General features: G+C 42.3%; 1 protein-coding gene, 2 long non-coding RNA genes and 1 pseudogene across 13 annotated transcripts; 3 read left to right on the forward strand and 1 right to left on the reverse strand.

Moving 5' to 3' along the window:
• Positions 1–9,468: 9,468 nt before the first annotated feature.
• On the forward strand, positions 9,469–32,237 carry LOC123611921 (uncharacterized). 5 transcript variants are annotated; one of them, XR_012501870.1, is made up of 5 exons: positions 9,469–10,230; positions 10,392–11,833; positions 13,795–13,871; positions 14,700–14,803; positions 16,584–32,237. It is a non-coding gene; the product is annotated as an uncharacterized LOC123611921 (long non-coding RNA). The 5 variants fall into 5 exon arrangements; XR_012501869.1 differs by lacking the exon at positions 9,469–10,230 and having other exon boundaries at positions 10,241–11,833; positions 16,584–28,896; positions 29,092–32,237; XR_012501868.1 differs by lacking the exon at positions 9,469–10,230 and having other exon boundaries at positions 10,241–11,833; positions 16,584–17,955; positions 27,710–32,237.
• A 5,016-nt stretch (positions 32,238–37,253) lies between these two features.
• On the reverse strand, positions 37,254–77,545 carry LOC105078621 (membrane cofactor protein). Of its 5 annotated transcripts, none has more exons than XM_010967196.3 (14): positions 77,296–77,545; positions 68,938–69,132; positions 68,473–68,575; positions 60,759–60,844; positions 59,699–59,896; positions 54,243–54,425; positions 53,802–53,846; positions 53,661–53,693; positions 51,680–51,727; positions 47,728–47,778; positions 46,088–46,123; positions 45,528–45,588; positions 42,165–42,258; positions 37,254–39,937 (listed from the first exon to the last, which is right to left on the reverse strand). In XM_010967196.3, exons 1-14 carry the CDS (start codon positions 77,414–77,416, stop codon positions 39,923–39,925), a joined length of 1,269 nt encoding a protein of 422 aa, XP_010965498.2. In that variant the 5' UTR covers positions 77,417–77,545; the 3' UTR covers positions 37,254–39,922. The 5 variants fall into 5 exon arrangements, with proteins under 5 accessions (XP_010965498.2, XP_045360458.2, XP_045360455.2 ...); XM_045504502.2 differs by lacking the exon at positions 42,165–42,258 and adding an exon at positions 44,927–44,972 and having other exon boundaries at positions 77,296–77,544; XM_045504504.2 differs by lacking the exon at positions 37,254–39,937 and adding an exon at positions 44,927–44,972 and having other exon boundaries at positions 42,217–42,258; positions 77,296–77,544.
• LOC105078623 (ubiquitin-ribosomal protein eL40 fusion protein-like) lies at positions 63,190–63,642 on the forward strand (annotated as a pseudogene).
• A 166-nt stretch (positions 77,546–77,711) lies between the features above and the next one.
• Positions 77,712–94,746, forward strand: LOC141574773 (uncharacterized). Of its 3 annotated transcripts, none has more exons than XR_012501873.1 (4): positions 77,712–78,273; positions 79,016–79,051; positions 84,433–84,489; positions 85,620–94,746. It is a non-coding gene; the product is annotated as an uncharacterized LOC141574773 (long non-coding RNA). The 3 variants fall into 3 exon arrangements; XR_012501874.1 differs by having other exon boundaries at positions 85,624–94,746; XR_012501872.1 differs by having other exon boundaries at positions 84,433–94,746.
• Positions 94,747–118,145: the final 23,399 nt, after the last annotated feature.

The following is a 118,145-nucleotide window of genomic DNA, read 5'->3' on the forward strand; positions in this document are numbered from 1 at the left end:
GTTTCTGCTTGGAGGTCAGTCCGCTGGCCTCTGGCCAGCTCAGGCCGCTTGTGGAGGGTGGTTCCTGTTCTTGATCCCAATTAGGAGGGAGAATGTCAAACTGGAAGGAGCACAGAGGAGGGCTGTTGGCGTGGGGGGAATGGTTCGAAGCGTGGGAATATTTACCCCCGAGAGGGGAAGATTTCAGCAGAATGGGTTTGCTGGGCAGTTTTGTGCCTCTAAGGGACTGTCACGTGACGTGGGTGTCAGGCTTGCTCTGTGGCACTCCAGAGGGCAGCCCCGGGGCCAGTGGGCGACAGTGGCTGGGAGGCCGACGTTGGTGTGGGGAACCGGGTCATCGCCCCCTCGTCTGAGCTGTGGAGGACGAGAGAGGGAAGATGGGAGACCCTCCGAGGTCGTGAGCACCTTCAGTAGGGCCTCTGGTGTTTACAGGGAAGCTGAGTGGCCGCCTCCCAGGGACGCCGATCACGAAAACAGTGATAACAGCTTTGGCTTCCTGAACGCCTGGCGCGCACCAGGCAGCGTCACCAAGTGCTTCGCTTGTGTGGACTCGTTTAATCTCTTGCAGCCCCGGGCAGGGGTATGAGTAGCTTTTTAACCACTCAGGAAAAAATGTATAGATGAAAAAGTTTACGGATGAGAACGTTTAGGCAGAGAATGAAGTAGCCCACCCCAGGTCCCACACCCTGGCCTCTGGCCCGAGGCCAGTCTCCTGGTCTTGGTGAAAGGTGAGGCCAGATGTCCCCCAGGGAGCCTTACAACCCCGGGTTTCTAAAGGCCACTCACTCCAGCCGTTTGGACGGGGTCGGGCAGCTCTGTCGGGTCTGGGGCAGGAATGGTGGTTCCTGCTCTCAACGGTAGCTCCACGGGGCCTGAGGTCAGTGTGGGGAGCTCTGTAGGTAGGGGCGTTCCAGCTGGTGTCAGGACCTGGCCTCTCTGGGGAGGTGTCTGGGGAGGCCCCAGGCTTATCTTAGCATCTCGGCTCCTTCTGTCCGGTGTCCTCTAATCCTCTGGTGACTCTGGGCTCTCGGAAGCACCAGGGTCCTTTTCCCGTGTCAGCCTCCCCAGAAGCTTCTTGACTGTGTCTTCAGGGCGCCCAGCCTGCAGGTGTCCCCTCAAGCCCACTTAGCTCTGTCACCTCAGAAGGGCACAAAATGCTGTCTAGGGGTCATGACCCAGAGGGGTGGCAGGACTCGAGCTGTCTTGTTTAGGGGGCGAGGGGGGATTAGGAGCCAGCTGTCTTCCTCCTGCCCTGATTTCCTGGTTCTCCAGCCTGTGGCGGCCAGCACAGCCCCTGCTGGCCAGGGGTAGGGGGTCTAAGAAGAGGGCCCAGCACCGTGCCTGACACACGGTCAGCCCAGACACATTTTTTTTTGAATAAATAAACAGCCCCTCCTTGTTCTAGGACTCACTGCCTTCTCAGTGCTCACACTGGGCCCTGAGGATTTTGGAGATTTTGGAGGGAGGATGTTGGAAAGTGGTGAGGTGCCCCTCTCACCCCAGATTACGTGGCACTGGGAGAAACTTCTCTGCGTCATCTTTTGTGTTTTAAGACAGAGCTGTTAACTGCTGCTCTGCTTTGGGGGAAAGAACAATGACCTCAGAGGCCTGAGCCAGATCCTGTTCTGAGAGTGACGGCTGCCTGCCAGTCCCAGAGGGCTTCAGAGAGCTGAACCCACAAGTGTTGTTTGAACACCTTCTGTCTGTAAATAAAACAATCACAGGACCGCCTCTCACCCCCTGATTCTGGCCATCAGCCCCTCCTGACTCTTGAGCTCTCTCTATGCCCGGGATGTACTCACATCGTCAAAGATTTTGTGGAACCTTACTTTCATTCAGGCTTCATATTATGAAAGCCATATAAAATGCATCCCAAATATTGCCCCAAAGTATGACATTAAATATTATGTTTTAGCCTCCCTCAGCCCCTCTCCCACCCATCAGATGAGAGCCTTGTCCCTGCTCCAGCTCCTGACAAGGCCGGCACTTTGCTGAAAGTCCAGACCTGCGCCCTGGTGTGCATGGTGGCCCCTGCGTCTTTCCTCTTCCTTCTTAGGCTGCGGACAAGGTCATGGGCGTGCCCCTGCCTGGGGGGAGAAGGCAGTATGGAAATTAAAGCACAAGTCACAGTTGTGTGGGGAACCCCCATCCTACTCGTGTTTGTGGCTCCTCTGTCCAGTTCTGACTCAGCTGAGCAAAGCAATAGCTGGTCCTGGGGCAGGAAAGAAGCTCCATCTTTGAGACTCACAGTGCTACGCTCACGTGGTCACCCAGAAGTCAGTACAGCCCCGTGAGTCATCACTTGCCCATGTTCCGCGTACCCTCCTGCCTGAGCTTCCCTTCTCGATTGAGATGAAGAACCCCAGGGGCAGCAGTAACATCTGAGGGTCTCGGCCTGTGCCTGGAGGGCATCTGGCTGAGACCCCTCATTCCCCCCGGCCGCATCTGGCCTGTGGCACACCATGCAGGGGTGGGGTCAAGCTCTCTTTGGTCCACCTCACGTGGCCTAGCCACACTCCATCTCGCTGGAAATTATTTCCATCCGTTGACAGGGCTAGGGTTTCAAGAGCAGCCAGCCAAGAGGCGCGTTGGGTTACTCCCTGAGTCCCAGGAAGGGTCTGCCCCCTGCATTCGGGGCAGCACTAGAAGCCCCTGGTCCGGGGCTTGGCCACTGGGGTGACCATGTTCACTGAGCCCCAGCCTATCATCGGAATGGCAGGTGCCCATCCCGTTACCACCCTGGGTTTTGCTGGAGGCTGAGCCGCGAGCCTTCTGGAGCAGTGGCTTAGATTGAACATTCAGTGGCCTAGGACGGGACAGGCATTTTGGGCTCTTTCATTTTCTCAGGATGTGATGGGCGCCAGCTTGGGCAGGACACTTTGGAGCCTGGCTTTTTGGCCTGAGAGGCAGACTGACTCAGTCTTGCCCAGCAGAGAGCATCCACTTACAAACAGGGCATCTGCCATCCCAGGCCTGACCTTCCCCTCAAACAGACACGCGCCGTCATCATGCTGCCCTTGGCGTGTTCCTCACCGGAGTCTGTGTCAGTGCCGGGGCTCCCTTCCATTTGTTCAGGACTTCATGGGCCCTCACTCACCCTCCATCACCCTGCAGTCAGGGGAGTCCCGTGTTCGCTGGGCCAGCGCCTGCCAGGCCACTTACTGTCTGCTGCCTGGCTCCAGCTCCCCGCCTATGGCGGCATTCAGTGTCTGCAGCTCACCTCTGCCAGGACCTGCCCTCCAGCACAGGCTGTCCCCAGCCCTTGTCTCTCGGATTTTCGCTTGGCACATGGCGCCGCATTGTGTCCTTGGAGTGTTTGTTGTCACTGCTGGGGCCTTGTTTCGCTTCAGCTCAGCAACCCGGGGCGGAAGTGCCATGGTCCCTTGGGTTGGGAATTTGATGGGAAAGACTCCTCGGTGGTTCTGGACTAGTTGTTCCAGGGCACTGACGAGGTGTGGTCTTTAAGGCTGTAGGACTGACCACGTCATGGTCATTAGTGTTGATGGAAGCTGTTAAGGGCAGTGTGCATCCAGGAAACTCCTCTGCATGGATACTGCCAGACTTCTAATCCACGAGCACCATTTTTGACATCCCCCTCCCCACCCCATCCCCCTCCCCACCAGCGTATTTTCAGACTTTTTCTGATTATGTATATTTATAAATTCTGTTTATGTTCCTTCTTACAGCTCCCTGAGATTAGAATTTCCTTACCAAGTATTTAATTGCTCCACCAGCTTGGCTTTTAATTGCCACCTCAGCCCTTTTTTTTTTTTTTTTTTTTTCCCTCCAGTCCCCTTCTCTGTCTTGGGCCTGCCACCTGAACACACTCAGTCCTATCTACTTAGTCATGTCAGTATGAAGCTAGGCGTGGTTGTGCTGGGTCAGGGCGCGGTTGAAAGACGGAGACTGCCAGGTACTGTAGGTCTTCGGAGATGTTAGGGGACCTTCTCTTCCAGTGCCTGGTGTGGTACCAGGCACAAAATCATCAATGTCTGTTGACATTGTCATCATCGTCGTGATAGCTGGTATCAGCTGAATATTAACTTCGTGTTGGGCATTGTGCTGGATGCTTCTGTATCTCATACCATCCTCAGCCTCGGAAGTATGGATGAAGCTGAAACTAGAAACTTAGGAAAGTCAAGTAAGATGTTCAAGTCCATTAACTGATAAAGAGGCTGTAGTTGAATGCAGATTCAAGCCTGTCTCATTTCAGAGTCGGAGTTTCTCGCCGTCTGTATTACCTGTGTTTGGTAGTAGCGTGCCCACCGGATGCTCGCTGAATGGCAGGAATCGCTCCGCCCTCTGGCTGGTCCCTGTGGTAGCACTGTCCGTGGAGGGGGTAGCATCCTACATTGCTGAGTGCTTAGATTGCTAGGCTGTGTATTGATGGGGTGTAAGTGATACACAACAAATGAATCTGTTTAATCTACACAGTTTAATGAGGAAGATTTCTTCCATTTTGCAGATTAGGAAACTGAGGCTCAGAAAGGCTGAGTTAACTTGCCCAAGATCACACAGCCAAAGAGTATACAGTCCGAATTTGGGTGCCAGTTATCTCTTAAACAGTACAAGTCTGTTCTTGCTGTGTTATTGTCCACAGAAACAAGGCTCATTCCTTCCTCTGTCCTTTTCTTCTTGCTGCCCCCCTTCCTTAGCATGGGACGCTCTCTCTGGGCCTATTTCTTTTCATCCTACTCTTTCTGACAGGCCCAGGGTGGGGTCCTCTTCTCAGACAATGCCTTCCACACTGACCTTTGCAAAGTTGGTTCTTCAGTTTTAATATCTCGAAACTTTACTTGTGGACATGTCCTCCTGTTAAAAATCATCTGATTTAAGATTGGTGCTCCATACTCTGTAGTAGACCTATTTGTCTATCTTATTTCTGACCAAAGGAATGGAACAGAGAGCCTAGAAACAGACTCATCTATATCTGGACACCTGATTTATGACAAAGGGGGCACTGCTGGGCAGTAGGGAATGGACGGTCATTTTAATAATAAACAGTTCTGGGTCAGTTGAATGTCCACAAGGAAAGAAATGAATCTTGACCGCTACCTCACGTCATACACAAAAATAAATTCCAGCAAGATCATTGATCTCAATGTGAAAGTTAAGACGAAATAAAACTTCGTTTGCAAGATAACATAGAATATTTTTATAACCTTTAGGTAGCCATGCATTTTTTTAAAGAAGACACTGAGAGCACTAACTGTAAAGAAAAAGATTGGTAAATTGAATGACATTAAAATGAGGAACGTCTCATCATTAGACATCAGTAAAAAAAAAAAGACAAGCAAAGTGGAGAGGATACACATAGGACCTACAACTGGCAAGTGGATTTGCATCCAGAATATATAAAGAATCCAACAGATACATAAGGAAGAGAACCCTTCCCCCAGATGGGCAAGAAATGCCCCATCCTTATAAACTGAGCGGTACATAGTTTTCATCTCCCAATTCCAGGTTTTAACCAGTTTGTCCTGGATCGTTGGCACAGCCTGGTGGCTGGCCTTGGGAACTGTCTAACCCGGCGGCTCATCTCGACCTTTTCTTCTACGTGCAGACTGTGGACCCTTCCTTCTGCATGCCTACATCACTCAGCTGTTTATTCTGCCACAAGTGCCTCCGTTCTCGTGAATACGTAATGCGTATGTCTCTTCCTCTTTCCCTTTGCCTTGTTAACTTTTGGTCAGCTATTTTAAGACTATTTCTCTCTGGCTGCTTCTCCCCCACCATCCCTCCTGCCCCCTCCCCCTTTTTCATTTCCCTTTTTGTACCTCCTTGTTTAAACTTGTAGTCGTAAAAGTTATCCTAAAATATCCGAAAGCCTTTGGGGGAGTAGACTCGTTCTGTGGGCTCCAGAGGCAGAGAGAAGACTTGAGGCTGGCAGCTAGCTACCTCGAGAGAGATGGCATCTCAGCTATGTTCTCATTGTCTGAGTCTCCCAGAGGTGGGATGGCAGGTGGTGAATGAAGTAGAGGCCAGGTGGGGCCTTGGTCATAGTGATGTTTGTGGAGGGCCCTGTGCTTTGGATGGGCAGCTGGATTATGATAATCCTTTCCAATCTTATCAACAAAGCCCTGCGCAGACCCTCGGAGGATGTCCAGAGCAGCAGCCCTCCCCTGGGGGAGAGGGGCAGTGTATCGGAATGATTGCTTTGTCCTTCTGGTAGGCCGGGGTGGGGCACACATAGTAGCACTTTAATGGTTTCATGTATAGTTAAAAATGATTCTGAAGCACCCTTAACATGGGGCCGGCTGACAACCACTGACCTCAAGGGTAACACAGCCCTCGTCGTCTTCTGTGCCCCTTTTTTTCTCCAATTGCAGCATCTCTGAGTTACATCTTTTCAGTTACATTCCTCTTTGTTTCTTTATTTTATTTAAATCCTCACTGGGGCAGGGCTTGCTCCTGTAGCGTATTTTGGACACGGTACCACAGAGAAAACACAATGGAATCTCTGTAGATGTTTTGACTTTAAAAATTTAGGGACAGTGTTTAGAAATCAGGAGTTTAATGTAATAAATTTAGATTCTCTCCTTCTCCTGAAAAATTGGACGATCTTGGCCCTTAGGGGTCTCCAGCTCCAGGTGGCCCCAAGCGGGCAGGCCTGGGGAGGGGGCTGTTCCTTCCCCGGACACATTCCCTCCCAATGGCTTCCATCCTTTGTTATCTGCCGAGCACCGCCCCAACCCCGCACCGAGGTGTTGGAGTTTGTGACTTCCTCCAGGGGGTAAAACAGGCCTTTGTGTGTTGGCCTGAGAACCCAACCAGTACATTCAATATTGTTTCAGTGGGAGGATGAATTCCAGTTCTTTAAAGAGCAGGTTTTGGAAATATCAAAGTGCCAATTTGGGGATGCTTGTAGGGTCCTCAATTAGAATGTGTCTTGAGGTCATGGCCCGTGTCTTGTACTTCTCCTGTGTTGAATGTTGGCTTAGCACCTAGTAGGTACTTAATGATTTACCTTGTGGGGTCACTGAGTGCCCTTTGCCTGCCCCCTCCCAGGCGGTGAACAGAAACACCTTCTCACTGTGGACCCGAACCTGTCGGTGCTGCCTGAGCCCAGCCCGCAGCCTGTGATTCATCTAGAACACCCACTCTGGCCTTTGATACTCCGGTGGTGCTTGGGACCAGTCCCCTGCCCAGCTCCGTACCCTGAGAGAAATGACTTCTTTCCTGGTGACAGGTCCAGGCCGTGTTCAGGAGGCCCCAGTGAGGAGAGGGGAGGACGGAGAGGCCTGCCCTGGGCCTGCACTCTTGGCTGATGTCCGCCAAACTGGCATTTGTGGCAATTACCGAGTGCTTGCATTCCAAACCCAGGGCAAGGGCTGGGTAAAAGTTCAGCTCATTCCCTTTAAAGAAAAAAAAAATCTTCCTCTTTGACATTTCAAAGTTGTGACCCAGATCAGTCAGAGGCCACGGAGAGCTCGTGATGTCTGGAGAGTGTGTTTAGTTCCCGAGGCCTGAAGCTGCAGAGAGGCTGAAGAGAGCCAGTGACCTGCTGGGCTTGAGTCGAAGCCCCTGCCTTTTCAAGTTTGCCCCGGCCCAGCCTCCCAGGACCTCACAGGGTAGACGGAAGGAGCCAGCACCTTCCCCTCACTCCGAAGTTACCTTTACCCCCTGAAATCAAACACTGCGTGCGGCACCCTGTAAAATTGCTTCCTCGTAGGCTCGAGCATGCTCACAAAGTAAACATCCTCCCGTGTTTTTGGAACGGAATCCATTTCTGCTTCCTGGTCATCCCATTTGGGTTCTCCTGTTCTGGGCGCCACGCAGAATCAGGTTAATAGAAGGAAGACCTAGAATTGGGCAGAGGCACCTCAAATGACTGTTGGAGTCCTCGTTGAAGCGTCAGGAGAGTAATGGGGTTGTGGGAAGAAAATGAAACGACATAGTTGAAAAGTGAAATGAAACAGAGCCTCCCGAATGTAGTGCTGTCACAATGCTTTGCAAGTCAGAGTTGGTTCCTGCCGAGCCGCTGAGCCGGGGCCTGCCTTTGCATGGACCCAAGCTCAGTGGTGCTGTGGTTGAACCACAGCCGGCCTCTGTCTGTAAGTTCTGCGGCTTGAGCTCTCCTGACCCTAACTTGCTCTTGCTCCGTCTCTCGTGACTTATTTGCCTCTTCTCTCTCGCTTCCACCCACCCATGACATCTCCATCGCCATGGCAGTGAGCAGCCACGTCATTCTCCAGGTTCACGGGGTGATGGGCCAACCCTGTGCTGAGCCCTACTTCCTTCTCGTTCTCCCTCCTGAAGCAGGAGGCTCCCTGGCAGTGCTCAAAGCCCTTTGTTTATTTGATCCTGGGCTCTTGGATAAATCAGGAATGTCCTGACATGAACTTAGGCATGTTTTTCTTCCATGGAAAAGGAAACTACGGCAAATGGTATTTAAGTAGGCAGAGGACCATTCTGGGGGACTTGCTTTGGTGCCATCAAGGCCACATTCCTTTGGTCATCAGACCAGTAGGTGACTTCTTTATTGGCATGCTCTACCCTGGAGCCCAGAAGGTGTGAATTTGAAGCACTTTCTCCCCTGCTGAGAGCTTGGCACAGATGCTCCGGGTTTCTTTTAAAGCCGTGGAGTGCCATGGTTGTCTTCCAAGTGGTCTTCTTTCTGCTGGGTGAAACCTTGGCCCAGAGTGGTTGCTGGAAGGAGGCTGCTTGGAAGGCGAGATACAGGATAAGGTGGCCGCCTGGCCTCTCATTCTCAAGCCATCTTGAAGTTGCAAGGATCCTGATGTGGTATACGTTGAGTCAGCTGTCCCAGGACCTGACTGTGTCTCTCACTTCCCATCCCGGCTAGGCTCTTGTGGTGCAACTGGTCGTCAGAAACCTTTGCGGGTCTGTATTCTTTGGGTGTGGTGGTGTGGGGACCCAAGACTCCCTGGGTCTGGTGAGGTATGCGGGGTCCAGTGAGCTGTTCTGGAAACATTTCTGGGCCTGGGGGCAGGAAAATGTTGGGAGCTGTGTGTTCTGCTGCAGCGGAGATCTGTCAGTATCCAAAAACAACCCCACTCAGTCTCCAGAGCATTGGTGGGAACCCCCGTCCCTGTTGGAGTTTCCAGGTTTCCAGGTGTGTGAACGGCCCTGCGTGACACGGCCAGTGGTGGTGGTGGGTGGGCTGGTGGACGCTCGTCTCGCTTGGCTGCCTGCCCTGGAGAAAGGAAGCCAGTCGTTGGCCACTCCAGGACCAGGCTTGGCGGCTGCTCTGTTTTGCCGCTTTTCATGTTGTCAGAGGATCTTCTTGGGAACAAATGACTCAGCAACCTGAATCTCTGGGACTGAGCAGCCTAAGTGCCTTTTGAGAAGTGATTGGACGTATTCACCTAGGCCCTAAAATTCTGATCCCGGGAGGAGTGGACGTCCAGACTGCTTTCACTCTTGGTTCTCCAGGCTGCCGTTCAATATGGTTTCTCCAGATCCTGCCCCAATGGAAGGATCTCACTCACGGGGTAAGCAGGCAGTATTTTAATTACCCTTCTGGTCCTTAGGAAATTCCAGGGAGAAAAAGGTCCTGGTTTGGGGCCAAAAAAGCAGACAGCAACAAAAATCAGCTACGGCTGTAATTCTGGACTTGTCTGTGGCAGAAAGAGTTAATAGGATGGTGGTCTCAGGGTGGGGACCATTTTTCTCTCATGTTCAGGAGAAACTCATATAGTTCAAGAAAGGATGACGCCACAGCTAGCGTGGGACAGCCCGGTCTGGATTCTGGGTGCTGTCACTCAAAGAGTTAAGCTAGTGTTGAGGCCGAGAAGCCCTCAGAGAAGGCGTGAGCCTTCGGGGACCAGGCCCTGTGTGCCCCAGAGCAGGGAGGTCTGGGCTAGGAGAGAGGCTGAGAAGAGTGGCCAGGGAAGTGGAGTGTAGGCCTAACTTTTTTTTGCCTTGTTTGACCAGCCTTGGCACTGCCCTCCGGCTCTCCAGGGGAAAAGCTGCAGTTCTGCTCTTGCAACACAAGGAGCAGACTGGAGAATTTAGATCTGCGTCACAGAGCTCAGAGAGAGAGAGAGAGAGAGAGAGAGGAGAGGGGAGAGAGGGAGAGAGAGCGAGCGCTCCGTCGATACGTCTGCTAGCAACAGCCGTGCTGCAGCAGAGAGAGAGAGAGAAATCAAGAAACAAGTCATAGCAACACCGGGCACCAGGTTCTGCCAGCTCACTTGCCAAGCGTTCAGAAATCTGTCCGGGGCCGGAGGCCTCTGAGTAGCCTAGACTAAGGAGATGACACGCAAGGTGGCACGGGCGGTTCCCGCGGGGAGGAGGTGGGGTGGCTGTGGGGGGCAGGGGTGGGAGCAGGAGGTTTCGGGGCGACGGTGGAAGGTTTAATGGGACCAGTTTCTGGAACATTCGGGACTGCGGCACCTTACGGCCGACCGAGATTTGGGTCTGCGCAGGCGACGATGGGTGGTCCGATGGGCTTCAGGACTTGATGGCGTAACCCCCTTCTTCCCCCACGTACGTATTTGCTGGGATCGGGGGCGATGTCTCTGCGTATGTGGGTGCTCTGTCTTTCTCACCTTCTTTCTCGCTTTTTGCTATTTTTTTTCTCTGAGGGAGGGTTTTTTTCCACTTTAATTTCTGTTTCCTTAGTGTCAGCTGCTCAAGCCTGACCAGGGTAGAGGAGAGAGGAGCAAGCCGTCCCCGGCGTCCCACCTGACCTCCCGGCCTTTACCCCCATTTCCTTCTGTTGGACAGACAGACAGACAGACTGGTTTTCCAGGTTGTTTGGGTGTCAGCATCTGTCTGTCTGTCTGTGCGGTTCTCAGGTGGAAGGTAGGGAGTGAGGAGGAAGGCGAGGGGGCAGTTTTCCAGGGCTTGCCTCGTTGAAACGTTCGGCCCTGGGAATCTGGGGCTGGTGGGGAGCAGGTGGGCAGGATGGGGCGTGGGCTGGGAGAAGTGGGGTAAAGCTGGTAGGTCTGTCACTGCGTAGTTGGGGAAAGTGGGGAATGGTGACGCAGTCACTGTTGGATCTTGTTAGGAGCTCTTGGGGGACAGGTAGTGAGGCTCCCAGGATCTGTAGGACCAGCCAAGAGGGGTTAAGGATGAGCTGAGAAGGGAAGCTCGCATTTAGAGATTAAATGTCATCCTTTTGGCGTTGGAAAGTTGTTTACCTTGCGCTCTCTGTGTCTCCATGTTGGCACCCTTCCAGTTCACATGTGATGGCCTTCCTTGTACTGCTGCATCATTAACTAAGTGACTGAGCTGGCCTTCCATTGGCCAGGGGAGGGCTCTCACTCCAGACACTTCCTCTGATTGGTGGGTGGGCCAGTGGCAGGTGAAAACCTTTTTTTGATTGGCTGAGGGCAGGGTATCAAATCTGAATTTGCATTTCACTTGCTTAAAGGAGAGGGGGGGAGAAGCCCAGCAGCTTTCTAAAATCTGTTTAGGGGTGTGCGTATGCTCCTGTGTCTGCCTGCTTTTGACTGACCAGTTGAAGCCTCTTCCTGTGCCTTTTTTATTTCATGCACTATTAGGAAGAGGAGCTGAGGGCTCCCCAAACTTTTTCTCAAAGGGGCGAAGGTTGGGGGAGAGGGGTGGGCAGAGGGTTGACCAAACTGGAAGGAAATATTTATTATTTAGTTTGGTGTCAGAAAAGGGAATTTTCCGATCAGCCACACCTCAGTGTTGCGGCAAAATAATTCTTGGCTCCCCTGGAAACGCATGGGCAAGGTAGGGCAGAGCTGCTGCCTCCGCTGTTGCCACCACCCTGGGCTTCCTGCTGACTCTGGGCTACTCCCCGGGGACAAGAGATTTGCATTGACGTCCCCGGCTGTCCAGAGCCCATTATGGGAAGGACCTGCCTTCTGGAAGCTGCTGCTCCCTGGTGCCCGGAAAGGTGAGGATGGGGACTGGCCCGGGGACGCTGCTCAGAAACTGCGTGTTTGGTGGGGTCTCTGGGAAAGCCATGGGCCACGAGAGGTTTGGAGGTCCCAGGTTAGAAGGGCTTGTCATCCTGGGGAGTGAGGAGAGTGAGAACAAAACTAGGGCAGCAGGCTGCTCGCCTCTGGTTGGGGGAGGAGGACTTGGAAAAAATCAGGGTCCCCGCTCCCCATCCGGTCCTTGATGCAGTCCCTGCGTCCGTGGGGAGGGGGTTTCGGAGCCCTGCGCCTTGCGCAGTGGCCCCCACCCATGACTGCGCATCTGGGAGCGCAGTGCGCCCTGGGTCTCCGGCCTAGGACAGCACCGCCCTTCTTATTACATAACAGAGGGCACGCTGTGCCTTCTCGGCCCCTCCTTGCAACCCCACCTCCTGGCTCCCCAGGGCCCACAGAGCTGGGGAGGGTCTGAAGGGGGAGCAGTGGAAGACTTCACCCCTGGAGGGTGGCCCTTGTCCAGTCAGTGATAGGAACTGGGTTTGAAGATGGAAAGGGGCTGCGGTCCCCTGTCTTGGGGTATGGAAGGAGAATGCCCTTCTGAATGCCCCGTGTCACCTATGGCCCCCAAGACCTCTCGGGGGATAGGGCGATGCCCTTCTTTCTCTCTTGTGCTTTCTGCTTTTTGAGAGGAAGTTTGTGAAGGGAAAGACATGACAGTTGTGAGAGTAAAGAAGTTGGGGGGGCACCCAGTTGGGAGGTGGTTGACAGTTCCCTCCCCTTGTCTCTGGTTTTTCCCTTTCCCTGGGTCGGTGGAGAATATGTTTGAACTGCCTTTATCATAAGGCTGCCATTTTGGAGGCATTTCTGCTGGTCTCCGACATGGTGGCGTTGGTTTTTCTGGTCCTGCTGTGCCAGTTCCGCAGAGTGGGCGGGGGGCGGGGGCTATGACGGAGGAGGGGAGGGGGGGCAGACGCGCAGCAGAGGCGGGCACAGCGGTGGCTGCCGCAGTGACGGTGGCCTCGGGCAGGACCGCCCAGTCCCACCCTCGGACGCAGCCCTGGGTGGGGGTCCCACTGGCTGGGACCCTGGCTTTGCCAGAGCATGGGCACTGCTAACCGTAGGCCTGGGTCTCCCATGCCTTCCTCAGCCTGAGGCTTAGAGCAGTTCAGGGGGTGGTGGGGCGAGCTGAGTTTGGTGGAGAGGGAGTGGAGGCAGAGATACGGCAGCTCGTCTTGGACGTGTCGGACCTGTGGTTTGTGTTCCCCAAATAGGCTGTGTCCCTGGCAGTCTCCCCATGGGGACAGGGAGTGGGATCCATGGCAGCTCTGAGGATGTGTTTGGATGGCCCTGCCTTTTTGCCGTTCTCTCTCTCCTCTGTCCCTCCCCATACCCCCTGCCAGAGCCGTGGTTCCAGCTGTAGTCCTCCAGCGAGGCTCCCTGCTGCCCGTCCGGCCCTCTGCTCTCCAGGCCCTTCTGCGTGCAGCGGCCATCTTGTCTTCCTTGCTCAGAAATTTAAAATGGTTTCTCGTCCTTTCCAGAATGAGGTCCCTTCCCTCCAGCAGGACGCTGAGGGCTGTCTGTAACTTAGTCTTGTCTTAGCTTTCCCATGCAGTCTCTCTCGGTTTCCCTCGGTGGACCACGTATTCCAGCAGAACCAAGCGACTTACTTTCTCCTGCTTTTTCTCTCTCTCTCTGTCCTCACTAGTGATGCTTTCCACGCCTCCTCTCCACCGCACCCACCTGCGGCAGCCCCGCCGTCTTCCGCGGACCTTTCCTGATCACCTTCGCGGGCGGCAGTTCTCGTAACCACCCCTGCCCCCTTCGCCTAGGCTCCCATGTGCTTTACCCCTCTTTTATGCCCCTTTGGTGGTGCTGTGGCTCTTTGTGCAAGTCTCGTGTCCTCTGTTAGATTGTGATCTCCAGGAAGCCAGGGAAAAGAAGAAGGGAAGCGTGTACCTATTTGGTGCTTTCTGTTTGCCAGGTATCGCATCAAGCTCGTTCTCGGCAAGAATTTCGTCTGTTCTTCACCGCAGCCCTGCGAGGCACGTCCCATGGCCGGTAAGTGTTCTGATCGTGATTCGAACCCTGGTCTCTCAAAACCTTTGCCTTTTTCTTCTCTCAGTCTTCAGTGTCTGCAAAATGCCTCTTACGAGGTCGATCCTCAAAATGTGTCTATTTAAGGAGTTTCTAAGTCCCTGATGTTCTGTGGGAGTTTGGGTGGCTCATCTTCCTGCGCCCAAGATCTGGGTGGCTTAGCTCTTCTGTGCCACCCTCCCTACTGCCTTATTGATTTTCTCCTCTTCCTTTGAGGCCAGGTTCACCCAAGATGGTGGGGGGGTTTTTTGGTAGCTGAAATTGATGGACTCACAAACTTCAGTTATCCTGGTCACCTTCCTCTTGGAGGAGGTGGGGTGGTCTGTAGCATCTTCGGAGCAGAATGAGCTCCAGAACCCGGAGGTCAGTGGAGGCCACAGAAGGCAGGGAGCAGAGACATTGCACTTGGGCAGACCTGCGTGTGCATCCTGACTCTGCGTCATCTTAGCTGGGTGGTTTTAGACGAGTCATTTGATTTTTTTGTCTTACTGTCCTCAGCCAGTGAGATGGAGCCACTATACCTACTACACAGAAACACCTAATATATTTCCAGGCAAATAGGTTCCCAAGAGAAAGTGATGCAGCTCCCTTCCCCTTGCCCAGTTGTCTACCGGGGACTTAAGAAAGAGACATAGCAGGTGGCTCAAGAAGAAATGGGGGAGAAGGGAGTGTGTGTGCCTTCAGCAGAGGTATCAGCAGGGGCAGGGGAGGTGGTAACTGGGCAGCATGCACCTGAGACCTGCACGGTGGTGCCTTCCCCCACCCTGGAGTAAGTACCCGCTTTTGCATCAGGAACACCTGCGTCAGGAAGACGCCATGGGCACGGAGCCGTGAGCATTGGCAGTGGCAGAGTGAGGGTTAACCAGTGAACCTTCCTGGGAGCCTTCTGATGCCAGGTTAGTTTCCCTTCTTTGCAGTGACTGCCTGCTCCCTGGCACTCTTGCATCCCCGTGGGAGGGGAGTTGGATGCCCTGAAGCCCCTCGTCACTGGTTCCGGGGCTGCAGAGCAGAGAATGACGACAGCCCGTGAGTCGTCAGCCGACGGCAGCGGGGACCCTGGTGACGGCTGCTTTGTTGTTTTTTTCCTCTTTGGATGATGACTCAGTGTGTCGGGAGCCGAGAGATGGAGCACTCAAGCCGAGTGGCCAGGATGTTCTGTCAACATGAAAGCAGCAAAAACAGCTTGTCGGGGCTCAGAGCTGACCCTGAGCTGGGGTCATTTTCAGGAGGGTCTTGGCAGGGGAAGGGCCACTCCCAGGCATCGAGTTGGGGGCGACATCGGGTAACCCAGCTAGGTTTTGTGGACCCTGTGTTTTAGAATCTGAAAAGAAAATGCAGCTGTTTGTGTTATTAGATGAGTTTGGCAAACAGGATCGTGGCTTGAGGTCTTCTCGCTGGTCCCCACTGAGAGGCATTTTCCCAGGTCCAGAAAACTCTTTGGGGTTTCTCACTGTGGCTCATTGCCTTGGATGGAGGGCAAGTCCCTTCTTGGGGCAGGGGTGGGCCCGACAGTCCTACTGCCTGTCATGGGGATGTGGTGTCTTAGGTTTTCTCTGCTGGCGTCACGTGAAGACGGTGGATCCACATCACCAGCTTCAAGCTGAAGACCACCTCCCAGCGTCCCCTTCCCTTATCATCCCAAATCACAGCTTTTCTTCCCCGCTTCATCTTCCTCACCTCCGCCTTAGGTGAAATGGCGGACCTTGAGTTCTCGACCTTGTGTGTGTGCGTGTCATCATGGCGGCTCAGGGTTCTAGGCTTTTCTTGAATCTGCAGCATTGCGCTCCATGCGCGTGACATCCCCCCAGCCCCGCCCCGCCCGGCCTGCCCGGCCCCGCCCCACCCCGCCCCGCCGTGCCTTCTCAGGAGCAAGAGAGAAGATGGGCCTCCATTGCCACTGAGCCTCAGCCAAACCACTATCCCCGGCATCTGGCTTCCCGTCTCTCCTCCCGCTTCTCGGCCAGTGTCTGGGGCAGAGGAGCAAACAACTTGTGGGAAGAGATGGAGGGGCAGCCTGGCCGCAGAGCCCCCTGCCTCCTTTCCCCGTGTGCCACTTCTCAACCTCACGCTTTCCCGTGGATGATGCCAGCACTGACATTTGTCACCGAGCACCTCCTCCTCTCCCCATGGACCTCCCCGCGTGACTCATGTGGGATCCAGAAGGAGTGGCTCTGGGGCCTTGGGAGCCAGAGGGAGCAGGGAGACCTGGTCCAGGTCATAGCGGAGAGAGACAGGCAAGGGATAGGGGCTCGCCATCCCCAGCTGAGCCTTGAGTGGGCTTTGGGTTCAGCCCCAGCCCCTTTGCGTCATGTCTTTTTCAGCCTGAGTAGAGAACAGCTTGACCTAAAAAAATTGTATATATGTGGGTGTTGGATCCTTTGTGGCTCTTTGTCCAGAAGCTGTGCATGTGATGAGAGCCCGGCTCTGTACTTCAGAGCACTCTGTTGTGGCTCAGGTTTGTTTTCGGAAAGAGGTGATGGACGGGCCGTCCTTGATGAGACCCTGTGCCCACTGGGACTGGCATGGTCTTGCCTCTGTCAACGGATGGTGAGCCGTAGTAGAGGGCCGGGTCTGGGGGCCGCATATTAAGCCCAGAGGGGACCCTGACTGGGGCCTGCACATGCACTGCCTGGTTGGCCCTGGGAGCTGAGCCCACCTTTCACTTCTTCCTTGCAGAGAACTCAGAGAAGTTCAGCTCCACGAATCGGTGACGGCCTTTTGGAGACTCGGGCTCAGCTGACGATGGTGCTGGTGAGCAGAAGACAGTCGTCATCCTGGGGGATAAATGTGTATCCGTTTGCGTTTATTTGGAACAAAAAAAAAAAAAAAAAAGGAGATGCCTGGCAGCCTGGCTCTCTGCAGTAAGTATTCGTCTGCATTCTTTTATTCCCTCAAACGTCGGAAGTGGATAGATGCTTATCGAACCCAGCCAGCTCCTGTGCCTTCTCCATTCTTCCCTGCACACCCCCGCCCCTGGTCCTCCAGAAGAGAGGACTAGATCGATTTTCTTGTGCTGCTGGAGAGCTGCAGAGAGGCTAGAACTCAGTGTTCAGCCTCCACACATCCCCCTCACATTCAGGAGAAGAAGTCGATTCTCCCTAAAACGGAGCCAAAAGGCCAGGTCCCTCAAAGCAGAGTGTTTACGGGCTGAATGGAAGGGCCCTGCCTGCCCTCACTGCCCGCAGCAGGGAGGTGAGGCTCTCAGTTGGCTGGCTGGGGGAGTGTGGGCCTTGCCAGAATCTAGCATGGTTCTCTGCCAAGTTCTAGCTCCAAATCTCTAGGCCGGTAGGAACCTAGACTATATATAGCATTGTGCTAAGCAATTCTTATCGGACGTGTCTGCCCTCCCCTTCGGGAGAGGAGCGCTCTGTCAGAGAACCAGAGCCTGGAGAGTGTGAGCCAGCTCCGTGGGGCCTTTTATTCCAGGAAGGGCTGTGCACACATGCATGTGTGCGTATGTGTGTGCGTGTGCATGCGTGCACACACAGGAGGGCCAGGAGGGACTGGTGGTTCTTGATGGATACCGGGTTTGGAGGAATGGCTGGGGCACACAATGTGGCTGAAAGCACAGTGTGGTCTCCGGTGTGTCTTCCTGGTTTCCTGTTTGCCTTGCTTTGCCCAAGGATGCCTTTTGACCTCTCTCTTCCTCCTTTTGGACCTCCTGTCTTCCCTGCCTTCCTCCAGCCCTCCCTCGTCCTTCCTTTGATTTTCTGTAGGCTATATGGGGCAGGCCCAGCTGTGGGCATCCGGGAGCTTGTCTGCTCTCCACCCTCACCCGCCTTTGGGCTTTCTGGGAATCTGGCTGGACTGGCAGAAGGGGGTCAGCTGTCCTCAGAGTTGCTGGGTGGTACAGGGCAGAGTGGGCTGGGTATCTGCCTCCGCCCTTTGAGAGGTGCTGTTGAGCCCCCAGTTTGCGTGATTCTGTGACCGCAAGTGCTAATAGATATGACCTGATAGATGTGTCTTGTCAGCGTGTCATCATGAGGCTGCTTGTTGGCAACCAGATGCGGCAAGGAAGATAGGATTTAACCCCGTCCTTGCCTCCCAGGTAAGTCAGGTGTGGGCCGCCCTGTTTCCCTGCCCACCCAGGGCGTTTTCCTTATTCAGTGGGGAATCCTCAGACTTCTTCATTCAGAATCTCCCAAACAATTGCTCTCTTCTTCCCATTCTCCTCCTCCTGGCTTTTCTGTGAATGGGGTTAGTAACCAGCCAGGGTTGGGGGCAGGGCGGCCAGCCTGAGTGGTCAGGCGCTGGACGTGTGGGAGATGGCGGGGTGTGGCGGTTGGCAGAACACTTGGGGCTCCCACAGTGACTGACCGACTGGGAGTTTGCTCCGGCCCCTGCGTCTGGCACGAGATTCTGGGTGCTGAGCCCTCAGAGGAGCGGGGAGCCTGCCTGGCCCCTGGGCCTTCTCTTTCCCGTGTCCTCTTGTCCTGAGACCTGAGTCCAGGGCAGTGCTTGGCGTTTATAGACTGTGGGCCTGGTAGTGGACATCTTTCCTTACTTTGATTTTTTTTTTTGGTTTTTGGGGGGTTTTTTTGAGTGAATCACTTTTTCTTTCTAGGCCCTCAGTGCCTTACTTTAAAAAAAATTCCCAGCGAACCATTACAGAGCATCTCCAGGCAGTTGACGCAGAAATGTTTTTTTGCCTCTGCCTCACTTGGTGCTGGTCGCGGTGGTAGCAATGGTGATTAAAAATGACGAGGCCTGAGGAACTGGGGAGGCCTGTGGCCTCACGGAGACGGGGCAGAAAGCAGGCCGTAGGCGGCCGCCACACCGCCGGGAAGTCTCTCTTCTGTCAAGTGGTTTTCCTGCCACGTTCTGGGCCAGCAGGGCCCGTTGAAATGGGCTGACTGCAGATTTGTCTGGGGTCTAATGATAAAAGGGATGGTGCTGGTCACTTTATGATGCTCTTGGCTAGTATCAGGGGGCACCTGGGGGATCCCAGCCCTCTGCCCATGCCCGTGGATGTGGGTGTTGTCTCACCTCCCCACCCCCACCCACCCCCACCCCCGGAAGTCTGGTGCATTCTGCCTCCCAGTGTTTTACCTTCTCCCTTCCCATCTGAGATGAGTCTCTGAGTTGGCTGCGAGCAGCCTGAGATCCTCGCTGAACGAGGAATCCAGGGCTGTTTGGAAGAGTCCGGTGTCTCTTCCTTCAAGGAATTTGACAAGTCTCAGCCCCTCCAGCAGTAACGTAGGGAGGAATGGCTAGGGGTGTTGGACCTGGAACTTGAATAAAGAGGAGAGATCAGCTTTGGTGCAGCTGGGGAGACGAAGAGGAGCGGCCAAGTCCCTCAAGATGTGTCGGCTGGAGTCTGGCCAGCGCCGGCTGTCGGGCTGGAGCCAGATGGGGCTGCCGGCCGTACCCGGGAGCCTCCACTCGCCTCTGTGCAGTGCGCCCCCGTTCACAGCCCTGCCCTTGGCTTGGCTGGCATCACCAGAGTGGGAAGCAAAGGGGAAGCTGGTTTTGCTCTTTGAGACACATTTGTCTCTGCAGCCTCTGGTGTTCCGGGAATTGCAGTTGGTGCTTCCCTGCTGCTGCTTCTGGTTTTGTCCCTCATCTGGTTCTTTCCTCCCTGCTCACCAGCGGGGCTTCTCCTGACATGACGTGGAGCATTATGTGTCAGCAGTCGGGCGAGCAGAACAGTTGGCATCCCCTGAGAGGGGGGCCTCTCAGGCCAGGCGTCGCTGGCATGGCTTTCTTGACCTTTGGATCCCTGCGGTCTGGGAGCCGGGAGGCAGCGTGGGGCCTTTCCCACGTGGGGTCCAGCAGAGGTTAACAGAGCTGGTGGCACTGGAGCCCTGGTGGTGTGGCTTGGCCAGGAGATGTGGGGGAGGGGCTCTGCCAGGGGACCTGATTGGTCGGCACCTCCCCAGTCCATTGAATCCTGGTCTGGTCGGGGCTGTGAATTGTTTAATGCATATCTTGGCTGCGTCCCCTGGCGCGAGTGCCCCCGAGGCTGCAGCCGCAGCTTTAGAGAGGATCTGTACCTCGTGCGGGTCACCGTTTTGGGCGTGTTGCCTCCCTCTGAAATATGTGAGAGAGAGCGCCTTTTGCACTAGCCGGCTGTCTGTGGGAGGCCCTCGTTTTGCGCTGCTTTTCTGGGATTTGGAGTGTCTGGGAGGAAAGTGGAGACTGGGTTGGGTTTCTTGCTAGCTCTTTCCACAGGAGCTGCTCGTGGGCTGATGAGGCCAGAGAACACCTGCAGGTCCGCAGGCCGGTACGGAGCCTGACGCAGCAGTGTGGAGCCCCGGCAGGGGAGGAGCTGGGGGCGACGAGGAGGGAGAGAGCCATGCCGGGGATGGTTGTGCAGCGTCTGACCACAGGATCAAGTCCAGGAGAGGGTCGGAGGATGTGTCCGTTGCTCAGCCGAGGCTGTCTGCTGCAGCCTGAGTGGACATGTGTGTGCGTGGAGCCCAGATCAGGGTCTGTAACGAGGCATGAAGGCCTGAGACGGGCATCAGAGTTCTCGGTCTCAGGGGTGCAGTCCAGGGAAAGGGAAACTGACCTTTGTTAAGGGCCCCCCTTTGCTTATCTGATTTCGTCCTATGGTGTAGGTGTTACTTCCCTTTTATGGTTAAAGACACTGTGATTGTTAAGAGACTTAACCACGGTCACACACGTGGTAGAGGTGGCCTTGTTGAGATTTAAACCCAAGTCTTTCTGACTCCAACGCCTGTACTCTTTCTTCACCCTCTTGGGCTAAAGTCAGAAATTTTGAGGAGGTAAGACCCGCAGAGGATAGGCCGCCAAACCAACTGATGTAACCCAGAGTGAGAGGCCAGGCACCCAGGTGACTTTGCAGTCACAGGGATGACTGCACCACGTCCCTTTTTGGGGAGACAGAGCAGATGCATGTACCCTTTGGTGTCCGTGGACAGGCAGCGGAATACATTCCTTCTATGAATATGTATTCAGCCTCTGCTGTATGTGTGCGGGGGATTGTTCTAGGTGCTGGGATGCAGAACTCAGTACAACCAAGTTTCTGCTCTCGTGGGGTATACATTCTAGTGGGCAGAGATCATTAATAATAGTGAATAGAATTTAAAAATAAAGCAGACATATGTGGAAAAGGAGGGGACCCATGCATAAGGACGGGGATCCAGCTGTTGATCGGAGAGGGAATTCGAGAGACTACAGGACCTCGGCTACCTGGGGAAACCATATTGACTGAGCCTCCAAAGAGTTAGAGCTGATAGGGCTGCTAAGCCCTCTCTGTGCCTATCAGCTCTGAAAATCCCTCCAGGGTGCACGGAGCTCACAGGAACTTGTGGTGAGTCAGGAATCGAGGCGGCAGTAGACGCCAAGCCCTTGGTCACCGGCAGACTCGGGTTTTTTCCATCAGCCGTGGTTGCGCCTGACCTTCCGACTCCCACCCTTCCCGGTCGCCAGCTGGCACCTCTGCTTCAGCCCGGTCACCGTGCCCCTCTCTTGTCCACGCACCCCAGGGGAACATGTGGGTTACGTCTCTGCCGAGTCACTGGTCAAACACAGGCCTGCAGGAGGCAGAACTCAGCTGAGCCTCTCCTGCCAGAGGGCCTGATTCCAAGATTATGGCGATTGGGAAGGGACGGGCGGAGGGGAGGCGGGGAGAGTCACCTTGTGTCAGATGCATGGACAAGCTTTGTGTCTGGAGAGTTGAGGCAGGCTGGTGGCTGGAGGCGGGGGGAGGGGTGTTTCCTGTGTGCGGCTCCAGGGCCCAGGACTTGTTTACCCGGCGGGAGTGGAGTGGCTGCCGCCCGGGTGAGTCAGGCCACGTGATTCTCCCTCTTTGGCACCGCAGTCCTTGACGCCTGGTCCACCCTGACCGCGGAGGCTGCCACCTGCTGCCAGGGGGCTGATGTTGCACAAAGGTGGGGTGTAGGTTTTGGTGGCATGTGGTTGAGGGGGCACAGAGAAAGTGGGCCTGTGTCCCCTGGTGGAGACAAGTCAGCAGCCACGGGTTCTGGACTTGCTCACTTCACCTCTTTGGGCTCAGTTTCGTTACCTGTAAAGCGAGAGGGTTGAGCCAGAATCTTTTTGGAGGTTCCTGCCAACTTTGATCTGGGGGCGCCCTGGATGTTCGTGGAGATGTTTCTTAGCCAGAAACTCAAGATGAAGAAGACTAGATCTGAGTGGCAAGAGAGGTGAGGAGCCTTGAAGACACCTCTTAGAGCAGCTGGAGTCCTGTTTTCCGCAGGGAGACGGTCGGCATGATTTAGGGCAGGTGGGTGGAGTTTTCAAAGGACCCTCCTGAGAAAAGTGCGAAGGTAACGATGGTGTGAAGGTAACTGAAGGTGATGGATGAGGAGCCTCCAGGTGACCGAGGACGTGGACCCCTGCTCCCAGCAAGAGGCTTGTCTGGAGATGGGCCGTGGAGTGGCAGGGGGTGGCTTGACATGCCGTGTTCTAGGAAAGATGTGCCATCCTTTCTGGCCCTGAATCCTGGAGAAGACAGGACTGCAGGGCCCTTGTGTCCTGTGCCTTTGCTGAGACTCATCTTCAGAGCCTGTGCCCCTTTGCTGTCAGAAAGTTTTCCTTTATATTTAGCCTTCTTTTCTGATGTGGTTGTTTAAGCCCTTGTATTTAAAAAAAAAAAGAAAGAAAGAAGAAGACAGAAACAAAAATATCTCAGAGCCACCAGTCCCATTTTGGGTTTTTAGTCTTGAGTCACTCTTTAAAAGACAGCAGAAATGAAATGCATACAGCAAAGCCCAGGGTCGCAGACCCTTCTGGACGGTTGTGCAAGACCAGGCTGGGGCCAGGAGTGGCGGGGCCTCAGCCTTGCTTCTCCATGGCAGCCTTCGTCCTTGCCGTCCGCTACGTCTCCTGGGCTGCGTGGGTAGGAGCCCTGAGGCTGAGGCACACATTGTGCAATCTGCTAGACAGAATGCAGAGCTTTAAAAATAGCTACACTTCTGCAAGATGCTATCTGCTTGCCACTGTACTGGACACTTACCTGGGGTTTGTAACTATGAGGCCCCCTGCCCCGGATGGTGTGGGGACCAGGGATTTGGGCTAGGATGCCAGAGGGAGAGGAATTGACTAGTCTCATGCACCATGCGATGTTTCACGGCTCTTTTCACCTTTGCTCGCTCTTTTGGCCCCCATGCAGCCCTGTGAGGGCAGGTGGGTGGTGTCACCCCTGTAGTGGATGACACCGAGCCAGAGAGAGTCCTTCCCAGATCCAGCTGCTTCAACCTGCTTCATTTGGGCCACCACGCAGGTCCCCTGACTCCACGGTTGTTACTTTCTCGGGTTCTAGTTGTGTTCTTCCAAGGGCCAGTGGGGTGGGGCAGGGATGGGGGCGTGGATCTTGGACAAGTTCACTTGATCTCTTTGGGCCTGGGGTCCCTTCTCTATGTATTGAAGGGGTGGGAAACCTCAGAATATCTAGCTCGTCCTGTTCTCCATTCTTTCACCTTCTTGGAACTCTTGTGAAAGCTGGCCTGGACTTCTTGGCTGGGAAGCCAGCCATTCACCATGGGTTTCTGGTGAGGTTCCCTACCCATGGAAGCTTCTGGAATATGTGGTGCTTCAGACCATTCTGACACATCTGTATGGCCTTTCCAGCATGTGCATAGAGCCATGTTTCTGCTAAGTAACATCCTTAGAAACCGAGGCCCCAGCGTGAGGTCTTTGAGGTTTTTCCATTGGATTCATAAGGCCCTCCTGGGGCTTTCCCAGCATTCACGTTGCATGTGTGTTACCTGTTCCTTAGCTGCTTGCTGTGCAGTGCCCGTTGGAAGAATTGGCTAAGGTACAATGTCAGGTAAGATACTGGAAATGCTGGCTTCAGCTCTGATGGTTTGCTCTGTGATTGACCTGGAGAAATGGCCTTTCCCATGGTGGAGAAGGTGGGCTGGAGCATTCTTGGATGTCAGTTTTCCTGAGTACTCAGCACCACCCCAACCCTTGACAAGGGATGCCGAGGCAAAGCGCAGGCTGCACGTCTTCCTGGCCAAGTGGCCTGCGTGATCTTCATTTAAATAGACCAGAACTTGTGTGAAGGGGCGAGAGCAGCGTTTATTTTATTTATAGCACCTTTAGCCATGACGGCTTAGGCTTTATCCCGGGCTGTTCCTTGAGGAAGCATTGGGATTGGACAGGGGGCAGTGTGCTTACAGGTCTGTAAGCGTCTCTCTATTTGTACCCCGAGTGCAGCCTCGGCTTGTTGAGAAACCCTGTGATGGGGAGGCCCCAGGGAGTTGTTATGGAGGATGCAGCCCTCAGTGACTTTACGTGTGAAGATGTGTCTTGTCGGACCCTGTTTTCCTGGAGGATGAGAACGAGGATGGCTGGACCTGCAGTGGGGAGGCTGACTCAGGCTAGACTTGAGGGAGAACCATGGCGTTCCCTTTGCTCCGGGCTCCCAAGGAAAGACAAGTCTTCTTTATCTGAGACGGGGAGACTGGATGTCCTGGACAGGGTCCTTCTGGGCCTGAATCTGAGGCTGCCCTGGAGTGGCTTGAGGTGGGGGTGCCAGGGTCCAGTGGGAACTCTGTGATGGGTCCCTCCATCTTTCCTTCCTGCCTTTGAGGCAAGCCTGAGCCTGGGGTGGGGGCCATGAGCATCGCGTCCGAAGCGCTGACCGCGTTCCCCTTGCAGAGAGAACATCTGGCGCTGGCCCTGTAGGACTGATGTTACTTGCAAATAAAAAAGGGAGAAAATCCCCCTCAGCCCTGCCAGGAAAGAGCCCTGAGCTACTCTGATTCTGAATTTGTGTCACCACCACCCACCCCTGCCGACTCCCCCAGCCCTAGGGACCTTCAGTAGGCATCGGAGATGTGAATGAGTGTGTGTTGGCGGGGGTGCAGACATGGTGTGCTGGAAAAAGACAGGAGCTGGAAGAGAAATATCTCAGGCAGGTCCACCCCTCAGGGACCACCAGCATTGCCTGCTATGCTAAGGGCGAGATGTGTGTTGAGCTGGGCATACTATTTAGAGGTGACCCAAAGCCTGAAATCAACCAGTTAATGGCTAAATGAAGGTTGTATTAAATCCGGAGAATCTTGTAGCCTTTTGTATTATTACTGCTTACGGATTCAGCACCAAAAGGCCTGACAGGTCAGGAACCTTTCAGTCCCCTCCCTGATCTGTAAGGTCATGCTTATTTTATATCACTTTTTTTTGTCTCCGTTCTCTTCTGTTTCCCACTCTCACTCACCCCTTAGGTATACAGGAACATTTGTCCATGCGTTTGTGTTGTCATTTCTTTAGGGTGCAGTTCTTCCAGTGTCTCTGACATTGTCCAGTGTATTACTTTTATTTCAAATGTAAACAAAACACAGGCTCACTGCAGAGATGAACCATCTCTGAGATGGGGCATCTCCCCACCTGGTCCTGGAGCGAGTCACCCAGACCCATGAGGAGCTGGGAATCAAGTGTGTCCTTGCTAGGACCAGCTCAGCCCACATCATGCCTTCATCTGGGGTGGGAGCTGCTTAGGCATGAATCCCCCCGGTCCTATGAGCTGTTTCTTCTTTTAAGCTTGAACCCTGAGTAGTGGCCTTGAAAGTCTGAGACCACGTGTTACTCTGCTAGGGGAGGAGGGGGACAGAGAGGGAAGAGAGGGACACAGACAGTGAGGAAGGGAACACGGGCTCCTGGCCCCTGGCCTCTCTCCAAGACAGGTGAACTCTGTGTTCAAAAAGGAACTCATTTAATCTTTTGGCCCTCGTGGTAGTTATTTGTGTTTTCTCTCCCTTTCTCTTTTCCCTCCTCTCTCTCCCTCACCGCCCCCCTGAGCACGCCCCCCCCCCCCGCCACCTCCAAAAGAATTTAATCTGCTGGACAACAAACAATACTGTTATAAAACTTTGAAAACAAGAGGGCGAGGCCTCCCTGACAAGGAGAAGAGCATGCCGGGTAACGGCCGAGGGAGCCTGCCAGGCCCGAGATGGAGCCAGGCGAGAGCCCTGTTGGCTGGGCACCTGGGCGCCCGCCCCCGCCCAGCCCACCAGCCGTGCCATCCCCGGTCCAGAGGGGAAGGAACTGAAACGAAAGTGGGGGCAGAGAAACACCCGAAAAGGGGAAGTTGTACGTGTTGCCCTCTCTCCCATCTGATGGGAATGCACCAGACTGTGAAACTTCCTCCTCCACCTCCCTCCTTTCCCTCCCTCCTCCTCCCTCCTCCTCCCTCCCTCCTCCCTCCCTCCTCCCTCCCTCCCTCCTCCCTCCTCCCTCCTCCCTCCTCTTCCTGCCTCCTCCCACCACCCACTGTTCCAGGTCCTGAGACTGGCAGACAGAGGTCCTGATAACAGAAAGAGGCTGGCACAGCAGTGCAGGTCCAGCTACTGGCCAGGCCGGCTGCCGGGGAAGCAGGAGAGCAGGGTGCTCCAAGTTTGGACTCCAGAACACCCTCTGCCTGCCTGGCCTCCCTCCCCTCACCTAGGGAAGTAGAGCCAGGCCACAGGGTGTGCCCGGTGCTTGGGCTCCGCCAGGTGGATGCCCAGGTTCTGGGTAGGTCCACCGCTAGGAGGTTAGCGGGCGCAGCCCTGCCTCCCTAGTGCCTGCCAGGGCCGTGCTCCAGTGGGGGGTGTCTGCCTTGGGGAGATGCTCTGCTCTCCTTCCAGGAGAAATGGGGGCTGTGCCACAGAGGCCAGGCACACCTCTGGAAAGCCTCCTGGGGACGGAGATGTGTTCCTCCCAGCAAGCAGGCGTGCGGTCCTGTGAGTGGGGCTCCTGGTCAGAGACTGCATCTGTAGTGTCTTGTGGTGGCTGAAGGAGGGGGCAGCCCAGCTCCACCTGGGGAGGTGGGGAAGCTGGGTTCTGGGCATCTCTCCCTCAACTTCTAAAGTTAGATTTCACCTAAGGCTGAAGTTTCACTTCTGAGTCCGTCTGCACTGAGTCAAGTAGATGATTTGGGAGTGAAGAGGGAGCAGCGCTGGTGGTTCTCCTTTGGATACATGTTGGTTTGGACCCGTGAGCTGGGGGGAGGGCACTGTGCGTGTGTAAGAGACCATAGGCACGCTCACTCTTCCTCTTGTGGAAAGCACTGGCTTCCCTGAAAGCAGTTCCGGGCTGTGCCCGTCCTCTGCCCAGGCTAAGCCACTCTCTGGGGAACGGGGAGGGATCCCCGATCCTGTCTTCACTCCACCCCTCCTCCTTCCCTTCGCTGCCCACTGTCTCTGCTGCCCCTCGGGCCCCATGGCATCCCCAGGGCAGGGTGGCTGTGCACATCCTTCCAGCCAGCCAGCCATCCTGAGCGACGGGGCGTCCGTGCCCTGTCCTGAGTCTGGGAGATTTCCAGACCCAAGTTTTTCCGGTGGTGTTGAGGCAGAACAGAGGCCGAGGAACACAGGCCCCCATACCCCTGCCCCAAGGGCAGCCAAAATTGCCGATGCTCTGCCCACGCAAGCTGGGAGGGCAGTGACTTCTTGCCTTGTCCCCTCAGGGAGTGTTTGAGGGGCTCACTGGGTGCTGAGTGTGTCATCCGCACTTTGGGATCCAGGCCCTGGGGAGTGTGCTGGTCCCTGGGTGCTGAGCTCTCCTTTCCAGGACTGAGCTGCCAGAAAGAGAGAGCCATCCCCGTGTTGCCCCCGCCCCAGCCCCATATTCATAGACCTTTCATCTTATCACCCTTTCCTCTGATTCATTAACCACAGCTCGTTGGCAGCAGGCCCCACCCTGACAGCTCAAGACAAAATGTCCAGGACAGTGGCCCGGGGCTCGAGCCGAGAGTGACCGGAAGCTGGGCTGGGCCTCTCGGTTCCGACATACAGTGGTCTGGGGCTCACTCAAGGGCAGAAGTTCCCCCTTTTCCAAAAGGGCCTTCTCCAGGCCCCTCTCTCACCAAGATGACCCTTCCTCACTGCCAGGAGCCCTGAAACCAGCATTCCCAGTGGCAGGAAGATGGATGAGCTGGGCTCCACGTCCAGCGCTCCTCCCCCGCTCTGGCTGGAACTTGCGTCAGTCATGTAAGTAGCTGTGACTCAGCACCCAGCCGGGTCGGGAGGGAGGGAGAAGCCGCTGCCTCGCAGGAGCCTTCGCAGCGCTCTGGATCTGAACGGGCAGTGGGAGCGAGCGCAGAGCAGGCTGGCAGCACAGGGCTCCTGGAGGCGAATATCTGTTTGTTCCGTGGGTTTGCTTACAGATTTCATAAACAAGCCTTCCTCTCCTTCCCGTCTCCCACCCCTGTTATTTCTGGGGGCACCATGCTGGGCTTAGGGTTTCTCAGACTTTAAACGGCGCAGACAGCATCATTCATGGAACGCAGTGGACGCTCTGTCTGCAACCTCCAGACTGTTCTTTAAGCCGAAGCCCGTGAATGGTATTTAACCCTCAGATGTTTTCGTTTGCCCTGCACGGAGTTTTTTGTTTCTTTTTTCTTTCTTTTTTTTAATGTATCCGGTTCTGCATGCCTTTAGACAAAACGTGGCCTCTCCAGATCACTGTACTTCTGCTGCCCATGGTGGCTGCTTCTCTGTCTCGAGTTTCCTGCCCAACCTCTCCATGAATTGTAAGGCACAGTGACCAGTCTGTGCTAGCTCCTCTCTTTTTGCGGGGACCATCGGCGCCTGTTCCAGAGGAGGGCAGGCCCCAGTTCCTAGAGCCCGGGCTGAGCAGGAGTCACAGCCGCTGTGTTATGATTCACAGTGCGGTGACCTTTCCTCCACCCTCGGGTCCCTGCCCAGGCAGAGGAGTGTCATAGGCACGAGGGGGTGGAAAACCTCCAAATCGGATGTGGGCACAGAAGTGGACTGGGGCGGCAGCAGGCTCCCCAGGCCCTCTTCCGGCACCACCAGCACCTCCTGGAGCCGACACGCCCTCGGAGTCCTTCCCCCTTGCTGGTCAGCTTGCGTGGTGGGGCCACTAGGCTGAGGGGGGAGAACCCCGCCACCCGCCTTTGACGGCAGAACGCTGAGCAGGCTGGGGCTTCTCAGGCTGCCTTCTTCCAGATCGAGTTGGCCCTCGGGCTGAGTGCCAGGAAGAGCACACCCGTTCTGGCTACATCAAACCACCTGGCTGCGTGCAACTAGGGAGTAAAATCAGCAGCTGGCCTCAGGTAAGTGAGTCCCTGCTTGGCTGACTTGGAGAGAGAAGCCTGATTCTGTTGGGAGGCCTGAGACCTCAACAGACCCCTGTGTCTGATGGACTTGGAAGGCAAAAGCTTCGGGTACTAAGATGACTATTCCCTTCCTCTTCTTTTAGGGTGTTTATAGCAATGCACTGTTAATGATTTTTTTGTCTCTTTTTTCAGAGGACTAAGAGTATTTTAGAACTCGAGTTGGGAGCCCAAACACGGGCTCATGTCCCTTAGTTCCCTTGGTGACAGTGCGTCCTCTGCTCTGTGCAGCCTCTCCTCTGAGCTCAGGGCTGATGCTTCCTGGGTAGCAGGAGAGACGTGGATTGATCCCCCCAACGACCAGGTGTCAGAAGCGTGTTCTGAAGGGAAAGAGCTTGATGGTGTGAGAGGGCGGCTTAACCGAGAGCCGGGCTAGACGAGGGAGCTTTCCTGAGCACGGAGTGGCCGAGCTGAGACCTGCAGGAGGACTTCAGACCACCCTGCTGACCTGGGTCGGGGGTTGGGGGTGGTAGGTATGGGAGGGTGGATGCAGAGTGTTCCAGAAGGCGGGAGCAGCATAGGCAGAGGCCTTCTGGTGGAGGAAGAGGCAGTCTGGGTCACTGTAGGACGCCCTAGGAGAGGATTCTGTGGATAGTGGCAGTTGGAAGTTGCTAAGGAAGAAGAATTTGGCTAAAGTGAAAAGCAGGAAGGCTGAGAATTACCAAATGTTGGTCTTCTCCAACCACTCATTTCATAGGATTCAGACCACATAGTAATGACTGTCATTGATACTCACTTCTGACCTTAGACCCTTAGTTGTGACCTGACTCACAGCACCTTCCCCCACCAGCTGTTGACTGCAATGGTCCTTATTCAGAGCCCTTGCAGGCACTGCCAAGTCCTAGCCCCAGCTCTCCCATCTGTGGCCAAGGTCTGGAGAGCCCAGTGCTGGTGTCAGATCCCGCAGGCGTCCAGCACGGGCACTGCAGGGCAGCTCATCTCCAGTGTCCCCCCAGCTCCCACAGCCAGGCCATGGAGACCCCAAAAGGCACCGGAGGTGCAGGAGAAAAAGCAGGTATCAAAGCACCACGCCTCTTGCAGAACAGATGTGCTCCCATCTCCCCTCAAGTTTTACATGTTGTACAGTCAGGTACACCCCCCACTTTCCATGCAGAAATACTGCCTGGGATTCCCACCTGCCCTCAATCTTGTTCATAATTTAAGTTCAAAACCAGAATGAGACAATGGTCCAGCTGCAGAGCAGACGGCAGTGGGCAGAGGCGCAGGGACACAGACGTCGGAGTTACAGTGGGATCAGCACCGCTCACCAGTCCTGTGACTGTGGGCAAGTTTTTGAACCATTTTGAGGATCAGTTGCTTCTGCAAAAATGGGAATAACACCTGCTTCACAGGGCTGTTGTGAGAACTGAAGAGCACAGCTTGGTGTTCAAATTTTATTTCCTTCTCTTCCCTAAAGCAGCACATCATGTTATTTTCAGGAGGCATAAAAAAATATAAGCCTTTATCTCAAGACCTGAAGAGTTGGTAGGGAACCTGAGAGATCAGTCTCTGTCTCTTCTTTTTCTTGGTTAAGGAATCAGAGGAAATGCAGGCATATATCCTTAACTTCAAACAGCCAAAAAAAGATGGTGCAATTAGGAGATGGGAAATCTCATTTGAACACCATTTGTGAATTTCAGTTTCAGGCAAAATTTGAAAACAACACAAAACAAAACTCCATTCTTGTATTAGAGGATTATCTTCTTAATACAATTTAGGACACCGATTTTTTGTGTCACAGTAGAGGATAAATCAGTTTGCCAGTTCATGGGGTGATATTGGAATGTCCCGACAATTACCTTGGGCTGGGAAGGAGGAGCCCACGCTCCTCCCGAACGGGACACGTGGGAAAGTTGCCCTGCTTCAGGTGCAGCTGGCCTTCGCAGAGAGGCTGGAGCCTCCCGGGCAGACGGGGAGCTTGTTTCCTGATGAAGTGAGATAATATTAGAAAATGCTTTGGATACTGTGAAATACTGTACAAAGCAGGGCAAAACGGATGTAAATGTTAACACAGTTTAATAATAGTTTTGATTGTTTTATTTTACTATATATATAATAATTTGTAGGGACTGGTTGTGGAATTGAATAAATTAACCTAGAATTTGTGAGTTTCTGTATTTCGACTGTCTATGTGAATTACCAGCTTTGACATTCATGTTCTTTGGAAATTACTGTGTAAGTCTCCTCCCTGCCTTTCTAATGGGTCCGTATATTATGTCCCATCACAAGTGGAACTGCAAGAAGACGTTACTGCTCGGGGCAGAGACTGGGTCTTCTGATCGCATCTCCCTTCTTTCTTCAGTGAGATCCTCTTCTTCTGGAAGCTGGTTTCACATGGTGGCTTAGATTTTTCCATCTTTGTATCTAGCACCATTTGAAATCAGTGTTTTAGGAGTAAGAATTGCAGCACAGCCAAGGGCCGACTGCAGAGGAGCTGCCGCTTGTGGGACCGGCTCTCCTCCTCCTGCTGCCTGAGCTGGCTCAAAAAAGGATGAACTTGAAAAGCAAAGTCACTCTTGAGTATGTTGGGTTGTGGAGGCAACAGTGCAGGGACTGGGTTGTGTCCAAAGTGAACTCGGTGGATTGAGCAGGGCCAGGCGTTGTTATCTTTCTGAGGACAGGTAGCAGCAGCCGCCAGCAGTAACCTGTTGGCAGGGCTTTGAGCGCGTGACTGGGCAATGATGGGTTGGGTACTGGATTGCAGTAGGGAAGGGGGAGGTATGAGTCCCGGGAGGACTGTCTCCCCACATCAGCGCCGTCCGCCTGCTCCTAGATGCCCTGGAACATTCAGCCGCAGGTGCCGCACAGCTGAAGTCAGACTTGCCACCTGCACTGCCAAGGTGCAGGACCCCCGGAGCACCACTGGACCCATCTCTTACACAGGCTGACCGATTTCTCCTGGTGTTCAGAGTCTGTTTTTGTCTAGCACCATTTGAAATCGGTTATGATGTAGGGGGAAAAGCAGCAGCCTCGAGGTCTCATGCCAAGTGTGGTGAGCAACAGCCTGTGGCTTCCTGGAAGATGGATGGGCAGAGAGAGGGGAGGGGATCACGCTTTTCCTATGAACTTCCTTAGCTGCATTCGTGATACGTTATACACAGGTAATAGATCATTTAATGGATTTTTCAAAACAAATAACTGTAAGTTTCCTGATGTCCTCAGTTTGCTGAATTGTGGTAGTACTGTAAACTATAAATTGGTTGCTGTTAAGTTACCTTTCTGTTAAAAGAAGTCTGTTCATGCATCTTCACCTTAATAAATGTTTTATTATATTCAGTTTATCATGTCTCTGTTTTTCATTTATTACTTTCTATTCATCATTCCATGATGATGAACAGTGGGGCCTGAGAAGTTAATTTGCTGTGCAGACTTACCTACTTCACAGAAAATCTGAAGTAGGTTACAGCAGACAGGTTTTAAAATGTAGCCCTTTAAGACGAGAATGAATTCTCTGAGCCACGAAACAGAATGAGAAAAGATCACAGAAGAGAGCAGGGCTGCAGACCTGGGCGAAGGAGCCTATTTGCTGATGAGGACCTGGGTGCCCAGTGGGCTGCAGCCCTGGCACCTCCGTGGTCAGCGCTCCTTCAGGAACGTGGGCTTAACTGAACCTGTGCTCGCGCGGCTCTTAGAGGGAGGAACACTGACGAATTCAGGTGCAATAGGAGATGCAGGAGCCCTACTTTGGTTCTTAGTTTCTATCAACCCTTGAAGTCAAAGCGAATCAGTTCTGTAAAGGTATTCAGAGAGTAGCCAAAGTCGACTTCACAGGGGAGTAAACTTGGGGACTCTATGTCCCCTTGACTGACCTTTTTGCACAGGAGATGTGTGGCCACCTCTGAGCAACTGTGGGACTTTTTATTTCACGCCAGTGCTTCTTCGTAAGTGGTGGCATCTCAGCCACCTGGGAAGCCTGTCTGAGTCCACATCCTGCCAGTCTTCCCAGATGCCTGCCCTGCCTGGTGCAGTGAGGGTGGGACGGGTGAAGCACTGCTGGTTAAGCTCCCCAGTGAATGGGACCCCCCTCAACCCTGCAGCCACAGCACTATTTCAGGCTGTTGTCTGAAGAGTCACATGTCCCCAGGATGTGGCGGTGGGAATAGTTAGGACCCTGAATTGATTTATCACTTCTCCACTGAGGTAAATGTAGACCTGTTGGCATAACCGCTTTGGGTCAGGTGTAACAAACTGATCAACTTTTGATGCATCTACATGTCCCAGGCTCCAGCCTAGGAATTTCCAATAAAGTGAGTAAGGCACGGATTCTGCCAGCAGGTTGCTCTGACGCCAGCCCCCAGATGAGAAAGTGCTAGAAGATGGAGTTCAGTGTCAACACACAAAAACAATGACTTGGGACCCCTTTTCCATAAAAGTAGTTTCTGGTGCTCCCATGAATGCTTAACTTTACACAGTGCACATGGGTAGGTCATGAGGAGCAAAATGCACTCCCCAGGTAACTGAGGTGCCACTCCCACAAAACTATTTTTCTTTGTTCATCTGGAGGCTGACAGTTCTTTACCTAAAATGCCCATTCCAGCTGGTTTTCCCTAATTGTTAAGCAGAATGTTTCTCCTGGAGACATCTTGAGTCTGGCTTTCGAGGCCGTTCTTCCCACCCAGGTAGAAGATGCTTTGTCAGGCGTGGGTCCTGCTTACCGAAGTTTTGTCAGATATTTACTGTAAGCATGTAAGTGGAGAGGGAGTTGGACTGAAGGCGCGGCCAGCCTCATGCATGTTGTGCCGGCAAAGAATTCCCACCCCTGGAACTAAGTGCTGGTGAGTCCTAGTAAATGTGAGTCCAGGAATCTTTCTCCAACTTAGGGGAAACAATGTGCTAAATCTCCAACCTGGAAAGTCTTCATGTAAGATGTTGGCCCAGCCCTGCGTTTTGAGAAGCTGGTGTATGGTTTCGTGGGGGTACCCAGCAGACTAGTGCGTCCATATTTTGGGGTGGTTTAAGAGTTTTCCATGACAACTAGGAATGTTATGTTTTGTGTTTATTTTGCCGTGATAGGGCCCCATGCTGTGTTCTTATTACATTCACCCAGGTGAAGAATAGTAGAAGAGTGATTTTCAGGTCTCACCCCTACAGTTCCTGGTTATATACCACTGAAGGAATGGGGTGTGGACACTTATTTGTTTGTTAGAATGTTTCCCCAGGTGGTTCCTCGTGCAGTCTGGGTGGAGGGCCCCTCCTCTGTGGTCTTGCTTCTACTCCAGGTGTGGCCTGAGGACCCCTGGCATCGATGCATTAGTTTGCTGTGGCTGCACTTCAACAAGACCGTCGCGTGACGTCACCTGCACACTAAAATTTGAGAAGCATGGTTGTATGGGGTCCTACCCAGGGATCGTCCAGTCACTGAGTCCATGTCAAATACAGACGAAAGGGGTATTTTCCCTTGAACCTGTTTTAGGTGGCGGTGGGTGATCGGATGACTGGTCTTTTTCCCGAACACCATGAATCGTGCTCGTCTAAAGGACGGTAATCTCCAGAATTCTCAATGAAGCTACGAGCCCTCAGCATCAGGATGCCAGATCTTCTGCTTTCCTTCCCCGTGAGGCTGGCCCCTGTGAATACAATAGTTCATTTTTTAAAAAGCTACGTAAGAACGCTGAATGTTTTGAGCCTAAGTGGTTGCCCAGCTAATACGAGTTTTACGACCCCAGACAGATTTTCTGGACTAGGAAGTCAGGAATCAAGGCGGGAAACTTTCTCAGTTTCAGCAATTTTATCACATTCTGCTGGACTGTAAGTCAGAGGGAAGGAAAAATAGTTTATTGACCACAGACCGCGATATTATGCTTCACCCATATGTGAGCCGTAAGGGACAGAGTTTAGCCCTTTGGCAAAAGTTAATTTCCTAGAAGGCAAGCAGAAAAGAGCTAGTTAATTAAAATGAAATTAAAAATGGCTTATGGGAATCCCAGCAATGACTGAAACCTCTGACTAATGACAAAGTTTGATCAACTAAGGAAGGGACTGTCAAATGCCCTAACTGTCCACAGGAGGGCAGCAGTGCTATGAGAATAAAGGCTGACCACTTTGTTCTAGAGGATCCTTTTCTGGATGAGCCTAGAAATGATGAAAGCAATATAGTTTAGGAAAAAGAACAGTCTGTGTACACTGTTTTTTGCATTGTTTCTGGGAGTCAATGGACTCTTCAGGTTAAACCCTGATCTTGAGTACAAATACAGAAATTTTTAGTGTGCGAAAGTTCTTGGCTACAATATTGGCAGGAATTAACTAAGTTTTAGAATACCAGAGTTGCCTATTTTTCCTTTTTTTTAATTTTTCTAATTTTTATTTTTTAACACCTTTATTGTGGTATGGTTCCTGTGCAGTAAACTACACGTATTTCAGATGTACAATTTGATCAATTTTGATAGGTGTCTACGCCCACCACAATCAAGATAGCTGACATTTCCATCACTTCCCAAGAGGTGTAATTTTCAAATTCCCAATTTATCCTTTCCCATACCCTTTAGCCTCTTGGAATCATAAGTTTGTTCTCTATGTCTGTTTCTGTCTTGTAGATAAGTTAATTTGTGAATTTTAAGATTCCACATATAAGTGATATATGGCATTTTTCTTTCTCTTTTTGGCTTACTTCACTTAGAATGATGGCCTTAAGATCGATCCATGTTGCTGCAATGGCATTATTTTATTTTTTATGGCTGAGTAGTATTCCATTGTGTGTGTGTGTACACACCACATCTTTATCCAGTCATCTGTCAATAGGCATTTGGTTTGTTTCCATATCTTGGCTATTGTAAATAGTGCTACTGTGAACACTGGGGTGCATGTGTCTTTTTGAATTACACTTTTCTCCAGATAAATGCCCAGGAGTAGGATTACTGGATCATATGGTAAGTCTATTTTTACTTTTTTAAGGCACCACCATACTGTCTTCCATTGTGGTTGCACCAATTTACATTCCCACCACAAGGGTAGGAGGGTTCCTGAGAGTAACCTATTTTTCTTAAACCTAGAATATTCTTTATTAATTTTAAATTCCTGCCTACTCCAGCTGTCTTCAGAATTCTTGAGAGGATTCTTATTGTTAGTTACCATAAAAGCTCTAACTATTTATTTTATGCCATTAAAAAAATATATACCATGGTCTCTGCATCCTTTAATTATAGTCAAAGTGATGTTCATCTAGTGTTGATATTAGAAAGACTGCTTCCGGGCTTTTTTTTTTTTTTTTTTTTTTTTTTTTTAAAACACAGATAGCCTCCTTCGGTTAGCCAGACAACGAGATCTTAATTCAAGTTTTAGGAGTTTTCTGACTTCTTTAATAATCTGAATTACAAAATCACAATTTTATTCTATAAGTATAAGCATTCACTTTATGTCTTCATAAGTTCATATGCAGAAGTGGACTGTGGGGCTTGAGAACCAGTAATGCAGATGTTTGCAACCTTAGCTGCATATTAGAATCACCTGGGAAGCTTTAAAGAAACCCGATGCCCAGGTCACACCAGGTCATCGACAAGACACGTCTGGGGGGTGGGACCCAGGCATCAATAAAACTCCCTAGGGGTCCCAGTGTGCAGCAATGGTTCAGAAACACCATGAGGCCTGATCTCAGAGGTTTAGTAACCTTATTTGATACAAATCTGCAAAAAGCAATAATTTTTTTGCATAAATTAAAACAAACTCCGTTATTAGTTACACACACAAAAAAACGTTTATACATTCGTGGTTGGGACTTGGGTTTTCAATGACTCAGCCACACCCATGCATTACAGTGATGTGGAAGGTACGTCTTCTACCACACACACGTATATAGACACACATGATTCACACAAGGCCAGGGGATAACGAAGGCGTGAGCGCTGGGCAGACATCAGGAAGTGCTGCACAGAATGGACAACGTGAGCTGGGCCTTGGAAGATGCCCAGGATCAGACAGCACCAGAGGCACTTCTGGACAACAGTGAGCTAGGAGTTCAGCAGAGAGCACAGGGCAGACGGTCTGGCTTCAATGAGGGCAGGTTCTTCTGAAGTGTAGCAGAAAGAAGGCTTGGGAAGAAAAAGGGACAATAGTACAAAGCCGTCAAGTATCATGAAAGAAACGTGGACTTCATGCTGTAGGTAACGTGGTGGACGGAACACCTTTGAGCAGGGGAGGCACAGGACGGGCTGGGAGGGGAGATGCCTGGACACAGTTAAGGCTCAGACGTGGAGGACAGGAGTGATGATTGTGGGAGGAGAGTCCTTCCAGAAGAGGGACCTCAATTAGGAGCATGCTCTGATTCAAGATAAAACACATGGAAATAAACTCATCATCACGAATAAAAACCTCTCCAAACCTGCATTTTATTTTTCAGAATTCAAGTCTCAAAAAATGAACAATAAAGACAGGGGGGCTTCCCATTCAACTATGAATATATTCTTGCAGTTTTAAGAAAATTGTAAATTAAAATACATTTTTTCCCTCTTATTTAAATAAATATTTCTAGAGAAAAATGGTTTCCTCATTATGTGACAAATTATTTAAGACGTAATTTATATTTGCATACATATTTCAATTTCACATATAAATATGTTCAATTGGAAAGACTAATTTTGAAGTGGCAATTACTATAAAAAGCAGTTTATTTTGTAAGCAGAATGATCTTTGGTTGAAAACACTTGAGGGCTTTAGCAAGTACTAGTCACACCTTTCTTCTGAGCAGGTGCTACATTTTTGAGAACTATGTGAAAATGGGTACAGTAAAGCTTCAACTCTAATTAAGAATTCCTGTTAAGTTTTGCTCAAACTTGTCTTCCTAAGATGCCTCACCAGAGATTACAAAGGGAAGGGACACTTCCAGGACCTTATAAACAGGTCCTTAGGGAGTAAAACTGTTTACTCTGGTTCACTCTTGATCCACTCATATCCTTCTCAAGGCAACATTTCTTTGGCCCAATTTGTGCTACTAATTGGAAAATTGTACATCAAAACCTGTACAAATGTTGTTTGGGGCAGAGGGCAGCCCCTCCTCTTTGACCGCTGGCTCCTTTGAAAGCGGCCCTGCCTGGTGTGAGGACTGAGAAGGGGCTGGGAGCTGCCCCACCTGAGATAAAGAGCTACCTGAGCTGTTCCTCTTTCCTTCCCTTTGTATGACCGACAGCAAGTCCACAAAGTTAAGTTTGCTTTTCTGAAATACGTGGCTGAATCTTTACTCTGCCCTTTACAGATGAGAGGTGCCCATGGAGACAAAGATCCTGATGCAACTTGAGGTTACCTGATGAATTTACTCCCCACAAAACTGCCTACCGTCAGATGATGGGTTTGACATCTCCTTACTCAAGGAGAGAGAAAACCACCTAGAGCCAGAATTCAGCGTGGATTCTAATTCTCTTAAAGAGGGGACTTCTTTTTAAGAAGACTACAAGGCCACAGTGTTCACGTCTCACTGAGCTGGCCTTCCTGTTATGTGTGTGAGAGCCTCACTTTTCACAGAAGCAGGCAACTGAGGCTGAATTCTTCTTGATTTCTCAGACTGGCTTATTGTTATCAAAAGAGATGAAGAACAAGGCCGGACATAAACTTTATAGCTTCTCTAAATCATCAAGGAGTGACAAATAACTTTTAAGAATACTATTTTACCCTATTAAGTTTGAGAGTATTTTCCAGTAATTCTCTTAAAGAAGTCAAACTAGTTCAAATTCCCAGCATTCACTGTTCTTGTTCTTAATGTCCAAGGCCCAAAATAGTGTACACAGATTTGTCAAGGCTTTTTATGATAAATACATAAAGCACATTTTGTGGTTGTTAAAGAATGAGTCTTCAGAGTTGGCTTTAATCTTTGAAAAGAAAAAAAATTCAAAAAAATGACTTTCTTTACAAATGAAATGCAATTTCATTTTGAATCGTCATGCTGACACTGGAGATTTTATAGAGAAAATACTTTCCCACATTTAACACTACCAGGAATACTGTGTTGACTTGCCCTCTAAATAGAAGGGTTAAGGGAAAAAAGCAAGGTGTTCAAACTCAAATTCTTACACGTTTCAAAGAAGCATAAAGGAGGGTGCCTATTCTCAAGCCACGGTAAAATGTTAGCATTATCGCTTAACAGTTGCATTGCTGACAGTGTATGAAATCAGCTGATGATTTTTATAGATGTTTTCTTTTAGTATTGAGATATAATTTACGTCTAACATTGTGTAAATTTAAGGTGAACGGCATGATTTGATAATGTGTATGTTACAAAATGATTAACACACGAAATTTAGTTAACATCCATCACTTCCATGTGGTTTGAACTTTATAAAGATTTACTTTCTTAGCAACTTGGCAACATACAATATAGTGTCACCGCCTTAACTCCAGTCCCTGTCCTGTCCTTTACATCCCAGTCCTTGTCTGGCTGATAACTGCTGGTTCCTTTTCTGAGCACTTTCACTCAATTCCTGTCCCCACACACCCTGCCTCTGACAACCACGAATCTGATTTCTTTTCTACTGGCTTGGTTTTTTTTTTGGACTCCACATATAAAGTGAGATCATACAAGTATATCGTCCCTCTCTGTATGATTTATTCACTTAGCATAATTTCCTCAAGGTCCATCTGTGTTGTTGCAAATGGCAGGATTTCCTTCATTTTCATGGCTAAACTGTAGTCCACTATACATCAATTTTTCATCCACTCATCCATCAGTGGGCACTTGGGCTGTTTCCATGTCTCAGTTCTGTAAATAAGGCCGCAGTACACGGGGAGGGGCAGGGATCTCTTCCACTTGGTGATTCTGTTTCCTGAAATATACACCCAGGGTGGCATTACTGGCTCACATGTTGGTTCTGTTTTTGATTTTTTGAGGCCTCCGTTCCATTTTTCATCGTAGCTATACAAATTTACTGTAGGCTTAACATTTTAATAAAATAAAAACAAGGTGATGCATGGTTTTGGGGAAACCATTTAGGGCGTCTGCTCTCCTGAGGTAGTTGATTTATCCCGGTAAGCGCTGTATGAAGTACTAATCTCTGTTTTCCTACGAAGCAAGGTAAGGAGACAGCATCAGAGATGAACATACTTAAGTACAGAAATTACACTCCAGAAGCCCGTTTAGAACATGGACAATTATAAAAAACTATTACTAGTAAGAGTCGTTGAACTAGGAAATAAATTATTCTTTTCAACTAATTTCAAATGTTCAACCAGTTGCCCTCTAGACCCTTTTCTCTGTCCCTATATTATATATATATATTTTTTTCTCTCCAAGACAAGAAATGGAATAGTTACATATACTTAGTAAATATTTCTTTGTTTTAATTTAGGGCCAGTGGGGAGAGACTAGAGAGAAACACACATTCTCTTAACATTGCAATTTAAAAAGTGGCTCTGAGATGAAACCTTTAAAAAGCAATGATTCCAGCTGTGTTCAAGTTCAGTTTTGCCTTATTTACTCCTCACTGTCAAGGAAATGATGTGTTCTGGTAAGAGAATCTCCTAAGTGACTAAAACTCACAACACACTTTTTTTGTAAAAACAGACATCTTTCCAAAAGCTATCAATCAAGTCCAGCCTTGTCCAAAGAAATATAATGCAAGTCATACAGGAAATTGTGAATTTTCTAGAAGTCACATTAAAAAAAGGAAAAGAAGCAAGATTAGTTTTAATATAGCTCGCTTAACCCAGTATTCACGTACTATACATTCCTTTGCACTAAGTCTCTGAATCTGGTGTGTCCTTCGCACTCAAGCTCATCTTATGTAGGATAAGCCTCGTTTGCCGTCACAGCAGCCACCGAGGGCTACGGAGTCTGGAGCTGGAAAACGCAGTCCCAGTTCCTCCTCAGGAAACAGGGTAGACAGACCACACCAAATGTGGACCAGTCGGTTACTCAGAGCGTGCCCGCCCCAGCAAGCACTTTGGGATGCCGACCCCACGTCAGAGCTAACGGTGTTAATTTTGGAGATTCTACTAGTTCTCCTGGTGGGCGAGGCTTCACTGAACCACCACCGTCACAGCACTGTGTTTGTAACAGAGCCATCTTCCTAAGGACTACTGTGGTGGGTGACTCCTCCTGAATCCTCCAAAACCACTATATTTGTCTATTTTTTGAAAGCACTTCATTTTTTTCTAGTGGTACTGGACTCTTAAAAAAAAATAGAATTATAAATAGAAATTTAACATATGAGAAAAATAAATAAGCACTAATATAATTTTAAAGAAACATTCATTAGATATAACAAAAAAGCTATTCGAAGATGATTAAAATGTGAGTGTGAATGACTAATTCCAGTTATGTTATTACCTTCAGCATTCATTAAGTTATCTTCAGATGTTTACAGACACTTTGAAGTTCAGGTCTGTCTGAAAACTACCTTCCTAGTTGGCTTTAGCCTCAAAGGAACCCTAGGAGAACCACGCAGACACACAGGGCTAACCATTCTAGACTGCCGTTCTAGTTGGCATGTTTTGTCTTCCCCTTTGCTCCTGTGATCAAAGACACCACTTTGCTTTTAACAAGAAATTGCCCCTCCCCTTCCTGTTGGCCTTTGTAGAATCTGCTCCCAAACTCATGACTGTAACCTAGGGTAGAGCCTCAGATTATAAATCGTGGGAACGTATCTCCTCTCTTCCCAGCTACGCAGACACACGTTCTGGCACAAAAGAAGAGCTTCCAGTTCATCTCACATTCAAAGACAGAAGGTGGAGGGGGTTAAGTGACTTAAGGCAATGCATTTCATGATTGTTCAAAATCTGAGCATATTTTTGGTTGGTTTCTCTTCCATATGCTAGAAATATCCTGGTCAAGGGAAACACGTAAGTACCTTTACAGAGTTATTTACAAGGTGAAATTGAATAGCTTCACAAAACTAAAATGTGTTTTGGTTTCTGTCAAAGAACATTTTTCCTCCCTGCATTTAAAATGAACACATTCTATGATTTTTTCCCATTGGGCTAAAAATTCCAAGTTTTGGACTCGCAGCTGCTAGAAGGCAGAGGAAGGCAGACAGTCTGATGAAAGGATGAGGGGACACTGCTCTACTGGGGTCAAAGCCAAAGCTTGTCAGTGCACATTATTTTATATTAAATAGGGAAGGTCTGAGAAAACATCAATAATCTGGCAAAGGGAGCAGGAATCCTAGTGTCCTCTGAGGTGTTTACTGCTCACACATCTGAGCTCAGGTCATCCATATCTAAATAGTTATCGAATGTTTTTTCAGAAGAAAGGACATCTCTGAAAAGAAATGCAACAGAAAGCAAGATACCTTTTTTTTGATAAAAGCAAACCTTTCTTTCATCTCCTCTTCTCTGGGAGAAATACGATTGACTTCTCTGTGGCTCTCATCAGTTAGATACGCACTGAACAGAGGAAGGGAAAGGGCCGAATAAAATAGTGACGTCAAACCAAAAGGAAGCAAGATTGGCTAATAAGTGGGGTAAAATCAATGACAGCGGAAAATGGAAGTAAAGCTGACAATTAGGTTCATAAATTATGACTCTCCTGATTCTCCCTAGGAACTTGAAACAGAATTTAGTGCAAGAAGTGACTTTAACTTTGAAGGCTTATAGACCATGAAGCAGATCGAGTCTAAATGTCTGTGCAATCTGTCTGTCTCTGAAACCACTTAGCCTGAAATGAATAATGGAAAACTCAACATGATGAGATTGTATGAGGAGAAGTGGTCCTGGTCTCTGGCACCACAGAATCTAAGGCGACACACAGAGCTGGTATTAACTCCGGGTAATACTGTCTCAGAAATCAGTTTTATGATGCTGTGTATTTTCAGATGGATCTTCTGCACTGAAGACAGTTTCTTCCTGTGGCACAACTGTTTTTGCCCTAGGGAAGATTTCTGTAAAACTTCCATGACCCCTTGTTCTTCTGGAATGGTTCTAAGTTTTATAAATGTGCTCTCTCAACTAATTACAAAATCTTTGTTATTCATTAGTTTCTGTTTCAAAATTTTTGAAGTGCCTGATGAATACTCAAGAATTTGAGAACCAGGGATGTTTAAGTTAATTTGTAAGTTTTTGCCCCATGTCATTATACACCCCATCACCTCAACTGCATTTACCATTTATAATCTATCAAAAAGCTTTAATAAGATTCATTTAAGCAGACCACTTAAAAAATTATAAAGTTACTGAATCAGTCATTATTAATGTAAACATTAAAATAGTTTAAAAATTACAACAAATAATAAATATCCTTAATGGAAAAAAGAAAAAGAATCTAGTTACAGTTACTAAAATATATAAATTATGCAGTAACTCTAATGAACTTAGCGAACTCTCACTTAACCAGTGATGATTTACCGTGAGTAGAGAAAATCATGCATTTATGAAAACAGTATTCACAACAAATAATTGAAAACATTAAAGTAAACAAAAGGCATTTGTTTTTTGGAACCACACAGTTAGGACATGCAAAACAGGACTCAAGCAGTAGCAAAAGAGAGGGCAAGGGCTAGACTCCAAGTCTGCAAGGTGTGGCAGAAGAATTGCTAAGAAAGGAGACTGGAGGGAAAAGGAAGGAGGGTGTAATGATCCCATCAGACCAGCTGGGGTCCTAGTCTATTCTTAGTTGAGAACTAACACACAGAAAACTGTAGCAGAATACTTTAACCTTGTGTCCATTTTTCATCATAATTTAAATGATGTTTAACGATCTTAAAGATGGCTACTTACACAATTTTTGTGCTTTGCTATAAAGCCTGTAGCAGGGAAATTTTGTCCCCAAATTATCCTAAATACAAGTGTACATCAAATCCAGTCTGTATCAAGTTTTAACAGTTTGGGATCATCTGTGCACGGTATCCTGCTTCCAAAGTTATCCTTAGAGAAGTAACTGTATACATTTTTCAGTCTTATAAAAGAATTTCTAACGCAACAAAAGCAATTTGGGCGGGGGTGGTGTGGAGAGAATATAGACACTGAACAGTACTAAGAATATAATAAAAATATTTACTTTTGGAAAAGAAAAGCAAACTAAAGCTACGAATTACCCAACATCCTTTTAAAAAAGCATACACATAGAAGAGGAGTCTTTAAAAAATCCAGTTACTTTAAGCAGGTGAGGCATTTCCCAGTAAGCTTGCTGGTGCCTCTCACATTCACATGGGCACATCGGTAACAGTCTACACCCTGGTATTCATAGTGCAGTCAGGCCAGCAGCAGCATCAAGATGCTCGTGAGGCATGAGGTCTCAGACCTCTACTGCTACTGAAATTGTAGCCTGGGGGTACGATGCTCAGATAACTGTTCACCTTTGAAACCGGTATTATCATTAACGAGTAGCTAGATGAGAGTTTGGTTAATACTTGTTAGGGAACCTTCAAGTATTTTAGTGCAGGAATGGTTTATACAAAGAAGGAGAGTGAGGAGCAGAAAGCTATTTTGTTTTGCTTTCTTTTGAGGTTATTTCTAAATAAGCCTTTTTGACTTCTCAAATATTTCACTGACGGTGCTTCCTACTCAGACTGTTTTGTATCTGTAACTTTAAAAATATACTGCTGATAGAGAAATCAGATATGCGTATCATGTGTTCTGTAGGTATAAGATTTAAGATTCAAATTCAAATGTGGGTATTTTTAAAAGATAATTGAGAAATATAAAACAAGTTTGTGCCCTATATGAGTGAAGAATGTACTTTTATTACATGTTCCAAACCCGGTGATTAATATAAAACGAATATATATCATGAAACTATGAATACCAATAGTTTTTAATTATTAGTTTGATTCCAAAGCTATTTCCAATGCAATAGGGCAAAAAAAAAAAAAAACAAAAAACCACTAAAAATCAGAAATATCAAAGTGCCTAATCTTGGTCTATGCTCCAAGTTTTATTCTAAGTATTTCATTAGATTTTAATTATTTCATTAAAATTGAAGTTTGATTTTTAAAAACTCTATTCTCCTTAGAAGATACATATTTGTATCTGTTTTGAATTCTAAGTCCCCCCCCTTTACTTCATTTCTATAAATTAAAAGACAGATAAAATTAGTGAGGTGCCTTGTAAATCTTACCCCTCTCAGCAACTTTTAAGTTTAACCCCATCAGTTTTACTGCAACCTAGTAAATTAAAAGAACATAAGAGGGAAATCAAACAGTGTTGCTTTTAATTCTCCAGTTTAACTTGTATAAATAACAGCTCTAAAGGAAAGGAAATCAAATCAGGTATCTGGTAGCTTCTTACAACTACCCAAGTTAAACAGACAAACGGAAGCTTTCACCATAAAAATTCCAGTGAATCCAGCTGTCAATGTCTCCACAGCAAACCAATTTAAATTTAATCTTGGCCATTAGTTCAATCTAGGAACTAGGGTACATCTAGGGCAGGGAAGGCCCCATAATGACCTATGATTTGCTGCAGAATTTAAGCCTCAAATCCCACGGAAATTTTTCTTACATCATAACAGCTCAAGTGACCTGCACGGATTACTCTTGTTGCAATGATTTTAAAAGCAGCTGAAAATATTTTTAGCAAAGAAATGTTAATTCGGACAGCACACTCATGCAGGCACATTTTTAAAAGACAACACACAATACAGAGTACAAACAAAAACTGCACAAAAGTATGTCAACAGTAAGAAAGATCAGTAAGTTAAAAAGCATGCTTGATTTTACCTTTTGTTTTTGGAAAGACATTTGTATACGCAGGCACCAACTATTCCTCCCAAGACGACAGCTACAAGAGATTAGGAAACAAATGATACATGTAACTGTGAAAAATCATTGCCAAGATTCAAAATCTAACAGCAGAGATAAATTTGGGTCAGATTTCCATGGTCAGAAAATGTTATTTTATTTAAGAACATATACACTTATATTCCATCTGGACTCTTCAGCATCTAAATCCAATTCCCTGGATTAAACAGTCCACAATTAAGTCCCAGAAGAGCCCTTGATTAATTCAGAAAATAACTCAGAGCATATTTGGGAGACAAACTCATATGAGTAATTATCTTGAAACAACACACTTTATTTAGAGTTTGTTAGTACGTGGACATGTAGAATATAAAGCAGTAGACAAACGGCAATACAAGGGAGTATATTATATAAAAGTAAGTAATAATTTACTTTATTTCCAGCTATAGAGCTACAGGAACTCAGTAATCAATTAAAAATATTGCTCTTCTTTAAAGTAATGTCTTGATTTAATTGGTATCAAAGTTTGAGGTACTTACATACAGCAACAAAGATGCCAATGATGGGTCCTACACCTGAGGAAAAATGAAGATGGTTTGGGAGACAATTGAGCTCACAGGGTTCTCCAGACAGCAGCTGCATTGTAATTTGATCAGATCATCCCTAACTATAAAGAAAAAGGTATCAATCTAGTTTTGGCAGGACTGCTAGTGCTTCCACGTTATTTTGATCACAGAACCCTTCTAAACAGAGTCCAAGGTTAGGATCCACCTTAGCAAACGCTTAGCAGAAACCTCACTTTTCACTGTTTTGTGCTATAAATACCACAGCAGATTATTAGTAAAGGTTACTAAGGCAATCAGAATTGCCTAGATTAGAGCAAAATCTTTTAAAAAATGTACTGTCCCATTATAGGTGGTTTAGGGAGGTGGGGTGTAGCTCAGTGGTAGAGTGCCTGCCTAGCATGCACGAGGTCCTGGGTTCAATTCCCCATACCTCCATCTAAAAAAACCAAATAAATCTAATCACCTCCCCCTTAAAAACAAAACAAAAAAAAGGACTCCATTATAGTTTAGTTCAACATTCAGTCTATTATTACTAATGGTTTTGTTAGAAATTTAACATGTCTTTTTCCCTAAGTGGGTCCGTTCAATAAGTCATAAATGGGCTTCTATTAATCTATCACAGAGATGCTTTTTCAGAGTCTTGACAAACAATACTTTATCATATCATCACAGCTCCTATTCCCTCTTCCCTCCAATTAAGGCATCGTCCTAATTCCCAAGAGGACTCTCTAAGAATGTAAATGAAACACCAGGACACATGGATAGCAATTACACACAGAAATGTAAACATGCATTTCTGACTACCCAGAGAGCTATAAATAATACTACCAAGTCTTAATTCTTCTTAGCCATGTTCATCAGTAGTACCTCTGCTTCTGACTGTCATTATTTTTATCATCTGTAACTCAGAGTATAAAATGTCACGTTCAGCTCTGCCTTTTTCATTTCATAAATATCATCAAGTGAAAGCATCCTAAGATGGCACTAGATTTACTTGGCACAGTGGCAGTTTGACCACAGTGTTCAGAGGGAAAACGTAACAAGCCTAAAGTGCATTTTATAAAGTAAGATTACCTTTACTAAACTAATCTAATGTAAAGAAAAGTTATAGATATTTTCTTCATTTCCTTATCAATAAATCTTTAACTTTCATTACAACTATACTTCATCAAGCTCTTTGACACAGACTGGGTGAACTGTGAGCCTGCATAAAGTGTGCTTCCCCAACTGGTAGAACTTTAAGGCCTGTGTATACAAGGTACCAACAGAAAGAAAATGTATCTAAAAATAGCCAGTATGAAGTAACAGTATCACATGGAAAGCAAGTTATGTTTTATATATTTTAAACTACATATAACCATATTATTTAAGAAAGTAAACTTATCATGTTAGGAATCCTAAGTTGAGGAACCTCTTAAAAACTGTATTATCTATATGTGTCCACACATACTACCACTTACATTTGTCATGGTACCTGTGACTTTACAATTATTTAGAATGTACAATTTTACAATCACAAATAGAACAATTATTCCTTCTCTAACTACAGATAGAGGTAATATGTAGAAAACTAGGGCCTCATAATTCAGAGTAATTAACAACCAAAATAATACCTAAATGCTTATTGTCTTCAGGTGCTGATTCATCAGTGGGCCTGGGATGTCCTAGAAAAAAGGAAAATGGAAGTAAAAAATAGGAGAAAAGAAAAAACTATAAAGCTTAAAGTGCTCTAAATACGTAGGCTTTGACTTTATTTTTGTATAAAACCCTTATAATTTCATTTTCCTTAATAAAATATATTAATGTTTCTCATTAAAAGTAGTACCAAAATATTATATATTTATATTCAATGTCAAAGTATTATTCTTCCTGTCTAGTAACATTTCCTGGGACAATACTCTGTGGTGCAGCAAGCAAATTTATCATTAATGTGTTGTCAGAATTAGCCTATCAATTCAACATGATTATACTTAAATTTAAAGATATAAAAAACACAAACATGTGGAGGCAAACAAGATGCTATCAAACAAGTAGCGGATAACTGATGTAATCAAGGAAGGAATTTTAAAAGACACCTGGAGACAAATGAAAACAAAATATAACAATCCAAAATCTCTGGGACACAGCAAAAGTAGTTCTAAGAGAGAAGTGTATATCAACACAAGTCTACCTCAGGCAACAAGAAAAATCTCAAATAACCAAAACTTCCACCAAACCAACTAGAAAAAGAACAAACAAAAGCCAAAGCTAGTAGAAGGAAAGAAACCACAAAGATCAGAATAAAAATAAGTGAAACAGAAACTAAAAAAAAAAAAAGAAACAAACAAAAACAGGAAAGATCAATGAAACTAAGAGCTGGTTCTTTGAAAAGATAAACAAAATTGATAAACCTTTAGCCAGGCTCATTGAGAAAAAAAGAGACATGGCTTAAATAAATAAAACCAGAAATGAAAAAGAAAGTACAACCCAAATCACAGAAACACAAAGGATCATTAAGAGATTACTATGAATAATTATAAGCTAGTAAGATGGACAACCTAGAACAAATGGACAAATTCCTAAAAATACACAATCTTCAAAGACTGACTCAGGAAGAAATAGAAAATATGAACAGATCAATTACCAGTAAAGAAACTGAATCAGTAATTTAAAAACTCCCAAGAAACAAAAGTCCAGGACCAGATGGCTTCACAGGTAAATTCAACCAGACTTTAAAAGAAGAATTTTAACACCGCTCTTTCTCAAGCTATTATAAAACACTGCAGAGGAAGTACCCTTCTGACCACATTCTACAAGGCCAGCATCACCCTAATACCAAAATCAGACAAAGAAATTACAAAAAAAAAAAAAAAAAAAAAAAAGAAATTACAAGCCAATATCACTGATGAACACAGATATAAAAGTCCTCAACAAAATATGAGCAAGCCAAATCCAACAACACATTAAAAGGATCACACACCATGATCAAGTGAGATTTATCCCAGGGATGCAAGGATGGTGCAACACCCACAAATTAATCAATGTATAACCATATTAACAAACTGAAGAATAAGAATCATTTGATCATCTCAGCAGATGCAAAAAGAGCTTCTGACAAAATTCAGCATCCAATTACGATAAAAACTCTCCACAAAGTGGATATAGAATGAACATACCTCAACATAATAAAGGCAATATATGACAAGCCCACAGCTAATATCATACTCAACAGTAAAAAGCTGAAAGTATTTCCTCTAAGATCTGGAACAAGACAAGGATGCCCACTCTTGCCACTTTTATTCAACATAGTTTTCCAAGTCCTAGCCATAAGCAACCAGACTAATCCAAATTGGAAAGGAAGAAATGAAATTGTCACTGTTTGCAAATGACATACTATACATAGGAAAATCACATAGATGCCACCAAAAACCTTCTAGATCTTATCAATAAATGTAAAGTTGCATGATACAAAATTAATACAGAGATCTGCTGTGTTTTTATACACTAACAACAGACCATTGGAAAGAGAAATTAAGAAAACAATCCTGTTTGCAATCACATCAAAAGAATAAAATACCAAGGAATAAGGAGGTAAAAGACTTGTACTCACAAAACTGTAAGACACTGATGAAAGAAACTGAGGACTACATAAACAGATGGAAAGACATACCTTGCTCATGGATTGCAAGAATTAATATTGTTAAAATGACCATATATCCCAAGGTAATCTACAGATTCAATGCAATCCCTATCAAAATACCAATGGCGTTTCTCACAGAATAGAAACAATAATTCTAAGATTTATATGGAAACACAGAAGACACCAAATAGCCAAAACAATCTTAAGAAAGAATAACAAAGCTAGAGGTATCACATGCCCTGATTTAAAATCATACTACAAAGCTATAGTCATCAAAACAGTATGGCACTGCCATTAAAACAGACACACAGATGAGTGGAATACAAGAGAATGTCCAGAAATGAACCCACCCCTATATGGGAAATTATCTACAATAAAGGAGGCAAGAATATACAATGGGGCAGAGATAGCCTCTTCAATAAATGGTATTGGGCAAACTGGAAAGCTACCTGAAAAAGAATCAAACTGGACTACCCACTCACAAAATATACAAAAATAAATTCAAAATGGATTAAAGACTTAAATGTAAGACCTGAAACCATAATACTTGTAGAATAAAACATAGGGAATATACTTTTTTACTTCTGCCTTAGAAATATTTTTTTGGATATATCTCCTCAGGAAAGGGAAATAAAAGTTAAAAAAAAAAAAAAGGGATTACATCAAGCTAAAAAGCTTTTGCACAGCAAAAGAAAAGTCAGTAAAAGGAAAAGGCTACATACTAAATTGGAGAAGATACTTGCAAATGATGTATCTGACAGGGGGTTAATATTCAAAATATACAAAGAACTCATACAGCTCAACATAAATAAAAAAAAGATCCAATTAAAAAATGGGCAGAACACCTGAATAGACATTTTTCTAAAGAACTCATACAGATGGCTAACAGGCACAAGAAAAGATGCTCAAGATCACTACTCATCAGGAAATGCAAATCACAAGAACAATGAGGTATCACCTGTCAGAATGGCTATCATCAAAAAGACAACAAATAACAAATATTGGTGGGGATGTGGAATAAAATAAGTTATTGTACACTATTGGCAGGAATGTAAATTGATGCAGCTACTATTGAAAACACTATGGAGAGTCCTCCAAAAATTAAAACTAGAACCACCATTCAATCCAGCACTGCGTATTCCACTTCTGAGTATTTCTCCTAGTGAAATAAAAACACTTATTCAAAAAGCATATGCATCCCTATGTTCTGGAGCATTATTTACAATAGCCAAGATATGGAAGCAATGTAAGTGCCCATCCATAGATGAATGGGTATATATACATATCTCATATCTTCTTTATCCATTCATACACACACACACACATATACACACACATATTAATACACAGAATGGAATATTACAGCCATAAGAAAGGATGAAATCTTGTCACCTGCAACAACATGGATAGACCTAGAGGGGATTATGCTAAGCGAAATAAGTCAGACTACACATATAAAAATGTTGATGTACAGAAATAGATAAAAAGACACCCTAAACTATTAAGTGATGATTCAGAAAATGGACTAGAAAAAGAGAAAGAGAAATACTCTTTTACTCTGTATGCTTACATAGTGTTTGAAATTATACAAATTTATATTCATATACTATTTATGTAATAAAAAGTTCGAAAAAGCAATATATGTCCATTCATATAAAATCTTTTTAAATGACTAGTAAAAAATAAGCCAAAGGGGGAAAAAAAAAAACCTAGGAAAAAAGTTCATTTTAAACCAGCTTTAATTTACAATGATTTCAACAAGAAAAATATTTTAGAAACCAAACAGAAAAATGAGGAAAGGACATGAATAAATAAATATAAATGAAAAGAAGTTCAGCTACATTGATAATAAAAGAAATGCAAATTATACATGATATCATGTCTCACCCCTCACTGTATAAAGTTCTAAACAATGTAAGTAGGATAAAGAACTACTGATACTCAACCTGGATGACTTGATCCTGGAGACACAGTTGGAGAAGTGGGCTTGGAACCTGGAAAAATAAATTTGATTCAATTCACCAGCCTTATCAATACAAAATTATGCATTTAATTTTGATTTGTGATTTTTTTTAAAAGATTATTTCACAAAACGAGTTATTTCTCAAAATAAGAAATACATATACTTCCTAAACTTTGCTATTCTCCTTCTTGGAAGTTAACCTAAATATATATTTATATAAGTACATAAGAATGTATGCATAAGAACACTCACTATGGCTTTGTATTATATAATGGAAATCTGAGAAGTTAACTAATGATAAATCATAAAAATAATGTGTTCAGAATAAATATGAATCTTTCAAAAATACCATTCACACAGTATCATATTACATAATTTGTAATATGTAACAAATTTTCCACTTAGCATTTTGCTCAGATTTTTTCATATTTGCACAATCAGATCTACCTTATCACCATTTTATGTCACCACTGACCCTTTTCATTGTCTTTCTCTAACTGATGATAAAAAATGTTTGATAGACTCATGTGGAATCTTGATTTTCAATATTTAAAAAAAGATCCCTGTAGTTTATCTTCTTTACAAACTTGTCCTTACAACCAATTCTCTCTTCTTTCAAACACTGAACTGTATCAGTGTTTTTAAATCCTTTATGAAATGCTTATTATGGTCATCTCTTTCTAAAGAGGATATCAACAAACACAGTATATCAACAGTGCATATTCCCATGAGGACCATGTGAGAAAACATGGATGGGTCAATGAGTATAAATTTTATATGCAATCTTTATATATCATCCACCAAAAAATCATCTCTTTTCCACCAAAACTTCATAGCACTCACCAAGGTACTCAAGGGGCTACTGAGTATCATGTTTACAGGACTTAGAAAAAAGTGCCCTAATTACCATGTCAGCATGAATAGTTCCCATCAATCCTTTAAAATATTAGGACAATATGAAATAAACAAATTAGAAGTCAATAATGGACATCTGTTTGAGTCATTAAACAATGGTAAACTAGAGCCCACAGAAGTGATGCTAGTTGAGTAAGCAGAGCCTCCCTAGCACCCTGAGCCCCCTCTGCCCAGGCTAATGCTCTCTACTCTTCCTCTTGCTTCTGCTGCAGCCAGAGAGAAGCCAGAGACAGCAGCTCTGAAATCAGGGAGACAATTCCTTCTACCTGAAATAGTCTCTCAAGATTTAAGCAGAGCAGCTGATCAGCAGTCCATGCCGGAAAGCACCCATTTCATTTCAATAAGTAAGGATTTTTCCTGCCTTTTAGTTGCTATGAAATTTACTTTCTGTTGCCACATAAAAATGCTCAGTAAAGAGAAAAATAATAACTGTATGAGGTGGGGAGTGGTAGGGGTGCCAGAAATACAGGTCTTCTTCTGGTGACAATAGAAATTTCCAAGTTTGTAAAATGAACGAAACTGGTTGCGGTCCAGGAAATGAATGAAACATAGTCCCGAACCCAGAAGGTACTCTGTGAAGGTGTGAACAGATCACTTTTCATTTTAAAATAATCAAGTTGATGACATAGAAAACATACATATTAAAAAAAAAAAAAGCCATGGACCTTCTTCCTCACTAATATTAATTTTAGAGATATTGTAATTCATTCAAGCTATTTTTAAGTGCTTCCTAGATGCCAAGCACTCTGCTGTTTTTAATCTATCCCATTTTAAATTTACTATCACTCAGTAAGGAAGGCATTACATTATTTTACATGTAAGTAAATATGTTTAAAGTTTACTTAACTTGCCACCTGCTTATATCTGCAGACTACAGAAAATGATTTTAGAATCACTAAGTGTAACAACTAAAATAGCTGTTAATATATTCTTCCTCCTTTCATTATTAAATTGATGAACGAGTGTAAATCATAGGAATTTAAAAAATTTTTTAAAAATCACAAGGAATTCAAAGGATTTTGAAATATATAAGCAGGAAGTTACTAAACCTGGGACACTGGGAATTGGAGGTTGAGTCGACACTGGAAAACAAAAAATGGAGATTGGATCAAACACTTGGGAGTGACTGCTGGCATTTCCACCAGGAACTTAAACGATTTTTGAAAAATACACGCAGGCAGTTACTAAACCTGAGACACTGGAAATTGGAGATTGGGTACTGGGAATAGTCGACTCTGGAAAACAAAATAATGTAGACCGAATCAAACACTTGGGAAGTACTACTTTCTTTTCATTATTATGAATTATGCCTCTCATTCTTGACTGACTTAGCTAAAACTTCCTATGCTTCAATTTACTCTGAAAAATGGTCACTATTCATTTTTATAGAAGTGCCGAACTAGAGAAATTTATACACCTGTATAATGTACATAAAATGCTAAGACACTATAAAGACATACAAAATTACAACAGCAGACTTCTTTGTGAATGTGAAGTCATACACCTATCACAGAAATGAGTATTAGACAGTTCAATACAAAAAGTGTTTCTTTTCAATTATTCTGTATCACTGATATTTAATGTCCTTAAAATATAACAAAGAAAACAAAAAGGAAAAATAATATTCATACCTTTAACACATTTTGGTATTGGAGGCTCCCATGCACTGTTTGCATTACAGAAAACTGTGTTGCTGCCAATAAGAGTAAAACCTTCCTTGCATTTAAATATAACTTTCGCTTTGTAGTAAAATTTTGTTCCAAATCCTGATATGATTTCTCCATCTTGGAGTACTGGATATTCACATTTGACCACTGAAAAGTGAGGAAGTTCTAGAATTAATGGAAAGCTACTTTCACATTATGACCAGAAAAACTAGTACAAAGTTATAATTTCCAGTGGGAAGAAAGAGGCAAGGAATGAAAAGCAAGATGTTAACTGAAAAGAAAAAAAAAAAAAAGGCTTTATTTGTGCATTTGAATTCCAGGCAAACAGATTTAGACAAATGTAATCTTTCCAACCTGAGACAGACTATCATTACAGTTTATTGGTCTTTCTTACATTTTCTTTACATTACTGTCAAGTTCTGAGAAAGGTCTGACTACCAGATAACAAATTCAGGGTAAGTTTAAAAGCAACTTTTATACTCTTCAGCTTTTTTTTTTTTTTTAATCATGCTGACACTAATTACGTACTCTGCTTTTTTAAAAAGGTAGCAAAGACTTTTCTGAGAAGGTAATACTTGAGGTCAAATTTAAAAGTTGCAAAGAAGCTACTCATGCTAAGATATGAAAAAGGAAGATTTCAGGTAGCAACAATACTTAGGAACTGGGATGTTCAAGAAATACAAAGGCCACTGGAGTTTGGGCAGTGTTTTCCAAACATTCCGGACTGCAACCCAGACATTAAGAAACACATTTAAAGTTGTAAACTAGTATATAAGCACACAGGCCTGAGATAATGTTATGTGATAATGTTAAAAGTTAATATTTAGCCTTCACACCAGTGTGCTCTGATATTTCTCACTCCTCTTTGTAAAGAGTAAAATACTCAAGGTTGACATCAGGGTTCATTAATGGGTTTGGCAGAATTCAGAGAAAAAACAAAACTAAAAAACACTGGGCTGGGCAGTGAGTTCCAGAGAACATCTTACAAGATTAAATCTGAGCAGTGGATGAGGGCCAGATAGCAGAAAGCCTTTTAAACCAGAAGAGTGTTCTTCCTCCTTTCCTGTGGATCTGAATTTCCAGCAGGTATCATTTCTCTTCCACCGGCAGAACTTCCTTATTAATTCTCGTGTTCAGGTCAGGTAATGACAAATTCTCTTAGCTTTTATTTAGCTACAACTGGTTTTATTTGTTTCACCTTCAGTTTTGAAAGGTTTCTCCTTGATAGACAATTCTAGCTTAAGTGCTTCATTCTTCTTTCAGCACGTTAGCAGAAATCATCGCCCTTTAGTCTCTGCAGTTCCTTAAGAAAAGTCACTTATTGTTCTTACCTTGGGGCCAGGAGAGTGAGGATGTAATAGGTTTAGGTTTTGTTTTTCCCTCTCACTGGGTGCTTTTTTCTTTTGTCTTCAATAGTTTTTCAATGATGTGTTTAGTTTAGTGGGGGTTTCTTGGTAAATTTTTGACATTTATTCTGCTAGGGTCAGTGAATTTCCTGGACCTGTAGGGTTGTTGTTTTGGATGAAATTTGGATAATTTGGGGCCAGTATTTACTGAAATGATTTTCTACCTTGTTCTCTGTCCTCTCTTCTGAAACATCAATTGCATATATGTTTGACTCCTTGCTTTCCCTCCCATAGGGCTATCTTTTTTCTGGTTTTTTTTTTTTTTTCCTGTTTCTTTTTTGAACCATTCTTTTCAAATCATGTTGCATTTCTACTGTCCTATCTTCATATTCACTGATTTTTTTTCACTTTTGGGCCTATCCATTTTTTTTTTTTTACTTTACATTAGGGTTCACTCCTGATGTTGTACATTCTATGGGTTTTGACAAATGCATGACATGTAGCCACCACTATAGTATCATACAGAGTAATTTCATTGCCCTAAAAATCCCTTGTGCTCCATCTATTTATCTGTCCCTCCCTCTCCCCAAACCACTGGAAACCACGATCTTTTTATTGCTTCTCCAGCTGTGCCTTTTCCAGAATGTCATTTGGTTGGAATTGTACAGTTTGTAGCCTTTTCAAACTGACTTCTTTCATTTAGTAATATGTCTTTTAAATTTCATTTAGTTTCATTTAGTAATATGTCTTTCATGGCTTGATAGATTTTTTTTTTTTACTGCACATATATTTTTAAATTTAGGTATATGTATTGTTCATTGTTTCTAAGAATATTTAGAGCTTTAGCTTTTTAAACTTACAGTTAACAAAAAAATAAAGCTAACCACAAAATAAGAATTAACTCAAAAAAATACTCACACCCTGCTATTAACAGCAACATTATTTATAATTGCCAAGATATGGAAGCATCCTAAGTGCATAACAATAGTTGAATAGATAATGGAGATGAAGTATATATACACACACACACACACACACACACACACACATATATATATATATACATATATTTGGAATACAACTCACCCATAAAAAAGGATATTTTGCCATTTGCGTGGGCCTATCCACTCTTAATTGCACCTAATGATTTTCTTTTAAGTTAGTTTCACTAGATATAAAGTACACACAAGAAAACTCACTCTTTTAAGTCTACAGCTGTATTAGTTTTGATAAATTTAAATAATCATGTAATAACTACAATAACATGAGAAAATTCTGTTACCTCCAAACACTTTATGCCACTTTGTAATTAACCCTCCCAACCTTTCAACTACCTTCCCTAACTAACCAACCACTGATCCGTTTTCTATCTCTATAGTGTTGCTTTTTCAGAATGTCATGCGTTGCTCCCATGCTTGGCTATTGTAAATAGTGCTGCTACGAGCACTAGGATTCATGTATCTTTTTGAATTAGAGTTTTCACTTTTTCTGGATATATATCCAAGGAGTGAGATTGCTCAATCAAATAGAGAGCTCTATTTTTAGTTTTTTAAGGAACTGCACAGGTTTTCACAGTGGCTGCACCAATTTGTTTATTTTTGCTTTTACTCCTTTTGGCTTGGGAGACTAACCTAAGAAAATATTGATACAACTTATGTCAGAGTGTTTTGCCTATGTTTTATAGTGTCATATCTTTTTATGTTTTATATATGTCACATCATATATTTAGATCTTTAAACACCGTTTTGAGTTTATTTTTGTATACGGTTTGAGGGAATGTTCTCATTTCACTGTTTCACATGCAGCTGTCCAGCTTTCCCAAGACCACTTGTTGAAGAGACTGTCTTTTCTCCATTGTATATTCTTGCCTCCTCTGTCATAGATTAGTTGACCATAGGTGTGTGGGTTTATTTCTGGGCTCTCTATTCTGTTCCATTGATCTGTGTGTCTGTTTTTGGGTCAATACCACACTGTTTTGATGTCTATAGCTTTGTAGCATCGTCTGAAGTCTGGAAGGATTATACCTTGAGTTTTGTACTTTTTTCTCAGGATTGCTTTGGCAATTCTGGGTCTTTTATGGTTCCATATAAATTTTAGGATTATCTGTCCTACTTCTGTGGAAAATGTCATGGGTACTCTGATACAGGTGGCATTAAATGTACAGACTGCTGTAGGTAGTATGGCTATTTTAACAATGTCAATTCTTCCAATCCAAGAGCACAGAATATCTTTCCATTTCTTTGAATCATTTTCAGATTCCTTTATCAATGTTTTATACTTTTCAGTGTATAGGTCTTTCACTTTCTTGGTTAATTTTATTCCTAGGTTGTTTTTTTTTTTTTCCAGATGTGATTTTCAAACAGGATTTTTTTTTTTAACTTTCTCTTTCTAGTATTTCATCATTAGGGTAAAGAATGCAACAGATTTCTGTATATTAATCTTGTGTCCTGCTACCTTGCTGAATTCATACATTACTTCTAATAGCTTTTGTGTAGAGACTTTCTCTATATAGACTATCATGTTATTTTCAAATAGTGACAGCTTGACTTCTTCCCTTCTATTTTGGATAGTGTTTATTTTCTTTTCCCTGTCTGATCGCTGTGGCTAGGATTTCTGGTATTATGCTGAACAGAGTTAGTGAGAGTGTGCATCCTTGTCTTCCTGAATTTCAGGAAGGCTTTCAGCTTTTCACTTTTGAGTGCTATGTTGGCTATGGGTTTGTCGTAAATGAACTTTATTATGTTGAGAGATGTTCCCACTATGTGTGGCTTGGTAAGAGTTCTTATCATGAACAGATGTTGAATTTTGTCAAATGTTTTTATGCATTTGACAAAATTTCCTTCTGCACAAGTATGGTTTGACATACAGAAATCAGTGCGATACACCACAGTAATAAAAAGGAAAGACAAAAACTACACACTAGAAGGTTTAAGTTGTCAAATTTACAGGCATAAAGTTGGTTATTTCCTTATTGTCCTTTAAATGTCTGCAAGATACTTAGTAGTCTCTTTTCACTCTGAATATCGGTAATTTTTACCTTGTTTTCCCGTCAAACTGGCTATAGGTTTACCCACTTTATCAACCTTTTTCAAGAACCAGGTATTGATTTCTTTGATTCTTTCTATTTTCAATTTCATTCATTTCTCTGTATCTTTATTGTTTCCTTCTATTTCCTTATTCTGGGTTTAATTTGCACTTCTTTTTTGTATCTTATGGTGGAAGGTTAGATTACTGATTTGAGACTTCTCTTTTTCTAATATAAGTATTTCATGCCATGAATAGACTTCTAAGCAATGCCTTTGCTGAGTCCCACAGGTTTTGATATTTTGATATGTTGTGTTTTCATTTTTATTATATTCAAAGTACTTTCCAAATAGCCTTCTTACTTTGTCTTTGATTCAGGAGTTACACATGTCTTGCCTAAATATTTGGGGGTATTCTAGATTATTTCTGTTTTGATTTCTATATTCATCTCATTTTGATCAGGTAATGTACTCTGAATAATTTTCAGTTCTTTGAAATTTGGTTAAAAAATTATCTTATTGCATAGACTATGGTATTACAGAATGTTCTGTGTTCACTTGAGAATAGTAAATATTTTGCTAAATATTCAGTGGATCCTTTATTTCAAGAGTCCAAACCCCTCCAGGGCCTCCCCACTTTTGGTCATGTGCTAATGACTTAAATACTGTTTTTTAAATAAGATTTGTCCAGAGTTTTCTAATCATTATCTGTGAGGCAATTAGACTTTTACAATTTACTCTACCATTTCCTACAGCCAAAACTCTTGTAGTAAAAAATAACACTTTCTTATGTGTGAGACAGTGTGTGTTCAGTTTTTTGATGCTATCATGGAAAAAATCCTACACAAATAGCTCACAACGCAGAGTGAGAGGTGGCAAACTCTACTACTAGAAGTATTACTATTTGATTTGACTCATATTAAATTAAATTAGAAACCATTTAACAGAGGAGCAAGCACATATGGCTGTTTTTACTTGTAGGTAAAACTATTTAGATAGTGTTTCCACAGTATTTACAAATGAAGAAGGAAATGAATGGAAATGTCATTACCTTTACACTCAGGAGGCTCACTATTCCACTTGTCATTCCCAACGCAAACAAGCGTGCTGTTTCCAACAAGTGAATATTCATCTGGTCCATTAGAAGGATCACAACTATAAGTTACCACTTCATTGTATTCAAATACTTCCTTGTGGCTATTGGTGTATTTTCCATTTAGAATTTTTCCAGGTGGTTGACAAAAAATCTCTTAAAAACGGGAAAAAAAAAAAAAAGAGGACATGAAAAGCAAAAGGAAAGGTAAAAGATTAAACAGCACTAGTAAAGTCCTATGAATTGCCTTCAATAAAGTCAGTAACGTATGATTCCTACAAGCCAGTTGTGAATCCAATATCCATTTAGAAGGAAGTTTCTATGAGAAAATGTATTATCCTAAATTCAAACTATTAATGTAGAAGCAAACATTTAGCATATAACTTCTTAAGTAACTATTTTAAATACCTATCTGAAATACATATATTTATCTGCAAGGTCATACTGAGTTCTGTTCTCATCATTAGAGATGCAGAAAATTTAATGATATAATATAATTATGATTAAGAAGAGAACTCAGTGCTAGTTGAGAAATGCTTCATAATTTGTAAATATAGCTATTTGCTAAAATCAGTTGTTCACATTAATACCAAGCATTACTGTTACTTTTCACTTTCATCTTTACAAGTGTATGGTGAAATTTCCCAGAGGCGTCAGATTGTGTGAATTTGCAAAAGACTGAATCCAGATGTCTTTCTTTAAGCCAGATACTGAAGAAATTTGAAAATATGTAAACCAATGCCGCTATTCTCATTATTTGTTTTGGAAAGGTTTGATTTTTCATGAAAATTATGTTGCATATATTAACCAGCACTGAGCTTATTCTTCTTAAAAATGAAGTAATAAGTAATTATTTTAAAAACTTTTCAGTTTTAATTCTAGTATAACAAATATCAATAGATACAACCCATATAAAGAAAAGCTCTTTGGTGTCAATGCTAATTTAAAAGCATAAAAAGGTCTGAGGTCAAAAGTTACAGAACTGCCGCTCCATATTCTAAAGAGGGAATATACTTACTTTCACATATTGGGGAGCTATCACTCCAGTACACAGAATTGTCATTAGCTTGACAATACCGAATAGCTGGCCCAGCTAAGTAATAACTAAATGAGAAAAGAAAAGTTACTATATTCTTCAGCAATTACAAGATGGACATCATAAAAACAATTTTATATGGTTGTTTTTCTGAACTACAGTAACTTGAGGGAGAAGTTTCTTAAAAAAGTATAATGGAAGTGCTAACTAAATCTGCAACTTAATCAAATAAAGAGTTTTAAAACATGCACACACATTGACCTACAGCAAAATGTCCAAATAATTCTGTCGTGCCTGTCAGTCTGGCCCCCTTTGCTGTCTCAGGCAAACGCATCACACATTCACTTCTATGCTTCTGCTCACATGATTCTGCTCAGTGAGGACTGAGCAGAGAGATCAGGCCCTAGAGCTTGCCTGCCTGCATTCAGGTTCCAGCTCTGAGACTGGCTTCTTAATTTGAGCTTGGACAAGCCCCTAATGTTTCTTTTGCTCAGTTTCCTCATCTATGAAAAGGGGGATAATAGAACATACTTCAAGGGCTTGAGGATTGGATGAATTAGTATCTGGCACATAGTGAGTACTAGGTAAGTTTTAGCTCTTATTAATACTCTTTACATCAGAACACAAGCACATCTCATTTCATTGTTCTTCACTTTATTGAGTTTTTAATAAATTGAAGGTGTGTGGCAACTCTGTATTGAGCAAAACTATTTGCACCATTTTCCCAACAATGTTTGCTCACTTCATATCTCTGTGTCACATTTTGGTAAATCTCACACATATCAAACATCATCATCATCATCATCATCATCATTCTTCTTTGTTTTGGTGATCCGTGATCTGTGGTCAGTGCTCTTTAATGTTACTACTGCAACTCACTGAAGGCCCAGATTACGGCTAGCATTTTTTGGCAACATAGTATTTTTAAATTAAGGTATATACATCTTTTTAGACATAATTCTATCGCATACTTAATAGACTACAGTAGACTGTAAACATATGTAAAAAACTTAATTTGATTTGCTTTACGCAGTGGTCTAGAACTCAAAGTGCACTACACCCAAGGCATGCCTGTATCTTTTCCAGTAGCAGCTCAGGAATACTCCTACTCAATGAAGTCTTCTCTGATGATTTAAATTCACAGTACGCTCTCTTCCTTCTGGACTCTCATTGGAATCATCATGAATGACTGAACAGCCTATTTGGTACTTTTCATTTACAATTTTGTTTGATGCCTCTCTGTATATATCATGTTTCTCAATAAGACTACGACTTCTCTGAGAAGAGTCTATGTCTTAAACTTTTGATACACCTAAAAGTCCCTAGCAGGCTCTCCCTATATAATCAGTCACTTCGTGTTTCACTACTTTTCCTTGGTCAAGTTAAAAAATACGGAGTGTAACTGCCTGTACCTTACTTCCAGCTGACTTTTTCCCAAAGGCTAATTCATTGCTTCTAGATTATAATGTGTTAGGAGAGGATTCTGGGATGATGGCAAAGTAGGTGGCACCAGGAATCTGTTTCTCCACCTTGACAACAATTTCATTCGTAGACTCTGCCTGCTATCACTATTTTGGAAGTCTGGAATCTGTTCATGGCTTGCAATTTCTGGAAGACTTGGACAGGTAGATTATCTTAATTTTGGTCAATTTTAGCTCTTAGCACAGTGGCAGCTACCCGTCTCCCACCCCAGCAGGCATCTGTGAATGTGTTCCACGTGGACAAAAAGGACACTGCCCTCCAAGTATCAGGGACTTGGGCTCTGATCACTGACCGCTGCTTCTGATCACAGAGAAGCAGAAAAGGAGGTGAGAAGCCATTGTTGTCATACCTCCCCCAACTTCTGGAAGCTCCTTCAACACTGGGATTTAAATACCAGCTCCCACTGTTCCCCTGCTTCAGTTTTACTTTTTCCACTAGCAGGAGCCAGACATTAAACACTGGGACATTCAAAAACAACTGCTATGTGGGAAAAAAAAATTAGGAAACGATTGCACATGCCCAGGGAAAGGCTCAGAAAAGACCTGAGATGACCTTCAGTTTATACGTCAGACTGATCCTCAGCACAGAGACATCACGCGACAATCAAAAAAACAATAGCATAAAACAACAAGCTGTAGGAAAGGGAAAGATTTCCAGAATTACCACATTATTGGATTCAAATGTTCAGCTCAACAACAACAGTAAAAATCACAAGGTATACAAAGAAATAGGAAAGAAAAATATGGCTCACTCCAGGGAGAAAAATAAATCAACAGAAATTTTTTTTCTGAAGGAGACTTCATGGCAGATCTATTAGACAAAGACTTATTTTAATAAGTGTCATGGGAAGGCATTCTCAGTGGAAATTGGTGGATGGCAGCCCTGCCACGCCACTTTCCTTCAGCAAAGTGGCCCAGCAGCAGACAGAGAGATGCAGATGTTTGTGAAGACCCTGATGGGCAAGACCATCACTCTCAAGCTCAAGCTCACCATTGAGAATGTCAAAGCCAAAATCCAAGACACGGAGGGCATCCTGTTACATCAACAGTCTGATTTCTGCAGACAAACAGATGAGGGGAACCACACTCTCTCAGACTACAATATCCAGGAAGAATCCACCCTGCACTTGGTGCTTTGCCTGTGGGGTAGCATCATCAGGCCTTCCCTCTGCCAGCTTTCCCAGAAGTACAACTGCAAGAAGATGGTCTGCTGCAAGTGTTAGGATCACCTGCACCCTCGTGCTGTCCACTGCCTCAGGAAGAAGTGTAGCTAAACCAACAAACTGTGCCCCAAGAGGAAACTCAAATATGTCCTCTCCATTGGCTCCTCTTCTGCCTACAGGGTGGCCTCCTGCCTAAGCCCCATGGCCTTGGAGCCTCAATGAAGTCTGAAAGAAAAATAACTGTCAAATGGATGCACAAAGAACTAAAGGAAGAAATGTAGAAAAGTCAGGAGAATAATATACGAATAAAATGGAAATATCAATAGGAGATAGGAAACCTAAAAAGAATCCAAAAGGGAATTCTGGAGTTGAGAAGTACAATATCGGAAATGAACAGGCACTGGAGGAATTAAAGGCACGTGTGAGAAGAAAGAATTAGTGAAACTGAAGACAGGGTAAGATAAATTTTTGCCTGAGCAACAGAAGAAAAAAAGATTGAAGAAAAGTGAACAGAGCCTGTGGGACCCATGGGACACCAATAAGTAGACCAACATATACACAGTAGGACTCTCAGACGGAGACTAGAGAGGGAAAGGTGCAGAAAGAATACTTGAAAAAATAATGGCTGAAAAAATTTGATAAAAGACATGAATATAAATATGCCAAAAGCTCAAAATTCTAAGTAAGGTGAATACAAAGAGACCCACACGAAGACACACAATGATAAGACTTTCAAAAGACAAAGACAAAGAGAGACTATTGAAAGCTGCAAGAAAGAAGTGAATCATCACATACAAGGGACCCTCATGAAGATTATCAGCGGATTTGTCATCAGAAACTCAGAGGCCATAAGACAGAAGACTGATATACTCAAAGTGCTAAAAGAAAAAACAAAAAACAAAAAAACTGTCAACCCCAAATCCTCTATCCAGCAAAATGGAGCTTCGTAAGTGAGGGAGAAATGATAACATTCCCACAATTAAAAGCTGAGCAAGTGTGTGATCACTATATCCTCCAGAAGAAATGCTCACTCTATACAATAACCAAGACATAGAAACAATCTGAAGTCCATTGACAGATGACTGGATAAAGAAGCTGTGGTATATTTATAAATGGAATACTATTCAGCCATAAAAAGAATATATAATGCCATCTGTAGCAATAAGGATGGACCTGGAGATTGTCATTCTAAGTGAAGTAAGCCAGAAAGAGAAAGAAACATACCATATGATATCACTCATATATGGAATCTAAAAAAAGAAAAAAGAAGACACTAATAAACTTATCTACAAAACAGAAACAGACTCACAGACATAATAAAGAAACTTATGATTACTGGGGGAAAGGGGGTGGGAAGGGATAAATTGGGAGTTCAATATTTGCAAATATTAACTACCATATATAGAATAGATAAACAACAAGTTTCTTCTGTATAGCATAGGGAACTATATTCAATATCTTGTAGTAACCTAAAATGGAAAAGAAGATGAAAACGAATGTATGTATTTATGTCTGACTGAGAAATTATGCTGTATATCAGAAATTGACACACTGTAAACTGACTATACTTCAATTAAAAAAAATAGTCAAACAAACAAAAAAAAGAAATGCTCAAGAGAATACTAAAAAGGGAAATGAAGGCACTCAAAGCCCTATGTATAAATGAATATCTCAGTAAAGGTAAATACACAGTCAGTTATAAAAGCTAATATTGTAACCTTGGTTTGCAACTATACTTTTTGCTTTCTATGTGACTTAAAAGATGAAATATTAAAATAAATAAGTAAATTATTAGAGTAGAAGCTAGTATTACAATTATTAGTGTAGAGGGTAGTATGACAGCAGCAGCCAAAAGGGGTGGGGATGAAGCTGTAAAGGACTGGGTTTTGTAATTCACTGAAGTTAAGCTGGTATAAATTCAAACTGGAGTCTTGTAACTGTAGGATGTTAAACGTAATTCCCATGGTAACCACAAACAGTATAGCTACAGAATATACACAAAAGGAAATGAGAAAGGAATTTAAACATTTCAATACAAAAATCAATTACACACAAAAGAAAACTGTAATGCAGGAAATGAGGGACCAGAAGAAAGCTATAAGGCATATAAAAAAACAAAGAGTACAATGATGGAAATAAGTCCCTCCTTATCAATAATCGTATGAAATGCAAATAGATTAAATTCTCCAATCAAAAAACAGAGATTGGCAGAATGAGTAAAAACACATGATCCAACTATATTTTTTCTACAAGTGACTCATCTGACATCCAAAGACACAAATAGGGTGAAAATTAAAGGCTGGAAAAAGATACTTCATGCAAACAGTAACCAAAAGAGAGTAGAGTGGCTATTCTAAAATCAGATAAAATAGACTTTCAATGAAAAAAAGGTTACAAGAGTCAAAGAAGAAATTTTATACTAATAAGGGTTCAATACTGCAAGAAGATATAATAATTATATACATTTATGCATCTAACAACAGGCCATCAAAATATATGAAGCAAAAATTATGGAACTGAAGGGAGAAAAACAGATTTCTACATAATAAGCATTTCAGCAATAATAGTTGAAGACTTCAATACCTCACTCACAATAATGGATAAAAAAACTAGACAGAAGATAAATAAGGAAATAGACTTCAACAAAAAAGTAAAACAACCTGATTTCACAGACAAATACAGAGCACTCTACCCAACAACAGAATACACAGTGTTCTTTTTTTTTTTTTTTTTTTTTTGAATACAGTGTTCTTAAGAGCACATGCGGCATTTTCCAGGAAAGACCACACATTAGGCCATAAATTAGTAATGTAAATTAATGTTATTCAAAACATAATTAATTATATAATAAGTAATACATAAGGAATAATACAATAATTTTATGCCACAAATTAATATTAATCAAGATTTTAAAAGATGGATACCATACAAAGTATCTTCTTTGACCATAACAGGATGAAGTTAAAAATCAGTATCAAAAGGAAACTGGAAAATTCATAAAACTGTGAAAATTAAACAACATGATTTTAAACAACCAATGGATCAAAGAAGAAATCAGGGCAATTAGAAAATACTTTGACATGAATGAAAATGAAAATGTAACATACCAAAACTCATGAGATGCAGCAAGAGCAGTACCAAGGGGGAAATTTATAGCTATAAATGCTTACGTTAAGAAGCAATAGCTCTGAAACAACAGACCAAGTTTACAATTTAAGGAACCAGAAAAGGAACTAAACCCAAAGCTAGCAGATGGAAGTAAATAATAAAGGTCAGAGCAGAGATAAACAAAATAGAAAAGAGCAAAACAATAGAGAAAAATCAATGAAAAAAATGTGGGTTCTCCAAAAAGGGCAACAAAATTGACAAAGCCTTAGTTAGAGGGGCTAAAACAAAAAGAGATTAGATTCAAATTACTAAAATCAGAATGAAAGTAGAGACATTACTACTGATTTGACAGCAATAAAAAATATTATGGGAGTACTATGAATAATTTTATGCCACAAATGGGTAAGTCAGATATATTGGACTAATTTCTAGACACACAAAACCTCCAAGATTTAATCACAAAAAAACAGATAATCTGAACAGACTTATAAGTAGTAAGGAGATTGAATCAGTAATCAAACATCTCCCAATAAAGAAAAGTCCTGGATTTGATAGTTTCACTGGTAAATTCCACCAAACATTTAAAGAAGTAATACCAATCCTCAAATTTTTACAAAAAATTGAAAGAGAGGGACGTCTCCCAGACTCAGTCTGTGAGACAAGCATTACTGTGATAGCAAAATTAGACAAAGTCATTTCAAGAAAAGAAAGCTAGAGACCAACATTCCTTAAGAACACTGATGCAAACCTCCTCAACACGATACTAGCACACAATTCACTGGCATGTTGAAAGGATTAAACACCATGACCAAGTGGGAGTTATTCGTAGAATGCAAGGGATGGCTCATGTACAAATTAATCCATATTGAAAGGAAAAAAAAAGCATGATTACCTCAATTGATACAGAAAAAGCAGAGAAAACTTCAATATTTTTCATGACAAAAATACTCAACAAACAAGGAACAGATGGAACTGCATCAAGATAATACACTCCATACATGAACATCTCACAGCAAACATCATGCTCAATCATGAAAAGCTGGACTCTTTCTTCTAAGATCAGATCAGGTACGGACAATTGCTTTTACCACTTTTATTCAGCATGAAACTGAAAGTTCTAGCCAGAGCAATTAAGCAAGAAAATGAAATAAAAGTCATCCAAATTGAAAAGTAAGAAGTAAAATAATCACTGTTTGCAGAGCATATGATCTTCTACATAGAAAGTTCTAAAGATTACAAACACACACAAACACACACACACACGAAGTGTGAGAACAATAAATGAATTCAGCAAAGCAGCAAGATACACAGATATTTTAAAAAGTGCATTTCCATAGTGTATTACATTTACCCTCTAAATTCACATTTTTAATAAATGTTCAGTATCCCCAATATATACTATCAAAAGAGCTCTGTAGAACAAAGGCTATTATCAAATGCTCAGTACCTCTTTTTGAGATGCTTCACTCCTTTGTAGCAGTCTCAAATATAAGGTTTCCAACCAAGAGATCTTGACCAACATTATTGTCTAAGCTAATCGGTCAGTTTTGGTCTGGTAACAGCTTATAGATTACCTTGCTATAAGAATATCTTTAGTTGGAAATTCTACCTCCCAGTTCCATAAACCCTATTTCAACTCTGAGAATTGGTCGCTTTAAACAGGGTGCACTGTATTGTCATAAGTCACCATGATTAATACATTTTTAATGTTTATGATAGGATTATTATTACATATAGTAGTAGTATACAACTTTGCTTTTCTACAATGTAAATGTCTTTCTATTCATTACACATCTTTTCAGTCTCCATAAGAAGCCCAGAAGTTATTTGGCTATAGTACGACTTGTCAGAGAGAAAGCAAAATGAAATCAACTTTATGGTAGCAAAATGAAAGTGCATTTAGTAACATGTAACTGTATTCCCTCTAAAGAGCATCTTACTTACCCAGCATTACAAACATAGTGAACCTGTGAACCAAATTCAGTACTTCCATTGACATAGTTAATGTTGCCATTTTCGGGATCTCCTAGATTCGGACATGATTTTTCTAAAAGAAAAATTTCAAATTTGTTGTTTTATATCAAGTACAAAATACATTTGAATCAAATTCAAAATTCTACATTGCTCATTTGCATTCACGGGAATATAATTATTTTTTAACGATTCGTTTCCTTTTTTAACTATTCTAAGGCCAATCAAGATTCATATTTACCCAGGCAACCAACTGTGAAAAAAAAAAAGACTCCCTGGAGATTTTTCAAAGCCTGGAAAAATGCATTGCTATCTAAAAACCTACATTCACATGAGAAAACTATCATTGCAGTAGTAAAACATTCACCCTAAAAAGTGCGAAAATCTCTAGAACAAGAAAAAAAATTTTTTTTAATTAAAACAAAATGTTTTACTTACTTTTACAGGATTCCTGGAGAGGTGACCAAGTATTATTTTCCCAACAAACAGTAGAGATGAGACTACCAGGAGACAGGGACTGGTAACCTGGGCGACACTCATACCGTACAGTGTCCCCAGGACTATAACTGGGTTTAAGTTCATCCTGGGGCTTCATACCTTGGAATCTCGGTGGCTCATCACAGGCATCTAGGACTAAGAGATTAAGAACATGAATATATTTTATCTCTTTTACCAGCCAAGGACCATGATCTGGCATCAACTAGGCAGGACCAAATAAATGAAAGGTTCTTAGCAAGATTTTAAATGACTGTCCCATGCTTTTACCCAAGTGATGGCAGCAGTGGAGTATGTGCCTTGCTTGTTTTAATTAACAACTTATTAGCTTTGTTTGTTTGGGGGAATAAGGTGAATTTTCGTCAACAGTAAATTGAAGAGATGGCATCACTATTTTTGGTTTTGAAATATAAATATATTTTAGGTATGCATCCTTCTCTATTTTTTTTCTAAATTCATTTCAAAACTCACCTCTCCTCTAAGAAGTTTTCTATAGTACATAGCACTCTGCTCAGATTACTCTTCCATAGTTTGAAATACAAACATATGATCACTTGTCACTTTAGGCTCAGTTTCCTCTCAGGAGCAAAGTCCTAGAGGTCAGGGATCATATGCCTTCTTTTTATACCAAACTCTATCTACTCAGTTGGCACTCAGGAAATGCTATGGTGGGGGAGGGTATAGCTCCGTGGTAGAGCACATGCTTAGCATGCACAAGGTCCTGGGTTCAATCCCCAATACCTCCATTTAAAATAAATAAATAAACCTAATTACCTCCCCACCAACCCCCTAAAAAATTCTTGAAAAAAAAAAAAAAAAAAGAAATGCTACAGTAAGAGGTGAGTATAAAATATGCATTGTGGGATTCATAAATCAAAATAAATATGGACCAAAATATTTCAAAATATAATGCTTATTTTTGTTTCCTATTAGTGAATTGAGCATTTTGTAAGTGATGAAGAGACACCATTTAAATATCAAAATCTACTATTTGCTTAGCATTACATGAAAAAGATTTTGCTTGCATTCCTCAGAAGCTCGCTGAGGTAGCTGTGTGGACTGTTAATCCATCATATTCTGACAGTAAAGCCACTATATTGCTATGCTTTTAGAATTTTTCACTTCTAGGGTTTTTTGAGGGAAAGGATTTTTTTCTCCCTAGAATAATGTCATTTCTACTTCACCAAGTCCTCTTCCTTTTAATTATCTGTGTACTTGAAAACCTAACAAATCTGTTATAAAACTTCTGTAAAATAATGTGATGGAGGCACATCAAGTCCTAAAGGGTTAAGGAAAGCAGAGGCTCTTCCTATAAGGCTAAGGACCCAAGAAGAAAGGAGACAGACCTACTTTGATCCCTGAGGAATCTTTTGTTTCTATCTCCCTGGACTTCAATCTTCAAGAGATTGGTCAAGAGAACTCTATAAACAAGTGAAATGTTAGCCTCCTTTCACACCATATTCTAAACTCTAAAGTCCTCTCTCGTTACACTGTAAACCTTTCATTTACATCATGTCATGAAATTGTTTCAACATTTAGCAAACGTCTTCAACACTTCCACTGAGCTGCTCTTGATACGTGAATGTTCCTCAAGCCACTGCCCAAATCAAAAGCAAAAACCAAACAAAAAGCCTTAGTTATTAAAAATGTTGTTTAAAAAACAAAGATTAGTATAGAGTTGAATTTTATTAATGATATTAAATGTGCTGAATACCTTGAGCCAGACATTCTCATTTTACAATAGGAAAAAAAAAATGAGGTAGAAATGCCAAATAATTCTGTTCTAGATAAATGCACATACCATCATTTTAGAATATCCTGGAAGCGCCAAGAAAGAAATCAAGTAACAACATGCACGTGATTAAATTATACAAGTGTTCTTTGTTTTACACCTTCAATTTCAGTAACCATCTTGAAAGTACAAAAAGAAGAGAGAATTCCTAATATGACTCTCACATACAGTGCTCTGTATGGAAAAGGAAATGACAATTGGATAGTTTAATCCGTTCAACTAACTTGAAGTATTTCTTCCCAATAACAAGCATCATGAAAGACATGCTTTCAACGATGTGCAGTTTAGAATGTTTACTTTGGCAACCAGCTGATTACAACTTCATACGCTGTAATAACTGAGTCTAATATCACACTTAAAAAAAATTTAAAAACCCCTTTTATTGTTTATCTTTTTTGGGGGGAGGGAAGAGATAATTAGGTTTGTTTGTTTGTTTGTTTGTTTGTTTACTTACTTACTTATTGTAGTGGGGGTACTAGTGACTGAACCCAGGACCTCATGCATGCTACACATGCCCTCTACCACTGAGCTATATATACCCGCCCCCAATATCACACTTTTTTTTTAATCATCAAATTTTGTCTCTTGCTTAGAATACTGGTTTCTTTTTTCTCTATGAGAATTTTCAAACTAAACATTCCCAGCTTCAGAAAAATAGTATCTTGACTGAGTTTCTTCTAGGTAGTTTACAATATAATCATGATTAGGCTGCAATGTTCTGCTTTAACACTAGATACCATGACACAATGTGATAGGCTGCGTTCAGAAAATTCCCCAGCATTCCAGGCAGGTTTCAGGAAGGTGAAGCAGCCCTCTGCTACGGATCAAGAGAACTTACTCACTTTCCACACACTTACAAAACCTGTGCCAGCACTTCCTACTTGTTTGCATAAACTAAAAATAATTCTGACACAAGCACACACCCACAACCCTGACCGGGTGGTACAAATCGTGGTCTCTCCAAAACCAGAATCTCAATGAAACCTGACCATCCTGCCCCTTCTCTCACTGTCTACAAAGCCTATTTTTAAACTTTCTTTCCTTCCTCAAAATGGACACCCTAACATCTATACCTGTCGATTTTATTTCTCATATCCCACCCATTTCTAGGCCTATAAAAATCACTTAAATCACGGTCAATGTAATTCAGTAGTAGTAATTAAGTAATCCTTCTTGGTAAATTCACTCTGACATGTTCTCCCCCAGTAATTTTAGTTACCCTGTCTATACCGTCTGGAGCTATTGATCATTCTCTCTCTACTCCCTCCTACCTAAGAAGCTCTCTCTCCTTGGTTTCCAGGTAGCAAACCACCACCTGGTTTTCATCCTGTCCTCTGGCTACTCTCCCTTCTCTGCCTGATTGGATAATGTGATGTCCCTCGTAGGTTGTTCAAGGAATGCTGCTGATTTCGTTCTGCAAAGTCCCCCCGGGTGAGAATATATACTCTCATGACGTCACTACTACTGAAAGGAGGGAGCTGCCTCCCAAGTCCCTCTCTCCATCCCACATCTCTAGCTGGGATGCCTCGTATATGTATTCAGTTGCCTCCCCAGCACGGCTGCACTTGGAATGTATTACGCTCTCTCAAATACACAATGAAGCCTCAGTGTGGTCTCTTTTGACTCTTACGCCCAGCACATAAGAACATGGTTTCCACAACTTAAAATACCTGTTCCATCTCTATTTCTACCCTTACTGTATTTCAAGCCACTCACATTTATTTTCTGGATTGCTTCAGGAGCTCCTGAAAAGGCCTCCCTAATGAGTCCTGCCACCTGTCATTCAGGTCACTGTCACAGTGCTACCCGAGTAATACTGACATGCTGCAGTGGCCAAGGCTCTTCCAAGTCAGATCCTTTCAGTGGCTCCCTGTTGTCCTCATGGGAAGTCTAAGGCTCCATGCCACAGCTCGGACAGCTTTAACACCAGCTCACTCCAGCACACTGCTCTAAGCCCAATTCAACCCACTCGCAGTGCCCACTAAATAATTTACTGCAGCACGCTCGACCTCCATGCACCATGTCACCTCAGCTTTGACCACAGACTGTCGTTCCTCCCACCCACTCATCCTTCAGTTTCCTCTGAGATGCCATTTCTTCCTTGAGGCTCCTGCCACCTCTCATTCAAAAAAACCGGGTTAAGTGTCCCCATGATGCCCCGATTTGCTTCTTTGATGAAACTTTTCATACTGCAATTGTTTGTTTATACTCCCTACGAGGCTGTAACCTTCTTAGGACCATGTCTCATCTGTCACTGCATTTCTAGCGCCTAGCACCAGAGCTGAAGCAGCACTGTTATCAGTTTTGCACACTCTTGGAGCAAATTCGTTACCGTTCAGCCAAGCTGTTCCAGGGGTATTTTCAAATCATCACTTTTTCCACTGCTGGTTTGTGCCTTTTGTCAAACGTTTTTCATTGGTTTCGTTACAGACATTTCCCTTTATCAGAGTTTTAATTTCTTTCAGGTGAAAACATTTATGCTTTATTATTTTATTATGAACACATTCTTCATTATTGCTATGATTAGAAACTGTATTTTAACAAATCGAACTCCAAATACTGTGGGTTATATTTTTTTCCTGAAGTATGGTAATGAAAGATCCCAGAAATTGTTTCTAAGAACAGAGGTGATATTGATCATTTTGTAAATAGCACATTTAAGTACTATCTGGACCAACTGTATTTTAGGTGCTTTTAAACTAATTTACTCTTCGTAGTCATTCTATGGGTTAGGTACGATTTCAACCTCTTTAAAATGAGCAGTCTGAGCCATGGCAAGGTGAAGTAATTTGCCCAAGAATATATTCCCAGTAGGCAGCAGACGCACGGTCAAGCCAGGCAACCTCGTTCCACTAGCAACACTACTTTCCATCACTGGCTGTCATCTGGAACCCTCCCATGGTTACAACAACACACCGTGTCTGCAATTTAATCCTCAACAAATGGACTTCTACTGAGCCTGGGGAAGTTAAAGCAAACTTACTTTAGATTTACATTGTGCTAAATCAAACAAAAGGTCTCAAGGTGCCCAACAAGAACAGAGAATAACATCATAGTCTGAATTTTATGATAGTCTCTCTTTGTTCTTTCCTAACTATCCTGTTTTCCACACTTATTCACTCTGTGATCTACTCCTTGGCCTTCCTCCGGCCTCCTTTGTCTACTGTTGCCACACTGGGTAGCTAGGCAGTCCATGAGCCCTGCCACATCTCTCAGCCTTTGCTCACACTGCTCCCTCTGCTCTGAGCACCCTTCCTCCTGCTCAGGAGCAACTCCTGCTCAGCTCTCATCTTCGTTGACTTAATCCACTCAACATCTCTTCTAGGAAGTACCCTCTGCTTCCTGTGGGGAGGCAGTGACCAGCCCCTTCTCTTGGACTCTCCTCCGCATGGCTCTCTCAGCTCACTATCACGTGATTTTGTGTTTAATACATAATATAGTGGACTCCACTCATCCATGTGGCCACGGCACCTAGCACAGTATGTCCCACATCGTAGCTATTCACAAGACTTTGGTTTTCAGGTACCACTGCTGTCAAACAGAAAACAATGGTAAAGAACAGAATATAATGAATCTAATATTGAAAGTAATCATCTTAAAGTTTTATGCACTGGAGGAAGATTTGACCACCTCTTTTGTTTCCTGTCTGCCAGTATTATGGTAACCCAGCAGCTGGCCAATAAGCAGTGCTCTCCTTGTACTGTAATACGCAGAGTAAGGAAGCCAAGCACCTACTGTGGGAGCACTTGTTGATCTTGGCTTCTTTCACCAGGAAGAAAGAAAACACCAAAAATGGGCAGATGAGATCACCCATAAAAGGAGAATGTGGGTTTTGTCCCCCGAAGTAGACCCATTCTGGAGGAATGAGACTCGTCCTGAAATTCGACAAAGGGTCCGTTTTGTGTTCTCCTACCATTTGGCAGCTACCTCTGAAGTGGCAGGGCTCCCGGGTACAACACTGTCTGCTTACAAAACCTCGTCGTGAGCTGCTTCAGTGAAGTGTTTATTTTATCCAATACTTTCCCTGCCCTGCGTAGTGAGTTCTCTTTGGTACTTCATCCAAGTTTCCTACCTAAACAGATTTATCTTTCAGCCTTAAACTTAACCTTGTTTTTCCTCCTCTTCATTTCTTAGTTCTATTACCTTCCATGATGCATCTTATTCATTTCATCCATTTCCCTCCATTTTAAATAGTTTTCATCATCCCCTGCAACTCCCTACCTTTAAGCCTCTTCTAAACATTGTTATTTTTTAAAAACTTCCTTTGATTTCTTGTTACTACCACTGTTCCATCACCCACACCACTCCTACCTAGAAATAAATGTTTAAAATGATAAGTAACAAGCAAGACTGGACAATTGTGAGCCTTGAGGAGTCTACAATCAGGGGAAGATAGATTCTTTCTGACCCTCAGCTGCCCCGGCCTTAGATTTGTAGGCACCACAGAAAGGCCATCCTAAGCATGGGTCTTTAGAGAACCTTCCTCCTGGAAGGAGAAGTTTCTCCTGGGCTCTAAGCCTCAGCCAAATGTTACCTTTAATTTTCTGGTACTTGACAGTGACACAAGAGTGTTGATAATGCGCAAAAGAAGATGGGCATGTGGAACCAACAGTGTGACAAGACAGCTAAGATCCCTGCAGTCTAGTGAGGAGGGAACAGAAAACATAGTTTGGGAGGCTGACTACCCGTTAGGGAGGATTTGAGCTAGAGTGTGTATTTCTACTGGAAATAGTGGGTCAGAGAAGGTCCCTCTGAGGAGGGGCATCACAACCAAGTAAGAATAAGAAGGAGTCAATAACCCAAGAGGCAGGAGGAGAATGTTTCAAGGCCACGGGAACAGCAAGTGCAGAAGCACCAAACTGGTGGAGTTTGGACTGTTTGATGAGCAGAAAAGTCTTCTCTTGCACCAGGCATTTTTTAAATGTTGTCAAGAGAACCTTGCTCCCTTCCTCCAGGCCTCTCTTGGGTTATAACATATTCATTAGTATTATGTTTTGCCTACTTGTCTGCCACACCCAATACATTTTAGCAAATATTTGATTTCCTAATGTTGCCTGGCACTGGGGATCTCACAGAGAGCAAAACACAGCCCCTGCATGTATTCGTGTGTGTGCACAGACAGACAAATAGTGAACGAAGGCTCATGAAAACAGGAATGGTGTGTTATTGCTCACCAATGCATCCTCATGACCAGCTCAGGACCTGGCATATAGAAAGCAAATATTTGTGGACTGAATGCTGCTAAGGAAAAATGCAGAATACAAACTGTATATGTAATTTAGGATCCTAAAACTAACTTGGGCATGGAAAGACATCTGCATATAAAGTATTGAAAATGGTTGTCCTTTTGTAAGTCTTATACAATAAGCATGCTTTCTTTAGAATATATATATTTTTAATCGAAGTATAGTCAGTTATGTCAATTTCTGATGTACAGCACAATGTCCCAGTCACGCATACACATACAAATATTCGTTTTCTAGAATATATATACATATATATTTTAAAGTACTTATTCCACTCCATGAAACACAAAACAAACTTGGAGGTTTAGTTTATGAGCTGTAAGGGATAACCAGATGAACAGCATATGTTGTTCATTTCTTATGATATTCATTATACTTGGCTACCAGTGTTTTTTAGGTTGTTCTGGATATCCCCTCAAACACGACCCAAACGTATGAAAGAAGGAAAGCAATGTCAAAAAGCCATTTGGCTACAAAACTGAATACTGCCTATTGAATGAAAACAGGAAGATGAAAACTCTTGGGAAAAAAAAAACCCAAAGCCTGCAAATCAATGTCGATAATGATCTTGGGTATAAGGTAACCCGTTAAATTTAGTTACAAAAAGCACCTTCGCCCTTCCCAAACCCTATAAAATCTAGGATTCCAGAGCCTGCCGGAATGCTGGAGTGCTACCTGCACAAAACGTGCTTCCCATTCCAATATTAAGGAAGTAGTTGCTTCCTTGCCCCACACTCGGCAAGGCAGGGCTGGTCACTTCCCCTAAGGTCACACCCGCGTACAACTGGCCCCGGCTTCCCCAGCCTACCGAGCGGGGCACAAAGCATTACCCGGCCCAGGGAGCGCAGGGCAAACACTCCCACGGGCTCAGCACCAGCCTAGCAACATCCCCAGGCACCTGGGCACTCAAGAGCAAGGCGTCACCACCAGCGCGGGTTCCGTAAACACCCAGCAAGCTTTTGCTAGGGACCCAGCTTGGACCCGGTTAAACCCCAGGCGCGGCCACCACCAAGCAAGCCTTCCCCTCGGGTACTATGTGGTACCCTCCCGCCACCACATCCCCTCAAAGCACGACCCGCGGACACTCTGGCTACGCCTCCTACCCCGACCCCCGGACGAACCAAGACCCGCGCGCCCGCCCCAGCCACCAAGCAAAGCTCCCCCCGCCCTCGCCTTCGGTCGACCTGCCTCCCCCGTCATCCCTCCACGTCCTCCGACCGCTCCAGTTCGCCCCCAGGGCGCACACGCTCTCCAGGCTCCTACCGGAGAATATGGGTATCAGGAACATTGGGGCGTTCAAAAGAATCCCAACGAAGCACCTGGAAGAAAAGGAACTCGCGGGGCTGCAGGGACGCGCCTTGCGCGGCCCGCAAGACGCCGTCATTTTCGGGGTGATCAGCAGGAAACCCGAGACCTGCCCAGCAGAGACCCTTCTGGAGTCTAGTTCCCAAAGATAAACGCAAAGCGTCAAGTGCGTTCACGCGGACACGCCCAAGTCGTAAATAACTGTCCGAACGGGGACTGGCAAGGCCAATGGGCGGGCTGCGCGGCGAGGACGCGGGGGCGGGGAGGGGCGGGGCCCGGGCGGGAGGCGGGCACTCGGGGAGTGCGGTCCGCGCCGCGCCCCCTCCCTCGCGGCCTGGCGGCCTCTGGCTCCTCCCTCTGCAGACCTACCCGGAAGCGCCGCGGCCGCTGCCGAGTAACTGCTGTTTCATGGCCGCTGAGTAAGCAAGGCTGTTACCACCCCACGCCGGAAGGGTGGGAAGGAAACAAGGGCTGGCGCTGTTATCATAGTCCCTTTTCCGGAACACTGACTTAATAAAGGGTATCGACTTAAAAATAGAATCCTAGCGCCCAGGCAGCGGGTCACCATGAGGCAGACACCCCTCAGGACTCCACTTTGGTCCTGGAGCGCTGCAGCCTGTCCGCACACCTGGGCCCTTGCTCAGTGTTTGGCATTAAGTCAGGCGTAATTCGGGACAATAGTTGAGATTTCCGTGGTGAGCGGCTGCTCCTGAAGCCTCTCATGGCCTGACGGATTTCAGAATCACGAGAGTTTTGGCCGTTGCTCTCCCAGCTGCTAATGTCAACTAGTCACCCCTGTACTCCCAGGAGAGCACCCCTGGGAAGGTGAACTATTAAACAACGCTTGGCCATTGGTATATTGGGTCCCAGCTCTATGGCCTTGTCTTGAAACAACTAAATGCTTTATTGAAGAAGAAATGTACATGCATGAAAAAGGTAAGGACAGGGGTGCGTTAAGTGCCATGTTTCTAGAAAAAATGAATGTCATTAGGGTTGGGGTGGGTAGGAGTGGGTAAGAGTGAGAACTTTTCTGTTGAAACATCTCTCAAACAATGCTGGAAAATTAAGAATCAGTAAGATTTATTTGCATAGTTGTGAGTAAACCTGTAATGACTACTACAAGGTAAGAAAAGTAACATGACAGGTATTAAACAGCAAATCAAAGGAGTTAACATTTTCTTCCTATTAGTTGGCAAAGAATAAAAAATGTCAACCAATATGTGAACATATTGGGGGGGACCAGCACCCTCAAAATTTTAATTTTTAACGTAACTTTTTCGTGTGTTAGAAGTTTTAAATATACATAACATTCAAACTACTAGTTACATTTAGAGTTTATCCCAAAGAAATCATTAGAACTATGAGCAAAGATGTAAAATTTTGGAGAAAATATAAACTCTTAAATGTCTCGCAGAAGTATAAGGAATTTTTTACAGGCAGCTTTATGGAGTAAAATTCTGTGCAGCAAGCAGTGAAAAAATTTATTAATGTGAGAAACTACAGTGTATTTGTAAGTAGAAAAAGCAAACTCCAAATCAGTATGTTCCTTTTGCCATTACTTTTATTAAAACAAAAGTAGTATTTTGATACACTTAAAAAAAGATTAGTTAGAAGTAAATCAAAATTAAGTAATAGTTGAAAAGCTTATGAGTATTTCATTTTTTGTGTGCTTTTTCAGTTTTCTGTTCTGATCCTTTGCTACCTTTGGAATCAGGTAAAGAAAATTTTTTTTTAAAAATCCAACCTGTATGTCAACTGCTATTTTATTCATAGGATGAGAATAGAACCTGTATCACAAAGGGTTAAGGTATGAGAGGATGGTAAGAAAATGGAAGCTTTCTGAGTAAACCTTTTAATGTGTCTTCCGCAATTATAGAACTTTATATATATTTAAACAATTTTATATCTGAGATGTACTAAAGATTTTCTGGGTTCAACAAACTTTGGAATTCCCTCCTCCTTTCAGTCCAACACAATGCTTAGATTCTTGACCAAGCATCCAAGACACTAAGTGTGGAGGCGATGGATAAAACAAACACCTTACTATCTTGGATTATAAAATCTAGAGACTCCACAATGACAATTAAGGGAGATATAATTAAGGGAATAGTGAATAGGAAACTCAATGAGGGGGAAGTATCATTTCTGTTAATTCTTATAGATTTAAAAGTGTGACATAACAACTGTTCTATGGCTTCATGTTGACACTTATTTACAAAAACAGAAGAATTTATTGTTCTCTGTTAACTATCTGTACATACTGTTATATGTCAGTTATATCTGAATAAAGTTGAAAAAAATTTTCCCATCTATTTCTAATCTTGAAAGTGTTTTTTTTTTTTTCTTTCATGAGAAAATTTAAAAGGGAAAAAAATGGCTAGTGTTTGGTTTCCTAGTTACAGGTGCAAGATTAGATTTAAGAATTGGAGTTTTACTGGCACTTTGTTTCAGTCAGTAAAATTTCTATACCTGGGGTTCATCAACCATTCTTAATATAATTGAAGGCTGTCATATGGATTTCTTTAACTTATTTTGAGGCTCCATTTGAAAGGTTCTGAGCCTTGTTCCCTATGTTTCTGAACAAGCTCCATGAGGCAAGAACAGAGTTTTCTTGCTGTAGCTCCAGTGCTGAGACAGTTCTAGACCTCTACTAAGTGCATAGTAAATACCCTTTAAATACTGAATGAAATAAATGGGTGTTGCCATCAAGTGCATTTAACATGTCTCTGCCAATCCTTCCCCAGCGTGGACTTACAAATGCTGGGGAGGTTCTGAGAGATTTTGATTTTAATAATTTTAGATACTAGGAACAAAGTAGGATTTGTCTCTGAAAGAAATGAGCTACAACTGTCTGCACAGAAATCTTTTCTAAATCAGGCACGGCAAGCTGACCTGTGAGGGGGAGCTACTGTCTACCTATTAGCCTCGAGGTCATTTTAGTGACTGAGTTCAAAGGGAGAGTAATGACTGTAAACTTCCTAAAGTCCTGAGAGGAATAGAACTCAAGAGTTAAGGCTTTGAGTGAAGTAGGGGCTTAAACACTAGTGGTTCCTCCAACTCCCCTAAAGATCTTGTCAACTGCCAAGAGACAATGAGGAGACAATGGAGAATATGCTTGTTTGTAGACCAGGTTTGGAGCTATGTGGTCGCTCTCCTGTAGCTTTAGGAATGGTGGTAGGGTGGAGGTAGGTGTCTGGGGATGTCATTAAACAGAAGCCAACTTCGTTAAATAAAACAGTGTTAGATGATATTTTGCTGCCTAAATTGGTATATTTACATTTTGCTTTTCAGAGGCAGGGGTAGCAGCAGGAAGGGGCTTTCCCTGTCATGGTGGTTTACAGGTTAGGTATTTGTGAAAACCTGAAAGAGAATGGCTAAACAGAGGATAGTTGAGCCATCTGTTTGATGTTGGTCCTGGGAGCTCTGCCACCTTTACTTGCATCTCGAAGGCACCTGCCAGACAGTTGACCTTCTTACTTAGCTGTTATCTCAAAGGCATTACTGTGCTATGCCACACCCACCACAGGGATTCTGAACCCAGCCAAATACAGAAGGGAGGGCATTTCTTAGAAGGAAATGGTATTCATTTTGTTTTCTCTTGGCTTTTGAAGGCTTTAAAAAGTAAATATATTACAAAGCCTATGCCACAAGATGAAATCTTTTATTCCTTTTTCTTTATAATGGTGGAGACAGAAAAGTGCATTTAAATGCCATAGACTTAAACTAACTTACATCTCACACTTAAGTGTACAAAAAGGCAAACAAAACAAAATAAAATTAGAATGTTAGCACTAGGAATAGCTTTGGAGATCAGCTGGTCCAGCTCTTGCTTTTCAGATGAAAAATGTAAGGCCAGAAGTGAGAATTGCTCCATGATACAAGTTAGGCAATATAGTACTTTACCCAGCATTAGCAGAAACAGTATTTCCCATAAGTAACTGATATAATGGGGAAAAACTCACCGATTTCTTGCAATTAAAAAGTCACAACCATCAAATATTTGTTAATCTTATTGCTCACTGACCCATTCCATTATGGGGGAGAAAAACAACATTTTTTCTTGTGATGGAGAATTTTAATTCTAAGAAAGGCCTATTTCCAAGAATTTAATTTTTAGGTTTTTTAAAAGTTATTTCTTCAAAAACCTAAGAAATAACGGAGAGTTACTGAAGTTTCAGCTAAGCAAAACGATTGAGCATTTTTTCATATATTCTTGGGCTACTTGCCTTTCTTTTTTTGGTGACTTGGGTGCATGTCCTTTGGCCAATACTTTGGAAGATTAGGGGAGGGTTAGTCTTTGAATTTTAAATTCTAACGAAGCCAACTACCCTTGTTTGTGATAGAAGTTGCAATTATTTGTCCCAGTTTGTCAGTTGCTTTTGTTTGTTTTCTTCCTCTTTGTTGCATGGTTTTAAATTGAAATTCAAATCGATGTCCAGCTTACTCTTTATATTTATCAGGGTAAATATGGCAGAATACAATCTAAAAACAACTATTAAGATCCAGAATTACACAGTCATCTGTGAATCTGTTGTGCAACATCCAGAAATGTCCTGTTATTTTTCTAGAGATCATTAGCAAGGCACGTAATATCATACCAAATACATTTTTGATCTACAAAGATGTGGACCCATTGAGACTCCAGGGCCACTCATTTAGAAACTATCAATATATGTTTATTAATTTGACAAATTCTTAAAAGCCGTGCTTTCTTAGTTCATTTAGTGTATTCTGAATCCATATAAAAATAAGCTAGCTACTTCTATGATAAAAATTATTCTTTTATTTAAATTTTAGTGTGTTTTTTGTATAGATCATAATATAAAATTTTTTGGAAATAGAGATTAGGAAATATTAATTTCCTTAATTTTCTTCTAGGCATTTTCCTTGACCCCTCTTTCTGTCGTCATTTGATGCCTTTTTAATAAACAGAAATTAATTTTTTTCCTGAAGAAAGTAAAAACTGATATAGCGTACATTTTATTCCAGTCTGTCTCTAAGGAGTGGGTTCTGTTCTATAAAAGAAGAAGAAGGTGTTTTTAAAAGAAAGCTATCTGTGTGTATATAGAAATATATATGAAGAAAGATTAGCAGAAAAAGAATTAAAATATTAACAGTAGTTATCACGAGGCAGTATAATTATATGTGACTGATTAGTTTTTCGTATCTTCCTCCTACATTTTCCAAATTCTCCTCAATGAGCCCGTTCCATATCATAAACATTTGAAAATAAGAAAGAAAAATGACAAACTTGGAAACAGAAATACTGTGTGACATCTTCCTTCTTTAAGTAATCGAGACTATTTATATATCCTAAGTGTATTTTTCCCGACTAGATAATGTGTGCTTTCAGCACAAGAGAAGAGAATGTAAGAATAACAGCAATCCAACCAAGAGAAAGGAGCTTCGCTAGATACTGGGGGAGCTTCAGCATCTTCAAGTGCACGAGTTTGAATCTCTGTGAAGTCACTTGACAGATTTTATGAGTCTCAGCTCTTATTCTGTTGAAATGAATTGGCCCTTTTCCAGACAAGATTTTAATTGAGGTGTTCTCCAGGATTACAGTAACTTTGTCAAGGAAGGACACTGAACTAACAGGATATTTTTATTTAGATGACAGCATGGTTGATTACTGAATTCCCCGGAATTTATTTGTTGATAATCACAATGCCAGCATTTCACATAAATTACAAGTTCCAAAGAAGTGTTTATTGCCCTCTGTTGTGGTTGCTATGTTGCACACAAGAAAGTATGGCGTAAATTGAGATACTGAGTAGATAAGAGTGAGAATAATGAATGACTTGACCTTTCCACGTTGCTTCTTCATCAAAGGAAGAGTGTTCTCAGAGCTGAGCAACTAAATAAAAAGAGCCTCATTTCAGAACACGTACAGGTCTCTCATAACACAGAAATTATTTCCTTGAGCCTCCTTTTCTTAATGATGGTTTTATCAGAAGAAAGTAAACAGGATCTTGGTAGTTTGGAGGTGAGTCAGCTTCAAATACCATATCCTCCTTCCCTACTCACAGTCAAGATTGAAAGAAGCTACTGTATAATCCAGGATATCAGTGTGGCTCCCTTGGCCACACTGAGGCCGCTCCTTTATTTTTAAGGATAGGAACACTGTCCTTCCACCAATGGACAAACCCTGATGAGGCCCGTCTGCTCGCCTGACATCCCCACATCCCTCATCATTGTTCTCCTACCTCACAAGACTTCCCAGCATCACGTATTACCTGCATCACCTTTGAACACTCTCATGTCCTTCAACATGGGGCTGTGTCTTCAGAGTCTGCTTCTTTACCTGTATTGCCCTCTCTGCCCCTGCACCTGCCCTGGGTAAACACCTTTTAAGCTCAGTACAGACTCTAACTGACTCCTTGTTTCTACCATATGTTGCCACAAATGATTAACTTTGCTCCTGTGGCACAGTGTGGTCAAACTTCCAATTTTAAAAGGAAAATTTGAGACAATTTCTTAAAGACTTACTACTTTTTTTATTAAAAGGGGGAAGGTAGTCAATGTGCACAATTTGAGATGCACCTTGATGTAAAATATGGTTTCCAAAAAGTTGAAGATAAATGAAATTCTGATAAGTTCATTCTCAAATACTTACTGTATACTTCTCATTTGATTAAGTCTATAGTCAGAAATTTGGGGAGAATTTAAAAAGTGGCCTTTACTCATAAGTGAATTTAGTATGGGAAAGAAAACACATAAGCACAAAGTTTGGTACCTTACAAGTGACTACTCAGTGTTTGAAGAATGAATGAATGAGCAAGCGAATGAATGTAATAGAGTTAATAGGTAAAAAACAAGACATGAGATGTCAAATACAATGGAATGTGTTTAGATAAAACTTGGGGGAAATGATGGGAGAAATGGTTGTCATTTGGTGAAAAAAAAATCAGAATTCAATGTTATATGGTCAATAGAATTTCAAAGTATAATCTTGCAAATGTAAAATACTAACTACTGGTGAGGCTTTTATAGGCAATTTTAATATTCTTTATATCTTTCTGTATTTCATATGTTTTCAATAATGAGCTCATGTTAGTTTTCAAGAAAACAATTTAATTTTTTTTAATGGCATAGAAAGGAAGCTGCTGTGGGTTCCAAAGAAAGACATCACTTTGGACTGAAGCTTCTTGGGTGAGTGAATTCTCAGCTGGGTGAATGCAACCTAGACCGGGAGAAAGGTGGAACCATGTTTTAGGCAGGAAACCTGGCAGGAATGAGGCCACATCAAATGATATTTTAAGCACTTTGTAGAATATTTTTTAAATGAACTCTTGTAAAGACAACCATTTGACTTCACATTCTGCCATTGTTTTGTCTATTTATATTTGGTGGCAGCACGAATGGCTATGAATCAGTTTTGCACAACTTTTCCATCCTCGTACCCCGATAGCAAAGGAAAAGGAATGCATCACTCAGGAGCCTTGGAGGCACAACTTAAAGTATCCCTGAAAGCACAATATTCTCTGTCTTATTTATCTTAAAATATCTTGCTTCGTTTGGCTTCTGGTTCTTCACATATGTATTTGTGTTTAATACAGAAATACTGCTGTTTTCCATTTGAACTATTGGAATAACATGAGAAAAATATTCTAGAAAGCAATGCAATTTTTACTTCATGACTTCTGTATCCTATTGGTAATTTTGATTAGTAGATATCATTTACCACAACATTGAGACATTTAGGCTTCACAATGTGAGCGGCTTTGCACTGCAGTCTTACACAAGGCTTCCTTCTTCCCCTGCAGTGACGGTGTGAGTTCTGTTTTCTGTTCAGTGAATGCTCACAATTAGGAGAGCAGCAGTAGTTCTCAGGAGAGTATATGAAAACTGACAATAAGTAGAAGTATTTAATCACTTTTAAATGTCAGTAATAATAATCATGTATAAATAACAATAATTAACATTTTCTGACATTCATCATGAGGTGCTGTATTAAGTGAGGTAGAAACTACTATTTTCCCTACTTTACATGGAAGGAAAATAAAGTTTCGGTAGGATAAGTATTTTGCTGAGGGTCCCGTAGCTAGTAAATGAGTGTGAACACAGGTCTTACTAATTACAAAGCCCAGGGTCTTTACCTGGAGTGCGCCTCTGCCTCTTTGCGGGTTATTTAATGAGCACTTTCTTTTCCGTGAATGAGATGATGAGTTACACCATACCAGTTCCTTCAGGTTTCAAGTACAGGCTGGCGTTAGGGATTTAAGATTGGAACACAGATTGTTCACTCACTCCACACTTACCAGTGCTTCCTCATTCCTCAGGTAGTCTTTACCTTCTTATGGAAGTTAGCTGATGGCCTCACTTGAGACAAAGAGGAGACTGTGAGTCAGAGCAGAAGTTTCACAGCACGAGGAAGGGCAACACTGAGACTCATGCATGAGGAGGAGTAGAGGGGTGTACGGCCACGCGATACGGGCCTCCAAGGAGAAGAGACTAAGTGGTTCCATGACTAATGGCCTGAAAGTGGTCTTGGATGATGAGTGGTCCACGGGCTGTGAGAGGATGCAACCTTAGTGAGTATATGGTCAGGAAACGGTTGTGCTGTTGGTTGATGGCGGTTAATGTGAACAGAGGGTAATGCAGGAAACAGAGTGGCCTTAATAGCTTTGAACTCCATGCATAATTCCAATGAAGATTTAAGGCTTTGTCTGACTGTGGACAAAGAGGCTTTCTGTACAGAAATGGGAACGGATTAGAAGCAGAAACAGTAGGCAAGGATTAATGGGCTCTGAAGGGAGGAGTCAGTATTATTCCTCAGTGATCACGACTTTCTTGTTTAACATTCATCACCAATTACTGATGCAGTAAATACACAGTAAAATATCAAATGTGCAGATAATATTTTTTTCACTCGTGAGTTGTCAAGCTGGGGAGGTTAGATTGGAGAAAAAACTTACAAGTCTTGTGAATGAACCAGAAAGTTTTCGTAAAACCTTAATATGGACAGATACCGTTACAGAAATATTGTCATTTTGTTATAGGCTAATAACTCAGAACAGAGTGTAAGAGGAGAGATTGCGTACTGTTCTCTAGGATACTGGCTCAATATACCAGAGGAGCTAAAACAAATCCAATTAAATAGAGAAAAAAGGAATATTGAAAGAGAAAAAGGAAATGTTTCAGCTTTGTACAATACAGTTCTGGATCCTGAATTTCAGTGATACAGAATCAGGTTCCGAAATGGGCAACTACAATTATCAATGGAATATGCAGGTGGTTTCAAAATTTTGAGTTAGATAATTGGGACTAAAGCCCTAACTCTTAATGACATCGTACTCACGTGTTTAAGCAAGTCACTGAATTTCTCTATACCTCAAATTCTTCTCGGCTTTGGGAAAACAAAACTGTTGGGCCTCTCTACTGCACAGAGTTGCTTTGGGGAGCAAAGAAGACAGTAAATGGTAAAGCATTTTGCAAACAAACATGTTGACTCTTGCTCTTCTTATTATTAATCTTGACTACTGTACAAGTGGGGATCAAAAATCATTCAATGCAAATTATTTTGTGTGCCTGTAGGTGGTCCCTGCTCACAGTGGGCTCATTGTCCTGGAGGAGGGAGGTGATGAGGAAGGTAGCGGAGACTCAGAGGACAAGATGAGAGAGGATTTAATGAGCGTGGGGAAAGCCCACACAATGCGGGGGAAGGGAGGAAAGGCATGTGGTAACTAGACATCCTGCACCTGGGAAAGCTGAGGATTGAGGAGGCATATGAAATCATCAGTTATGTGATAAGAGTCTAAGACAGATCTGCTCACCAAGTTCAGTGTTAGGAGGTTAAAACTGTGAAACCTGGGGTGAGTTTAGGACAAGGTGAAGACGCACCATCTAACTTGGTAGAGAGTTGGGGCAGCATTCCCTGAAGGAGACGAGCAGCAGTTTTACCCAACAAAATCCTTCTTTCTCCCGATGCAGCAAAAGCCCTGGAAGGTATCACTAACTGATCACAACGCTGCTTTCTGCTGGATACTGACCGTCACCTCAGCGCTTTCACTAGTATTTCTAGCTGGTCCTTCCCCTGCTAGTCTCACTGTCAGGCCACCCACCCCATTCCAACTTCCCTCTCTAACCAGGGCATAAAAAAGAATCTCCTCTTTTTTTTTTTTTTTTGAAAAAGCATAAGCAGTTTGAAGACTTACTAGGAAATTAAAATGAGACGAAAATAGAAAGATACACACACAGAAAAGATCTCACTTTAAAAACACTCCTCAACGAGGCCTACTCTCACCACCGTGTTAAAGATGGTATCTCCCCCACATCCGCATGCCTGATCGCTCTTACTCTGCTCTATTTTTTCACAGCCTTTATCCCCTGTGATATAATTTATTAATTATCTTATTTCTAGTCTCTTCCTTCACTAGAAAGCAAACTCCATCAAGGCAGGGATTTCTGTCCATCTTCACTGATGGACACATAGCAAGCCTTAGAACTGCCCCTGGTCCAGAGAGGTGCTCCGTAAATATTTACTAAATGAAAGGTGTGCTGAACACCACTTAAGAGAGTTACCACAACGCGCAGCTTCAGTAGTTTCTGAATTGTCTCCCGGATCAGAGGTTGACTCAGCCTCGCCCTTCCAGGCTTGGCTTGGTCCTGCGTCTCCCACAGAGCAGGCCACTTTGTTCCACACAATGCCATCTCTTATCAGTCTTTTTGGCTCTGAGATAAACTGCTCTTCTGGCTAAATGACCAGTAAGTCTCTCACATGGCTTTTTCTTCTTTACCGTAAGGACCTTTGGGTCTTTCTCTTCTGTGAGGAAATCTCGAGCTGCAGATAAAAATAATCAGCCCGCCGTATGTAACCACACTTACTTAGCTGACTATCAGCTTCACTCCCGTGGACAATGTGACTGAAGGAGTCCTCGGCCCCATTGTTTCTAAAAGGAGGGACTCTGCATTCTGGTAATTTAAACTTAGTACTTCCCTCTAATTTTAGTGACGCATTATTTCTAACATGCAAATAAATGGCATTTTGTTATCTCAAGAAGTGAATCAAGCCAAAAATAAAATTTTTTTTAATGTTTTGAAATCTTTATGAATTATACCTACATAAGAGGTTTCATTATAAGTTGCTTACCTGTTTGGAACATTTGCTCCCTGACCTTTAAAATGAAAGAGGACCGTGATCTTTTCCTTTTTCCAGCCACACCCCTGGTTGCTGTTAGTTAGAGAAAATGTTCCTGCCATGGACATTATACTTTTATAGAATGTGGAAAAATCAAGAGGCAGGTTTTAAGAGATATAACACATGAAGAAATGGTGTATGATGAGATTGTTCAGATTAGGCAAGATAAAAATTTCTAAAGAAATTTTTTATAAAATGGTTATTGAATCCTATTTATGCTTGAGGATGACTAATGTGAGCATCACGTGGGTGAAACAAATCAATAGTTAGACTTGGGAATTTGATCATCCAGTTGACGAGCAAGGTCTAGTCTGTAAGGATGAGGAATGAAGTAGCTGAAGGGGAGGAGTGGGAGGATCATTTGACTGTCTCTCAGAGGAAGAGAGAATCATTTGCCCTGGATCATATTAACTGCAGACTAGCACAGAAATAGAAAATGAAAAGTCTCAACTAATTTAATTCAGTCTTAATTTTTCAAAAAGCCTAAAATTAAAAAAAAAAATAACATACATCAATGAGGAACATTAAGGGGAACAGATTATTGACATGAGGACTTTGGCCAAAGTAAAGCATCAAAATACTTTTTTTTTGGAATGGAAGAGGGCATAGTGTATTTATATGTCAAGCCACAATACAGAGGACATTAATTAGGAAGGATAAAGATTTAATTTAATTTTAACTCTCTACTCATTATTTTACCTTGAAATTGAGTTCCTGACTAGATTGTTTGTGAGAAGTTCTGCTGTGATATTCTGCCTTTTTTTTTTTTTGGAGTTTATGTTGGCATCCTCTGTGAAAATTCAAAACTTCGATTTCCATAAAGCCTCTCTAGGAGACTGTATTTGTTGGGAATGTTTGCTCTAGAAAACTGTTCATCTGAAGTTAAAAACTGTTTCTCATGAGTATAGAGTTTGCCCCACAAGCTTTTTAGCATTGATCTCATTAACGCTGACTTCACTGGTTTTGTTATTATTAAATCAACTGATATAGAAGCTGTGTGTGTTCTCTTCCCAGTCAAAATGTTGATTTAGTAAATGATGTTTATAAAAGATTTATTATTTTTTAAACACCCAAAGCAAAGTCTCAGTTCTTCCACGGTGGCTGCCTGTGGTATGTGTACCAGTGGGACACACTATGTACTTTAGTGCCCTCTAAGGGGTCTGTTTATAGAGGGCAGTGTCTGAAGTGTCCCGGCAAAACTCTGGGATACCAGTGTTCTCATTAATACCTTCGGAAAAATCCCTTCCTCCTCCTTTTTCTTTTGTAAAACTTGAGTCCTTAAAATTCTAAACTTCTTTAAAAACAAAGTTCTAAATGTCCTATATATTTATTTTACTGTAAATACTTTTCTATCCATAATGTATGTCAAAGCTCTTCTTTATAAAAATGACTCCATCAGTTCGGGGTTTTTTTGTTTTTTGTTTTTTGTTTTTGGAGGCTTTCTTTCACTGCTCTTTGGCTTCCAAGAAGAGGCAAGTACAGTTTTTAACATTTTCTAGGAGAATAAGGTTGTAGTTAACCCTTTTAGGGGGCTTTAGAATTATCCAACAGGGAACAGTGAGGGGTAAGATAAAGAAGACCACAGCAAACAACATGCCTAGGTGGTAAAACAAGGTCACTGAATGCATGAAAAATACAACCTCTCTCCTCTTAATATCTAGTCCCATTAGAGGATGCCAATGAGGTTTTTTAATATAACTATAAATTCTGCTGTTAAAAACACCCCCACACAGGCTTATCTTTCAATTTCCCCTCTGCTCCTGATTTAATCTATCTAGCGCAGTAGTCTTATTACCACAGGGTTATAAATAAGCAGGGAGACAGCAGTTTGAAACCTTTGCCCAGAACAAGCCCTGGAGCCCTGGGCTCAGCCCTCCATGGTCCTGCACATGTCTATTGTGTGAGGCACATGGTGGACGCTATTCCCCTCACACAGGTAGATTCGAAAACTGGTCTTTGTGGCTTTCAATTTCTGTAGATGGTCACAACCACCATCCTGAAGACTATTATGTTATAAACGAAAGGGGAACTCTATTCCTCCAGCCACATTAAAACAGGAAGAATGATTCTTTTTTGTAATGGTTCAAACAAAGTACAGAAACGTTGTACTATGGCCTGAATTCACTATTATTTTCTTTCTAATTGAAATTACAGTGTAAGATGTTTTAATCTCTCTTTTTACATTTCATTTATTATAAGTGGAGGCTTACTGTTAAGGATGCTAGGGTTCCTTCGCAAACCCTTCATAAAACTTACTAACTGTGAGACCATCACGTGTTCCCAAAAGGAAGAAAAAAGCCACAAAAACATTAGTCTGGCACACAACATGATCAAACAGGAGCTCTCACGCCGTGACAGTTCATCCTGATTTTTTTCTGTATGCAATCTTAATTTTTTTCTAATATAAAAAGTCACTGGTTTTATTTATACAATCTCATTTTGTGTATTCAGATAAGTCTGTTTTTTCTTTAAACTGTAATATTTTTGTCATAAAAATAACATAATTACAAAAGACTATAAAACAGAACAAAAGACAAATGTTATCCATAATCCTACTACTCATAAATGCTGGGTACTTTTTTGCCTTCCAGTACTTTTTTCCATGCATCTAAGGTTTACATAGTTATACAATAGAAATAAATATTATGACAGAAGCAAACTAATATAAATTATTCTAGTGGGTGTAACCTAGTGTACCCCAAGATTTCTACTGTAGAGTTAACCTGTTTCAAGTTTTATTTGTAATGAAACCCTAGGTCAAAATGCATGCAGTATTTTTGTATTTTGCATTGTCTCATTCGGCTGGATTCCTAGGAGCACTGGTTGGCATGAGTATTTGTATTATTCTCTGCATACATTGCATAAATGTTTTTCAAAGGGTTTTTGCCAATTATAGTGGGTAGGACTGGGGCCCAGAGGTTTCCAGGGATGGTGCCAGCTTATTGGTGGGTAGACTGGGTCATGCCATGGTAGACAGTGGGGCTGCAGCTGTCCTGGGGCTGGTGTCCACACACTGGTGGGTGTCGCTGAGTCCTCGGGTCTCTGGCTGCATGCAAGGGCCATGTGGGTTTAGGGGATCTTCAGGCAGCCTACTGGGGGGTGGGGCTGTGTCCACACCCAGCTAGTTGCTTGGCCTCAGGCCTCCCAGCAGTAGTGCCCGCAGGCCAGTGGGTGGATGCAGGGTTGGGTCCTGAGGCCAGTAAGCTAGAGGAAGGGAGTCCAGCATGGTACTTGCCAGCACCAGTGTCCATGTGTCAGAATGAGCTCCTCAAAATGGCCACTGCCAGTGTCTGTGTCCCCAGGGTGAATCCAGTTGCTTCCTGCCTCTCCAGGAGAGTCGCCAAGATCAGCAGGTGGGTCTGACCCAAGTTCCTTTCAAACAACTGCTTCTGCCCTGGGTCCTTGGGTGTGAGATTTTATGTGTGCCCTTTAAGAGGAGTCTGTTTCCCACAGCCCTCTGGCTCGACCAAAAGTAAACTTCACTGGCCTTCAAAGCCAAACATTCTGGGTGCTAGTTTTCCTGGTGCAGGACCTGCAGGCTGGAGAGCCCAGTGTGGGCTCAGACCCCTCACTCCTTAGACAACCCCTGCAATTGTAGTTATTCTGGCATCTGTGGGGGTCACCACCCAGGGGTGTGGGTCTTGAATTTATCACGACTCTGCCCCACCTACCCATCTTGTTGTGATTCCTTCTTTATATCTTTAGTTATGGAAGGTCTTTTTTGGTAGGTTCTGGTCATTCTCATCAATAGTTTCTCTGTAAATAGTTGTAATTTTGATGTGCCCGTGAAAGGAGATAGGCTTTGGGTCTTCCTACGCTGCCATCTCCTACACTCAATAATGTTATCAATTCTGAAGTAAATTACTGACATCAACTTGGGCTTTTTGCTCTGCACACCCATCCATCTAGTATAAAGACAACCAGGAAAAGAGACGGCACAAGCAGGGCATTTTCTGTGGCATTTGTTTTCAGTGCTTTGAAAATATGCTGTATAAAAGCTGGGCTTCACTGATTCTCCCCACTCTCTGCCCCCTCCTCTCCTCACCATCCCACACTCCTCACTCCAGAAGGAAGGGTCATCACAATATCGCCAATCTCAGGATAGTGTGGTACATTTGGAACCAGGTAGTTTTGCCTCTGACATTCATAACAAGGTCACGTTCACAAGCAAAAGTGACTGTCACTGTAGAAATATGCAGGTTTCACCAAGATGTGCTGATCCTTCTAGGGAGTGGGGTACACTGACCAGCAGGACCAGAATGTTTGCATTTGCAGGGCTGCTCCAAAACCCGTTCCCTTGACAGGCACTTGTGCAGCACACACTGGGCGCTCTCCCCAGTGAGGCTGAAGGTCATCTCTCTATCTGGGTGGGGGTCACATTGGTAAGATACAGTTGCCCTCGGTATCCACATGGAATTGGTTCCTGAATCCCCGTGGATACCAAAATCCATGGATACTCAAGTCCCTTATATAAAATGGCTTATATAGCGTTTGCATGTAACCTAGCATATCTTCCTATATACTTTTAAGTTATCTCCAGATTACTTATCATACCTAATATAATGTAAATGCTGTGTAAATAGTTGCCAGCCTGGGGTAAATTCATGTTGTGCCTTTTGGAGCTTTCTGGAGGTTTTTTTATTTTTTAATTTTTTGATCCCTAGTTGGTTGAATCCTCAGTTGGTTGAATCCTTGGATGTGGCATCTGTAGATACAGACGGCCTGTTGTACTTTTTTTCATAGGGAAGGTCTCCAGAGAAGCTCCTGTGTGGTTCCTGATAAGAATAGTTGGGGGTTTGGACAAAAAATTTCTGAAAAGAACACAAGAAATTTAGGTTCCCTTAGAGTTTCAGTCAAAATGGTTATACAGTAATTGTGCCCTGTAACTGTGTTATGAATAGTGTTTTTTTTTTCTATAAGAACATAAGTAGATGGAATTTAAATATGCAAGGCTTTTTCAGGGAGGGAACTCACTTGGGTGAGACTTAAATTACAGTTTATTGCAAAAGTAAAAACTACCCTCCAGCTAGGTAAGTTTTTAATCAGTTTGGAATGCAATTAGGTTCGTTTTTCAGCAACAGTTTGATTGCCTATTTTTATGTCAGGCATCATAAGAGTCTTGGGTTGACAGTGAGGTACAGGATAGACAGGGTTTTGGCCCTCAAAGATCTGAAGTTCCAGGGAAATCTTTGTGAAGTTTATTAAACGTGAACTATCATTTTCAGCTGATATAAATGTTTCTTGATGACTCAAGATCATTAACATCAGGACCAATACCAAACATACAATAGTGTCACCAGAACACATTGATTCCCGTAGGACACTTCGTAGCCAGATTAAAAGTTACAGGGAACGCCTTTTTTTCTTCTTCTTTTGTTTTTTAATTCTTCCAAGCTATCAGCTGTCACATCTTGCTGCTTTTGGTGTATCTCTTTCTAGCAGTTCTTTCCCTAAAACTAATCTGATGCTTGTAATCTGATAATAATTTAGGAAGATACCCAAGCTTGTCAATGTGTATATAAAAAAATGAGGACCTTAGTATGTCAAACAATGATTAAATTCTCCTACCTGGATTTTAGCTATGTGTTTATGTTTTTCCAAAGTTTACCTATATTTATTTTCAACTTTTTGTGTCTTGGGAAGGCTGAGTTTGTTGTATATATGAATTTTATATGTATTAGTGTTCTTAAAGTTCCATCTTAATTCCATAAGATGTTGAAATAGATTTCCAACAAATTAATTTAATGAAATCCAAAGTAAAATATTTTTAAATATTTTTTTAAATATCTTGCCTTGCCTTAGTAAATAGAGTAGGATACATGAGTGATGTCTTGGTATATAAAATATTTTTCTCTATTTATCAATTTCTGAATCTTTGGTGTACTTTATTTAAATGGGTAGTTTGGAAATTTATGGCACCTCACCTCATCATTTCAAATATTGACTCACCTCACTGTACCATAATAATTTATCATAGAAATGTTTTTGTTCTCTGTAACACATCACTTTTTAACATGCTATTTTATATATTCTATTTTTAATTTGTTTACTGATTTATTTTCTTGTTTATTGTCTGCCTACCTAAGTACAAAATGAACTCCATGAGAGCAGAGACAAGACTTCTCTATTGAGCCCTCTCCCTACGTGGAACGTCCTGGCACATGGGAAACCTTCCTCAGTAAATACTATGGAGTAAATAACATGCTGAATAAATAGTTCAGAAATATGAGGGAATAAAACTTTAAGAGAGATTACTCCTAAATGGTGAAATAAAAAAGTAAATAAATAAATACATTTTGGTGTAACTGTATGTCATCTACTTTCGCCCCACATCTTCCCCACAAAATTCAACACCACCATTAAACTAATTACTTATAGATTAAGTAACGTGAATACATGATGTATAAGACCTGCTAGACCTTTAAAAAATTCTTCCAACAAAGGACCATTTACCAATAATTCAGTTAAATGACATGTGAAACACACTAGGAAAAAAAATAAGGGAAGACATCCAGGCTGCAGAGTTACTCTTTCTACTCACCTTCACACACAGACACATTGCTTTTCCAAAGGCTTTTCACTCCAGCCAAGACACGGTGCCTAGCAGAGCTGCCTTTTAATTGGAACCTAAGTAGAAAAGGGTAGTAAATGGGTGAGTGATGCCCGTCTCTCCCTTTATCTTTTCATTCATAGATGCTCAACTTTTTCACTTCAGCCTAAATACCATTTGGTTCTTAGGTTCAGAACAAGCTAAAAGTCTCAGTTCACTGGGGACCTGAATTCAATAGCTGGAAGACACTCAGAAGCCAAATTATTCTTAAGTATTACAGTATCCCGTCATAGTGTCACCTCAGAAGTCCCTGAACACTGAGCTGGACTCTTCCCTGTGCTCTAGACTCACACCGCATCCCTCAGACAGCCCTCTGCCACCCCTCTTATCCTCCTTAGTGGGTCTTGAGGAAGAAGAGCTTCTGATCTGGGTGAGCAAAGCAGAGAACACCTGGAAAGAGACCTGGCATTGTTCTTGCCACTGCAGTTGTAATGGCCAGAAAGAGGCTCATGCAAGTCTCTGCCACCCTGGAATGACCAGATTATTATTGGATCCTGTTGCCCCTTTGAAATCTGCTGATCATTTCTGGGTGGTAGACTTCGTAAGGTCAAAGATTCCTGGAAATTAATTATTAAAAACGAGGAGTGTGGCTCTTTTGTGCACAAGCCACACATACTCCTTGCTTGGCCCAGCAATAAAACTTTCTCTGCTCAAAACAAAAACAAAAACAAAACAAACAAAAAAAACCCTACTATATTACTCGGTTTGCCACCTCCCGCAGACAGACAGTGCATACTACCGGGAGTACTAGATCCATATGAACAGCTAATAATACAACCTGAAACAGGGACATTGGCCACTATGACCCCAGTGTCAGGTACTGATGCAAAGGTGCACAACAATTAAAAATACTTATCCATGCACTATACTAATTCCACTGTTGATTGCTTTTTATTTCCCTGAAACAACCTATGCCTTTGTCATAATCACTCAAAGTTACGGTTTATACGAGGTTCCACTCTTGGTGTTACAAATTTTATGGGTTTTGACAAATACATAATGACATGTATGCAATATTATGGGATCAGGAAGAATATTTTCATTTTCCTAAAATTCCTCAGTGCTCTGCCTGTTAATCCCACCTCCCACCTAACCCCTGGGCACCACTGAGGTTTTCATTATCACCATAGTTTTGCCTTTTCTATAATTAATTTTTTAAACTCTGAATTATTTTACTACGAATTTAAATAACAAATAAAAAGAATCAAATGACTTCCTAAATTATAACTATAATGGTAACTGAGCCCAGCTGACATCTGGGTAAAAAGGCTAGAAGGATTCACAGAAAAACGTTAACTATCACGAGTGGTAGAATTATGGATGGTGATCTTTTTAATCTTTGGGTTATGCGTGAGTTCCAAATATGTCTACAATGAATATATATCAACTTTTACAATCCAATAAAATTCTATGTTTAATTTCTTTTTTAAAAAAATGAGGCCTGCTACAGAATCCTATCTGTGAACTACCTTTCATAATTTGTAGAATGTCTCTGTAGATTCCCCCTGCTGCTAATAGTTCAAAGCACATGAACCAATAGGAAAAGATAAAAATGACACCATATCCCAGCCCTTAATTCTCCCGTCCCTGGCCTTACTTAACGAGCTCTCCAGTGCCTCAGCGTGCTTCTCCACAGTGTGCATGATGCTTATGGGGAAAGTTGTCTCATGGCTTTTCTTGAACGATGGTTTAGATTCATGGGTAGATACTCAAATTTTCACCCAGGGGAGTGAAGTGGGTTCCAATAAAAGAACTTCACAGAGCTGGGAAATCAGGTCAGGAAAAATTACAACATAATCACTATTGTGGCATATTAGTTTCTTACAATATATTAAAAAATATTCACTTTTTTACAGCCATACAGAGGCTGGAAGCTGTACATTATACACAACACAAAAATTCTCGTTACCATCTGCCACCATACAACTTATTACAGTACTGTTGACTTATTCTCTATGCTGTACATGACATCACAGTGACATTTATTTTATTACTGAACGTTTGTACCTCCTAATCCCCTTCACCCATTTTGCTCATTCCCTCAATCCCCTGCCCGCTAGCAACCTGGAGTTTTCTCTCTATCTAGGAGTCTATTTCTGTTCTGTTTGTTCACTCATTTTGTTTTTAAGATTCCACACATAAGTGAAATCATATGCTATGTATAATCTCTGATCGACTTACTTCACTTAGCATAATCCCCTCTAGGTCCATTCATGTCATCACAAATGGCAAGATTTCATTTTTTATGACTGAGTAATACTCCATTGTACATGTATATCACATCTTATTTATCCGTTCATCTACTGATAGACACTTAGGTTGCTTCCATATCTGGGCTAATACAGATAGTACTTCAGTAAATATAGGGTACGTATATCTTTTCTAGTGTTCTTAGTTTCCTTTCAGAAAATACCCAGAAGTGGAATGGCTAGATCATATGGTAGTTCTATTTTAAATTTTTTGAAAAACATCCATACTGTTTTCCATGGTGGCTATGCCAATTTATACTGCCACCACTGGTGAGTGAGGCATCCTTTTTCTCCATATCCTCACCAACTATATTTGTTGTCTTTTTGATAATAGCCATTCTGACAAGTGTGAAGTGCTATCGCACAGTGGTTTTGATTTGCATTTCCCTGATGATTAGTGACATTGACCATTTTTCATGCTGGCTATCTGTCTTCTTTGGGAGAATGTTCAGGTTCTCTGCCCATTTTAAAAATCAGATTGTTTGTTCTTTTGATATTAAGTGGTGTGAATTCTTCATATAGTCTGGATATTAACACTTTATTGAATATATATGATTTGCAAATATTTTCTCGCTTTCAGTAGGTTGCTTTTTGTTTTGTTGCTGGTTTCCTTCACTGTATAAAAGCTTTTTTAGTTTGGTGTAAGTCCCATTTGTTTATTTTTGTTTTTGTTGCCTTTACCTGAAGAGACATCCCCAAAATATTGCTAAGTGTATATAATTTATAAATTATAAAAATAATTTATAAATAAAATAATAACTATATAAATAATAATAATTTATAAATATAAAATAATTTATAACATAGAATCATAATGTTGTACACCCAAACTGTTAATATTATAAATCAATATACTTTGATTAAAAATAAAAAGATGACAAGGACTGTCCACCAATCAACAACAAATACAACTAAGGGCATTGAGTCCTTATGAGCCCAAATAAGAATTTAAAAAATGAAAACAGCACAGAATGACCTGAGCTTTGGAGAAATTCTTTCATTGTTCAGAGGAGAATAATAAGGAATGAAGTAATCTACTTCCTGGGATTATATGTCAAGAACTGACACATTTAATTTCCTCAGTCTTTTAAGTTTAGTCACTAAGGAGAATGATCTTTATACTGGGAAGAGTTTACAATCAGAGTAAGGAAATAGGGCAGTTTTACCTAAGTTCAAGTCCCCAGTTTGAGATAAATATCCTCCTAAAAATAAAGAAAAACCAGGGGGACCATTCAGCACCTGACTCCAGTTTTCAAATATCTGACAGACTACTCTGTGCGAGACAGATTAGACTTTTTTTCTTTGTAGCTCCAGGAACAAATCAGGATCATGTGGAAGAAATTATGGGAAAATTTTAACTGATTCACAAATAGGTACCTCCTTATCCCAAATGACATCATTGCCTGAGAGGAGACAAGCAGCAGAAGGGAGACAAATGAGTCAACACCTAGAAGCAAAGAAGGAAAAATGATTATACTCTATACATATTTCCTGCTTAAGTCATCATGAGAAAAATAATAGGAGGATGTTACAAATGACTGATTTAAACATGGGAGACCTCAAAGAAGAAAACACATCTCCCTCAGCAAATTAATTAGTCCTTTATTTCTAAGGACAAGCTTAAATTCTTACCTCTTTTAATTCATCTTCTTTCCTGGCCTCTTAAGTGCTTAATGCAATGTTTTCCTTATTCATCACAGGACATTTTTGTACTTGTCTTTAGGCAATTTCACAGAATTATTTTACTCATGGGTACTTCCATCCATGAATTATAATCTCCTTGATTTAAGGGTCTTATTGAAAGATGTACACTCTCCAGCAGCTAGCCTAAAGACTGTTAAGCTTGGGGTGCTCAAAAAATATTTGTTGATTGAAGGAAAGAATGATGCCTTAACCTGGAAGACTCAGTAGATGAGAACCAGAGGAAACAGATAACCATCTTCACATTTTGAATGTGAAAAACAGGAGTACTTACTGTGCCATAAAATCATTTAGAGTGGGTCACAAAATTTCGACCATTTCATCATCATTTATTTTCCATGTATTAAATCTCTCAGTGCAATTACTGTGAGAAATGTCACAAAAGATACTCAGCCAAGCTATTCACGTGTTCCAATATACAGCAAGGCTAAAGCTGATAAAGTAAAAGATAAAGGGCACAATGCAATGTCATATAACAGTGAGATAGTTACTGGAACAGCAGAGAACTTTGCCTCTTTATTACCTAAGACATGTACCCATTCATAACAGAGACTGCTGGAATCTCCAGCATCCACTTTCCTCCTCTTCGTTAGTAACAGGACCCTGTATTTTGAACTGGGCCATTGGCCACCTTCAATGAAGACTTCGTTTCTCAGCTTCCCTTACAGCCATGTGACTACCTTCTGGCTAGAGGGATGAAAGTGGAGTTTCAGGAAAGTGACTTTATGGGCGTATGTGTTCCCTTCCTGCATTCTTCCTCTTTGCTGAATGGAGTTTGGACCATGAGTTGAGATGGGATCTCTAACGGCAGGATCCCAGGTTTCTGTGGATCATGGAGCCACTGGACGAGTCCCGGGCTGCCCATGGTTCTTAACCTGAGAGAAAAAGTAAATTGCTATTTTGTTGAAACTCCTGTTATTCGTGGGTTTTTTTTGTTTTTTTGTTTTTTGTTTTTTTTTTTTTGGTCTTTTACAGCTTAATCTAATCTTAACAGATAGACCAGCTCTTCCCCAAACAGTGATACGTAAAGATGATGGGAATCATAGGGGTTTAGCAGTGAGTGAATATTTTTGCAGACAGTTAGTCACTTTTATGTTTAAGCAGTGATTGAATTTTATTTATTATTGTTGTTTTTATTGTTTTTAGTTGGCTATGTTGTAAAATCTTTTAAGTGTGCCAACAAATATTTAATCTTTGAAATTTCTGCAAACATTTTGAGAGCCACTTGATTAAGGAAAGAAGATAATTCCTCCACTGCATGTGTTTCCTTCTGCCTGTCTCCTATAATACATTTCAAAGTTGAGTTAGGAGCATAGGGGCTTTTGACCTAATAAAGGCTACTCTTAACGTGCTTGCTATGGCTAAGCTAAAGTGTTGGGGTGAAAATGTGAAGCAGGTTTCAGAATCGGTATGACTGTAAAAAAGTGATTATTTTTTAATACATTGTAAGAAACTAATATGCCGCAATAGTGATTATGTTGTAATTTTCCCTGACCTGATTTCCCAGCTCTGTGAAGTTCTTTTATTGGAACCCACTTCACTCCCCTGGGTGAAAATTTGAGTATCTACCCACGAATCTAAACCATCGTTCAAGAAAAGCCATGAGACAACTTTCCCCATAAGCATCATGCACACTGTGGAGAAACACGCTGAGGCACTGGAGAGCTCGTTAAGTAAGGCCAGGGACGGGAGAATTAAGGGCTGGGATATGGTGTCATTTTTATCTTTTCCTATTGGTTCATGTGCTTTGAACTATTTAGCAGCAGGGAGAATCTATGGAGATATTTGGTAGGCTGCAAATTATGAAAGGTAGTTCACAGATAGGATTCTGTAGCAGGCCTCATTTTTAAAAAAAAAGAAATTAAACATAGAATTTTATTGGATTGTAAAAGTTGATATATATTCATTGTAGACATATTTGGAAGTCACGCATAACCCAAAGATTAAAAAGATCACCATCCATAATTCTACCACTCGTGATAGTTAACATTTTTCTATGAATCCTTCTAGCCCTTTTGGCCAGATGTCATCTGGGCTCAGTTACCATTACAGTGAGGCTGGTTAAATTGGACGCAAACACTAACTCCACATCTATAAAGTACAGATTCCCAGGTGCCGTCACCACCCCATCCCCCTGCCCCCAGCCACGAGTTCTCAGATTTCCTAGGGCTTACTTCCTCATGGGCGTCTCTGTTTCTATGCCTCTGTGTCCATATCTGCTGACTCAGGGTCCAATGTGCAATATTCACCTGCAAAGCCAAAGTCCTTTTTGAACTTTCGTGAAAGAGTCACTTGCATCTAATTACTTTATAACTTTATTAACTTCATTGAGGACTTGGAGGGGTCTCATTTTGAAGTGAGGTGGGAAGCCCCATAAAAAGACTGGCAGGACCCCCAAGCAGGGCCACTACTCTCCTGCTGGCACCGTCCAGTTCCCTGGCCCAGAAGCTCTGTCTCTTTTTTTGCCTCTGAAATGGCTTACTTACCCCTAAAATTCTATTGGTTCCCTGAGCTCACTTCTGATTGGTTATTTCCTTCACTCCTGATTGGCTATTACTCTCACTTCTGATTGGTCCATTTGTAGTACTTCATTTGCATGGAGCTCACTCCTATTGGTTATTTCTCTCACTCCTGATTGGTCCATTCCCCTCACTCCTGATTGGTTATTTCTCTCCCTCCTGAATGGCCTATTATATATATAAGTTAGCTTTTATATATTGTTATAATTTAAAGCAAATCTTTACACTCATACCTTATGTGATTTTATAATCTTCTTTATTATGAACTGTATTTTGAAAAATTTCCCCATTATTATGCACAATATCATCTAATAGTGGCTGTTGATTGGTTATTACTCGGATGGACCATAATCTATCTAATTTCCTATTGTTGGAAATTAATTTCTCATTTCGACCCTTGGAATAAGTGCCAGGAAAAGAAATGAGATGGAAACTTAAAAGACTTCAAAGAAAGCTTGAGGACTCAGATCTTAAAGACTATCCAAGAGAGAAGAGTTATAGATTTGGGCTATGCCTAGGTTTAAAAGGGCTTTTGGTACATGTTTCCAAATTGTCCTCCACAAAACTTTGACCATGATCTACTAGTAAATCATGACAGTGCCCACTTTCCTGAGCCTATATTACTACTAGATTTTGTCAGTTTGCCAATCTAATAAGCAAGCATGCGTTTCCTTTTGATTTTAAAGTATATTTCTCACATTATGTGAAGCTAAACTTTTTTATTTTTATTATTTCCATTTTTCTTTTATAAATTATTTGTTCTTAATTATTTACCATTTTTCTACTTGTGTGTTTTTATGTTTTCCCACTTGATTATCGTTAAATTATTTTTGTGTGTACAAAGGTTTTTTTTGATATTCAATTTTATCAATCTTACAGTAGAATTTTTCTTAATATACACCTGTAGAGGTCTCAAATCAGAAACATATTTGCCTAGATATTCATCTAGTTCTGTTATGGTCTTATTTTTAATATTTAATCTTTAATCCATATGGACTTTACTGTGGCAAATGACATGACGCAGGGATCTAACTTGTCTTTTCAGATAGCTACCTTATTAATCATTCCAGTTTTTCATGCCTTGAAATGCCATGTTTATCACTGCCAAATTCGTACAAAAACTTGTGCTATTTCTAGGACTCTGATTTGTTCTGTGGATCTATGTCTCTATTTCTGCATGATATCAATTATTTTATTCTTTTAAATAAATTTTAATGTCACTTCTATTTTATTCTGGTACTAAACACCCCTCTTTTACTATTTCAGGAATTCCTATTGGTCAGTCTCATGACATTTACAATTATCTCATCAAATTATAAAAAAAATGCTGTTGGAGCTCTGATTGGAATTACATTAAATTTGCAAACTAATTCAGAGATAACATCTCCATAACATTAAATCCTCTTTTAAATAAAATTCTTATTCTTTATTTCTTCAAGGATATTTTTTGTCTCTCCCCAAAGTATTTAAGTCTTCTAACTATACATACTACATCCTTCTTGTTAAATTTGTTTCTAGATGACTTTGTCACTATTGTGAGTGATATTTCCCTCCACTTTGTCCCACTGGTTGTTACTTATATAAAGAAAGTAACTAACTAATAAATATTTACTTTTTACTAGACATCTTACTAATATCTCCAATTAGGTCTGATAACTGTTTAGTTAATTCCTTTAGGTTTTGGGGTAAACATTCATCAGCTAATAAGAAGTTTTTCTTCTCTCTCTCAATATCTGTATATGGAGGAGATCAATCATTTTATTGATTTGAATTTCAACAACAACTTAACAAAATAGGAAGGATGTCAAGTGTTTTTTTCTTTCTCCTAGCTTAAATATATGCCTCAAACTTGCCTCTAGATTTTAGCCATTGATTATAATGTTGCTTTTTGGGGAGTAGTATCTTGGACTATATTTACATGACATATAAAGAAAGATAGGGTTTTCTATACTATTATAAAATAAATTTATGGATTTCCTAGTTTTGAACCATTTCTGGAGTAGTCCTACTTACTCATTTTGCATAATTCTTTTTATATTGCATTTACTTAATATTTCATTTAAGATATCATTTATTTTAGGAAATGAGCCAGAAATATATTTTCTTTTCATTTGCCATTTTTGTCAAATTTTAGAATGGGCATAATTTTATCTCTGCACTCTGTAACAGTTTAAATAATATTTTTATTATCTATTCTTGAGGTTAAAAAGAAGTTACAAAACTAGGCTATTTTCTTTATGTGGAGGCACTTGTTTGTGGTGCTTTTAAATACACCCACAAATTCTTCGATGCATCTCCCTTCAAGTGGTGGAACCTGATTCCTCTCCATTTCAATACAGATTCGGCTTAGTGACTTGATTCTAATGAATAAAATAAAAGTGTAAGGGATAGTGTGGAACTTCAGAAACTAGATCAGAAAAGGCACTGTGATGTCTTCCTCTGCCTTTCTGACTGTTCATTCTAGGAGAAGCCACCTGCCCTTAGGAGAGGTCCATGAGGTGAGGAGCTGAAGTCTCCCCCTAAAAACCCTGTGAGTGAGCCTTCTTGAAAGTTGATCTTCCAGCCCAGTCAAACCTTTAGATGACCACAGTCCTCATCAACATGAAAGACACTATCAAGAGAGGGAAAAGACAACCTACAGAATGGGAGAAAATATTTGCATATTAAGTACCTGGTCAGTGTTTAATACATAGACTACAGAAGGAAGTCCTGCAACTCAGTAACACAAAGACAAACAACCCAATTTTTAAAAAGGCCAAAGTTCTTGAATAGACTACATTATCCAAGGAGGACATACGAATGGCCAATAAACACATGAAAAGATCCTAAACATCACTAGACATTAGGGAAATGCAAATCAAACCCACTTCACAACACGTAGGATGGCTATAATAATATTTCTTTAATAGAAAATAAAATGTTGGTTAGAATGTGGAGAAAATGGAACCCTTGAACATTGCTAGTGAGACTATAAAAGCCATTGTGGAAAGCAGCTTGACGATTCCTTGAAAATTAAACACAGAATTACTGTTGTGGGGAAGAACAAGTCTGATTCTACATTAGATCTCTGTTTTTTTTTTTTTTTTTTTTTTGACCTTTGTATTCTACTCTTTTTGCTACAAGTTAAGAATGTTGCATATGGCCTGAAATGTCTAGGACAGCCCATTCTCAAGGCTCTGACCTTTAAGAGTATAATGCATTTTCACTTCCATAGAGATAAAAAGTTGCAGAACAGAGAATAACATTTGTCTTGGAGGTTTATAGGAACATCGTGACTTGACCCTACCTGACCTACATGGACAGCTGCAAGAACAAAAGATTCTGACATCAAGAAGTTTGCAACAATCAACCACATACCCTCCCCTTTTTAGCATAAAAGAAACATGTACGCTGACTTGGGTAAGAAGGTTCTTCCCGGGCAGTAGTCTACCAGTTTCTCCGTCAGGGGCTTTCTGAATAAACTCACTATTCTTTGCTTCAACAACTCTCTCGATTTATCGGCCTGTCGTATGACGAGCAGTGAGAGCTTGGACTCGGTAACGTTACCATATCACTCAGTACTTCCATTCCTAGCTATATATTGAAAAGGATTGAAAACAGAGACTTACAGAGACAGATAAATCACCTGATTGACATAGTTTTAAGTACAACCTGATAAATTGTATTTTTTCCTATGAAATGGTGTATTTCATGGATGTTCTCAATTTCAATACAATAGAGAGGATATGCTATTTTTAAAAAGTATTGAGTCTCTTCAGTATCTATGATGAAATCTCCTTTCTAATTCATGTGTAACTGCAGATTTGTTATTTTGTGACATTACAACTGGCCAAGCTCTGCTTGTTTAATTGGCTCCTTTAAAGAAACTAATCTTAGATTTATTTATTATTTCTATTCATTTTATTTCCCTGTTATTAATTTCTCTTCTTTATTTAATTCCTTGATCCAGCTTCCCTTATATGTTACCGTTTTAAGTCATTTGAACATTCTTAAGTAAAACGTTTTGTTCATGTATTTTGAAAATTTTCTTATCAAATAACCAAAGTACTGGCTATTTCTCTAAGGACAGTTTTGGCATCAGCATCCCAGAAATTTTCATGAGTAATGTTGGCATCGCATTGATAATGAGCAAGCTGAATAATGGAAGGTTAACCAACACAGGCTGTTGAGGCAGACTGGCCTCCAGTTAAATTCTAACCTCAACCTTTGGCCTGGGGATTTCGGCAAATTGGTTCATCTCTGTCTTGATTTCTTTCTTCTGTAAAATAAGGCTACTTGTAATTTTCACTTCAAAGAGTGACTTTTTAAGGTTAAGTAAGTTAATTCATGTAAAGCATGAGAAGAGTGCTTGGGGCGCCTGCACTCAACAGTCATTCTTTGTTGTCATTCGATAGGTCTTCTGCAGTGGTGGTTTTCATTTTCTCTTTGACCAGTATCCAAAACTTTGAATTTTTATGTATTCTTCTGTTAGTAATTCCTAGTACTATTGCATTATAATGAGAGTATATCGCTCTTTTGTTTTCTTCTATGTTCAAATTTATTGAGGTACACGCTGCGGAGTGGTATGATATCAACTCTTATAAATGGTTCTGAGAGAGAGAATTTACATTCTCTCTAAGGTACAGAGTTCAAAACACATGTCCCAAAGTGTCCTTATCCATCCACATCTTACATTTGATACCTTTGCTTATCCAATCTGGTGTTTTCAACTATTATTATTATTTTATTAATTTATCTTTGTAGTTCTTGCTAAAACTTCTCTGATTTGATTAACAACAGGAATCGAGGACAAAGAATGCTCATAATCCCTTCATCTCACCAGGGGTTGGCACCGTACATTCCGTAAGTTCCGCAGGCCCCACATATCCCACAACCTGCATTTGTAAATGAGGTCTTATAGGAAATTAGCCACTGGGGGATTGAACCCATGACCTCATACATGCTAAGCACGCACTCTTACCACTGAGCTCTACCTTCCCCCTAACACTTTTATTCTTTTTGATGGTGTTATAAATGGAATTTTTCTGTGTCATTTTTAAAGAAATGTGTCTTCAAATATGATGTGGTTTGAAGTTTTTATTGACTGTATTCAGAAAGCATTGTCCTTCAAAAGGGGAATTTAAGCCATTCACGTGTGCTGTTGTAACTGATGAGTTTGATCTTGCTTGTAGTGTCATTTCCCTTTTATTTATTTAACAATACCAGGGGCTGGGACCCAGCACTGAACCAGACCAGTTCTGTTCCTGCTCTGCTACTGCTGCTTCCAGCAAGAGAGGAGGAAGTTTCCTTGCTCTTCCTTCTCTCACTTCTTGTCTGTTGTAGGAACCAGGTGATTTTGCTCTTTTGATTGCCCTTGTGGTTTTAAAGTTACATTTTTCAATTTTATACTAGTATGGAACACTGTTTCTTGTTATTTATCATGTCAATAATATATATTAATCTACTTATCCCCTGTGTATTACAGGTTGAGCCTAGTTTTTTTCTTTACTTCATTCCCAACTTCCTATGTGTAGTGACAGAATCTGTTATTTTATATCAAGTTTGTTATTCTTCTTTCCGAAGTCCATTAGTTCTCTTTCCTAAAAATTAGTCCTGCCGTTATATTTAGTTTCAGATCCATATTAAAATATAATTTTGGTGACACTATTTAGCTAATTTTGTGCCCCATTACTATTTTGTCCATTTCTTCTTTAAAAATTTACTCATGGGTTTGTGAGAATTATTCTTTTTCTAGGAAGTATATCTAATTGGTGTATGTTTTGGGTTTTTGCTCATGTAGGACTTTATATCTGTGCCTTGTATGAACATAGAAATTGTATGGCATAATCTTTTTTTTTCAAAACACTAATCTCTGCTATTTAATGTTTAGAAGAGACACTTGTGGCGAATATGAATTTTTTTCTTTTTCTGTTTATTTTATCTCTGGGTAGTTACAGTATTTTTTCAGTATCTGAATTTCATAAGTTTCCTCCATGTATGGCCAAGTTTCCTCTTATCATTAACCTTGCGTTTGTTTGGTAAACCTTCAAGATTCAAACAACCTAGTTTTTTTCTCTCTGGCCTGGGAAACTGTCTTCATTATATGCTAATTAATGCTTTATCTCTTCCTTCTTTCTTTTATTTTTCTCATGTCTATAGATGTGTGTACACATGTGAGTGCATGTGTATGCACGTGTACAATTTACAATTTTGTCTTTGGTTAATTCTGGAGAATTTAATCCCATTTTCTCACGATCTCTTTGAGGTTTTTTTCTAGATTTATTTTTTACTGGATTATTGATGCTTTTTAGACTCCCCTATGTACATATTCATACGTAAAATGTATTGATATCAGGTCATTAAATCTTACAAGTGCCTCTTATTGCTTCATAGATTCTATGTTAAAAAAACAAGAGATTTCTAACATCCTGTTTTGGACTTGTTATTCCTCTGTTTGTTGGAGAACACTGATTTGTAGAGGAGTATTGTCTCTGATTTCTTAGATTGGTCTTTTTAAATTTTCAGTTGCTGTATCTTCTCTTGTGGTTGGCGATGTTTTGTTTGCTCACCACAGGGAGAGCTTTAGGCTTATTCACAATGAGAGGTGAGAAGGGATTGTGGAAAGCTTTAAAATCTCCTAATCTCAGACAAAGTGAGGAGGGGCAAATAATGATTTATCTTAGTTTAAACTTGCTGAATCATAGGTACAAGAGCTTGGTAGAATAGGATGAGGCCAATGATCAGGGGTAATTTTTGCAGGAAGATTTAATATAGATGTCTTTTATTCCCCCCTGAATTTATTGCAGCCATAACTGAAAATTAGTACGCATTCTTTAACTGCTCACCAAGTTGAGGCAATGGCTTCCAGCATGGTTCCCTGCCCCAGGGAAGAGTCAAGAGCAAGAACTTCATTAAAGTCCCCACTCTGTGTGCATTTTAATCCATTTCCCAGAGCTGCTGTTACATTTAGGATTTACCCTCCCAAGCCCTGCCCCGGGTGTACACCCATTAATCTTAGTTAAGCATGTTTGCTGGTTCAACCAGCATTTTTCCTTTTACTGATTTGGCAGGCTGGTCCTTTTTATCCAATGAATATCTGTTTTTAGGTTTTACATGTACCATATTCAGCAGAAGCATGGTGCCCTCCCCTAGTTTATAATACAGATACAGATTGCTCCTTTTCTAGATTCCTTGGTCATAAGCTTATGTTAAAGCTACCATCTCTGCCCAGAACTCCTATTGCTTACTTTTTGAAGTACAGACGTTGATAGTCTGGTTTGCCTATCTAAGATTGAGTGGGAGGTTGGCACTGCTGTTCACATTCCAGAGATAGCGCTCCCAATTAACCATTCATAACAAGAATAATTAACTGTTGATCCAAACTGGGTATCTGTGTTTACATGCACCATGCCACTGAAGAGTTCTGGAGGTTTCCACATGATTTTCTCATGAAAGATGCAGACTGGGTGTAGAGTTCAAATGGGTTTGTTTCTAAGATTCGGACTGGAGTGTAGCATACTGAACAGTCTGGATACTTCTGATTGTTCCACATAATTGACCCCTTTGAGGAAATGCCATACAACCTCAGAATCAAGCAGAAATGGAGCACCACTTAGTAAAAGACTAGCCTGCATCTCCAAATAAAGGTCATTCACGGCTAAAGAGTTGTTTTCTCATTCCATGGGCTGCAGAGCATGGTGCTGGTGTCAGAATCACTCAGATGATCAGCACGTGCATTGCAGAGTCGTTCATCCCCAGCTTCCCCCCACCCCACTCCCACTCCATGGAGACCCTGAAAGCACCGGAGGTGCAGGAGAACAAAGCATGTATCAAAGCACCCGTCCTCTTGCAGAGCAGGTGTGCTCTCATCTCCACCCAAGTTTTACATATTGTACAGTCAGTAACAGCCCCCTTCCATGCAGAAATACTGCCTGGGATTCCCACCTGCCCTCATTCTTGTTCATAATTAAGTTCAAAAACAGAACGAGACGATGGTCCAGCTGCAGAGCAGACGGGCCAGAACACAGACGTCAGAGTTACACTGCGATCAGCACCACTCACCAGTCCTGTGACTGTGCGCAAGTCTTTGAACCACACTAGAGATCAGCTTCCTCTTCTTCAAAAGTGAGAATAACACCTGCTTCACAGGGCTGTTGTGAGAATTAAAGAGCACAGCTTGGTGTTCAAATTTTATTTCCTTCTCTTCCATAGAGCAGCAAGTAATGTTATTTCCAGGAGGCATAAAAAATACAGGACTTAATCTAGAGGCCTGAACAATTGGTAGGGAATCTTCTTTCTCTTGGTTATGGAATCAGAGGAAATGCAGACATATCTTCTTAGCTTCAAAGAGCCAGAAGAAATGATGCAATTAGGAGACGGGAAATCTCATTGGAGCACTCTTTGCCAATCTCAGTTTCAGGCAAAACTTGAACACAGAACAAAACAAAACTCCATTCTTGTATTGGAGGATTATCTGCTCAATACAAGTTAGGACACTAATTTTCTGTGTCATAGTAGAGGATGAATAAGATTGCCAGCTCATGGGGTGATATCGGGATGTCCCGATGCTTCCCTGTGGCTGGGAAGGAGGAGCCCACGCTCTTCCCCAATAGAGCATGTGGAGGAGTTGCCCTCATTCAGGTGCAGCTGGCCTTCGCGTAGAGGCTGGAGCCTCCCAGGCAGATGAGGTGCTTGTTCTTTCGTTTTCTTTTTAAATTGAAGTATAGTTGATTTGCAATGTTGTGTCAAGTTTCAGGTGTACAGCAAAGTGACTCAGATAGACATACATACATCTTTAGATTATATACATACATATATTCTTTTCCACATTCTTTTCCATTATAGGTTATTACAAGCTATTGAATATAGTTCCCTGTGCTGTAGAGTTGTTGTATCCTTGTTTATCTATTTTATATATAGTAGTGTGTACATGTTAACCCCAAACTTCTAATTTTTCCCTCCCCGACCTTTCCCCTTTGGTTACAATAAGTTTGTTTTCTATGTCAGTGAGTCTATTTCTGGTTTGTAAATAAGTCCATTTGTATCTTTTTTTTAATATTCCACATGTAAGTGATATCATATGATGTTTGTCTTTCTCTGTCTGATTTACTCCACTTAACATGATAATCTCTGGGTTCATCCATGTTGCTGCAAATGGCGTTATTTCATTCTTTTTAATAGTTGAGTACTACTATTTCATTATATATATATAAATCAAATATCTTCTTTATCCATTCAACTGTCTATGGACACTTAGGTTTTTTCCATGTCTTGGCTATTGTAAATAGTGCTGCTATAAACAGTGGGGTGCTTGTACTTTTTCGAATTAGAGTTTTCTCTGGGTATATGCCCAGGAGTGACATTGTTGGATCATATGGTAATTCTATTTTTAGTTTTTAAGGAGCCTCCATACTGTCCCCCCTAATAGCTGCAGTAATTTACACTCCCACCAACAGTGTAGGAGGGTTCCTTTTTTTCCAGATCTTCCCCAGCATTTATTGTTTGTGGACTTTTTCAGTGATGACCATCCTGACTGGCGTGAGGTGCTAACTCACTGTAGTTTTGATTTGCATTTCTCTAACAGTTAGCTATATTGAGCATCTTTTCATGTGCCTGTTGGCCATCTGGATGTCTCCTTTGGAAAAATGTCTGTTTAGGTCTTCTGCCCATGTTTTGTGTAGGCTGTTTTTTTTTTTTTTTGGTATTAAGCTGTATGAACTCTTTGTATATTTTGGAAATTAATCCCTTGTCAGTCGCATTGTTTGCAAATATTTTCTCCTGTTCTGTAGTTTGTCTTTTTGTTTTGTTTGTGGTTTCCTTTGCTGTGGAAAAGCTTTTAAGTTAGATTAGGTCCCATTACTTTTGCTTTCATTTCCATTATTCTAGGAGCTGATTTGAAAAAACTATTGCTGCAATTTCTGTCAAAGAGTGTTATGCGTATGTTTTCCTCTTGAAGTCTTATAGTATCCAGTCTTACATTTAGGTCTTTACTCCATTTTGAGTTTATCTTTGTATATGGTGCTAGAGAATGTTCTAATTTCATTCTTTTACACGTAGTTGTTCAGTTTTCCCAACACCACTTATTGAAGAGACTATCTTTTCTCCATTGTATATTTTTGCCTCCTTTGTCATAGATCAATTGACCATAAGTGCATGGGTTTATTTCTGGGCTTTCTGTCCTGTTCCGTGGATCTGTATATCTGTTTTTGTGCCAGTATCATATTGTTTTGATCACTGTAACTATGTAGTACAGTGTGAAGCAAAGGAGGGTGATTACTCCAGCTTCATTCTTCTTTCTCAAGATTGTTTTGGCTATCTGGGGTCTTTTGTGTTTCTATATAAACTATTTTTCTTTTGTTCCAGTTCTGTAGAAAATGCCATGGGAACTTGATAGGGATTGCATCGAGGCTGTAGATTCCCTAGGGTAGTATGGCCATTTTAACAATGTTGATTCTTCCAGTCCTAGAACGTGGTATCTTTCCATGTATTTGTGTCATCTTCAGTTTCCTTCATCAGCATCTTATAGTTTTCAGAGTATAAGTCTTTAGACTCCTTATGTAGGTTTTTTCCCTAGCTATTTTATTCTCTTTGATGCAATGGTAAATGGAATTATTTCCTTAATTTCTTTTTCTGGTATTTCATAGTTAGTGTATAAAAATGCAATAGATTTCTGTATATTAATTTTGTATCCCACAACTTAACTGAATTCATTTTTGAGCTTTAGTAGTTTTCTGGTAGCGCCTTAAGGATTCTGTACCTATAGAATCATGTCACCTGCAAACAGTGACAGTTTTACTTCTTTTCCAATTTGGATCCCTTTTATTTCCTTTTCTTCTCTGATTGCTGTGGCTACGACTTCCAAAACTATGTTGAATCAAAGTGGCCAGCGTGGGCATCCTTGTCTTGTTCTTGATCTTAGAGGAAACGCTTTCAGTTTTTCACCATTGAGTCTTATGTTAGCTGTGGGTTTATCATTTATGACTTTTATTATGTTGAGGTATGTTCCCTCTATGCCCACTTTCTAGAGAGTTCCTATCATAAATGTATGTTGAATTTTATCAAAAGCTTTTTTTTTTTTGCATCTATTGAGATGTTCATATGGTTTTTATTCCTCAGTTTGTTAATATGGCGTATCACATTATCACATTGACTTGTGGATATTGAAAAATCCTTGCATTCCTGGGATAAATCCCACTTGACCATGGTGTTTGATCCTTTTAATGTGTTGTTGGATTCAATTTTCTAGTTTGTTGAGGAATTTTGCATCGCTATTCTTTAGTGATATTGGCCTGTAATTTTCTTTTTTGGTGGTATCTTTGTCTGATTTTGGAATCAGAGTGGTGGTGGCCTCATAGAATGAGTTTGAAAGTGTTCCTTCCTCTGCACTTTTTTGGAATAGTTTCAGAAGGCTAGGCGTTAGCTCTTCTCTAGATGTTTTGTAGCATTTATCTGGTCCTGGACTTCTGTTTGTTGGGGGTTTTTAAATTACTGATTCAATATCACTACTGGTAATTGATCTGTTCATATTTTCTGTTTCTTCCTGGTTCACTCTTAGAAGATTGTGTCTTCCTAAGAATTTGTCCATGTCTTCTAGGTTGTCCATTTCGTTGGTGTATAATTGCTCGTAGTAACCTCTTATGAGCTTTTGTATTTCTTTAATGTTGGTTGTAACTTCTTCTTTTTTATCTCTGATTTTATTAATTTGGGCCCTCTCTCTTTTTCTTTCTTGATGAGTCTGGCTAAAGCTTTATCAATTTTGTTTATCTTTTCAAGAAACTAGCTTTTACTTTCATTGATCTTTTCTGTTGTTGTTTTAGTCTCTATTTCATTTATTTCTGCTCTGATCTTTATGATTTCTTTCCTTCTGCTAACTTTGGGCTTTGTTTGTGCTTCTATCTCTAATTACTTTAGGTATAACATTAGGAGGGTGCTTTATCTTGATAAAGTGAGATAATGGAAAATGCTTTGCATACTGTGAAATATTTTACAAAGCAAGGGAATACTACGGTAAATATTAACACAGTTTAATAATAGCTGTAGCTATTTTATTTCATTGTATATGTGATAATTTGTAGAGGTTCATTGTGAAGTTAAATAAAGTAACTTAGAATTCATGATTTTTTGGTATTTTTGACTGTCTAGGTGAATTATCAGCTTTAACTTTCATGTTCTTTGAACATCTCTGTGTAACTCCCCATGGCTTTCTAATCGGTCCGTGTATCATGTCCTATCACAAGTGGAACTGCCAGAAGACATTTATGCTTGGGGCAGAGGCTGGGTCTTCTAATCACAACTCCCTTCTTTCCTCAGTGAGATCCTCTTCTTCTGGAAGCTGGTTTCACATGGTGGCTTAGATTTTTCCATCTTTGTATCTAGCACCATTTGAAATCAGTGTTTTAGGAGTGAGAATTGCAGCACAGCCAAGGGCCGACTGCAGAGGAGCTGCCGCTTGTGGGACTGGCTTTCCTTCTCCTGTCACCTAAGCTGGCTCAAGAAAGGATGAACTTGAAAAGCAAAGTCATTCTTGAGTGTCTTGGGTTGTGGAGGCAACAGTGCAGGGACTGGGTTGTGTCCAAAGTGAACTGAGTGGATTGAGCGGGGCCAGGCATTGTGATAGTCTTTCTGTGAAGAGGTAGCAGCAGCTGCCAGCAGTAACCTGGCAGGGCTTTGGCAGGGCTTTGAGTGTGTGATTGGGCAATGCTGGGTTGGGTACTGGATTGCAGTAGGGAAGGGGGAGGTATGTATCCCGGGAGGACTGTCTCCCCACATCAGCGCCGTCCGCCTGCTCCTAGATGCCCTGGAACGTTCAGCCGCAGGTGCTGCGCAGCTGAAGTCAGACTTGCCATCTGCACTGCCAAGGTGCAGGACCCCCGGAGCACCACTGGACCCATCTCTTACACAGGCTGACCGATTTCTCCTGGTGTTCAGAGTCTGTTTTTGTCTAGCACCATTTGAAATCGGTTGTGATGTAGGGGGAAAAGCAGCAGCGTCGAGGTCTCATGCCAAGTGTGGTGAGCAACAGCCTGTGGCTTCCTGGAAGATGGATGGTCAGAGAGAGGGGAGGAGATCACGCTTTTCCTATGAACTTCCTTAACTGCATTCATGATACTTTATGCACAGGTAATAGATCATTTAATGGATTTTAAAAAATCACTGTAATTTATCCTCACATGCATTTTGTTGAAATATGATAGTGCTGCAAACTCTAAAAATTGGTTGCTGTTGAAATATCTTTCTGTTAAGAGAAGTCTTCATGCATCCTAACTTTAATAAATGTTTTACTGTAATCAATTTATCATGTCTTTGTTTTTCATTTATTATTTTCTATTCATCATTCCATGATGATGAACAGAGGAGTGCTGAAAAGTTAATTTGCTGTGCAGATTTACCTACTTGATAAAGAATCTGAAGTTTCAGCAGACAGGTATTAAAAATGTAGCCCTTTAAGACGAGAATGAATTCTCTGAGCCACGAAACAGAATGAGAAAAGATCACAGAAGAGAGCAGGGCTGCAGACCTGGGCGAAGGAGCCTACTTGCTGATGAGGACCTGGGTGCCCAGTGGGCTGCAGCCCTGGCACCTCCGTGGTCAGCGCTCCTTCAGGAACGTGGGCTTAACTGAACCTGTGCTCGCGCGGCTCTTAGAGGGAGGAACACTGATGAATTCAGGTGCAATAGGAGATGCAGGAGCCCTACTTTGGTTCTTAGTTTCTATCAACCCTTGAAGTCAAAGCGAAACAGTTCTGTAAAGGTATTCAGAGAGTAGCCAAAGTTGACTTCACAGGGGAGTAAACTTGGGGACTCTATGTCCCCTTGACTGACCTTTTTGCACAGGAGATGTGTGGCCACCTCTGAGCACCTGCAGGACTTTTTATTTCACGCCAGTGCTTCTTCGTAAGTGGTGGCATCTCAGCCACCTGGGAAGCCTGTCTGAGTCCACATCCTGCCAGTCTTCCCAGATGCCTGCCCTGCCTGGTGCAGTGAGGGTGGGACGGGTGAAGCACTGCTGGTTAAGCTCCCCAGTGAATGGGACCCCCCTCAACCCTGCAGCCACAGCACTATTTCAGGCTGTTGTCTGAAGAGTCACATGTCCCCAGGATGTGGCGGTGGGAATAGTTAGGACCCTGAATTGATTTATCACTTCTCCACTGAGGTAAATGTAGACCTGTTGGCATAACCGCTTTGGGTCAGATGTAACAAACTGATCAACTTTTGATGCATCTACATGTCCCAGGCTCCAGCCTAGGAATTTCCAATAAAGTGAGTAAGGCACGGATTCTGCCAGCAGGTTGCTCTGACGCCAGCCCCCAAATGAGAAAGTGCTAGAAGATGGAGTTCAGTGTCAACACACAAAAACAATGACTTGGGACCCCTTTTCCATAAAAGTAGTTTCTGGTGCTCCCATGAATGCTTAACTTTACACATGGGTACACGTGGGTAGGTCATGCGGAGCAAAATGCACCCCCGAAGTAACTGAGGTGCTGCTCCGCATGGTTATATTTCTTTGTTCATCTGGAGGCTGACAGTTCTTTACCCAAAATTGCCATTCCGTGTACTTTTCCATAATAACTTGTTAAGGAGAATGTTTTTTTCTGCAGACATCTTGAGTCTGGTTTTCGAGGCCGTTCTTCCCATCTACATAGAAAATGCTTTGTCAGGCGTGGGTCCGGCTTACCTGTTTTATGATATGTTTACTACCCCATACAGGTTTTCTTGGGCCGGCAAGTGAGAAATCCTGGTGGGTAACTTTCTCAATGTGATTCATCCTCAAGGCAATGTGTCCACCTTCTGCTGTACTTAAGAGGGAAGGAAAAATAGTTTACTGACCACATAACCCAACTTCATGCTTCCCCCATACGTGAGCTGTAAGGGACAGAGGTTAGCCCTTTGGCAAAAGTCAATTTCCTAGAAGGGAAGCAGAAAAGAGCTAGTTAATTAAAATGAAATTAAAAATGGCTTCTGGGAATCCCAGCAATGACTGAAACCTCTGACTAATGACAGTTTCAACAACTTATGAAAGGGACTGTCAAATGCCCTAACCGTCCACAGGAGGGCAGTAGTGCTATGATTTATAAAGGCTGACCACTTCATTCTAGGGGATCCTTTTCTGGATAAGACTGGAAATGATGAAAGCAGTACTTACGGAAGAAAATATATCTTTGTGTGCAGAACAATTTTGTATCATTTCTGGAAGTTAAGAGACTGTTTATGTTAAATTTTGCTCTTGAACACAAATATGCAATTTTTAAAAATATGCGTATCATTTCATTCTTTTTTAAAATACTAGCTGTGAGACATTACTAACCTTTAGAATACTCTATGAGACTATTTTCCATAACCTTAGAATCTGCTTTAACACTGCAAATTCAGCTTCCTACCTATCCCAGGTATCTTTAGTATTCTTGCAGAAGCCATTCATTATCATCTTAAAAGCTCGGTTTAGTTTATGACCATTAGAAAAAAGTAAACAGTCTCAAGTTCAAGTCAAATAAAATTTGATAAAATGTTTTCTTTCTTACAGCCAACCTAATTTTCACCCAGTGTTGTCACTACAAAGTTTGCTCCTGTTTCTTTCTTTTAAACCACAAATAGCTTTGTTTGGTCATCCAAACAATAAGACCTTAATTCAAGTCTCAGACATTTTCTGATTTCTTTAATAGCCTGAATTACAAAACCACAATTTTCTCTTGTAAATATAGGCATTTACTTCTGTCTTTTTCAGTTCATATGTAGAAGTGGACTCTGGGGCTTGAGAAACATTAGTGCAGATGTTTGCAACCTTAGCTGCAATATTAGAATCACCTGGGAAGCTTTAAAGAATCCTGATGCCCAGGTCACACCCCACATCAACGACAAGACACATCTCTGGGGGGTGGGACCCAGGCATCAATGAAAATCCTGAGGGGTCCCAGTGTGCAGCAATGGTTCAGAAACACCATAAGGCCTGATCTCAGAGGTTTAGCAACCTTATTTAATACAAATCTGCAAACAGCAAGAATTTTTTTCTGCATAAAGAACCCTTTTATTAGTTACATAAATCAAATGTTACACTTTCACGGTTGGGACTTGGGTTTTCAATGACTCAGCCACACCCATGCATTACAGGCATGTCTTCTACCACACACGTGTATATAGGCACTTATACATACATGTGGTCCACTCAAGGCCAAGGGATAATGAGGGTGTGAGCCCTGGGCAGACATCAGGAAATGCTGCACGGAATGGACCTTGGAAGATGCCCAGGATCGGGCAGGACAAGAGGCGCTTCGGGCAACAGTGAGTTCAGCAGAGAGCACAGGGCAGGGGTTTTCTGAAGTAAAGCAGAAAGAGAAGGCTTGGGAAGAAAAGACAATGGTACAAAGCCTTGAAGTATCATGAAAGAAACGTGGACTTCATGCTGTAGGTAACATGGTGGACAGAACACCTTTGAGCAGGGGAGGCACAGGACGGGCTGGGAGGGGAGATGCCTGGACACAGTTAAGGCTCAGACGTGGAGGACAGGAGTGATGGTTGTGGGAGGAGAGTCCTTCCAGAAGAGGGACCCCAATTAGGAGCATGCTCTGATTTGAGATAAAACACATGGAAATAAATGCATCATCATGAATAAAAAAT

The sequence above is a fragment of the Camelus bactrianus genome, chromosome 23 (genome assembly GCF_048773025.1).
Source record: "Camelus bactrianus isolate YW-2024 breed Bactrian camel chromosome 23, ASM4877302v1, whole genome shotgun sequence".
Classification (NCBI taxonomy): domain Eukaryota; kingdom Metazoa; phylum Chordata; class Mammalia; order Artiodactyla; family Camelidae; genus Camelus; species Camelus bactrianus.

Coding starts and splice junctions, on each gene's coding strand:
- LOC105078621 (XM_010967196.3), bottom strand. CDS start 77,416: ATGACGGCGTCTTGCGGGCCGCGCAAGGCGCGTCCCTGCAGCCCCGCG. Junction 69,133..77,295: donor CCTGATACCCATATTCTCCG/GTAGGAGCCTGG, acceptor TTAATCTCTTAG/TCCTAGATGCCTGTGATGAG. Junction 53,847..54,242: donor AATACCAAAATGTGTTAAAG/GTATGAATATTA, acceptor TTTGTTTTCCAG/AGTCGACTATTCCCAGTACC.